At 48.5% G+C, this 130,374-nt stretch overlaps 7 protein-coding genes, 1 long non-coding RNA gene and 3 pseudogenes across 11 annotated transcripts; 3 read left to right on the top strand and 8 right to left on the bottom strand.

Moving 5' to 3' along the window:
• The first annotated feature begins 9,468 nt into the window (after nucleotides 1-9,468).
• LOC120691123 lies at nucleotides 9,469-11,496 on the top strand. 2 transcript variants are annotated; one of them, XM_039974103.1, is made up of 3 exons: nucleotides 9,469-10,762; nucleotides 10,844-10,858; nucleotides 11,167-11,496. In XM_039974103.1, exons 1-2 carry the CDS (start codon nucleotides 9,664-9,666, stop codon nucleotides 10,849-10,851), a joined length of 1,107 nt encoding a protein of 368 aa, XP_039830037.1. In that variant the 5' UTR covers nucleotides 9,469-9,663; the 3' UTR covers nucleotides 10,852-10,858; nucleotides 11,167-11,496. The 2 variants fall into 2 exon arrangements, 1 of the variants encoding a protein (XP_039830037.1); XR_005682112.1 differs by having other exon boundaries at nucleotides 9,474-10,858.
• A 15,735-nt stretch (nucleotides 11,497-27,231) lies between these two features.
• Nucleotides 27,232-28,369, bottom strand: LOC120695541 (glutathione S-transferase T3-like). Its single transcript, XM_039978760.1, has 3 exons — nucleotides 28,178-28,369; nucleotides 27,329-28,097; nucleotides 27,232-27,251 (listed from the first exon to the last, which is right to left on the bottom strand). Exons 1-3 carry the CDS (start codon nucleotides 28,367-28,369, stop codon nucleotides 27,232-27,234), a joined length of 981 nt encoding a protein of 326 aa, XP_039834694.1.
• A 5,803-nt stretch (nucleotides 28,370-34,172) lies between these two features.
• Nucleotides 34,173-36,426, top strand: LOC120691115 (cyclin-D6-1-like). The gene is made up of 6 exons (XM_039974088.1): nucleotides 34,173-34,551; nucleotides 34,670-34,762; nucleotides 34,853-34,954; nucleotides 35,059-35,266; nucleotides 35,387-35,517; nucleotides 35,839-36,426. Exons 1-6 carry the CDS (start codon nucleotides 34,357-34,359, stop codon nucleotides 36,052-36,054), a joined length of 945 nt encoding a protein of 314 aa, XP_039830022.1. The 5' UTR covers nucleotides 34,173-34,356; the 3' UTR covers nucleotides 36,055-36,426.
• Nucleotides 36,427-52,166: 15,740 nt separating this feature from the next.
• Nucleotides 52,167-58,552, bottom strand: LOC120691100. Of its 2 annotated transcripts, XR_005682102.1 has the most exons (4): nucleotides 57,306-58,552; nucleotides 56,159-56,276; nucleotides 54,911-55,115; nucleotides 52,167-52,496 (listed from the first exon to the last, which is right to left on the bottom strand). XR_005682102.1 is itself a non-coding variant. In XM_039974072.1 (2 exons), exon 1 carries the CDS (start codon nucleotides 58,487-58,489, stop codon nucleotides 57,317-57,319), a length of 1,173 nt encoding a protein of 390 aa, XP_039830006.1. In that variant the 5' UTR covers nucleotides 58,490-58,552; the 3' UTR covers nucleotides 52,167-52,496; nucleotides 57,306-57,316. The 2 variants fall into 2 exon arrangements, 1 of the variants encoding a protein (XP_039830006.1); XM_039974072.1 differs by lacking the exons at nucleotides 54,911-55,115; nucleotides 56,159-56,276.
• LOC120691111 lies at nucleotides 53,468-56,179 on the top strand. The gene is made up of 4 exons (XR_005682104.1): nucleotides 53,468-53,900; nucleotides 55,313-55,376; nucleotides 55,473-55,557; nucleotides 55,846-56,179. It is a non-coding gene; the product is annotated as an uncharacterized LOC120691111 (long non-coding RNA).
• Nucleotides 58,553-61,256: 2,704 nt separating the features above from the next.
• Nucleotides 61,257-62,838, bottom strand: LOC120696192. Its single transcript, XM_039979328.1, has one exon. The coding sequence runs from the start codon at nucleotides 62,767-62,769 to the stop codon at nucleotides 61,459-61,461; it is 1,311 nt and encodes a 436-aa protein (XP_039835262.1). The 5' UTR covers nucleotides 62,770-62,838; the 3' UTR covers nucleotides 61,257-61,458.
• Nucleotides 62,839-74,196: 11,358 nt separating this feature from the next.
• LOC120691091 lies at nucleotides 74,197-82,417 on the bottom strand (annotated as a pseudogene). The gene is made up of 13 exons (XR_005682100.1): nucleotides 82,215-82,417; nucleotides 81,846-82,048; nucleotides 81,573-81,751; nucleotides 81,341-81,469; nucleotides 81,095-81,153; nucleotides 80,942-81,001; nucleotides 79,279-80,643; nucleotides 79,035-79,188; nucleotides 77,477-78,965; nucleotides 75,934-77,198; nucleotides 75,222-75,416; nucleotides 74,795-75,144; nucleotides 74,197-74,691 (listed from the first exon to the last, which is right to left on the bottom strand). The product of XR_005682100.1 is annotated as a eukaryotic translation initiation factor 4G-like (transcript).
• A 2,511-nt stretch (nucleotides 82,418-84,928) lies between these two features.
• Nucleotides 84,929-89,072, bottom strand: LOC120695540. The gene is made up of 3 exons (XM_039978759.1): nucleotides 88,941-89,072; nucleotides 85,219-86,249; nucleotides 84,929-85,108 (listed from the first exon to the last, which is right to left on the bottom strand). Exons 2-3 carry the CDS (start codon nucleotides 86,227-86,229, stop codon nucleotides 84,929-84,931), a joined length of 1,191 nt encoding a protein of 396 aa, XP_039834693.1. The 5' UTR covers nucleotides 86,230-86,249; nucleotides 88,941-89,072.
• A 3,572-nt stretch (nucleotides 89,073-92,644) lies between these two features.
• On the bottom strand, nucleotides 92,645-97,392 carry LOC120691085 (annotated as a pseudogene).
• Nucleotides 97,393-97,868: 476 nt separating this feature from the next.
• LOC120691073 lies at nucleotides 97,869-119,004 on the bottom strand (annotated as a pseudogene).
• A 612-nt stretch (nucleotides 119,005-119,616) lies between these two features.
• On the bottom strand, nucleotides 119,617-126,704 carry LOC120696191. Its single transcript, XM_039979327.1, has 4 exons — nucleotides 126,302-126,704; nucleotides 125,466-125,477; nucleotides 122,100-122,952; nucleotides 119,617-119,960 (listed from the first exon to the last, which is right to left on the bottom strand). The coding sequence occupies exons 1-3, from the start codon at nucleotides 126,674-126,676 to the stop codon at nucleotides 122,101-122,103; spliced, it is 1,239 nt and encodes a 412-aa protein (XP_039835261.1). The 5' UTR covers nucleotides 126,677-126,704; the 3' UTR covers nucleotides 119,617-119,960; nucleotide 122,100.
• Nucleotides 126,705-130,374: the final 3,670 nt, after the last annotated feature.

Below are 130,374 nucleotides of genomic sequence, written 5' to 3'. Positions count from 1 at the left end.
TATCAAGTGAGAATAATATGAAATGTCCAAGAAAAGAATATGGCAATAGAATCTGCAAATAGCAGTCCATGTGAGAAAAATAAATATATCATTCTTCTTAGAGGTAGTGTGAGAAACATACATTGCTACAGTGTGAAATGCGATACTCCATTTGAGGCCACGGATCAAACAATCTTGCCAACTTTTCCACATCAAGTGTCACGCGCAGTTGTGGATCTCGATAGAAATCCGAGATGGACTGTTTTGTCAAGCACATAGATAATAATTAGGATATTGAATAAATGTTGTATAATGTATATCCCAGGAGTCTAATACTTACAAAGAATTGCAGGTCCATGCAGTGGAATATTCCTTCATCATCATCTAGATATAGGTGAGCCTCGTCGCATGCAAACATCCTAACGGCCATGTTGAAGCAATCTTTATCCATTGGCCTACTTGTATCCAATATTTCTTTAAGTTTTTTGAGATTTATAGATATAGGGTAAGGAATATTGCTTCGAATCCACTATTTCCTATAAAAATGGTTATTAACTGTTAGTTTAAACAGTCACAATGAACTAAAACAAAGCTTATATAGTATTATAAGGAAAAGAGCTTACTGCAAATATTCCGCATCGTCTACCGACTTGATGTACATTAAAACTGCATGCAATAATTCTTGTTTGTTCATAGATGATATTCCAGTACACAGAAAATGTTATCTGAGCACCTAATCTTGAGCCGAGTTGAGACAAGTCAATACAAGACAAGCCGAACAGCTTGTTCCTATTTCTATTATCTTATTATACAAACGCATCTGTTGTAGTTATCATCGAGAATAGATATGATCTGGGAGCCATTAGAAAATGTTATCTGAGCACCTAATCTTGAGCCGGGGGATGCACCTCTTCCTACCTTGAAGCAAAGTGGCATGGATATTATAGAAACAGCCACAAAGAAGTGCCAACTTGATGATTATCATACGAGAAGATATAGGGTGAAGACATACTTTTGAACCATATATATTCAGATAAAGCAAGCACATATCACGGTTGCATCTTGGACCCCAATTCGATGTTGCTTTTCTATGACGATTGCATGCGATGCTTATTTCATCAATAAGAAGCCGCCTGGGAATCACTTTGATATATCTTGTCCATAAAAATGCGGCCTTCTGTGCTACAGGATGGGTGATGAATGGGCGCGTCTCCTAACTTCTCTTGTTGGATTTAGATCGTGATGCTGACAAATCAACTTTTTAGGAGGCAAAGTATTCTAGCCAAGTTTGAAATGCTGCGATTTTATTGGTTGTCCCCGGCCGTAACATATCCTGGTTAGTTTCTCTCCCCCCACGCTTGAAATGATGTCTTCTGTGAACTGCACTTTTTTTTTCTTCCCCAAAAGTGAAGTTAACTACATTTTTCTTTACGTCGCCTTCTGAATCTAATCTATTATATTAATAAAAGAGTGTTAAAAAAGTCAAAAGAAGCCACCACATTCGCTGAGAGGGTCTAGAAATTCTCATGTTAATTTAAAAAAGAGAAGAATTTGCACCGTCAGATTTTATGAAAATCAACGGTCTAAAGTAATCAGAAGAGTTCATGACAATATATTCAATGTGATAAAAAATCTATTGGAAAGAGATCCACTTGGACGGAAAAAGGAGTCCGGCCATGACAAAGTAATCTGGCTTGGCTTAACACAATTAATAAAATATTTAATATTCCATATCAGGTATGTAAATGTATTTGGTACTCTACCCTTCAAAAAAATGTATTTGATATTGTATAGCAGGTACATGCATGTATTTTGGAAGATACCGATCAATAGATATAGCTATATGCTTAACACAATTAATAAAATATTTAATATTCCATATCAGGTATGTAAATGTATTTGGTACTCTACCCTTCAAAAAAATGTATTTGATATTGTATAGCAGGTACATGCATGTATTTTGAAAGATACCGATCAATAGATATAGCTATAAATCTCGGACAAGAAAAGAGTTTGGCCCTGTTTAGTTACCAAAAGAAATTTCCTACATTACCAGTCATATTAAATTTTTGGACACATGCATGGAGCATTAAATGCAGTTGAAAAAATAACTAATTACATAGTCTAACTGATTACCACGTGATAAATCTTTTGAGCCTAATTAGTCCATGATTGGATATTATTTGTCAAGTAACAACGAAATGTGCTACAATACCAAAATCCAAACTTTTTCACCAACTAAACACACCCTCAGCCATGTAAATAAATAGATGGCCAACTAGGAGTGCAACCTCGCCGGAGCCGCCGCACGTCGTCACCGAGAAGGCACCAGCATCACACTTGACCGGTGGGCTTTCTTTCTCGAGGTTGCACTAGGCTCTCGCTGCAAAAACAATTTGTGATCGTATTTCGCTACTTCAAAAACCTAAGCAAGACAGTAAAACAAATGTTTCAGTAAAAAAAAATTAGAATGCTAAGTCCCTTGACTGTTTTAACAAAAACATATATATGACGAATAGTAAAAACACTCTATGTAAAGCATTTCTGTATCTGAGCTGCTGTTAAATAAAGGGAAATTTCTTAAGTTTCCCATTTGCATGACCGCCGGATCCGGCGTGCTGCTACCACATACTCGCAGCCGAGCGATGGACGTCCCCGACGGACCCACCATGATGCATGCGCAGCCTCGCGGGCGAACGCCACGCAAGCTGGTGCAGCGGCACGACGAGGCGGAAGTAGGCACGCGACCGGAGGCTCCGTGCCATGCGTTCTGAGGTGGTGACTGATGCATATCGGCATGGGCGGGTGGCAGAAGGGCCCCAGCACGCCACCGGTAGGAGGGCTCCGACCGAAGCCACAGTGCACTAGAAACCGAAGCGCGCAGTCGGCGCGGTGGGCCGAGCAGGGGGCTGGCGGCGGCAGGACCCCAGCGCGCCGCCGGTAGGAGGGCCGCAACTGGACCTCCACGCTATACGGACCAAAGCAGAGGCTGATGCAGCGTCCCCTCGTAAGAGAGAACTTAAATGTGATACAAACATCAGTCCCAGGAGGCTGATGCCACATTTATTACATTAGATGGTCTATTATCGTACAAACCTCCGAGGAGGACACTCAATACAGACGATAATAATAAGTAACCAAGCTACGACATAACACCAGAGCGCGACGCACATGGGATCCAGCTCGGGCTCAGAGTACTGCGTCAGCGAAAACATATTGAACAGGACCGGTTCCACAGGCAAGGTTGGGTGTAGAACGATAACCCTACTCGGCGTCGTCTGGTACGAAGTCTGGGTCTTCTTCTGTAAAAAGTAAAAATGGGGTGAGTACAAACGTACTCAGCAAGTCCAACCATACCCACGGAGGGGGTTATATCAGAATAACATGCTCAGGTAAAATAAGGATAAGGTTACGGTTTAATTTGCGGAGAGCTAAATTTTATGCAGGGGTTCGTTTAGCCAAAAACATTTCAGAAACCAGTTTTTATATTGAGTAACACGGAGTTTAAGTTTTAAACTGCTACCGGACTCCCCGTCCGTCGTAGCACACGGCACAACTGCCGGACACAATTCCAAAATAACTCACGTTAACCCATCCCCAAAGAAACACTAGTTATGTGACCACACCGTAACTCGCTCAATACCGTGGGCACGGCTATTCGAATAGCTTTTAACTCTGCAGAGGTGTGCAACTTTACCCACAAGCGGGTTACCACAACACGAGCACCGTAGTGTCGGTGTAGATCCCGACATAGCCATTACCCACCTTAGCTAGACCTGATTCGCCATCACGGGATTTACCAAGGGGTTATCGACCTAACTCTGAGGTATAACCGGGGTATAAGTCACACTGAGCCTATCCCTTCTCCTTGGTCACCCGTTGCTCTCAGCCCTCCTGATGGCTATCACATCAACTAGTGGGGTTTATGCTAAGCCGTTGCCCATTCAATGGTCGAGTGGTTTGCACGATAGTGGAGTTAGGTGAGATGACACAACAACTCGGTCCTTAGTTGTGACAAGATGGATATCTCCCTTCCTTGCCCTGCCACACAGGCACGAGCACACCAAATGGCAAATCTTGTAGAAATGACATCCATCCCGTCTAAACTCACTTTTCAAAACAAACACCACTTTTATCCTTTTCCGCATACTCACGCATTTTCTTTCATAAAACAAATAGCATTATGTGTAGAGTCCTAAGCGTTCTAGTAGCGATTAACGTCCAAGCAAAATCAGACATTAATCTAGGTGGTCTAAGAAATGGTTATAACAAATCAAGGGGTGGCTATCCAACCGTGTTTTCATGCAGGCAAAACATATGCAATTTTATAAAGCAGGCCAATAGGTTATGTTTATAAAAAACTAGGACTGAAACATGCATCAAAGGGCGGGATTGAACTTGCCGTCTTCGAAGCCTTCGGGGAGGTCCTGGTCGAAGCACTGTCCTTCGGGCTCGGGGTCGCGGATCTGGTCCTCGTTCACGGGCTCACAGTACTGCTCGTCAACAGGCTCTCCTTCGTTCACACCGTGGTCTATGATACGTACAAACAAACACACAATCAGGAAAAAGAAATAAAAGTTCTATCGTTGAGCTCGAATCAGAAGTAATTAAGATATGGAGTTCGGAGCAATATTTTTGGTGGTTTCTTAACGGCATGGCCGAAACTAGGTTAAGAAAGGCGTGGTAGAGTTTCGGGCCGATCATAGTTCGTTTGGTGCATGAAATGATAGGTTAAAGGAGTGATTAGGGATAAACCGGGGTCCAGGGGCTTCTTTGTAAATATTCTTGGGGGGCAAGTGCTTGGTTATGAATTCTAAAAATACTTGGGCCTATTAGAAAAAGTGTAGGGGTTTATTTATTATTGGGTTTATAAGTTGGAGGGCTTGTTTGCAAAATAAGGAAACAGGAAGGGCTTTTTGGGGAAAAGGTTAAAAGGGTGGGGGTTTCTTTTACAAAAACAGGGAAGGCTAGGGGGTTTTGGGCATAATGCCCTGTCCTCTTCCTCCCCCGCGCTGGGAAACAGGGGAGGGGGCCGGCGTTCGTCGGCGGCGCCAAATCCGGCAGCTCGGGGGCTCGGGGTGGCTCCGGGGCGAGGGAAACGAGAGAGGGGAAGAAGACGGGTCGATCCCCGGCCTCACCTTGGACCGGGATGCGGCGAGGTTGCGGGGCGACGGGAGCGGCCGGCGGCGGCACTGGTGGCGTGTGGCGGCGGTGCTAGCGCTAGGGAGGAGGCTAGGGTGGTGGGGGCTTGGGATGTGGTGCGGAGGAGCGGCGCCGGGGGGGGCTTTTATAGGCGCGAGAGGCGGTGGAGGTGAGGGTGCGGCGGGGCCGGCCTGACGGACTCCGCGGCCGGCTTTAATGGCGGTGGGGGCTGGCTCGGCGCCGTGCCGCTCGAGCGTCGAGGCGAGCAGTGGGCTGCGGTGGCGTGAAGCGGGGACGGCGGCAGCTGGGCGGTGGCGCGGACGGTGATGCGACGCCTCGGGCAGGTGGCGACCGGCGGTGCTGTGCGGGCGTCAACGGGGCGGGGGTGCGAACGGTGAGGGGACGCGACGCCTCGGGCAGGCGGCGACCGTTGCAGGCGGCGCTGTGCCGAGGTCGCCGGTGCTGTGCGCCCAGGGCGACGGCGTGTGCGCGAGGTTCGCGGCTCGGCGTGACGAGGCCGTGTGCGTGTGGGCGCACTGGCTGGCCGGGGCGGCGCGCGTGTACGCGGTCGAGCGGCGTGGCACGGCTGCGCGGGCGTGCGGGCGGGGCAAGGGGGTGCAGGGCGAGCGGGACCGCTGGCGTGGTGCGGCCGGCACGGGCGCGCGCGAGTGCGGCCAGGCAGCCGTGGCGTGGCGTGGGCGCGCACACGGCTCGGGGCGTCGCGGCGCGGCGTGTGCGCACGCGTGGGCGTGTGAGGCAGGTCGGGGTGCACGGCCAGGAGAGGCGCGCGGGCAGGTGGTGGCCGAGCAGCGGTCGGGGCCGGCGGTCGCGAGCAGAGCAGGAGGAGGAGCCGGGTCGGGCGGCGCTCGGGAGCAAAGAGAGAGGAGGGGAGGGCCGAGCCCGTGGGGAAAGAGAGAGGAGAGGGAAAAGAAGGAAAAGAAGAAAAGAAGAAAAATGAGAAAAGAAAAAGAAAAGAAGGGGAGAGAGAAGGGAAAGAAGAGAGAGGGAGAGAGATTCGCGCCGAAAACACGGCGCTCGGTCGGCCACGCGCGGCGCCGGGCACATGTGCACGGTTGGGCGCGACGCGCGGGTCAGGGGTGAACAGGGGGGGTTGGATACGGATGTCAGGGTCGAGTCATTCGAGGATCGGGAGATCGGGCGGAAAAGTCTGGAGTGAACCGAGCTCAACGATGAAAGATTTCAAAAATTAGCGCGTGTTTTAATTTGGTGCATTTTGGGATGTTACAACAGGTGAGCATCACGAGGGCCACCGTGCGCCGGAGCAGGCAACATGTGGAGGCTGGCGGATTTGATGGTCTGGAGATTCGATACAGATGGGGTTGGGAACTTGGAATGATTTTAGGCGGCAGGGGTATAATTGGCCATTGTCCATTCATTTCCAATTATTCTAAATAAAAAATAAACTATAATATCCTGCAGCAAATTGCGATGGTGATGAGTGTCCCATGATAAAGAGATGTTTTTTTATAGTTAGAAGCCAAAACCAACTATGAACAAAGCCCTCCAGCCAATTTCGCAAAACAAACAACATGAGCTATTAGCACAAATAGCTAGAGAAATTAAAAACAAAGAAAAATAAAACACAGCAAGACACACGTAGATATTAGTTGGAAGCAAATTGCTTACATAAAAAACATAGATACCAATATTTTCTATGCTATTACCAATGTTGGTGCAACTTCTTTTCTGCTTTTTAAACATTAAATTAAAAAACTAGCTACACGCGCTATTAGCGCGGGCCACCTTGCTAGTTATCTTATTACTTTGCCAACAAACGGAGCCTCCACGTTCGCTCTCAAGGACTAAAAATTCCCGCGTTAATCGGAGAAAAATACAAAAATAAAAATTATCCACCACTGCCATTACGATAAAAATTAGTCTAAAATACCCCTGTGCCTGATTAAAAATTATCAACCAATGCCATTATAAAAAATTAAATATAAAATACCATTAAACTATGTATCAGTTACAAATATGGAAACTTATCCGGTGGAAACCACATTCTTTATGAAAACTCGTGCAAACTACAGCAAAAAAGTCATCTAAATTCGCAAAAAAATCACACATATAGATGATACGATGATACACAACCTTGTAAAATATCATGTCCAAATCGATTTTGTTTGTGAGATATAAAAATAATAAATTTCAAACCAACAAGCTGTCCAGATAATTTGTTAGAAATTTGTTATTTTTATATCTTACAAACGAAGTTGGGTTTGAACAAGATATTTTACAAGATTGTGTATCATCAGATCATCTACATGTGTGATTTTTTTATAAATTTAGATAACTTTTTTGTCATGGTTTGCACGGGTTTTCACAAAGATTTAGTTTTCATCAGATATGTTCCCTAAAAATATATACTATTAATAAAAACTAAAGTTAACAATAATCAAAGAAAATAAAATGAAAATAAGAATAATTATCTGCATAATATTATTAAAGCTCAACAAATCAAATTGTTATTATAGTTAGATCATAGTTGAATTGTTTTAATCAACAATAAGACATAATTTACGATAATGAACAAAATGATGTATGGTAAAAAAATAGTATAATCTTTAAGTAAGAATACAACGACATGCAAATTTTTGATTTTTCAATACTAGCCGCGCAAATGCGCGGGCTATACGCCTAGTTTGACTAAAATGGCTAATTTGAAATTGGGTCCCATTCCCAGAAATAAAACAAACCTGCGTGCATCGGGCCATCAACAAAGTTTGCTCCGTTCATAGGTTTCGCCATAGACATCATAGATAGATGCGTTGCGATCATGCACCGGCAACAACATTGGTGGAGTTCTGGAGCGTTAGGTGCGTTATCAATTCACGTGAGCACCGTAAGCAAAAAAAAAACGCGGAAAAGAAAATGGCGAGGAAACAAGCCCGCCTCGCCACCGCGAGTGCTACCACCGAGCCACCAGCTCGTTCGCGCCCTTGCGCACTTTCACAGTGTGTCCTGTTAAACGTGCCCGTGCAGCTAGCGCAGCTACAGTTTTTCTTTGCTGGCACGGTAGAGGGATGGGTGGCTAGCTGCGCCACAAATCAGAATCATTTTTAACTGGTTCACCGCTCGCCCGGTCACCTTGCTGGGCGCCACCAAACCCATGGCACAAAAACCATTCGTTCACTGCTGGCAAAAAGCGAGAAACAACAAAGGCTGTGTTTAGTTTCAAAATTTCTCTCTCCAAACTTCACTATTCGCCTATCACATTAATTTTTTTTTCATGCATGAAGTATTAAATATAAGTAAATAAAAAAACTAATTGCATAGTTTTGATGTACACGACGAGACGAATCTTTTGAGTCTAGTTAGATCACGGTAGGACAACAATTACCACAAACAAACAAAAAGTGCTACAATGTGCTATAGTGTTCAATACGACTGAATATTCTCATTTGTTTCGATTTTGTTTTTTTTTTAAAAACAGCGTGATGCCGTGATTCCTGTCTATGCTACATTTCGAAATTTCCTGCCTCAGATGGAAAAGTTCAAATTTCATGGACTTTCGTGATTTTCTTTTTATAATTGAAGTAGTAGTACGTGCCGTGGCGTTGCCTCCACCATGTTGTGAGCTGAGCCAAATGCGAGGCCTGTTGTCTCCCGTCTACCGAGGGAACTGTCAGATCCAAGAATGGAATGTCCTCAATAATTACGCCCCTCTTTCTTTCAAAAAAATAATTACGCCCCTCGGCCCCTTACCGGGTCCGGCCCTACTCGATCTTGCAAACCAAACCTACCGACAGACACGATTCCGGGATGCTAATCATGAACCGGAAAATTTTAAAAGGAAGAAGCTCATTTTGGGCTTTGGCGTCCTACAAATCCCGGAAGGCCGGGAAGGGTTCGGATTTCTGATCTCTAAATTTCAAAATTCGAAAACTGACCACCGAAATGGACATGTCAAGGCCCTGTTTAGTTCCCACCTCATAAACCCAACCCCTAAACACAAAAAAACCGTCACATCGAATGTTTCGACACATGTATGGAGTATTAAATGAAGTCTATTTACAAAACTTTTTGCATAGATAGGCTGTAAATCGCGAGACGAATCTAATGAGCCTACGTAATCTATGATTTGCAACAGTGATATTACAGTAATTATTCGCTAATTATTGATTAATTATGGATTAATTAATATCATTAGATTCATCACGCGATTTATAATCCATCTGTGTAAAAAATTTTATAAACAGACTTTATTTAGTAATTTAAATTAGTAAGATATCAACGCAAAAAATTTTGCCCGGGAACAGAGCCTCGATCACTGCAGTATCGGATCCTACAACAGCTAGGCGGCTAGCCCCAGCACCGCCCGAATAGAGAAGGGAAGCCCGTCTCGTCGTCGTCGTCTCTCTCTCCCCATCATCCTCTGTCCTTTTCCTGGTGCCTCCCCTCCCCTCCTGGCCTCCTCGCAACTTGCGATTCCCAAATCCCGATGCGTCCTCGCGGCTAGCGATCCCGCGTCCGCCTCGCCGGCCCCTCCACCCCCGCCCGCCGCCGCCGCCGCCTCCTCCCATGACGTCGCCGTCCTCGCACCATCCGGACTCCTCCTCGGCGTCCTCCACCCCGCGCGCCGGTGCCGGCAACACCCACCTCCACCCGCCGCCTCTCCCGCCGGCCCCCGCGCCCACCCCCGCCGCTCCTCCCGCGCAGGCGCACGGGGGGCCGCAGGTGCGCCTCATGTGCAGCTTCGGCGGCCGCATCCTGCCGCGCCCGGGGGACCTCCAGCTGCGCTACGTCGGCGGGGAGACCCGCATCGTCTCCTTCCCGCGGGCCGCGGCCTCCTTCGCCACCCTCGTCTCCGCGCTCGCCAAGGTCGCCCCGGCCCTCTTCGCCCCGGGGGTGCCCCGCCCGTCGCTCAAGTACCAGGTGCCCCACGACGACCTCGACTCGCTCATCTCCGTCAGCTCCGACGACGACGTCGACCACCTCATGGACGAGCTCGACCGCCTCCACGACGAGGCCGCCGCCGCCGCCAGGCCGCTCCGCCTCCGCGTCTTCCTCTTCGCGCCCGCGCCCGATGCCGCCTTCGGCTCCATCCTCTCGGGCACCGCCGGCGATGCCGTCTCCACCGACCAGTGGTTCGTCGACGCGCTCAACGCCCCCGCGCCGCACCCCATCGAGCGCGGCCGATCCGAGGCGTCGTCGATCATCTCCGAGGTCCCCGACTACCTCTTCGGCCTCGACACCGCGTCCGACGAACCCAGCCCCGGCCCCGCGGTCTCCCGCAACAAGTCCGATGCCGCCGAGACTCCACGCCAACACGGCGACGAAGACGAAGCATCGGTTCCCGCGCGCCAGGTGCCGTACGTCGCGGAGGGAGCATCGTCATGGCCCGCCCCGCCTCCGCCGTACATGGCGCAGCCCGTGTACTACTCCCCCCTCCCGCCGCCGGTCCACTACCTTGATCCGTCTGCGCAGGGCGGCTACATGCCTCGCCCTGTCTACCACATGGTCGGTGGCGGAGGAAGCGAGGTACCCGGCGGAGATCTCCACGCGGCCGGCGGCGTCTACGGCGTCCCGCACCCCATGCAGGCGTTCCCGCCGATGATGTACGCGCCGCCGCGCGCGGTCGTCTACACGGCGGAGGGGCAGCCGTTGCCGCCTCCTGAAGGTGGGGCCCCCTCTTCCTAGGCGACTAAGCTGCTCATGGAGTGGAGAGCCGCTTCTCATTTCTGGATCCTGATGATTGCAGATGCCTAGGCTTAGGGCCTGTTTGGCTCCAGGACTTTTTCCAAAAGTCTCTATCACATCAAAAGGAATTTTACTATTTTATATTATTAAATAAAATCTGTTTATAAATGTTTTTTGACAGCTGAGTGCTTTTTCGCGAGACGAATCTAATGAGCCTAATTAATTCATAATTTGCTACAGTGATGCTACAGTAACCATTCACTAATCATAGATTAAGATACATCATTAGATTCGTCTCTCAGTTTAGCCTCAGGGTTCTGCAGTTAATTTTATAATTAATATTTATTTAATACTTCTGTCCCTGTTCCTAAACACCCCCTTAAGAATTTTTGCATTGCTGCGCGCGTGGTCAATTTATTGTTCGTCAGGTTCTTGTTGGTTGGTGTATAGTTGAGGGAGGTGGACGATGGATGGATATTGCAATTTTCGTCGAGTGGACATATATATTCTTAAAATATAGTTATATATAGTGTAGTATTCTGTGTGATTAGTACCCAAGCTAATGTAATGTGGATTCATATATTCTGGTTCTGGATGACAAATTTTGGGCATTTTATCTCATAAAACTGGAGGTTGGGTGAATGTTCTCAGCAATATTGTCCTGTAAAATGTTCACTTATGAGATTCAGATGTTACATGTGGAACCTTAATTTCTGTTGAGTGGTTTGCTGAATTGCAGACAGCTGACTTCACACTAGTTGTTTTACTGGTATACTGAATCGATGAATCGACTCTCTAGTTTTAATCATAGATATCATGTTTGCATCATTAGTCTGATGAGTTCATCTGTTCATGTTGGCATTGTTGTTACGTGCTTGTGATTCATCTCCTATTATCTTCTTCTGATGTTCAGTGAGGATGTGGTATCCAGTATCATCCTGATGCTGACCTCGAAATAGCATGGAACACATCTTCTTTTCTTTGTGATGATATATGAAGACGTGTTTTCTGCACTTTTGTTACATAAACTAGATGCCGGATGAATGTTCTAAGCAGTCTGTACTGAAATACGCATGTTTTCTTTGGTACATTGTGTATTTTGTGGAAGCTCTATTCCAAATAAGGTTAGATAAGTGTTGTTTTTACTCAGTTTGGTCTAAATTTGATATTTGATATCATATTTGTCTTGTTTGCATTGGTAGTTTTATCATTTGAATTGTTCATTGTGGTATTGTGTTTCCATCTTTGCGTTGATCTCTTTACCCTGAAGCGCTTGTATATTCTACTAGTAATTGGTCAGTGGCATTTCCTCCTGATGATTCTGAAGTTGTAATTCGTCCGAAGTATCCCCTTTCTTCAGAGTAAGATTCAGAAAAACAGAGGTTACATTGTTGATTAGACAATAAGGCAAGTCCCGTTTCGTACGAGTAAAACAGGTGTTCTTGCTTGGTACATTGCTTGCAAATGTACAGTTGGCACCTGAATTTATAGAGACAATGCCCTCTGAGTGCAGACAAGGTCAGCTCAGCAAGTAAAAAGAGTATATGCTTCAGAAACTTCAGTTCAGGGGCATGTTAACATTCAGAGAATCGGGGGAATCAGACTGCAGATTCCAACTTTTTTACCAGTGGTGCCTGCTCAAGGACAGCCCCCCACTCTCTGGCCGTTGTTTCGGGGCAGATGTACATGTGTTCCATGGCGCGATACAGCCGAGCGCTTGAGGCGATTAGCAAGCATGAATCGCCACTCATCAATCAGCTCCTCCGTGTTCACGAACGACGCCAGGTGATCGCCAAGCGCCGGTGTGCGCGGGATCTGAGACGCCTCGAGCCCCTGGGTGAGGTCGTGGGCACGGGTGTCGTTGGCGTGGGTCCCGCGCGGCGGCGCCGTTCGTTGAGCTGTGAAAAGAAGGCAAAGGTCAGCCACCGGCACGCACCAGGATTGCAGCAGGTACGCATTGGCTCGGCCGCGTCTGGCCTACGCCAACGGGTGTCGAGCGGGTTTGCAGAATTTGCAGTGTAGATGGCGGCCGCTGACCCGCCGGGGACGGAAGGCGCCGCACGTTAACTTTCAACTTAGTCCTCGTTTAATTGCGGGCCGTAAAGATTTTAAAATTGAATCTTTTTATATTTAAAATACTAAATATAAGTTAATCATAAAATTAATTATAAAACTCGTCTGTAAACTATGAGACGAATTTAATGAGGCTAATTAATCCATCATTAGCACATGGTTACTGTAGCAATTAATGTAGCAATTTGGTGTCTAATCATGACCTAATTAGGCTCATTAGATTCATCTCGTAATTTACAAGCAAACTATGCATTTAATTATTTATTTTGTTCAGATTTAATACTTCATTCATGTAAGATTCCTATTCGATATGATAGATTTGAAATTTTGAATTTTGCAACTAAATAAGGCCTTAATGTGCAGAATTTGCAGCGTCTAGTCTATATTATTCTAAAATTCTTTTACCACTCATAGCCACGCACATACACCTACTCCCTCCATCCTAAAATATAAGGCATTCCAACATTTTTAGAGAGCCAAAATTTTTCAAATTTGATCAAATTTATATAATAAAATAATAATATTTATGATATCAAATATGTACCATTAAATTTTTTCATTAAATATATTTTCATAATATATCTGTTCTGTATGGCGGCGGAGCTCCTATCCGGTTGGCGAGTCGCGGAGCGCACGACCCTTCCCCTTTCTATCATTCGCCAGGGAGCCGTGGGGGCGCGCGACCCCTCCATTTTCTCTCTGCCAGCGAGATGCGGGGCGTTCCGTCACTTGCCAGTTTCCGGCCAACGAACTTCCGTCCTCACGATGGAGGAGGAGAGCTCGTCTCGCTCGGCGGCGGCGCGGACTCGGCGGAGGCGAGGCGGGGACCTATGGCGCAAAGCGAGGCGGGGACCTGCGGAAGATGAAGGGGGCTGTCATATTCGAAGGAACGAGATCCTCTAATGTCGGCAAAAACGACTTCCCTCTCCAGTCACGCATCTGAGCCGTTGCTTTCCTATCCAACCGTCAGATGTTCCATCTCCTGTCTCACAGACGGTGCCCCATTAGGCTTGCTGGGCCGGCCCAACATCAGGGACGACGCGTACGTATATCTGCTAGTGGGGAACTGTAAGTTTCCTGGCGCGAATAATCGCTGCTTTGGCGCCGGACTCACATTTTTGGCGCGAGCAGCGAACGTCGTGCGGCGGCGATCGCGGATCGACGAAGGCCGTGCGTCAGGCTCAGGTTTCTGCTTGTGCTCTCCATCCATCTGCAAACTAGTGCCAAAATATATTTGGATTGTGCTTGAACTGCTCCCGTGTCCATCTCTTTAGCTAGTACCCTGCATACTGTGTTTGTTCTGTTCTGATTGTTTTTCGTCCTCCCTTGTTGAATTGTGCTCGAACTGATCGATTGAATAAAGACCGGTATAGAAGCTTGAAGGAAACATCAACTCGCTTGCATCAAAATTAAATCTGCATATCGAAGATGGAAGAAAATAGGTGCGTAATGCCATGGTTGTTTCTTTTTATTTATTTGCATAGGGTATATATTTGAGTCGTTCAATTCGCTGCCTAATATCATGCCATCTTTATTCTTTTTTCTTGAAGGGAAGGCTTGATTTCTAGTCTTTTACCTCAAGTTGGCATGGAGTTCAATACTATAGATGAGGCCGGGATGTTTTGGATTAGCTATGGGGGTCAAAAAAGGCTTTGAGGTGAGAAAAATGTACACAAACAAAAGAAAGTCAGATGGGAAAGTTAGGTCCTGCAGATATGTTTGTGCAAATGAGGGGCATAGAAAGAAAGATAAAAGGGATCATCTAACAAAGTGTCCAAGAGCTGAAACTAGAACTGATTGTCAGGTTCGCATGGGTCTTATAATGGACCGGGAGAAGGAAACTTATAAAGTTGCTGATTTGATTTTGGAACACAATCACATGCTTCAGTTGCCACAAACCTCGCACTTGATGGTGTCTCAAAGAAAAATTTCAGAGTTACAAGGTTTTGAAATTGAAACAGCTGACGATGCAGGAATTGGGCCCAAAGCAGCACATGAGTTGGCGTGTGTGCAAGTTGGTGGTTCATCCGATCTCAGTTATACTCTTCGTGATCACAAGAATTATTTACGGGCCAAGCGCCAGCGAGAGATGGCATATGGTCAAGCAGGAAGCATGCTTATGTATTTTCAAGATAAAATTGCTGAGAACCCTTCATTTCAATATGCATTGCAAATGGATATAGAAGAACAAATAGCAAATATATTTTGGGTTGATGCTAAAATGCTCACTGACTATGCATATTTTGGTGATGTTGTCAGTTTTGACACTACTTTTGGAACAAACAAGGAAAGTAGACCTTTTGGTGTATTTGTTGGGTTCAATTAGTTTAGAGAAACAGTGGTTTTTGGTGCCGTTCTCTTATATGATGAGACATTAGAGTCCTTCAAGTGGTTATTTGAGACTTTCCTCAAAGCACATAATGGCAAGCAACCAAAAATAATTTATACTGACCAAGATTTTGCAATGGGAAAAGCAGTTAAGGAAGTGTTTTTAGAAGCATGGCATGGCTTATGTACTTTTCACATTATGCAAAATGCTGTCAAACATCTAGCTGAACCCGAAGATAAAGATGAAGGCAGCAAGAAAAAATGCAGCAAGAAAAAAAGCATCAAGAAAGACCCCAACATGTAGATGACGAAGGCAGTGAGGAAGAACCAAGTATTCTCTCCGACTTTAGTGCATGTGTGTATGAGTATGAGGATGAGGCTACATTTGAACATGCATTTCAGCTCATGAGGACAAAGGCGAGCAAGCAAACTTGGTTGGATAGTATATACAAGGTGAGAGAGAAATGGGCTGAATGCTATATGTAGGATGCTTTCACATTGGGGATGAAAAGTACGCAATTGAGTGAGAGTCTGAATAGTGAGCTGAAGAGACATTTCAAATCTGACTTCGATATCATTAGATTTCTTAAGCATTTCGAAAGGGTGGTGGCAGATAAAAGAAAAAAAAGAGTTGGATGCTGAATTTGAATCAAGGAGAAAACAGCCTAGAATAAAAATGAAGACACCTATGCTACTCCAAGCAAGCAAGCTTTACACACCAATTATATTTGAAGCTTTTCAAGGTGAATATGAAAGGTCACTGGTAGCATGCACCACAACATTGGAAGGCAATAATGAATACCTTGTAGCAATTGGGAGCCTTGATGAAAATTTTACTTGCTTTGAGAAGGAGTACAAAGTTACCGGTGATCCTTTAAGGCAAACCAGTACATACAGTTGTGGGCAGTTCAATAGATTTGGAATATTGTGTGGCCATGCTCTAAAAGTCCTTGATTTGATGAATATCAAATAACTCCCTGCACAATATGTATTGAAGCGATGGACACGGGAGGCACGTTGTGGAATCGTACAAGACAATGAAGGTCGAAACATAATAGAGAATACAAAATTAGATGATATGCTTCGTTACAAAGATATGACTCGCAGATTTCTCAATTTAGCACTCCGAGCAGCCAGCAATCCAGGTTGCACTTTGTTAGTAAACAACACCCTTGGTGTGCTTAGCAAGCAAGTTGAAGAAGAAATCAATGGCTGCACTGATAATGTGGAACCTGTCACTGTTCCAATAAATGTTGCTCCCCCAAGTGATTTGGTGAGCACTGCACGTCTAAAGAAAAAAGAGGTGCAAACAAAAACCTCGAAGCGCCGAAAAACATGGCTTGATAAGAAACGCAAATTTACAAAGAAGGGAAGTAAGAAAAAGTGACAAGGCTCAATGGTTTGTAGCAGCAGAAAAATATATCTCATTCTCTTTAATTGTATTTAGTGGAAAAAAGGCTTAGTTGTATCTAATTTTTGTTCTCTTTTATTAGCAGGAACAAGAAAATATAAAAGTGCCATCTGTTGATGGTGTACCAGTACAAAATATTTCCACTAGTACATCTCTACCCAAGGAAGGGATGTCTGAAGCATACATGACCATCAATACATTCTCTCAACTATTGATGGTATCTGCACAGAGTTCACTTTGATTTCTTTTATTTTCCAGTGATCAATCTACTGATGACACACAGAGTTCACTTTTCTTTTGTTTTCTTTTCCAGGGACCATTCACCAATGATCTTGATTCTGAATTTGAGAGCTTCAGAGAATAGATGCTGAATTCTAGTAATATTTCGAAGTAATACACTTTTTCTCTCAATCATAGATGGCCCATTATGTTGAATTATTGTTTTTCTAATTCTCAGGGAGCAATCACAGATGCTGTTTTGGATGAATTCTAGTATTATAGATTATATCCCATATGCACTCAAGAGAATGGCTCGACAGCCTCCTTGGCCATCATGTTCTGGTAGTTTTTGTTTTCTAGTTCTGTGTAATCAGCCATATGAAAATTGCAGACTTGCAGTAATATACATTCTTTTGTGCAGCCATATGAGTTTGCAGTGATCAGCATCATCTTTTGTGGATTTCATTCAATATATCATTCCAGATCAATTTACAAAATAATATATCTTTACACTGTTTTATAGCACTTGAATCAATTTTGAGAATTCATAGCAGTATACAAGCACATTGCAGTCTCCCCCTCCAAGTCTTTCAGTCCACCGATGACCTCCCTTCCATGGGGCGACAGCGGCTGCGGCCACGAAGCCAGATGTGATGATGCTCGTGATGGAGGCGGAGCTGGAGAAACGTGCTGCCACATCGGCGAGCTGGAGGAGGAGCAGCGCGTCATGGCCAGGAGGCTGCAGCGCCTCCTACGGAGGATGGCCGACGATAGGCGCCGGACGCTGGAGGCCGCTGACACCCTCAGGGAGGAGCACCGGCACCGCCTCCTGCCGGAGCCCGCCGACGCCAAGCTGGAGCGCGAGCTCGGCAACACCCGCCAGTCTTCGCCGAGGTGGAGCTGCTGCGCCGCTGCGGATGCGGTAGGAGATGGAGGAGGAGCGCCAGATGCTGCAGATGGCCGAGGTCTCCGACGCTGAGATGAGGAACGCCGCCGGATCAGGGAGGCGAGGGTAGCTCCGGCGAGGAACTCCGAGCGTCGCGGCGGCGGACGGTTGCGAAGGGGAACGGCGACGCGAGGAGCCACGGAAAGGAGTCGCTGGCTCGGCTGATATGGGTCGAGAACAGGCCTGTGAGATTGGAGTTGGCTGGACTGATGGTTGGATAGGAATCGAACGGCTCAGGTGCGTGACTGGAGAGGGAAGTCGTTTTTGCCGACTTTAGAGGATCTCGTTCCTATTCGAAAGGCAGGCTCTGCACCACGTCGGCGGATAACAGACATCCGATCCCTCCGCTCGAAATACCGGACTAGGAGCCATCCGCTTCCTTAGAAGAAGCTATAGCATCCCCCAGTGGGCATTTTTCGCTATCCGCAAACTGGTGGACGGTTTACCATCCCACAGTGCGGACAACCTAAGCCGTTGGCTGGTGGAGATTCTGCATACGATGGCTATTTGACACGGCGGTGCACTTTTCGATTTCATTCGCCCGTTCGGTGCTCTCTCACCTCAGCTAGCTAGCTGTCGTCGCCCCGAGCTCGCCCTCACTTGCTCTCTCCAACTCCATGCATCTGCAGACACTTGCTATGGGGCCCTCGTATGTCACCGCTGCCATGGTCATGTTACCGTCGCCCTTGTCCCGTGACTCACCGCAGGTGACTTCATCGTAAATTTCTGCGGAGCATCCGACAACAACTACGCCGCCAAAAGCAGCTACCAGGGCAACCTTATTAAGCGCCTTGCCAAGATGCTGCCGACGAACGTCTCCTCCTCCCCTACCCTGTTCGCCACCGCCATGCTCGAAACGGTGCTGCCGACGAACGTCTCCTCCTCCCGTACCCTGTTCGCCACCGCCATGCTCGAAACGGTGCCAGACACCGTCTACACTCTCCTTCAATGTTGCGGCGATGTTAGCGCGTCCGCTTGCGAAGCGTGCGCCAAGGTTGCTTTTGAGGACGCGCAGCAGCTCTACGTCTACAACAAGATGCCACGCCTTCTACGACTGTTGTGCCCTCTGCTACTCCAACCAGGACTTCCTCCTCTCCTCCGACACCTATGGCTTTGAGCAGGGGCGTAGTTGTTCAGGGCAGCGTGGGTGCACATGCCCCCATAGAAAAAAAAACAAAAAGTACTTATTTCTATCAATTTTTCACAACTTGCACCCCAAATTAGAAGCCGTGCACCCCCTAATGTTGATCAGCAGCAAAGCTGCATCAGCATACTTTATTTTTTGAAATTAGCAGTAGCGAATAAATTTGATGCAGTAACAAGCTAGTAACTTCCTAGCAGTCTAGCCAGGATCCCGGATTGAGCTTCTTACCTATGGTCTTTCGGTATTTGTGCTTGGTCATATTCTTAATGCTTCTTTCTTGGTTGAACTTTTAGATTCTTTTATTAATGCTTCTTTATTGGGTCAATTTTCAGTTCTTCCAAAATTCTAATTCGGTTAAGAAAAATAGATTAGGTACACATGAAGAGTTTTATATACATATGTTATAAGAGAGCCGAAGAATAGCTTGAGTGATTGGATGATGAGACGTGGTTCTACCCCTCTGTGTCAGAGATAAAATCCAAGGTTTGACACCATGCATCTCTTATTTATATTTTTACCACTCCGTGGTAAGCAATGCACCTAACGATAATGAGGAGCTTGATGGTGAATTTCATCGTTGTTAAGATTTACCGATCAAATTCTTGTACATGTTGATAGGGTTATTTTCTTTATATATGTACATATATATAAATATGAACATTGAAGTATGTATTTAAAAATTAATATGCATTTCCAAGATATTGGCTGACAATGTTAATCATGCAAATTTGTATATTCCAAACATGGTATTTTATCTTTTTGCGGGGGGAAAATATAGTACCATTCAACGTATCCGATCCGTATCCATATAGCATATCAGAGCATCATAGCAATGATGGTGCACCTCCTTATGTTCATTCTAGCTTCGCCCCAGGGTTCGAGGACACGCCGTTGGCAGAAAAGAGGAGCCAACAAAACGCGACCGTGCACGTCCAAAAGACTGCACTCGTCGTGGCCTTCGGACGGTGGTCACGTTTGGCAGCTTTTAGATCGAGGGCTCGAGGCCGTCGGAGTGCTTGCTTGCAGAATTAAGAGTAAATTGCACTTTAGGTTCCTAAATTTGTATCGAAATTTTATCTTGATCTCTATACTCTCAAATCGTCCTTCTGAGTTACTAAATCATGTTAAGAGGTTCATCCGAGGTCCTAAACGTGCCACACGCATTTACGGATTCAAATGGACGATTTGAGAGTTTAGAGATCTAAATGAAACTTCGGTATAAGGAGACATGAAATACAGTTTACTTTGAATTAGTGGCACGCTGAATGAACAGCATCTGAATCGAACCAAACCGAAGGATCCTAGTTTTATCAAGCAAACGCTGCTACGAAAATGCAAGCTTCACAACCCATGTGGCCATGTTCCATGGGCACGGCGAGGTTGATGTGTACAAATCGCGAGTCCATCACCTCAAGAAATTTTAGGTGGACCACCATTATAAATAAGGCCCAATATCACATTTCTGTTTGCCGCGGCCCAATATCGTGTCCCACTGCATATTTGTTTATTTGGACGGAAGAGAACAGAATTGATTTGAGTGCTTTTTTTTAGGGCAGAATTGATTTGAGTGCTGGCTGGTGCCGCTGCAACGCAACCTATACAGCACCTACAACCTGCCACTACAACACCTACACTTAGGCAATAGCAAGCTGCAGCTAGCCAATGATGATTCAAAAATTGCTCCAGACACCCGAGAATGGCTAGCTGGTCTCCTATTTCTTTATTTTTATTTTTTGGTTGTGTTGCTATTTCTCACATTACTTATTTCATTTTCTTTCATATCTTTTTAGCTCATTTTTTCTCTCATTTCTTGTTTCATTTCTTCCATTCTTTTTTCCCATTACTTTCCCTTTTATTTTTGAATATTTTATACTATTTTTATTTTATATTTATTTTATCTTATTTTATTTATTTAATTTTTAGACTAGACGTAGGGTATTTTCAAACCAGTATAAACCTCAAGTCATCGTGTGTAAGACCATATCCGATCATATGCATGATATACACGCAATCAAGTAGTTTAGTAGTCGGCCAATTTCGAAACCGACAAGTAGTATTTGTAGATTCATTGTTTGTGATACAAACATGATGAATCATAATACTATTTCTTTATTTCTCATTTTCTTATTCTTTTAGTAATACTAACATTTTATTTTTCATTTCAGATTTTGTTTAACTAACTTGTTAACTTTGAATCTATGTAAGGTGTGGAGTGTGGGCGTGTCGGTAGAGTTCTTTTGTAATTTGATTTATTTATATAGTAACTTGTTTAGCACGTGTGCATATTTTATTCGATGTAGATGCATTTGTTCTTCATATCTGCATATAACTAATTTGTTCGTTGTTCTAAATTATTTATTCACTTTGTAGATTAAATTATTCAGTAATATTGATTCATTTGTTCGATATATACTACATGTTTTATTGTTTATTCTGTATAATTAAATGTTCGCACGGTTTATTATTTTTGTTCGTTGTGCATAATTATTTGTTCGTAACGTTCAATTTTTTATTCATAAAAATTATTATTAGTTCATATTATTAAAATATTTGTTCGTGTTATTTAGAATTTATTTTTTAATATTTGAAAATAATTTTAAAAAATATCATGCAAATATAAATAAGTGTTGTCTTGTTTTGGAGGTCTTATCAAAAAAAGATAATGGTGCAATCTAAATTTAATCTGAATATCTGGTTTAATAGTTATAATTTTTTTTAGTCTTGAGTTTGCATGGATGTGCATGATGTCATCATTTTGTCACATCTGCATGCATGCGCAGATACTCTTCCCTACTAGCTGCGCAGATTCTCTTTCGTACTAGCTGGCAACTCTTCGTGTGGAAACAATCAGCGCTCGTGGACAAAATTCTAACAGGCCTAAGATGCGGCCCAACACATCGGTAGTATCGGAGAGAAATTAATTACCCGTGCTTCAGGTGATAGGTGGCGGAACTATCGCTTCAAGCGATGTATAGCTGCGCCCTTGATGTGGTCCGTTACGAGAAGTCGTCTTCAGCGTCAGGTTCAGAGCGTCATGTTCCTGACCAGGAGACCATTGCTCGATTTCGGCCTGGCACTGCAGCATAGCCCTGACTCGTATCAGTCCGTCACTTGCAGAACAAGCCCATTAAAGCAAACTGCTGCTGTTCCATGGGCTCATGACGGTCCATGACGCTATGTATGTATGGGCTGCTTACCTTCAACCGCGGGCCTACTAACAACCAACTCAAAATTGGGCTTATTCTTTTGGGCCTATAGGTTCTGTTCCCCGACCACGCCCAAATCACCTCGGCCGCATGGTGTCCGCGAGCGCAAGCAGCAGAGTGGCACTGGCACGTCGACGACCGCAACGCACGACCTACACACGCGGCCGGCGGACATGCCGCGCAGGGGCGGCCACGCCGCGCAGGGGCGGCCACGGGGGGGGCCTGGCCCTTCCCAAATTTATATTGAATATTTAAATTTTTATATAAATTAGTATGGTTGGCCTCCTCTAATAATGAAAAAATAAATTCCTAACTCCACCCCTATGCCGCGGACTCCCTACACGAAAATTGCAGGGCCAAGCTGCCCCTCGAGTTGCCGTGCTTACATGTCTGGCTCATTGCCCCCTGCCCGCGAATGGCTCGCCGCACCGCACCGCGACACCGAATGATTGTGCCATCTCCGCATGGGGAGACGAGAAAAAGGAGGCACCACTCGGCGTGTCTATTCATCGCGCGCGGGTGCGAGAGCTCCTGTCGCAGAAGGAAGAGAGGAAGAAGAACCCACCGCTACTGTTCATCTTCCTTGCGGAGACGAGCGCGCCGGTGAGGGGTGGGAGGTGGGGGAGCAGCCGCCGGCGGCCGGGGTGGTGGTGGGCGGCGGCGGAAATTTAGAGTTTCGGGTTGCCGGGACTTCCAATGGCCGGCGGCCGTAGAAGAGGGGGCCGGTGGCGGCGGAGGACCGGCGGCGGCGGCGGTTCGGCTGGCGGAGGACGCGGCGGCGCGAGAGCGCCGCCGGCCGGGCGGGGCCGGACAACCAGTGGGCGGCGGGCGGCGCGGTGACGGGATCGGTTAGTGTGGCGGCGGAGGCGGAGGCGGCGGACGACGGCAGGGGCGCGAAGCCTCTGTGATTGGATGAAATCCAATAGCAGAAGGCGACGAATAGACGTCCCCGCGCCGCTGCCGCTGCCGCGCGGGATGGAGCACGCAAAGTCTCCGGCGGCTCCCACCACCCACAGCCACACCACCGCCTGACGCAAGGAGGTCAGCCGCTGAGCCACGCGCGCGCCCGCTCCCACCCAGACGGGGAGTGATCTATCGATCAACCGGTCGATGGATGGGGCGGGGGTGGGGGACCTCAAGGCTCACCCACAGGCCACATCGCTCCTCGGCTCTCGTTGCTGCTCCGCTGCATCATGGCGCGGGGGCCGGGCAGTATCATGCCTGCACATACGGTACAACATCGCCCGACACCCGTCGTGTAGGCTCTGCATCGCGATAGCATCCGGCCCAGCCACTTGGATACGCTAAATTAGCTTAGAGCTAAGGCTATCCGCACTCGTGGTCTTCTATATTCATCCTCTAAATAAAATATTTTTGTCTAGTCATCAAAATTCTCTTCTTTGTATTCAGTTTTTCTGCGCTCGTCGTGCTCAATATCTCATACTCTACATTCCGGTCATCTACGTTTTCTACTCAAATCTATCTCACCCACCCCTTCTACACTCACCGACAAGTGGGACCCAACCCCAACCACTCCTCACGTCTCTTTCTCTCTCTCCTCCCTGCTTGTCCGCCGCACCAGTGGGCCGGCTCGCCGCCGCTTGTCCTCCGCCGCACCAGTGGGCAAGCTCGCCGCCGCGGCGGCGCATTGGGCGGGGCTGCGGCGCGGCGCCCCTTCCCTGCCGGGCGGAGCTCCGCCGCGGCCCCCGGCGGCGCGGTGGGGGGATCTCTGCCGCGGACCCCGACGAGCCGCTTCTCCGCCTGCGCGAGCACCCTGCCGCGTGGTGCCCATGGCGCTCGCCCGTGCAGGGGCCATGGCGGCGGGCCTCGCGGGCGGATCCGGGTGCGCGTCGAAGCTCAGCTCGGCGGGGCTGTCGGCGGCGCGTTCGACCAGACGCGGCGGGGCGGGCGAGTTCGACCCGGCGCGGCTCGAGCTCCGCCCCCTGCGGTCGTGGCGGGGGAGGACCGCCCCCTGCTCGAGCTCCGTCCCTTGCTCCACGGCGGGGGAGGACCGGTGGCGAGCAGCGGCGGGGCTCGGAGGCGGAGGCGGCGGCGGCCATGGTGGCGGACGGCGGCCCTCCAACGGCGGCGGCTCGGTGGCCGGCTCGTGAGCGGCGGGGCTCGGAGGTGGAGGCGGCGGCGGCCCCCACCAGATCCGCGAGGCCGGCTCGCGCGCAGGGGCTGCGGCGCACAGGGCCTCGAGCTGCGGGCGGCCCTCTCTCTCTCGCCTGCTTGACCGACCAGCTCGAGCTCGATGCCGTCCCCGCCTCCCTCTCTCCCTCCGACGAGCTCGAGGTCGGCCCTCCCCAACGCGGATCTGGCGCGGGCAGCGGCGGTCGCCCCTCCTCCTTCTCGCCTACATCCACGCGCCGGAGGTCCGCCGCGCCGGCTGCTCCGGAGTCCTTGATGGAACTGGACGCTCGCCGGCTGGTGGTTGCGATGGCGCGCAGGTCGCGGGCCCCGCGCCACGTCGGAGCGTCCAGTTCCTCCTCTTCCTTCGCTGCATTTGGCGTGTGAACGCCGATCCGGAACGATACCGTTCCTTGTACCGTTGCCCGCTGCAGCAGTTTTTACGTTAAACTCGTACTGAAAGATAGGTACCGGACGGGGAAGCGTATCCACTAAGGACAGCCTAACCAGCAAGCTAGCTAACGAACTACGCCCCCCGGGCCCTGGCTTCTGATCGTAAACTCGACATGGCCGATCGAGTACGCAGCGGGCAGCCTACCCGTCGAGTGATCAGCGTGCGTGATGTGATGATGGCCAGGGAACGAATACACGGGACAGGCGACGGCCGGGCGCAGGCTGACAGTGATGTGCTTTCGTGTGGTCTCATTCTCGGCGTATCTGCAGGCAGCGCGCCACGCCGTGCCAGTCTATCAGTCGAGCCGTCAATCCTCGCGGTGGTAGACCACTGGTTGCACAGCTCTTCGCTGCTGGTGTCTCCTCCAGCTATCACTTGTCTCTTGATCAGCTCAGGCCAGTTCATCAAAGGACAAGAGATTTGGCAGTACTAACCCAAGGGTTAACGCTGCTTCATTGCCGCATCATCTTTCAGACGGTTTCAGTTAATTAATACCCCTTGATCGACACGCACAGGATTGCGCAGCACGTTCAGAACTTTATGAACGATCGGTCACTTTGTTCAGAGTTTCAGACATGCGTCCGGAGTTAAGCTGCCACTACGGCGTACTTGCCGGAGTAGTGGCACGTACACAAAGTGCAAGGCCGTGCAGCCTCTTGATCACTTCCGAACACTGCGTGCTGTAGGGGCTCACACTGGCACACCACTGAAGCCTAAAGGTGAAGGGCGGAGTACTGAGCACGCGGCAGCGATCGAGACTGACTGACCGGCTGAGAGAGCCTGAGACTGCCCCCCGGCGGCAACCAGCGCAGGGAAATGGATGTGGCCGGGGAAAAAGCTACGAGGAGCAGGGAACGCAAAAGCGAAAGCTTCGTTCTTCACGGTGGCCAGCGCGCTGGGGATCGAGGAGGAGATCTGCATTGGCCTCGCCCTTTTGCGAGCTTGTCCTTGAGAGCTACCGCAAGCGCGCCGCATTTGTGGTGTTCTCTTCTCCTGCTCCCCTGCTTGTGCTTTGCGCTTTGCGCTTGCGCCGCGGGCAGGCGGACAGGCCACGACCAGGCCCCTTTCTTTCTCTTGCACCTATGCAAAAGGGCGCGTAGACGACTACTGCCGACAGCAGAAGGCGGAAGCGAGCATCTGGCAAAGCAGAGGCAGGCCGGCCACGCCCGCGCAAAGCAGAGGAGATGATGATGGACATGGACGGACGCCTGCTGCGTCGGTTCGTTTGGGCCTTCCGTTTGGCAACGAGATGGACTAGGCAAAGGTGCTAATCAGAATATCAGAACTAATTTCTCTTTTAGTTCCATGGTCTCCTTATTCTAATTGCACACGCCTTTTTTTTGTTCACAAAAAAGGTTCAGAAGTTATAGTACATGCCAGGACAGTGCGAATGATGAGGCCGCAATTCTATCTAGTAGTTTAGATCTCTTGCAACGCTGGAAGTGGTTGCAGGCGATTATTCATCAAAAAAAATTTGACATGCGGGGAAAACCGCCCCCACGGCATTGTATTTAAAGAAGACTTTCTCACACAAGTCAAAAAAATCCCCGAATCCCTGTCCCCACCCCACCTGTATATAGGGGTCCGTCGTCTTGTGAATTATGTCGAACCACACAATATGTTTTGGAAATGAGAACATGCGAGGGGATTTTTTTTTTTTTGAGAACGGGGAGTCGAACTCCCGACGGCAGGTACCACCTTCAGCTTCGCTACCGCTGCGCTACGCGCACGTCCTCACAAGCGATTATTCATCAAAGTTCAGATAAAAATGTATCTAGCAATTGGTTGGACTGTTGGAGGATGGAAGCTTAGAGTGCAGCGCATATAAGAGCAAGGCCAATAAGCTTGGCTATAAGCCAAGTCCATGTCATCTTGAGACAACACAAGAGACAAGCCATACAACAGCTTGGCTGTTAGTTTGGCTGTGCAATTAATACTCGTATATTTAAATCACTGCAGTGCATCTGGACCTGGTGGTCAACACTAAACACATCTATGTAGCCACCTGTGTTGCTGGCGACATTCACAGGTCCATGGACATGTTCACAAGTAAATGAAACAGGTTGTCGACTGAAACAATAAGCAACGATATTGTTCCTTGGTAAAATATAATGGCTCTTACAACCAAGTTCATATCATCAGATAGACCAAGGACGACCCACACAAACTAAAAAGCTTAATGTATAAAACATGGTCTGCAGTGCAACTGAAACTTGATCAACAAAAGAAGGCTACTACCATGAGCAGCTATTACACTAATGACTTGGTAATAAATCTAGCATCCATCGTTTATCAATTTATTTAGCCATATCTCTTTATGACCAGCAGTCGTTGATGATATTCAGGTCTTCAGGAAGAACCCCCATCAGGAACCTGTAGGCAGAACTCCACGATTACTAGGAGCACTAATTACATACTGACTGCACGCTACTTATAGGTGCTGCAATATAAGTACTAATGTATATGGGAAAATAACAATAATGTATTACACAAATTATGTCCAAAATATAAGTCCACAAAATTCATACCCGATTCTTTTTAAGAACTGCCATTTGCATCTGTAAAAGAGAAAAACATGATGTCAGCAAAGTACAATAAAGTTATGTTACAAAATATCAGTTTACAGAATTAATACCTAATTCAGTTTTGCCAAATATACTCTCCCTCACACATCTCATAAATGCCAAGTGCTCAACTCTGACATCATCAGCCATTGCACTTGTATCTTTCATACTGAGTGCTCTGTACGTCTCCAGCATAGCTGACTTAGCATTTTCTTTAGCTGCAAGGTGGTTAAGTCTAGCTGATTCAAGCTTCTCGCTTGAAACGTGTTTCTGGGTTTCCAACATCTTTTCTCGACTTTCATTTGTGCCCTGAAGTTTTGTAAGCTGATGTAGCACATCATCCATCTGAGAAAGGCACTTCTTGGCCTCTTTCTTTGCCTCTTTCTTTGCCTTTTTGTTGCCTATTGGACGATCTTCAGATTGTGCCAAAGAGGGAGTGAGCTCTCCTACACTCCCCTCAATATCCAAATTCCTTTTATTTGACTGCGCCCCTTCCTCTAGTTGCACTTGCCACTTTGGTTCATCACATAGAATTTTCCAACAATGCTTGAACGTAAATGGACCATCTTTGTATTCCTCATAGATAGCTTCAGCCTTCTCCATTATCTGGTCATCAGAATGACCACTAGGCCAAATTGATATAGCCTCTTTCCATGAGCTGCAGAACCAAGTGACTTTTTTCTTAATTTTTTGGAAGTGATCCTTCAATTGCTTTGCTGTTCTTCTTCTACTTTTAGGGGTGGTACTATTATACTCATTAGCAACATCTCCCCAGTACCGATCAGTCTTCTTGGCGTTGCCATTGATTGGATCGTTTGAATTGTTCAACCATGCACCCACCTACAGTGCGAGCAAGTTTAGTGTTGTTAGCCATGCAAGACATACATGAATATACAAAACAAATACATAATGCAACTCACCAAGCGCACTTCCTCCGGCTTCATCCATTTTAGCCGTATGTCAATCCTAGCACCATTTCCGTCATCCTTATCATTGTCTAAATTGATCAAGGGCTCAGGTTGAGACGCAGAAACTGACACTGCTGGGCTCCCTTTCCCTCTATTTCCATCAGTTAAATGTGGTGGGATCGGCTGGGGAAGTGGTTGATCCATGGGTGATTGAAATAGCTTAGGAAACCACCAGGTGGGCGATTATCCACACCCCTGCAGCTAGATAAATAAATCTATATGACTATAACAACTTAAAAAGTGATGAAGTCAACTAAAACTGGAATACTCATTCAGTGAAAAACATGATTTCTTTCATATGTGTTTAGGAATTTAGGATAAATATTTCTAGATACTAACAAGATCTATAATCTAAAGACTAGAATCTATCAACTAGTAACGAGAGGATCTCTCAACTTTTCACTAATCCATCTGATAGAAAAATAAAGATGCAAAGATGTGCGCAGGAGGTACTTGCCATTCCTTTGGATCAGAGTTGATGTCATCTTTCTGGACTGGTTGGGAAGATGGCTGCTCCCTTTCCGTAAAGAACATGGCACCCACATGGTAGAACTGGTTAGCAGAGAAGAAGGCAAAGGAGTTGTTGCTATCGGCAAAAGCATCTTGGTTAGTGTTCCTTACCTAACAGCCTGCTTACCACAGCTAGGCGCAGGCCACCACGACATAGCTTGCTGGGGCACCGGCGGCCCGCACCACCAAGGGCCGGGAGCTGCAGACCCCATCGGGGTGTTCATAGAAGCTGGTGGCGCAGGGAAACACCCAGGCCCGGAGGACCCTGGTGGTGCTGCGGGCGGCATGGGGATGGACGGAGAGGAACTTGGAAAGGCCTGAGGCGGCGGCGCCATCTCTCTCTTCGACCGGCGAGACATCCAATTCCAAGGCTAGGGTTACGATAGATGGAATCGCCGCGGGAGAGAGCGTGCTCGGGGAAAATCGCAGTGGGAGGGAGAAAACACAGGTGAGGCGCACGGGATCGAGAAAGAAGGAAAGGGGCCCACGAACCGCCTCCGTAATCGACGAGTTCGGCGCTTAATCGGCTCTGCAGCATTGTTTCTCGCGCTGGAGCTCGGCGCAAGATCTGACGCCAAGCTCATTCTCTCTCTTCTTTTCTCTTTCATCCACGTATGATTTTGCTGAGGTGTCTTGGCTACAAGCCAAGCTGACATGGCTTATTGTACCTGCTCTAATCAGTTGGGCTATGGTCCTGTCGTTGCTGGCAATGCATATATCTAGCATGAATTCAGCCGCCAGAAACAAAAGCAGGCGAAGCCAAGCCGGGACAGAGCGAATGATGAGGCAGGCAGGCAGCCTTTTCTGTCCCTGGACCTGCCATGTACTCCTCCGATTGCAGTTGCAGTAGCCGGAGCCGACGAGCTGAGACCGTCCCCTAATGGCGTGGAAAGATGGCTAAGCTTTGGTCTCTTCTGGTAATCTGGTCGCAGATCGACGCCGCTGCGAAGGAAGAGCTTTGAGAAAAGAGGGGGGAGCAGCGAAAGGAAAGGCGGCTTGGAATGTTCTCCGGGCCTCTTCTGCCGGCGCTTTGGCGCCACCGCGCCGCTCCGGCGAGACCCTGGCTGGGGGCCTCCGGCGTGGCCCGTCGCGCCTTTTCAGGGAGCCGCCCCGCCCATATGGTCGCCATGTGCGTGGCCGTGGCGTATCAAATCTGACCTGGGAATGGGAGGAGACCTGGGTTATCGGACGATAGAATATACAGCTCGACGTTGGATATGATTCAATCCAACTGGCAAACAAAACGGCGGATTAGATTGGAGTTGCGTTGGTGCTGCTCCTGCTGAAATCTTGTCTGCGTAAAATGAAGTAGCAAATGATACTACACAAAACAGGACGCTTGGTTCGAAGAATGAGATCGTGAACTGTCGATCGGATCGTAGTTTTCAGTATTGACACATCTCTAACTGAGCAACGTGTCAAATAAAAGTTCTATTTTCCAGAGTTTCTGGAAACTCCCAAGCCCGTCAGCAATGCATTCAGAGCTAAAGGTGAGCTTATTAGTTTCCATGACAAGTTTTCAGTTTTCACGCCAGATCGCGCCTCATGACACAGTCCAGGAACTTATGACAAAAAACGAAAGGCTCGCGTCGCACCCGATCTTCACACTGAAGACACCGCCACTCCATTCCAGCGACCGCACTGTCGAAACCTTTATTCCTCCCTGCTGTCCATCCTTTTGGCTTCCTTCCAAGCCTGTGCTCTTCACATGGGCTCCTTCACTCCTACATCGGTCTATGCATGGTGCGTGATGGATCGCCCTAGATGCATATGCATTGCAGCATTGGAGTGGATGAATGTCCACAACCACAAGTCTTCTGATACATCCCGGAGGCCTTTATCATGGATCTCTCTCATCTCTCGGTTGCGAGAGCGCGCCTTCTGCTCCGCTTTGACCGGAGAGAGGCAAGGAGGAGAACTACCTGCCGTGTGTACAACAGGCCATGTTCTTCAGATACGATGCGTAACTGTCACCTGCACAAGGGTGGCCTGGCGTTGCTAAAATGAATGAAAAGGTCTATGCGCGCTGCAGATTTGTCTGACGTCCTCCGCCTGCGTTTCAGCTCTGAAACCTTGTAAGTTTCTCATACAAATCCTTGCCCATGATATTTTTTTTTGGAATCAAATTGCCCATGATATTCAGCACAACCTCTCCCCGCTCTCATATCACTACTGCAAGTCACACATTTCCTATACCAGGGAAACATAAGGCCATCTTTTGTTTAAAAAAAAATGGAAACCATGAAGCATGAGAACAAATCCCCCACTCCCATTTTTTATTGGCTCTGCACATCGAGGGTCTCCGAAACAGCTGAAACTTAAGACCAATCCTTCTTCTTCTTTTTTAAGTGAAAGATAACGACGAATAAGACGAAGCAAGAGAGAACGAGATCTTTTCAGCCAGAGGATCGACGCCGCGGAGATACCCGGCGCTGCAAACTGCAAACCTGCAAGATCGGTTGAGCGTGGTAGATGACGCATGGATCGAGCGCAGAGATACCCTCCAGTCCTGGCTGGCTCCCTCCCCCTGCCACTGCCTGCGGACCCTGCGCGCTGCGCTGTGAGCGATAGGGAGGGATTGCGAACAAGCACGCGGGTCCAAGAGTGCCGGACACGGGTATCCACGCGTTGCCGGGCGGCAATGCCTCCGTCCGGGGAGAAGAAACAGCACGTACGGCGTCTCGTTGCGAATGGAGGAGATCTTTGGGGCCGGGGGTCTCCGAGTCCGAGTGCAGCCCGTGCTACTGAGAAATGACCGTGGAGAACTGCAGTTCCTTCGCCGCGCTACAAGGCGACTGATGAATCGGCTGGCCACGCCGCGGCCGCATCCTCCTCTTTTTTTTTCTCCTCGAATTATCAAGCAATCAAGCCGAGGGCAGCCCACGGTTCGGCAAAATCGAATTGTTTTTTTAAGCATCTAGAGCAATGAGGAATTATATAAGAACTCGGTTGGACACCCACGTTGACCACACACTCAACATAGATGAGCTACCAAGAAATCCGAAGATGCGCCCGCCGAGATTTACACGCGCCGTGCGCGCACACCACACACCTGTACGCACGCACGCACCCCATTCCCATACAGGGAAAATCCCCAATGCCATACCCGACGATCCTAAATTGGGAATCGAACCTGAGCGGGTGGCCTCCACGACGGGAGGGCGCACCACTGCGCAGCAGGCGTGTTGGTAAAATCAAATCTTGTGGGTGGAAAACCGAATCGAGCACACTACAGCATTCGAGTTCTCGTTGCGAGAAAGCAAAATCGAACTCCAAATTCTGTTCGACTTCCGCGACAATTCGCCACAAGCGGAGCGACCGGCAAACAAAAGGCAACCGTCCTTGCCGCTGATATTTTTCTCTCCAAAATCGATGCTGACACTGAAGCTGCCCTGAAGCCATGGTCAGTCGGACTAGCGGAGGCGGCCGGAGGCCCGGTGGGTTATTTGGGGGCGATAGAGCCGTCGTCTCAGCGATCACACCAGCCTTGAGCCCTTCAACGCCAGTGCCATCGACATCGTATCACCTGCACTCCTGCAGGCGGGACGTGGTGACATGATCCGCGCCACAGGTCAAGCTCCTTGGGTCGTCGCCTGAGGAAATCATGGAGAAGAGGATGCTACTCTATCAGCCGCCGGACTGACGAAACGTGGGCACACAGGAAATGCTCTGTATTTCTATGAAATGTACTGTACACTCACTCACAAAAAAAATGAAATGCACTGTGTACGCCACCGAATGACAATGCTTGGGTTGTCGTCCAGCGTATGCGCACCCAGACAAACAAAACATACACGTCCAGCTGGCAGCTGATCGGCCGACAACATGCAATCAAATTCACATTTTTGGCTCGAGCAAGGCTCACGAGCACAGCGTGTCCCGTGGACAGTTCCAGACGAGCTGGTGTCACCCGTGCGGTCGTGCTCGATCCCAACGCGACGCCGGCGACCCGGCTCCGGTTCTTGCCCAGAGGGGCATACATGTCATTTGGCAGCACGGGGCCTTGCAGGCTCCCCGTCGCAGAAGCGAGCACCAGGAACGAGTCACTCTCCCAGGCGTGAGACAGGGCAATCCAGATCAATTTGGCGCGCCCCGTATGGTCTGATCGTATCTACCGGGGCGTCACGACGGGGGGCGTTCTGGTAAATCCGCTTGCGGGTCTAGCCGGCATGGCGACCGGCGAGGTGTTGACCACTGTCCTCTTCAACAGGGGACGGGACGGGAGTACGGGACGCCGCCGTGGGCGCAGGTCAAAACGGGATTCGGGGGGTAGTACGGGCAACGGCGGCGTCCCGTTCTCCTCCGCACAGAGATTTTATACTCCGTCGCGTCCCGGCAAACTCTCTGTTCACCGGACGCCGCGCTGCTTGTTTCCTTTCGGAGAAGGCACGTGATGCGTGCACATGAATTTTGCAGCAACTTTCACTTCACAGTTCGCACGGGCCATGGCCATCGATCCATCGCGTCGTGCCATGTCTAGCGTTAGCCACGTGCCACACTGGCGTAATACTGGACGGAAGCAATGAAATTACCAAAAGAGATGGACGGGGTAAAAGAGACAATATCCTTATCTTATCATATGAGAATACTGCCCGATCAAAGAAAAGGACATAGAGGCGTGGCAGCGTGGGGATCACCTCAAAGGCAGCAGACTTGTTAGTTGTTACTAGCACACAACTGGTGTCCGACACGAGCTCGTATGGTTTTAATAATAGGAGAAAAGCTCCATTCCAATGATGAAATAAAAAGGTTGTTGCCCATTTGCACGAGAACAATGTGAGAGAATAATCTTTTGGATGTGATACTAACAAGTAGAATACGTTTACAATCATTTGTGGAATTGTGGTCAAAGAGAATAACGGTCACGAAATCCCTGGGTGATCTAGCACTAAATTTTGAAAGATGTTAATGGTCTGCCCAGTTAGTGAGGCTTTATGTCAATATTTTTTTTCTTTCATAATGCTACGGCTCAGACGTTCGATATTTGTTCATCGGCGGATGTTCAACACATGTTGCAACAAAATACATGAGGTTTGTAATTGAACTACCATGGTAATACGGGCCTCATGTTAAAGCTGGGGCTCGGCAGGAAATCAGCTAAAGTACACACATCGCATTTGGTCTCTCTTTTTTTTAAAAAAAAAACAATAGGTGAGTAACCAGATCAAGCGCAATAATAATTTGAGGGTAGTAAAGTTCTCTTTTAACCGCATCAACATCTCAAGCAAGAGATGGCCAATTTGTTGCGTGTTGGGTCTCTGAGCCGTCGAGGACACATGCTGCCAACAGAGCTTGCGCGAGGTCCAAATTGATCTCACCGACAGGTAGGGCCCAACCGCAGGCTTTCTTCTACCCCTGCCTCCACCTCCGCGGCTCCTCGCCTCCTCCTGCCGATCTTTACAAAAAGAACCCCGAATCCCCACCTTTTGGTACCATTGTCCCCGGCCCCCTTGCTATTAAAGGCCGTCTCCCAACCAGACAGAGCTAGTACTAGCCCTGCGCCGCAGCAATGGTGGTGGCTTCCCCCGCCGCATAAATCCCACCACTCCCGCTTCTCGGCGTGTTCTCCTCGGCTGGGCTTCCATCCCCTCCAATCGCGCGGGCGCGGCGCCGCCGTGGACATGGCGACCGGGGAGTGGGAGCTGCGGGAGGAGGACGACTACGAGTACGAGTTCGAGTTCGACCTCGAGAACCCGTTCACCAGCCCCGCCGACGAGCCGATCGCCAGCCTCCTCGACGCCGAGGGCCACCACGCGCCCTCCGTCTCCGCTGCGGCCTCCGCCGCCCGCCGCGACGCCGCCGGATTCATCTCCAAGGTACGTGGGAGCCACGGGCCCGCCGCCGCATTCGCTCTTGCTGCTCTCTGGGTTCCTCGTCTGGGGTTTCCGCTGTTTTCCGACCCGATCGGCCTCAATCCCTGTGGTGCGGGTCCAGGTGCGGTTCGGCGGGGAGCTCGCCGTGCACCCGCGCGTCGCGTACCTCGCGCTCAACTACGTGGATCGCTTCCTCTCCAAGCGCGAATTGCCCGTAAGAACTCGCGAGAGACTAGTGTCCTTTCTGCTAAGATTTGTCCGGGAATTCGGTCTGATCTGATATCCCCTTTGGTGTTCCGTGCAGTACGAGCAGCAGCCGTGGGCGCCGCGACTGCTCGCCATCAGCTGTCTCTCCCTCGCCGCCAAGATGCAGCGCGTCGCAGCCGTCTCCATCGCCGACATCCAGGTACTAGATTTGCTTTCTATTGGTTGCGATTTGGCAAGGGATTGATCTGGAGATCGCTGGTTCAAACACACCGTGTCTTTGTGTTGTGCTGCCCCGGGTTGCAGAGGGATGACGAGTTCATGTTCGACGAGGCGTCCGTGCGGCGCATGGAGCGCATGGTGCTGGGCGCGCTGGAGTGGCGCACGCGCTCCGTCACGCCGCTCGCTTTCCTCGGCTTCTTCCTCTCCGCGTGCTACCCGGCGCCCCATCACCCGACACAGGTCGCTGCCGTCAAAGCGCGCGCCGTCGACCTCCTGGTCCGCGCCCAGCCCGGTACGTGCGCCGCCCACGCCCTCCCGTGCCAATGCCATGGAATGGCATCCCAAACCAAGAGATACCCCTCGACATCGCCCCCTTCTGTTCTACTGACTCTTGTTGCTGTGCCTTCTGCAGAGGTCAAGATGGCGGAGTTCTCGCCCTCCGTATCGGCCGCGGCCGCGCTGCTCGCCGCTGCCGGGGAGGTCGCCGCCGCGAACCTCCAGGCGTTCCAAGCCGTCGTTGCCGCCTGCCCCTTTGTAAATAGCGTGAGCATTATTTCCCCTAAGCCCCTTTAATCCCCCACTAATCCACGTAGCTCTTGACTTGGCGGCTTGTGGCATTCCAGTTATTTACCGCTGTTCATCTTTCTTTAACCTGTTGTCCTCGGGGAATGGAGCGGATGGGGGCAATTGGCAGCCTAGTAAAATCTTCTTGTTTTTTTCACTTGTGGAATTAACAATGTGATCACCGTAAACTATCCCAAGATTTGGACAAATTACTGCCGGCCTCCCGTGCTTAACTACAATTTCGATATCTGCAGGAACAGTTGGTTTTCGTGCTAAGTCTGTCACGTTTATCTTGAGCAGGACAAGCTGCGAGAGTGCGGTGAGGTGCTGGCGGCGGCGTGCGGCGTCGGGCCGGTGCGCGGCGCGGCGAGCGCGGACACGCCGGTGACGGTGCTCGGTCACTACCGCAGCGCCAGCTCCGCGTCCAAGAGCGACTGGACCGTCGGATCGGCGGCCAACGGCGGCGGTGGCGAGGCGAAGAAGCGCTGCATGGGCCCACCGTCGCATTGGGGGTAGGCGGCTGACCGAGTCAAGTGGGGGGCTTGTCAGTTTGTCACAGCTGGATGGAGGAGTTGGAAATTTACTCGTGCCCTGCCCCTTTCCCAATTTTTTTTGCCCTTTTTCTTTTCAATTCTTTTCTTCTACTTTAATCCTCTCGAGGTAAAGCGGTGGGGATGGATAGAATTCGTGGTGGTGGTGCCTGTCATTTAGTAGCTCCTTTTTGCTAGTTTGTCTTTTTTTAGGGGGAGCCTAGTTATGGTAATTTTTGCGGCAGTACTCCAGATGGTGAGGATGGTGGATGAACATATTGGGCTGGGAGGGGGCGAAATGATGTGAGATGCCAGAAAATAAAACCAAAAGGCATGTTGCTGGTTACCCTTGTTTGAACTGCTTTTAGTTGTGCCTGGCACCCGTATTCGATCTCCTTTTATGCGTGCTTTCCATCATTTTTCATCATGTGGTCGGAATTTTGTCATCATTTTTCTGTGTTTTAATTAGCATTTTTGTTTTTTACTTTGAAAAATTCTGTGCACATTTTCCTTTGTTGCAGCATGGCTTTTCACATGTTTTGGATGTTCTCGGAAAGAAATGCGTGCTTGAGAAAACTACTCCGGGGCAGCGGTCAACGCCGGTGCGGGGGGGCCAGAAGTGCGACGTGTCAGGCAGAGGGGCGCAGCCTTGTACTTTGCGTCCTTTTCAGGCTGGCATTGGTAGTCGCTGGATACGCGCCACGTGGACGCGAGGGCGCATCGCTGCCGTCGCTCGCGCGCGTTGCTCCCCCATGGGCCCTGGCTCGTGGCTCCCGCCTCGTGCATGCGGCCTGCATGGTGCTGTACACGCCTCCACACGTCCATACGTTGGGCGCAGCGTACGTGTACGTATACGCGTATGTACTGGCCTTTTCTTTATTGTTGTTGGTGTATACACTGCGCGAACCACATGACTGCGGCGGTGGAAAACATACCCGTTGAGTGGACCCGGTGGTTGGTTTGCCCGGAGGCTGTTGGGTCCACGCCGAATTGATTTCACGTGTGCAAAAGGCGGTAAGCGTGGCGTATCATCTTCTTGCGAACTCTGCTTGAGGTTTACACTGTACTAGCGCAAAGAAAAAAAAAAGAGAACGATCAGCTGAGTGTTTTGGAAAAACAATGTAAATTTAACATAGACCTCTAGGTGATTGAAATTGCCATAGATTTTGGGTCGACCAATCTGAACAAGGTGTTTCGTCATTAGTGTGTGACCTTAGAGAGAGGCCGATATGCCCCGGGAGGCAAGGGACATTATGATTATTTTACCTTCTCGTTAGTTTATTCTAGAAGTTTTAGGATAACCTTTTTTTTTGGACGGACGGAGTATCTAATAGACATTGAATCCAGATTAGGTGGCTTTGGTCTTATTTTGAGACAACACCCCATGAATATATATTAAACAAGTCGTTAATTTCAGAAACTAAGTAATGTTAGTATTGTACAAATTTAATATTGGACATGGACTGATTTAAAAAGAGGCTACATAAGTTGCTATTTATATCGGAAAAACTACAACCGTTCCATATGAATTGTGAGACAAAGCGCACATATACGGGCACAGCTAATTTACGGTCAACCGCACGGAGGGGTTCCGTGCGGTCGATCTCCGGACCGTTTTTTTTTCCATTTTTAGTATTTTTTTTGTTGTTTTCCGATTTTGGAAATTTTTTTGTAAGAGAAATTTTGGAGAGAGAAAAAATTTTGAGACCAAAAAAAATTTCAAGCAAAAAAAGGAGCAGCAGGAAAAAAATTTCAAGAAAAAAATTTGGAGAGCAGAAAAAATTCAAGAAATTTTTTTTATCATTAAAAAATATCCATTCGAAAAAACAAAAGGAATTAAAAAAAATATTGAAAATTTTTTGCAAAAAAAAAAATGGATCTGTGGGCGCTGGGGGCGAGCGCCGGCCCTGCCGCGCCTCCGGCCGCCGGACCCGCCGCGCCTCCCGCTTCCGGCCGCCGGTCCCGCCTCCCGCCTCCCGCCGCCGGTCCCGCCGCACCTCCGGCTGCCGGCCCCGCTGCGCCTCCAGCCTCCCGCCGCCCCGCCCGGGGGGCGCCGCCCGAGCGCCGCCGAGCGCGCCCCCCCACGGGAGGAGGAGTGGCCGAGATCGGCCGGAGGAGGGTCGAGATCTGCCAGAGGAGGGGGGGGCGAGATCTGCTCGGTCCGCCGGAGGAGGGCGGTGGCGGCGGGGGCCCGAGATCCGCTCGGAGGAGAGGGGGTCGAGCGAGATCTGCTCGGAAGGGGGAGAGGGAAATGGAAAGTGAAGGAGGAAGAGAGATCCGGACTCTCTGTGACCCGGGGGGGGGGGAGACGGGCGGGTCGACCGTGAGTTGCATATTCAGCATTGCGCACATATACCGGACTCTCGGAATCAATGTTGACTACGTTCCTTTAGTCTGGATAATATACCGTCACGGATCACTACCGTAGACGCATTCAATTGGTCGTCAAATTGCGCTATAAAGGACTAACTATTTCCCTGTTCCACGCACAGGAATCCAGCGCAGCGAAATGCTAAGACCTGTCAGACTGTCAGTATTACTGAAATGTAGTGTACAAACCGTCAAAGCCTTCTTCCTGCACTTGTTGCTTTGCCCTTTTCTTTGACGAGGCTGCCCCTCGGGCATACGCGAGACCCTCGTGCGTGACACCATGAGTGCAAGACGCAGCGCCCTGGTATGGCGCTATGCGCGTAGCTATAGCTAGCTTTGTGGCGTGCCGCTTTTCCACCCGAAATGTCGTCTCGTAGCATTGTTGACGTGCGGGGGCCGGGGCAGGCCGGGCCACTCCACTCGAGTGCCATCCATTGCGCTTCCCCCGCCGGCAGCGGCGGGCACGCTCATGCTCTGATGCTCCTCGCTCCCCCTGCTGGTGTGGCCGGAGAATTATTTTTGAACGATTGTGTGGCCGGAATTAAAACAAATCCATCGACAATCCATCGACAGCTATGTCGGGACGCGACATAGCTTTGCGTAGGGCGGGTAGTGCCTGGCTAGCCAAACATCGCATTGGATCTAGCTAGAAGCCTAGAACGTAACTCCTCTTCATTCTGTTTGGAGCAGAGCCTTGTTGTTGCAATTCCAACAGGGAGGAGGACACGATCGGCACTCGGCAGGCAGAGTGTAGCCTTGTTTACGTCGAGGTTTTGGTATGGTCTGGGGTTGACTATTGAACAGCGGCACGCCGCAGCTGACGTGGTGAGCAGTCTGGACTGGAAATAACTGGATTTCTTGATTGGACGGAGCCCCAGGAGATGGGTCGATGATGAAAGGAAACCGATCCGCAGTCGATCTGATCAATCGCCTCTCGCCTCACCTGCGAAAAGGCGGGGCTTACCTAAAAGGGCCCCTGGTGGATTATCAATGCCATCGTTACGTACAGGTCGAGAGCATGATCAATGCCGTGAACCATCAACGTAATGTCGGCATCATATCCAGGCATGGCTACTAGCTAGTGGTACTACTTAATTGCCTGCCTCCAGATATACTACTGCTTAATTGTGGGAGATGTCACGTATGTACTGGGTCGCCGTCGATCATTGGGTGGTGAACCAAGAGCCCGACCACCACCTTGGCACAGAGCGCGCCATGAGACGGTGACGGTCTCGTCTCGTGTCAGCCATGTGCGGGCAGGGGCACTGCGTGGTGGCATTGGCATGGTATGGACGCATGGGCATGGCACGTGCTACGGCGCTAGCTTCCGTGCCCGCGCGGCAGAGCGCACGCACAGCGCCACAGCCTACTGCTAGTACTAGTACGCCGCGACTGCGCGCTCTGGGCAGGGCGGGCAGGCGGCGGCGGCCAGCGGGACGAGGGACGCGCCGGGCACGAGCAGAGCAGGCGGCAGCGCCCGAACGAGGACGACGCGACACGAGACAAGCGGCTCGCGCATGTGTCGGCCACCGCGCACCCCGCCACCGCGCGCGCGCGCGTAAGGCTGCAGGTGTAGCTCGGCAGACGGCAGGAAGGAGCCATGGCTACCGGCAGCGCTAGCACTGGCAAGCAGGGGCCACCGGCGCAGCGAGTCCCAGGCCAGCTGAGCTGAGCAGGCGAGCAGCGGCAGTTGCGCTGCCCTCCCTGTTGGCGCTGCGCGCCCGCACCTGCCCACTGCCCCTCGCTGCGGCGCGCAACGTGCGCCTTTCCTGACTTCCTCCTCCCGTCCCGGGCCGCTCCGTGTATCCTGGCTTTTCGGGCTGTCGCTCTCGTCCACCTGCAGTTCACGTCCGTTCACCACACGTCCTCTGTGGCCGACGGCTCGTCGTCGGCTCCATCCATTAATCCGTTCCGCGAGGCAGGCAAACCAGCAGCCGGCGGGCCGGGTCATAATTACTACTCCTCGTACGTGGCGTACACTGCTCTACCCCTACGCGCTGTGCGTCCGGGGCCCCGCTCGAGGCAATACGTACGTGTACCATCTGCAAGAGTACAAAGACCCTGTTCCGATCCGTGGTACACGGACCACCACGCCGTGCGTGCTGTTGTTGGCCTACTGGTAACACGTGCCGTGCGTGCGTGGTCCTGGGCACGCCGTAGCACTGCAGCAGGCGCGTACGTAAGGGCGCGCGCGCGTCACGAGCCGACGCAAGCGGACCAGACGTGCGCAACCCATCGATCTCCCGGTCCGGCCGACGGACCAGGCACGACGGGCCGCCCGAGATCTGCCGTGCGATCGGGGGGGGGGGGGGGGGGGGGTCTTCGCGAGGACGGCCGGGGCCGGCGGCGGACCACGCCGTTCGGCGCCGGACCCTGCGCGGCGGCAGCAGGCAGACATCCCGTCCCCGTCGCTCGATCCGGACCGTGCCTGCCAACCTGATCCGCTGCCCCCCGCGCCCGCGCGCAGCTAGCTAGCTGCACGTACGCGTGCGCGCGGCGCGGCCATGGGTCGCGTCGCGTCGTGCCAGCGTGGCGTGGGCGCGTGGCGTGCCAGCCCCAGCGGTCAGCGGACGGGATACGTGGGCCGCCCGAGCGCGCCGTGAACGCGATGAGGCCAACGGTCGGTTCCCAGCACGCAGATGCCACTGTTATCTTCATGTTGCGCGTACCGTCGTGGGTCAGGGTACCGTACCACCAACAGGACATCATCTAGGATCCGCTACGTGGTCGTCGGGGCAGTTGCCGACACTGGCGACCGTGAAGCTCTTCTTCGATCAGGATCTCCCCTTCTTTTTTTTTTGCAATATTATTACCTAGAGCCACACAATGTGAGTGGTTGCCATGAAATATATTTTGTTGCCACAAGACTTAATTCCACATGCAAATATGGTGGTAATAATGATTATATTGCCATGATACTAGTTATTGCAAATGTTATACAGTGCCACACTACCTTCGTTATATTTTGTCAGCACGCCGCTATATTTGTGGCCATGGCTGGCCACGACTTTTGGATTGCTGTGATTGACGTACAATGAATGATTTTTCGATCATGTCAGAAGCCTAACTTACTCTTTATGCCTCAAAAGCAGGGAAATCAAAATGTCATGTAGCATTTATTTCCAAAAGGAACTGATCATATAGCGAAAGAAGAAAAATAATAGTTGAGGATCGGAAAGCAATGCTAGAGCGCATTATTTGTTCTGATCCCACTCTAGATTGCAGTTTTTATACCTCAGAGACTCGGAGTCCTTAAGAAGGATCACTCGTGATATTATACAACAAATGAAGCACTAGGATATATAACAAAATTTTGAAGTGCATTACAAACCTTATCCTTCTTCTGGGCCACGATGTGAAAGTGAACCGTTTTGTCTGGACTCCATGCTTGTCGCACCATATGAGTGGGGCTGTCATCCTAAGAACATGCACCACAATAACAATGGCAACAACTGTACAAGAACCCCACTGCAGAAGTAGTGAGTGTAAAAAAAGGAAAACATTTGCTTGTTTATACTTCCTTTTACGCTATAGAGATCTGCGCCGCAGATTGTAACCTACGCGGCCAAAGATGAGGTCAATATCAATGCCTTGACACCGTACCGTTACCTACATGTACTTCGATCGCTGCAAAAACTATGCATTTGCCGCCATGGCGTGACGACTGACCACCACCTTTGCATGCTTGCATGCATGGGCCTTGCACGACGCTTTATGACTTGGTAGCGTGAGAGACCTTTGCTCGCTTTCTCCAACCTCCTCTTCTTTAATCCACTACCCTTCCTGCCCTTAGGATGCCACCATCATGAATGCTGAGCCCCAAAAGCAGGGTGCATATACTACAAGCGAAAGGGCGAAAGGGAGCTTGTGTCGAGCCGACGCTATGCTTTTATAGGCAACGGGTTGGAGTGGACATGATGGACTATGGGGGTGTGTAGTCACTGATAATTCACAAAAGTTGATACCACCTTCTTCAAAGATCCTGAGATGTTGCCATGGTTCAGCTCTGTAGCTTGTCACCATGACTGTCGACATGTCAATTCTGTCTAGTAGCTACTACCATTATGGCATTATTTACCAATCTAGGTATGATAGATTTGATCCATCTTGTTAATTTGATCTCTGCCACAGGGTAGATAACTAGGTGCCCTTGTGATGCACCCTAGAATCATAGGATGCCCAAATCTACAAATAAATAAAACAGCGTACAAACAAAGCAAGCTTGACAGCCCGACTTCTAACTTGTAAGCAGTGCTTTGTTTACAAACCTACTGAACGCTACTTGCCGTCAGAAAGTAGTACAAAACTTTGGGCTCTCGGTTTACTCTATCGTCTCTCACTTCGAAGAGGAAACTGAGAGGAAAACAAAGGCGACGAGCGCCAGCCAAATCCGAGGCCGGCAGCGAGTGAGGCGCAGAAAAGACTCTGGCCAGCTTCCAAGGACTGCGGGAACCCAACGGCAACCAAACCCCAAACCCCTCACGGAGTCCCGGCCTCCCGTTCCGCCCTGTTTTTGTCAGCACTTGCGGCGTTGGTAAAAGTTTGCAGCTGAGAGTGGAAGCTGCTCTGTCACTGCGGCCGGCCTGGCACCGTGGCCCGTACGAAGGTTGTTTTGTGCAGTAGGTGGATTCTGCCTGCGCTGGAGGCTGCAGTGAAATCCGACCGGGCACGTTGTCTCGGTGCACACCTGACGGGACGGGACGGGGCCGGACCGGGCGGACGGCGACGACCTGAAATTCAGGGTTTTATTTCCCAACCGGAAACCGGTTACCGCCGCCCTCCGGTACCGGTTTACCGGACCGGTTAGACCGGTAACCGGTGGAAACCAGTTGAATTCAAATCCAAATTCAAATAAATTCAAATTTTCCCGTGCAACCGGTTCCGACCGGTTTACCGGCCGGTTTGACCGGTTTACCGGTCGGTTTGACCGGTTTGAAATTCAAATACTCCCGTGCAACCGGTTTACCGGCCGGTTTTACCGGTTTACCGGCCGGTTTTACCGGTTTAATCGGTGGGCCTTCATGGGCCGGCCCATTTTTTTCTTTTTCTTTTTTGATTTAACTTTAAATTCTCACAAACTATACTAAATGAATGAATTTTTGAGAAAATTTGACACCATTAGATTCATCACACCTTGAAGTATTTTTAGGATTTTTTTGGGAATTTTTTATTTTTTGAATTCAAATTTAAAATTTGAATTTTGGCCGGTTGGGTACCGGTCGGAACCGGAACCGGACCGGACCGGTTTGACCGGTAACCGGTCAAACCGGACCGGTTCCCACCGGTTAGGTTAACCTTGCTGAAATCACGCGCAGATCTTTGTCGTGACAACGCCGCTCGCTCGACCCGGGCCTCCCCCTTGCTCACGAGGCGCCAGGCGCGTAGCGTACGTGCGGGCTCGCGCTCGCGTGCGGCCCCCGATGGCCCGATGCAACACGCACTCCGTAGTCCGTACGCGCGGCGCGGTGGCCAGAGCTGCTAGCGGCCGGCGGCGCGAGAGCCCCGGCGGCACGGCTCTGTTCTTTCGCAGTGGGACATCGTGCGCCCGGCCGGGCGCTGCGGTAGCCGCCTGGAGGACAGGAGCAGGTAGCCGGCCGGGTGGACCGGCCGCGCGTGGGTGGATGGTACCTCCGCCGCGCCGCGACGCGAGCCGACCTCCGCCCTCACTCTGCACGGCGTGCGTACGTGCGCCGCGTAGGTGGCTATCTAGGGGGCCGTGCCGCGCGCTGTACACCAGTTTCTCTCTGCACGTCGCGTACGTGTGCCCCGTGCTAACCTGCCCCTGTCCGTCCAAGTTGAGCTTGAGCATTCCCGGTCGTCAGTCAGAGCATCCCAAATCCCCCAACTCATCTTGCCACGTGCCTTGCACTCGCGCGCCGCTTTCCGCCACGGAGATATCCGAGCCGATCGGTGACCGCGTGGAGTCCACCAGCTAGCTCGCACGCGGTACATCTCACGCTGCATCCATCCCCGTCTTTCACTTCAGGGCTCGGTCTGTCAATCAATTGTAACCAGGGTCCAGTTTTCGCTGCTGTTCATTTCAATTTTTTTCAGGCAGGCTCCTCCCTTTTTACTAACTGAACCAGATGTAGAGACAGGCCACACCCCCACGTTGTACTAGACGGAAATAATGAGCATCTGATGCATGTTAAGTGTTCAGTAAACCTATACTGAACCGGATGTGCCGATCTGAAGATGTGTCCATGCAGCACTGCAGCTCCCGGACAGTCCATGCCAGGTGGTGCGTCGATGGGGACGCGTCACGGAAGAGAAACACACGTACGTCCAAGCAGACGGTGGAGATCGGAGGACAAGGGAGCGGTTGGCATTGTAGCCATTGTTCTCACGTTACCTGCACCATGCGCGTGGTTTGTGGGATTTCACTTCAGGCGCGCAGCAGGCAGGGCCTGGGACGCGGGGAGTGCTGCAGCATCCACAGCATGCACGTCCGATCGGAACAAAAACCTTTCTGTACAACTGTAGGTGTTAGTGTTTTAAGACGGTCTCCAACAGCATACCCATCATGGCACCTAAACCCAAATATGGGTCGTGCACACTGCTTTTGGGGGGAATAATCGGCCTCCAACGGAGTATCCAAACCAGAGATCTAATTTGAGTCTGAGTGAGTGGGAACCCAAAAATACCTCCTTATTTCTCGTCGATCCAAATCTTGGCCGCGGAGTCGAGCTCCCCAACCACCATGGTCGGCGCGGCCAAGCGGGTCCGCAGTCGCAGCGCCCTCATGGCCGGCGGGGTCGAGCTCCTCGTTGCCGGCGCGGCTAGGAGGGTCCGCGGCGGGGCGTGGTCGGCGCGGTGGGCGGATGGGGATGGGCCTCTGCTTTTGTGTTGGCTGTTGGAGAAGACAAGTTTTGGGTGGTTGACCCTTCTGCTGTCCGTGACTCAAATCCTTGAATGAGTCTCGGTTTTAGGTTCGCGATGTTGGAGATAGCTAAACGCTCTCTCTTATTTGCGAGTCCCTAAACTTTGCATGAACGGTTCTTGGATTCCTGCCTCTATCTCCCAAATGCCGTACTTGTAAGGTACATGATATGTCAATAATGTGTGTGTGATTGCGGTTCTAAGTTACATGGCTCAGTACACGAAGCATTACATACCCAGTGGGCAGTGGAGATTTTATTGCTATCCAAACGAGGCAGGTTGCAGAGTGCTGCCTCTTTTTTTTTTTTTTGACCATTTCGGAGTAGTGGCTTGCTGCCTTGCTCGACAATGACATCAGCGGAACTGCTGGTCAAGTGGGAGACACCGGGCTCTGGGCCAAAGCCACGAGTTGCTGTTGAAGTCAAATGCGGGTCATCGCCGCACGGCGCACGCCCAAACTCCAAATGAACGGACCTACTGCTTGATTAGCATGCAACTGAAACAGCAGACACATAATTGCAGAAACCAAATGTCAACTGGACGGGGCTAGTATTAACGATGCCAAGCACTTTCTGCACCTAGATTTGTACAAACTAACCTGATAGTGTCTCAAGTGCAGGCCGTATTGTTACGAGTCTTAAACTTAGCATGTTTCTCCTTGGATTCTACTATCTCCGAAAATGTTGTAGTACTTGTTACAGCGTGCAAATGTCAATGTGCGCGTCAGAGTCAAAATCTATAGTGTTGGTAATTGGTAAGCGCGCCAGAATGAGGCCGTGTTTAGATCGTGGCGTAAAGCCAAAATTTTTTTTGCAAAAAACGGCGTTTTCGCCTTTACGCATCTAAACGGGCCGGTGCATTTTTTTTTGCGATCGGAGGCCCACTCGGCCGCCGCTGGCTGCCTACCTACCCCCTCCCCGCGGCCCGCCCCATTCGGCCACAACACGGGCGACTCCGAACCCTAGCTCCCCCGCTCCCCCGCTCCCCACTCCCCTCACCCCCCGCGCTACCGTCCACCCGCCCTCCCCCGCCGCCGCAGCCAAGATCCAGCACCCCCGCCTGCAGATCTAGCCCCTGCGCAACTGAATCGACCACCTGCGCACCTCGGCGGTCATGGACGACTACAACGCCGACGCCTACAACGCCGGCGGGTACGGCGAGGGGGACGACTACAACGCCGGAGGCTACGGCAACGACGACCTTTTCAGCGCCGGCGTTGGAACCAGGGACTTCCTGTCCATGGGGTCGGGGTCGTCAGCACAAGGTGGGTACGGCGGCTTCACGGCTGGTGCGTACTCCAACACCAGATCTAGCAGCCTACGCCCGAGCCGCCTCAACTTCGACGGTCTTGACCTCAACTCGGAGCACGGGTGGTCGGAGGTGCAAGACCTCCTCCGAAGCTGTGGGTTGGTGTGCTGAAAATTGCAAAGGACAAGGCTGCAGCTTACTTTTTCCTGCGCTCCCTTCCCCCTGGAAGGAAGGCTCTTATTGAGCACTACTCTAGGGTCGTTGACTAGACCCTTCTATCCTTGCATTGCAGCTAATCTTAGTTTAGTTAGTGCTGTTAGTGTGTTAACCAATGTGTGGTCTGTCTGTGTTTTCAAGTACGTGGCGTATGTGAGTTGACTTGAACAAGTAATTTCCATGACAGTTGTCTGTTCGGTGATATTTACGTGGATGTTGTTTATGTGGTCGGTTTTTATGTGCATGCCGAGTTTTTTGATGCTGTTTATGTCGATGTTATTTATGTGGACCATGTGTTCTTCATCCTGACATTGCAGCACTTCATGTGTTCTTTATCTTTATCTTGTATACTGATTAGTTGCCAATGTTTCATTGTTGCAGGACGGGGTTCATGCTTCAGACATGGGAAATGAAGCTGCTGATTCTGATGAGGAGTTTGACAACTTTATGCTGACACAATTCATGGATGATTCTGCAGACATGGGTTTCACTTACGGTACGTTTCAGCTCGCTTTGCATATTGACACGTACTGCTCTAGATCTGAGTATAGGAAAGTACCAGAAGGCATGAGTGGTCTCGAATGGGTAGAGAGGAAACTTTTGAATAGGCAGAAATGCTACAACATGTTTAGAATGACCCCAACACTTTTCCATCGGCTGCATGATCTTTTGGTAGAAAACTATGGTTTGAAATCTAGTGCAAAGTCGACCTCAATAGAGGCTTTAGGGATGTTTCTTTGGATGGTTGGAGCTCCACAGTCAGCAAGGCAAGCCGGGGACAGATTTGAAAGATCCATGGGGACAGTTCACAACATGTTTTACAAAGTTTTGAAGTCTATACTCAAACTTGCTGCTGACATCATTAAACCCAGAGACCCAGAGTTCAGAACTAGGCCCCCCAGATTGATGCACCGTAGGTTTGATCCCTTCTTCAAGGATTGTATTGGAGCAATAGATGGCATTCACATACCTGTTGTGGTGTCCCAAAACCTTTTGGTCCAGTACATGTGTCGTAAGAGCATCACAACCCAAAATGTGATGGCAGTCTGTGACTTTGACATGATGTTTACATTTGTTCTTGCTGGATGGCCTGGGTCAGTACATGATATGAGGGTTTTTTATGATGTAATGAATAAGTACAGCAATGCATTTCCCCATCCCCCTCTAGGTACACTTGTAACATGAAGTTCCATTTCGACTTCTAACTGCAATATGTTGACGCTTACAGGTCTTTGGTGCTGCAGGCAAGTACTATCTGGTGGACTCGGGGTACCCAAACCGACCGGGTTACCTGGCTCTGTACAAGGGGAGCAAGTACCATCCCCAAGAGTTTCAAAACGCCAACGAACCACAAGATAAAGAGGAGATATTCAACTATGCACATTCGTCCCTTAGAAATGTCATAGAAAGATCCTTTGGAGTGTTAAAACAAAAGTGGCGCATACTGACCAAAATACCCTGTTATCCGACACAAACACAAACACATATTATTGTTGCGTGCATGGCTCTGCATAATTTCATCAGGCGGACTGGGTTCAGGGATAAAGACTTTAGGTGTTGTGATCGTGATGAGAACTATGTGCCTGATGAAGCATATGAAGATCAGCCTGAATGCGAGCCAGACCCAAGTTATTTGGAATGTGCACACATGAATGCGTTTCGTGATTCAGTTGCGCTTGATATGTTGATTCGAGGTTGAGCTGTGTTTATGTAACGGGACTTTTACTTTCTGTTGTAATTTGTGAGGACTTGTACTCTTGAGGACTTGTAATTTTTGAGAGTATCTACTATTCAGCTAGGCGTTTTGTCATGTATGTGTATTTGTGTCTCGTTTCTGTTCAAGTTGAAGCTGCCCGTGGCGGTGTTTAGTTCAAGTTCAAGCTTGAACACACAGACACACAGTGGCCAGGGGCACCAGCATGCAAAACAAATAGGTAGCGTCACATGCGGTGCCCGCATGCAGCCATGCAGCACTTATGATGAAGCATTTATTGACATTATACTGTAGACTAGAATGCAAAATGAGCCATCCAACTAAATACCTGTAAACACAAAAAAGATGTAAAGTTTTACATCCAACTTTTGGCCTTTACAGTTTTTTGCAAAATTTTTGCAAAATTTTGGATCTAAACACACCCTGAAATAGCATGTCTTTTGGTGGTACCGAAACCAGACAGGTTGCAGAGTCCCAGCTTGTTTATTTGACATCAGTATAACAACTGCTGATGCAGTGACAGATCACAGATGCCAGACTCAGGCTGCCCGCAGGGGGGGGGGGGGGGGGGGGGCTGTATCGGCTACTGCAGTACCCCGGATACCGGACCAAACCGCCGCAGCGGGGGCCTGTATCGAGCACGCCATGATTCCGGATGGTCATCCATCCTGGGAATCCAGCGTCCTTCCCGTTCGCCCTGTACGCGCCAGCGTGGCGCGGGTTCCCCCACAGCGCCGCCGTCCGTGCCCGCCTCTGCTCCGCGCCTCCTCCGCACGGCCGCAGCCGCCGGATGCCGCTCCGCCGCGCGCGCCGCATGCCGCTCCGCCTCGCCGCCGCTCCGCCGCCGGTGGCCCCTGCTCGTCTCGCCGGCCGACGCCGCCGCGCGCCCGGGCCTGCTGCTTGTTCGCCGCCGCCGCCGCCGCCGGCATCTGCCGTCCCGCGCGCGCCTCCGCCTCGCCATGCCCGCTGCCGGCCTCTGCTGTCCCGCGCGCGTGCCTCCGGCTCGCCATGCCCGCCGCCGCGCGCTCTGCCTCGCGCCATGGCGGAGCTCCCCGCGCCTCTCCGCTCGCCGCGCCGGCCATGGGAGGCGAGGTAGGTCGGGCCACTCGCCGCGCCGGCCGTGGGCGGCGGCGGCGACCTCGGGAACGGGCGGTGGGGAGGAGCGCGAGCAGGGGGCCGGCCGCGCGCCGCCATGCCATTGCGTGGCCGCCCGCCATGGCCGCGCACCAGGCCCAAGCGGGGCCGCCCGTCACCCGCAAGGCCCCTGCGCGTCCGCCGCTCCCCTCGAGCCGCGCCGTGTCGAACTCGCCCGCCCCGCCGCGTCGGGTCGAACGCGCCGCCGACGGCCCCGCCGAGCTCGAGCCCGAGCTGAGCTTCGACGCGCGCCCGGATCCGCCCGCGAGGCCCGCCGCCGTGGCCCCTACACGGGCGAGCGCCATGGCCACCACGCGGCAGGGTGCTCGCGCATGCGGAGCAGCGGCGCGTCGGGGTCCGCGCAGAGCTCCCCCACCGCGCCGCCGGGGGCCGCGGCGGAGCTCCGCCCGATGCCCCGCCCGGCAGGGAAAGGGCGCCGCGACGCGGCCCCGCCCAATGCGCTGCCACGGCGGCGAGCTTGGCCACTGGTGCGGCGGAGGAGAAGCAGGGAGAGAGAGAAAGAGACGTGAGGAGTGGTTGGGGTGGGTCCCACTTGTTAGTGAGTGTAGAAGGGGTGGCTGAGGTAGATTTGAGTAGAAAATGTAGATGATTTGGATATAAAGTATGAGATATAGAGTATGATGAGCGTAGAAAAACTGAATATAAAGAAGAGAATTTTAATAATCAGATAGAAATATTTTATTTAGGAGATGAATATAGAGGACGCACGACTCAGTACGAGCACGGGCAAGTGAAAGTCAAACACGATATCATACTGCACGTACATGACCGGTGAGGCAGTTGCTATGAATTTTTGTCTGATGTCTTTGGGTACTGCTACTGCACTCATAGATCAGACGGCACACGGCAGGTGAGCCATGCAGATCTTGCTACAGGGAGGTACCACAATCTCATGACTTTTTCGCCAGGAAAAAAACCCATCGCAGTACTGCATCTTCTGAAACAGCGTTCGTAGCATTCCATTAGGCTATCTCCAACGATGAAGACCCAAAAACGAGACCCATTCCATATTTTAGGTCATGCACAGTAAATGGGTTCCATCCCAAAATCTCGGCATCTCCAACAGCGAACGCAAAATTCTCTCCTTCATGGGGGAGCTCAGCACCGGCGGCCTGGGGGAGCTCGACCCCGGCGCCATGGGGGAGCTCAACCCCGGCGGCCTGGGGAACGGCGACAGCGCGAACGAGCGACGGCGGCGCAGACAAGCGGCGGCGCAAACGAGCGACGGCAGCGGCGGCTCCTTTTTTCCCCCTTTCCGTGAAGGGAACGGTTGGCGCATAAGATGGGTCGAGGAGAGAGAGAGAGAGCTATTTTTGGGTTGCCAACACCATCGGACCCAAAATGGGTCTTTAGTTTGGGTCCTCTGTTGGAGGCCCATTTTTTCCCCAAATTCACTATGCATGACCCATATATGGGTTTGGGTCTCATGATAGGTCCTCTGTTGGAGATAGTCTTAGAGCATGGTTTATAATCGCGCCGGCTGCGAGCTGGGAGGGAGGTCATGATTGTGGCGGGTCCCATTAGCTGCACCAATAGAATGGGTTGCAAAGCCTCTCAGCCCGCTTGCACCGGCGCTTGACGAGACGCCCGGTTGCTTCTCTCTCATGTGGCACGTAGACTCTCAGCTACTTCTCAGTCAGTCATAATACTTGCTCTTATTCGTTGTATGAGTGAAAAAAGACCAGTGCAAGATCACTTGCAATTCCTGTTCGAATGTTTATATACAGCATGACAGCATCAGAAGAGGGAACTGACGACAGCTATAAGGCCAATGATTATCGGCGGATTAAGCCAGCGCAACAGCACCAAGTGTCGGATAAATTTAGTATCATCATATGCTATACTGATAGGAATTGCTGCAAATATGTGCAAGCAATAGCAGACGGTGGTTCTCGGTGGAGTCACCACGTGCAGTAAATCTACAAATCATGGACCAATTCATACCTCATGTATGTTTATAATCTACAAAAGCGATCAGCTCAACAAATCATGGACCAAATTGCTGTGCACAGTCGGGGCTAGCTATAGCACACTCGAGCATTTTTCCTTCTCCTCACATTCGATTTTTTTAGCCATCAGATTCCAATCCAACGGTGGATGGCCTTCTACTGTTCATCTTCTTCCCTCAGCCTTCTTCCCCCTCCCGCGCCCGCGGCTCCTCCGCCTGCCCCTTCCGGCGCCGTTGCCCCCGCCCAGGCCCTCCCGCGCCCCGCGCCCCGCGCGAGGCTCCGCCCGCCTCTCTCGGCGCCGCCGCACCCACCATGGCCGTCGTCACCCCCGCCCCGCCCTGGCCCAACCGGCCTCCTCCACCGCCCGCCCGGCGGCGCCACCGCCGCCGGCCTCACTGCCCCCGCGCCCGCAACCTCCGCCGGGCCGGCCTGCCTCCCTCGACCTTTCCTCTAGGTCGGGCAATGGAGGATCCCACCAGACCCCACCCCCAACCCCAACCCCAAACCCTAAGTCCCGAGCTCTGAATCTCACCGGAGAGGAGAAGGCGACGGGGAAGAAATCGAGTGTGGGAGAAGGAGAAAATACCCGGGTAGAATATAGCTTTCCCGTTCTGTTTCGATGTGGTGCCGTAGCAGTTCTCCAGCAGGCTGAAGTCAGGTGCCAAGCGCTTGTTTACAAATGATACAGCAATCATGTCCTCCCTGTGAAGAAATCATAATCCGGATGCTTGTTGGCTGTTGTGACGTCATTCTTCTGAACATGCCCGTCCGAAAATATGGCACCCACCTCTCCTCTAGAGCCAGTCTCAACCTTCGTTCCACATTTGAGCCAAGCAGACAGCGAGCCACTGATGACTGTCCGGCTGAAAAACTATGTCAAGACCGAAACCAGCACTCCTGCAAGAGCATGTACAATAAAAAGGTCAAGCAAGACTGCAAGAACATATCTTTTTCTTTGCTATATAGCATCAACTGTAGAACTGAAATTATACTTTTGGTGCGAGTAAGGAATATTCAAATGTATAAATTAGATGATAACTAAGATCATATGAGAATACACAGCTATTCAAGGTAAGCCAGACCAAGTGCGAGTGACAATTCTTTAGGTTTGACTATTTACTTGGTTTCCTTAGCAGCCACTGAACTGCATCCCAACCATGAATTTTTGTGAGGAATTTGTACAGCCAACAGGATTTTAACTGCTTTTGTTTCAATAAACTCTAAACCATTTCTGAATAATTACTCGTTCTAAACAATATTCTGGAAATGTATGTTCACATGAGAATATATATCTCTTAATACGATTCGTGCACCAAAAGAAGCCCAGCCAGTGTGCCCACGTCGCCTGCAATTCCCATCCGTCGGATCGGGCTCGCGAACGGCCCAGATCGTTCCGCCCCGCCCCCCGGTCCCGCACCTCCGCCGCCTCGTCCCGCATCGCCGCGGCGAGGCGGATCTCGCCCTCGAGCGGCGGGCGGAGCTTTCTCCCCGCCGCCCTCTGCTCCTCCCCCGCCTAACAGCTCGCGCGCGCCGGGCGCCGACGGGCTTCCAGCGTCTTCTTGCGCTTCGCGGTCGCCGCCCAGGCCAGCACCCAACCTCAGCCGGTCAGGAAGCGCCCACGCTCTCATCCCCTGCCCCCGGCGAGTGCCAGCCGCCCTCGGCCTCCGCCCCCAGCCAGCGCCCGCCGCCCTCGGCGGGCGCCAACTACCGTCGCTTGCGACTGTCGGGCGTCGGCTCCCAAGAGCTCGCGACGCCTACCCCCAGCTAGCGAACGCTCCGGCCGCCGGCCATAGACCGCGCCACACTGCCTGCCCGCCTCGCAGCACTTGCAGCGACCCTCCTCCGCGCGCTCGCTCCGGTCAATCCCCGCGCCTCCGCTCGGCGTGCCTCCTGCTCCTGGCCACGCTGCGCCACGCCGGTACTGGTGCGGGCTGCGCCGCCCACGCCACCGGGGCTCGGCGTGCTCCTGCTCCTGGCCACGCTGCGCCACACCGGCGCTGGTGCGGGCTGCGTCGCCCACGCCACCGGGGCTGGCCGCGCCGACCACACGCCAGATGTGCTGGCCGCGCTACCTGGCGACCCCAGCTAGCGGCTGCCGCCCTCGGCGGCCGCCGAGGACTGGCGCTCGCGACTGCCGGGCGCCGGATGCACATGCCACCGGAGAGGGGGAGATCATCTTGCTGGTGCTCAGTTTTGAATCTTGGGATGCACACAATCTGTTTGACTAAATGCTTCAGGTTGGAGACGGTCACGGTGGCTCCAGTGCTGGGGATCGCAAGAGCTCCTTGGCATTTCGTTAAGGTCAGCACACTGCTCGCTCGATTTTTTTTCAACTATTACAATGGCTAGTATTTTTTTCAGCATGTAAAGGTTTATGCGCGATCTTCCTGATATGTTCCTGGTAGAGCTATTCCCTATATTCCTACGGGTAAGCCAATCAACGATTCACAGATACTATATGCTAATTCTACAGGCAATCTGCACACAGTGTCACGTAGGTGTTTGTTGGAATGCTTGTCTGAGTATTGCATTACATTAAGGTCAATTAAAATTTGGAATAGGACAGAGCGAGTTTGTAGCCTTGCCACATGTACCATTATATTTCAGCTCCCAGCATCTCGAACTTCATTAAGTTTGTCGGATACTGAACTGAATTTCCTTTGTATGAAGGCATGCTAGACTGTTCCATTTACAATAATGAAGCAATCCGATTCTGTGCATTGATTATTCCGTACTTATTCTAATATCATTTATTCCAATGTCAGTCGTGTACTTTTCTTGTATGGGCTGAATGCCATGGAATGGTCACCAACTCACCACTATGCAGCAAAAGGACTGATCACGTTGAGCTATACTGATTAACTTGACATTCTCTGTAGATTTTTGTGTGCACAAACACTGAATTAGGATATGAGCCAGTAGCACAATTCTTTCAGAACTGTGGCATTATCGCAACTCAAATTAATTAACTACAATCTAAAAAAGAGAACCGCCAAGTAGTAGCCTAAGTTTATGCCCAGTGTCCAGCTTCAGGCTGAAAACAGCAGCAGCGTTTTCAACTGCATATAGCACAGCTCCCGATAAATAAAAGATAATATAAACAGAGATGTCAAATCAAGCAGGTAAATAAGCCTATATGCTCTCTTACAGATAAAACGGAATGTGTTATAATCGTTCAATAAATGATCACTGCAGAGATTTTAAGGACTTCTAATTTGTTGACACAAAGTAACAGAAGTGTGTAATTTTACATGAGAAAAGCACACAAGGATTGTCTTCTTTAGTCATAGACTCAGCATAAATGCACAGACCTTGTTGTGTTGTCCATGAGGAAGGAGTGGGGAACAGGAGCCGGCGCCACAAGTTTCACATGTTATATGGCTCAATGTTAATCCATTGCTATAACAAAATGTGGTTACTCAACTTATATAATAGGACAGATTAATACATCTTATACTCCAAAAATACTCTTTTGAGCAATGGTCGTCTTCTTGACCTCTCCAGTGATTATTGTTCCTGCAGATTGTAAAATATACCTATAAATCTTCCTGTCAAACCCGAAACAGTTCGCATCACAAAGTATATATGCATTATGCTAAAGATAAATCTGTGCCGATGCTGTTAAGATGAACACAGTTAACCCAAAATTAATGTTGGCACTTATCTGAAACAATTACAATTCTTATAACTTTGAATCTTACATTCATTTTCAGAACATGGGCTGAGAATGACAATACAAAGAAAAGGAATTTTAAAGACTTCGACGATAATCAGCAGGTACAATATATATCTTTGTCTTAAGTTGTTTCTATACAATGAACTATACAAAATATCGTGCCATGTATCACTTATTGTTTGCTTGGTTACACATAGGACTCGAATGGTAGTAGCGATGATGACAATACCCCTTTGAAACAAACTAAAAGAACACGCTCACAAGGGAAGATCAACCAGTAAGGTATGCACACATTCACTAACCTGTCCACAATCTATGCTACATATTATCACTAGTATATGAAAGATATCACAGATTTATTAAACAAAAATTTAATTATTTCATCACATGCTATCTCAATCTATGATTCTCCCTTCAAGATGTTCATTCAATTCAATCTTGTTGTTGCCATGTATTTTATTCATTAGTTCGAAACTATCTTTCTAGCACCATATTTTATCTTTATCGACAACCTGTTCTAGATTCAAAACATGAGATTGACTTTAATTTATTTTTTAAAATAATTTTCAGGATATATCATGCTTCACAATGTAAAAACTACATATCAAGTGGATTGCTTTTGGATAGGAGCTAGCACCAGCTATGTCTACATATGAACAAATAGAAACTATCTTTTGTTGTATATAATGCCTCTGAGAAGAATGGTTAGAGGAGCTGGAACTAATATCAACAATGTGAAAAAAAGGTGGATCTTTTGTTATAAATACTCCCTAGAGGATCAGTTTCCACCTCATCTGTTCTCGCTTTTGGACAGAAACTATCTTTTGTTGTTTTGTTGTATATAACAGCTCTAAGAACAATAGTCAGAGCAGAAGATCCTCACCCTTTTCTTATAAATATTACATATTGCCAATCCTACCGTTTCTGGAACTGATATCAGCAATGTCTCAAAAAAAGGTGGAACTTTTGCTGTAATATACTTTTTAGTACTCCTGAGAATGCTGAAAAGATAATTTTAAAAAAGATGCTCATTAGTAACTGCCGATCCACTTGAATATATCAACTAAATACACAGTGCACAATTCAATTGCATGTTCCATGATAACATGACCACACACTGGCCAAACTCACTACGGCGCAGCAAAGCTGCGCCAAAGATTCTAGTACTATCTGAAATCGATAACATAGACCAAAAGTTGAGGACTAGGACAGGTGGGAAGAGGGATCCATGAAAGTAAGAAATGCTACTAAGTAATTGTGTTCAAAACCAATCCAAGTTCTTTTTAGACTGACAGTACCTCCGCAAGATGCCCCAGTTCCAAATATAATGAAGCCCAGTTAAAAACACAGTTTATTTCAACCACACGGTTAACAATTATTAAGAGAACTAATGCAAATTAATCAGTATACTAAAGCAAAAAAAAAGCAAGCAAGAACCTACTAGCTATGTAATCATGATTACAACCCAGAACATTAGCGGTGTGACTGCAGGTAAGCCTGCTATTCTCCATGCTCCCAAAGTTCATAGGGTGCCCAAGTTCATAAGCATACACAAGTGCATTGCTAACACTGCCACACTGTTATTGCACCTTATATGTTCAAATTTCAATGATCAGCTGGCAGTTTAGAGCTAGCATGTAAAACACATAAACTTTTGTTACTACCTGCTTTTGTCAATGGATATTAGCATAATATATTTTAACTCTGAGAACATGCATGTGTCAAAGAGAATCATCTGACGAAAAGATCCAACGAGAATACTATCTTTAGTGCATTCCCTACGCTACAAGCGACTAGTGAATTTAAGCGTAGAACAAGCAGTTCCTTGAATAATATTGTGAAGTCTAAAACAAATCATGATTGCTACTCTTATTTCTACATGCACTCAAATCAAATGCCATTTACTAAATATCAGACTACCAGACAAGCATGAACTGCATACAAAAGCATTATCCTGCATTACATGAGCTACCCAGAATTCTCAGAAAGCATAAATAAGATGTAAAGGAAGAATTAGATAGCAAGCTTACCAGTTACCACTTCATATACTCGGTACACACAATGATGGTGGAAAACCAGTATACAGTTTGGCATATAAAAGATGCTTCAAGTCACACATTTTCTCAATCTGCATAGACTGAAACTCAACGGAGAAGTATCCTATGTCACTCTCATCATTAGAAAACCCCAGGTGCAAATTCCATGGAATCCCACGGAGGAGTAAGTGCCTTTCCATTGCATCTGCAAAGCTGAAAATGTATTGGGATGGCAACCTGACCCTCTTCTTAAACTGCCACACGTTGTTGCCTTCTTGGTCAATTTCACGAACAGTATAAACGAGGTAAGACGCGGCAGAAATAATGCTGTTGTAAACAGTGAACATCCCAATGCTGCCTTCCCCTGCCTCCACAATTACAGAATCCTGCTGGCCGTGACCAGACGGGATGCTGACAGACGAGAACTCCATCGAGCGCGGGTCGAGCACAATAAATTTGTTAGTCCCAATCACATTCCAGTAGAAGCAGCCACAAGCGTAGGAGGACCATGAAAATTTGCAAGAGGGCTGCACGCTGGCGTCCACGGTCAGACTTTCCCATTGTCCGGTGGCCGAAGAGAAGACGAAGGCGACCAGCTGTCCAGGCTTGCACTCGACCACGCAGACCACCCTGAACAACGTCTCCGCATCCTCGTCATCGGCGGGGACGAGGAACGGCTCCAGACGCCCGCGGCGCTGCGCGGTTGGGCGGCCGGGGATCTGGGGGAGCAAGAGGTACCGCCGGGACAAAGGGTCGCACACCGCGAAGTCGCCGCTCATGGCCTCGCGCTCGAGGAGGACGCGGCCGTCGCGGGCGTCGACCGGGATCCAGCGGCCGGCGCCGGCGGAGGGGACGAAGGAGAAGGAGAGGTCGGCGGTCCGCCGCAGGGCTCGCGCGAAGGGCGCGTTGGAGTGGGGCGGCTCGGCGGGGTGGATGGATGAGAGGAGCAGCAAGCCGAGGAGGGGCGATGCGTGGGCGGAGCGAAGGCGGCGGAGGAAGGAGCGGTCGGCGACGACGCGGCGGAAGGCGGAGCAGGCGGTGGCGGCGCGCCCGACGTCGGCGAGGGCGGGCAGGCGGAGGAAGATCTCCGCGAGGAGGTCGTCGTTGAGGCGCGAAAGTGGGGGCGGCGGCGCCGGGGCGGCGATACGCTTGGCGCTGGGCTGCTCCGGCGAGGCCATCGCGGTGGAGGGTGGGGAATGGCGAAATGGGGTGGGGTCCAGGGCTCGCTGCTCTGCTGACCGCCTGACCCTCTCTTTTTTTTTTGAGAGAGAGAACCGGGATTTCATTTCACATGTAAAGGTTCACATTGCAACTCTTACAAACACACCCTTGGAAAAAGAAAAATTACATTTTGGTCCACCCAAGGGCCTCCCGGTCGTCTTCGTCACCGGCGCAAGGAGCCGCCCCTCGACGCTCCACCACCACCCCAAAGGTTAGAAGATGAAGCCGTCAAGGCTGCAGCTTGAAGCCAAAGCCCATCTCGACGAAGAAACGAAGTTTTTGACTGCCTCACCGAGTAGCACGCCAAAATTATCGACGTGCCGTAGATCCACTGAACGCACAAGCAGGAACTGATGACCGCCGGCCATCTCAACGCCGAGGAACTTGGGACTTGATGCCACAAGCACCGCCGACAGCTCGAAATCACCGGACGACAAAGCAACCGACAGGGGAGAAAGAGCACCCAAACAGTTGCAAAGAAACCACCCACCCGATTCCTCAGGAAAGCGGTAGATTAACCTCCCTGAATCCTCGCCGGAGTTGACCACGACCATAGAAGCAACCCCGGAGAAGAGAAAGGAGGGACAAAAGAACTCACCGAAATCTAGCGGAACCCTAGATCCGGCGAGGACGCAACGCACCAGCCCGTCGCCGCTGCCAGAACGCAGCGCCGGCAGCACTTTGCGGACACCACCTAGATTCACCGAGCTCCTCGCCGTCGTCGACAAGGCGAAGAAACTAAACCCTAGACTAGCTACTAGGTCTAAAGGTATGTACATCGGCCATCGATCCCGCGGCTCCTCTCCACCTCCGGCACCGGAACGGTCGCCGGACGCGAGGAGCCGGCGAGATCGACGCCGGGATCGAAATCGCCTCTCCGCCGCCCTTCTCAACTGTAGCAAGGGGAACGAGCTGCGGAAGGAAGACTCCCTCTGCTGACCCTCTCAGGTGATTTTGTATTTTTGCCTCTGCATTTTGGAATTAACCGGGCTGCCGTCAAGTACGGAGCAGAGTGGGCCGTATGCAGAGTTGGGCTGGTGGCAACGTGTCGTATGAGTTGAGTTGGGCCCAAACTGTAATGTGTCGTGTGCGTGTCAGAGCAATTCCAACAGATTGGTCTTCCTCTTTCCTCTTTCCACTTTTTCTCAATATAGGGGATTGATATTGAAAAAACCTACTCCAGCAGATTAATTTTTCATCTCCCATTCCCTTTATTTTTTCTCAATCCCCAATAGAAAGGGGAGACATCACATCTCCCTTTCCATATAGAAAGGGGGGAAATCAATCTGCTAGAGCACTTCTTCTATATATGTTGAAATTAAAAAAGAGGATTTCCCTATATACTGAGAAAGGGGAAAGGGGAAGATCAATCTGTTGGAGTTGCTCTCAGCCGCTAAATTTTTCGAGGAAATTACAATTCGATAACACAAGCCTAGGATTAGAGTGTTTTTTTTTTGCGGTTTTATCCCTCACTCTAATGCAAGCTAATACGTATTATGCCAAAAGCCCAAGAGAATTCTCTAAATATTCTTCCAGAGCATCGACACCTGTATCACCTATCATTTAATTCATTTTGGGTACCACCACTGAAGATAAGTAGCAGCAGAAACCTAAATGGGATGATAAAATTTTAATCTCAGAGCAGCAAGAAGGCATCATGACAGATGATGTTGCTTCCGGTCCGATCTAACAAAAAAACTTAATTAACTTGAATTTACTAAGCCCAAGATGCTAAAGATGCTTAAAGCCTTGTTTGGATACATTATAATCCCATAATCCCTACGTATTGAGAAGGGATTAAGGTGGAAATTTAGTTCATTTCCCCCTCCAATCTATATGTATTGGGAGGGAATGGATTTATCCAGACGAAGCCTTGAGCATTTTTTAGACCAACTTCACGTGACTAATAATGTTTGTCGATTACTCGATTATCAGGTAGGTTCCGCTTGAACTATAAAACAGAGTGTCCATTCGAAAATGGTTATCTTCCATCTCTTGAGAATTGAGATGCAAACTGTTTTCCACAATAAGAAAGTCTGACTTTTGGTTATGCATGCTGAAATTGCAAAATGATCCTTAATGGTAGACAGGTGAGGATAAACAATCAGAGAAGAAAAATGACGTGCGCAGGAAAACAATGACATGAATACATGATAAACCAATAGCGAAATGATAAGACCCTTTACCATGGGCATTGCTCCAATGGGTATACATCACATTCCATCATGCACATAATTTCTTATTTGACATTGTAACATAGAGTGGTGTGCAATTTTATCCTCATTTTTTCTCTTCCTTATTTGACGCCATCTTTCAACTTGCCTGTCCTATTTGACACTGTTGTTAGTTGTTCCATCCAAAGATTGTTAAGTGCCATATGAAAAAGATGGATTTGCCTCTATGATATGAATGCAGCAATCATCATCAAAATTAGTTTTCTTTCCATATATTCCAGGTTACTGACTCATTCATTCTGTAGTTACTAAAAGTTCAGAATCTGCGACAACAACGAATAGGGGCAAATCCATCTTTTCAGATGACACTTAGCAGCTTGGGATGGAAAAACTAGTAGCAGTGGAAAATAGGACATAAAATTGAGTACGATGTCAAATTAGGAAGAAAAATGCTTCCAGGACCAAATATGACCGCTCTATATATTTCTGTGTTCAATAAGAAATTCTTCCAATGTTAATAACTACTTTTACCGAATAATCATGCAAAAGCTAAAAGAAACGACGATTGCAATCCTTATCCTTATATAAAGAAACTTTCCAAACATTGTAACCCAACCAAACTACAAGACATCAAAAGAGTAATTAAGATAACATACAGATACAGATACTGTTTCCTGAATCAAATGAGCAGGCTCTCAATGGCCACAAAATCCTAAGCGACGGGAAATTTGATAAAGATAGAGCTTACCACTTCATATGCTTGGTAGACACAGTGACGGTGGGAAGCTAGTATAGGGCACGGCATCCACGAGCACCCTTAAGCCACACACCTTCTCAATCTTCATGGTGTGAGACTCCACTGAGAAGTACCCACTTCCACTGTCAGAGTTCTCATCCGAAGCTTTTTCTTGATGGTTCCATGGAGACCCATGCAGGAGTAGGTGCCGATCGCTAGCCCCTGCGAAAGCGTAGCGAAACCGAGGCGGCAAACTGAGTCTCCTCTTGTACTGCCAGTTCACGCCGGCGCCGCCGCCCTGCTTCACAGCGCAGATGAGCGAAGAAGCGGCGCGAGCATAGCTGTGCCGGAGGGAGAAGATCCCTGTCCGTCCTTCCCCGGCCTCCGCAACGACGAAATCCCGCTCCCCGTATGTGGACGGGATCTCCACGACGTCGAATCCCATCGCCATGGCGCGCGTGTCGAGCACAAGCAGCATGTCGGGAGTGAGCTTCCAGTAGAAGCAGCCGCACGCGTAGAATGGCTTGGGCTTGGACAAGATGCCGTCGCTTCGCAGGTTGCTCCATTGTCCGGTGGACGAAGAGAAGACCAAACACAGCATCAGGCCAGGCTCGAACTCAGCCATGCAACCGAGCTTGAAGGACGTCTCCGCCTCGTCGCCCTTGGCGGGGAAGAGGAACGGGCACTGCCGCGCGGCGCCCGGCTCCGGGATCGGGGGGAGCAGCAGGCACCTCCGGTACAAAGGGTCGCACACCACGAAGCTGCTGCTCGACCCGTGCCCGAGCACGACGCGGCCGTCGCGCGCGTCCAGCGGGAACCAGCGGGTGAAGGAGCCGGTCGAGTGGATGTAGGAGAAGGACAGGTCGGCGGCCCGCTCGAGGGCCCGAGCGCAGGGCGCGGAGGAGTGCGGCGCCTCCGCGGGGTGGAACTTGCAGAAGAGGAAGCCGACGAAGGGCGCCCGGTGCAGGTGGGCGCGGCGGAGGAGGCGCAGGAAGGAGCGGTCGGCCACGACGCGGCGGAAGGCTGGGCAGGCTGCGGCGGTGCTCTCGACGTCGGCGAGGGCCGGCAGCAGGAGGAAGATCTTCGCGAGGAGGTCCTCGGCGAGGCGCAAAATCGGTGGCGAGGAGTCGTCGCCCACGGCGCCGGGCTGCGCCGGCAAGGCCATCTGTTCCGTCCCAATCACCTGCAACAAAGAGATCCATTGATGGAGAAAATACAGATCAGAATCTAGGGTTGGGAGCACAATGATCACATAGAGAGGCAGAGATTTTGGCCAGGAGAATTTTGGGAATGTTATTGCATAGTCCTCCAAGCTACGCCGCTGCATGCTGTCACTGGTTTCGCTGCAGCTAGCGAGGCGGTGGCGCCATGGTCAGGCACAGATCCAGAAAATAAAAATAAGAAAAGGGCAGGGCAGAAAAAAATCTCCTACCACGACGAAAAAAAATGGAAGATGGGTTGGGAGACTCCACTACTGCGCATGGGGAGGGGCCCGAGCGCCTCTGCCCCACACGGTAGATCCACCCTTACCATCCTATGCGGCAAGCTAGAGTAGCTGCCCCCACCTACTGTCGGAGTCGCACCACTAAAATTCTGTTTTTCTGCCTTCCGGCGAGGTGGCGAGTAATAGGGCGGTGGCGATTGTGCCCCCACCTAAACTTTTATTGGAGCTCCGCCACTGCCATGCTATAAGGGGATGATTGGTTGGCTGGTTTTACCGTAGCCAGGCTCCCGAGATGCAAAATCATCGTGTTTGGTTAGCTGGAGCAGCACCAGAGCCTGGTCCCCGCCATGCAAAGTGCGCCTCCGAGCCAGGCTCCGTGGATACGGCAAAAATGGGCGTTTCTAGCGGGCCTGGCTCGCCGCATGCCAAGACTCTTTCATTGCTGCACTAAAATAGAGACGAGCGGTGCAGCCAGGAGGCCAACCAATCAATTTCCCTGCATATCCTACCAGCATGCAAACGAGCAACCAATCACGGTGAGGTTGCATGCACTGAGCCTGGCTCCGTGGAACCTGGCTCTTGAGTGCGAGACAGGCTCCGCTCAGACGAGAACCAATCAGGCCCTAAGTGGGCGGCTGGGTGCGAGCGCCACTGGGCGCAGCGGTGGGCTAGTGGTGGCGCCATGGTGATACCATGGCAAATCTAGGCCAACGTGACGGTCGGCAAGTTAGTAGTCGCAACACTAAATCTAATAGCAAGAGTCGTACTAGGTCGAGAAAGTAGGCAGGACAAGGGCAGAGGAGGAGGGGCTCACCGGAGAGGAAGAAGATGGGGGAGCAAAGTCATCGGTGTCGGAAATTGAGAAGTGTAATGGCGGCGCATCGGCGATTAGATCTAGATGGGACCGGTGGATTCCAGTATGCTCTTAGAGATATAGCAACTCTTAAAGATTTTCTATTTTATTTCATTATTCATTATTAGCTGTCGTCTGTCAAGTAACTGTCGCTAATTCTTGCTGGACCATTGAATAAGAAGATCTCAACTTTCCTCTACTCTACAAAGCCCAAGATGCAGGGATGGCCCAATAGGGCCCTAAGGCCCTCCACAACGCGAGTGAAGTCCAAAACTAATTCACTAGTGCCACATCAGAGAGAAGCTAGAATTGCTTTTACGGTTGCAACATTCTAGCATCACTCATGGTTCCACAAAGTGATAAAAAAATATGCAAGCAGAGGGAATCAAATGCAGATATTTTACTTTTTCTTTTTGAATCAACAGGGCATCGGTGCACCTACAAGCATCCCTGCTGGAATTTTCGGTAGAGGCATCACAGGCTGCACTGTGGAGAGTGATGCCTCAATCTTCTCTTTTCTATTTGAGCATCGCTCTTGGAGCACATTGTCTAGGGCCTAAGACGATGAAGACAGTCAGGTTGGGAATGGACTGCATTTGCTTAATAAACCGTTGTATGTTCTTCTCCCCATAGATTGACGAGCTCTAACTCTGGACGGCATAATATAGAACGAGTGCCTTGCGCGCGCCTTGGCGCGCATAATTTATTTTGTTGTTTTCGTTTGGCAATATAAGTTTATATAGAGGTTTGCAGTAGGTGTATAGACAAATGGATATACATAGATAGAAATAGGACATTTATTTTTAAAGCAAAAAGGCAAAAAAATAAATAGTACCTGAAATCCGACGTCTCAATCTCGCCGTCAAAGACAGTTGGCAGCGGTCCTCGGGCATCTCGTCACCTTGCAATGCGCGCCTATCACGCCCGACCTACTGCACCGCAGCGTACCGGAGCGAGGCCGGGTAGCCCACCGGTGATGTCATGAACTTGCCGCACCCGTCGAGGGCGTGCCCAGCGGCCCGCCCAAACTCGCCGTGTGGCTCTCCGGCCTAGCTTCAATGCCGTCGTTGCAGTAGAGTACACACCCATTCAGAGACCACCAAAATTATCGGTCGAGAGTTCTAAATTCAGATATTTTGCAGTGACCTAATGGAGAGCTGACGCGTGGACTATTCGTGTCTCAAGGCCTCAAAGGTATGGCATGGCCAATTGCATGCACCGTCAATTTAGGATCGAATGGTGGAAATCTTTTTACTGACGTGGCCGGTCCGCTTTTGCGCCGACCTTCGGGGCATTTACATATAGAAACTTGGGTCGTGATTAGATTCAAAAATTTTACCCCAAAAAACATCACATCGAATATATGAACACATGCATGGAATATTAAATAAATCTATGATTTATAACAGTGATACTACAGTTGTAAATCGCGAGACGAATATAATGAGCCTACTTAATCTATAATTTGCAACAGGGATACTTGTCGGTACCCCAGGACTGGGGTACCCCTCTTACTGTGTCTAGGCAAAAGCCTCGTAGTTATCCTTAACTACGCCCTGACGGCCGAGCAGCCGGACCCCTGTGGTCCTGAGCCCTGCTCTCCCGGCAGGGCGGCCCCGGACCCGCTCCCCGCTTAGGGAGGGTCCGGTGACGCCACGTATCCCGGAGGAGGTAGCCCTCAGCCAAAACAGCTGGAGCCCCCGGACCTCCCAGGGAGTCCCGGACCCCTGCCGGCTCCGGACCCCATATGCTATCCGGACCCCTCAGCAGTGAGGGAACAGATACCCCGCCTAGGGGGGTCCGGAGCCGCCACGTGTTCGCAGGCGCAGGTACGCGCGCGGCTGCCAAGCTTCCTTTGGAAGACTTGCCCACCTACCGCATTCAATGCGGGAGATGTTTAGTGCGCTCTGCCGCAGCAGACCCCGAGGAGACTTTTGCCAGACTGTACTGTTGGTCGCGCGTTACCAAGGTACACAGTACAGCCGCTGGCACCACTTATGCCACGCGCGTCAGTCTGCTACGCCAGTTAGACACGACAACTCGGTGACGGAGTATCATAACAGCTACACGGTTGACCCAACAGTCTACGCCGCAACCTACACTGCCTCAACGGGCGCCTCACCGATGGGAAAGGAGAAGACCCCCTCGGTCAGAGAGTCTACAGGACGGAGAAGCGTATCCGACAAGAGATTCTTCATCACTGTAGCACCATTAGTTTAGTATACATCCTTGTTGGGCCCATCTGTCGGGGCCAACGCCTGTGTACGCGTCCTCCTTGCTCTATAAAAGGGAGACGCCCGTTAGACAAGGACTCAAGTCCGAGGAGAGACTCGGTGGGGGAGGATAGATTCATCCACAGATCCAAGAGCAATACAACTCTAAGTGGACGTAGGGTATTACGCTCCGGCGGCCCGAACCACTCTAAATTCTCGAGTGTTCTTGTGTTCTTGCTCCATGAGTAGATTCGAGGAATAGCTTGTACTTCCCCGGGTAACCACCCTTCGGGGCTAGGCGGGTGCACTACGCCACCCGGCTGTGGCCCTCCTTCTAGAGCCACGACATTTGGCGCCATCCATGGGGACGCGCAAGCGTTGGCCGGATCTTCGCTCATCTCCTGCTTCTGAGGTTGAGCTTATCCTCTGCAATGACGACGAGAAGATGAAGGGTAGCGCGGCGTCACCTACGCCGCATGCCCTGACACCGAGGCAGCAATGCCCTCGGTGCGGTGGCGCACGACAGCGGCGCCTGCTATGCGTCACCACTGCGACACCTCAGAGCCGGCGCGGTGGCGCGCGGGGGCGACGCCTGCTTCACATCACCCTGCGACACCGTAGCGTCGGCTCAAGTTTTTCTCTCAAGCAACCACTCGGGGTCTCCTGCGGTGGCACGTCGTCGGCTCGAGGTTTCCTCTCAAGATGGAGCCTGGAGCCGGAAGGATGTTTGTCGCCTTTCTCCCTCGCCTGGCGCAAGCCTCCCTTGGAGCTGCTACAGACAGGCGTCAGCCCCCACCGCAAGGCACGGGGCCCCTGAACTAGCACCAAGGTCGAGCCGGCGAACGGCCGCCCTTCTCCACGCTCTGTGCTCATCCAAACGAGCACCCAGCTCATGACGAGCGGTCATCGGGCTGGCTTCCGGCGACAGACGGAGACGACTGGGCCACTCCCATTCAAAGCCAAAGAATTTGTCCTCATGCTATCTGAACATGGGACAATTCTTGTGCTTGAAAGAGCCCTGCGAGCTCCCGAGGTGATGCTGGATGATGCTGTACAAGCACACCCAGGACGCCTTCGCCTCCGACGATCATGAAGAACCCCCAAGGTGGCTGTTCCACTTCGGCCGGGAAGTGCATGCCTTACGAATGGCAGCGACTGTAGGTTATCACTAGATAGAATTAAGTGTGTTTCTCCTTTGTAATGATTCGGTGCCTACGTGTGGTCCAGAGCGGTAAAGGTCCGCCCTTGTAAACCCGACCTCTGGCTTCATCGCACAAACAAGCGACACCAGCAAGTGGTCCAGAGCGGTAGAGGTCATCCCTCGTAATCCCGACCTCTGATGTACACCACGAATCAAGCAATGAAGGAGATTTGCTTTCTCAGTCCTATCTTTACATTAACCTGATAGTACTTGCCGTTCAGCGTGCATGTTTTCTTCCTTCCGTACGGAGTCTTTTCTTTTAACGCTAACAATCCAAATTGAGTTGTTGGCTTGTGGTCAGGTAGGGACACCCCTTCTAGCTGGAGTGCAGTTCGGACCTCTAGGGACCTGCTCAGGAGAAGTGGTGCTCGTATCCTAGGGTAGAGAAGCTCTGCGTAGTTTAGCCTGGTAATGTACCCTAAGCCTATGTACTTCACTGCCTTGTTACGAGTCCCCTAGTATCCGAGACTGCTGTCCCAAGAGGTCCCGGGCTCCCTTCTAGTATAAGGCCTGGTTTCCTACACCTTGCTGCAAGGTCCGGTGGCGTAATTCATGGGATCGTCAACAACCACGGTCGCCTAGAGCCAGGTCCGGGAAAGTAGTGCTTGCTCCCTGGGCGGTTCAAGTTCCATGCAGCCGCATAGCTCGGTTCCGTACCCTAAGCCTGCACCTTCGCCACTCTACAGAGAGCGCACTCTAGTACCTGAACTTGGCAACAAGTGCTACGGCCTTAAAGGGGTTCGGAGCACCCGCTCTCGACATGAGCATACCGACACAGCCAAGTTGCGTGGAAACACATCATGGTGGTGGCCCCACCCACGGGTTCGTACCTCTCCCGAGGTGGGCCCGGGGGCCACTGTCGGTACCCCAGGACTGGGGTACCCCCTCTTGCTGTGTCTAGACAAAAGCCTCGTAGTTATCCTTAACTACGCCCTGACGGCCGAGCAGCCGGACCCCTGTGGTCCTGAGCCCTGCTCTCCCGGCAGGGCGGCCCCGGACCCGCTCCCCGCTTGGGGAGGGTCAGGTGACGCCACGTATCCCGGAGGAGGTAGCCTTCAGCCAAAACAGCTGGGGCTCCCGGACCTCCCAGGGAGTCCCGGACCCCTGCCGGCTCCGGACCCCATATGCTATCCGGACCCCTCCGCAGGGAGGAAACAGACACCCCGCCTAGGGGGGTCCGGAGCCGCCACGTGTCCGCAGGCGCAGGTACGCGCGCGGCTGCCAAGTTTCCTCTGGAAGACTTGCCCACCTACCGCATTCAATGCGGGAGACGTTTAGTGCGCTCTGCCGCAGCAGAGCCCGAGAAGACTTTTGCCAGGCTGTACTGTTGGTCGCGCGTTACCAAGCTGCACAGTACAGCCGCTGGCGCCAATTACGCCACGCGCGTCAGTCTGCTACGCCAGTTAGACACGACAACTCGGCGACGGAGTATCATAACGGCTACGCGGTTGACCCAACAGTCTACGCCGCAACCTACACTGGCTCAACGGGCGCCTCATCGATGGGAAAGGAGAAGACCCCCTCGGTCAGAGAGTCTACAGGACGGAGAAGCGTATACGACAAGAGATTCTCCATCACTGTAGCACCATTAGTTTAGTATACATCCTTGTTGGGCCCACCTGTCGGGGGCCAACGCCTGTGTACGCGTCCTCCTTGCTCTATAAAAGGGAGACGCCCGTTAGAGAAGGACTCAAGTCCGAGGAGAGACTCGGTGGGGGAGGATAGATTCATCCACAGATCCAAGAGCAATACAACTCTAAGTGGACGTAGGGTATTACGCTCCGGCGGCCCGAACCACTCTAAATTCTCGAGTATTCTTGTGTTCTTGCTCCATGAGTAGATCCAAGGAATAGCTTGCACTTCCCCGGGTAACCACCCTTTGGGGCTAGGCGGGTGCACTACGCCACCCGGCTGTGGCCCTCCTTCTAGAGCCACGACAATACTACAGTAATCGTTCACTAATTATGAGTTAATCATGAAGTAAGTATGCTCATTAGATTCGTCTCGTGATTTACAACCCATCAGGGCCCCCACATACTATCCGGACCCCTCAGCGGGGAGGGAATAGACACCCCGCCTGGGGGGTCCGGAGCCGCCACGCGTCCGCAAGCGCAGGCACGCGCGCGGCCGCGAAACTTCCCTGGGAAGACTCGCCCATCTACCGCATTCAATGCGGGAGACATAAGTGCGCTCTGCCACAGCAGAGCCCGAGGTGACTTTTGCCAGGCTGTACTATTGACCGCGCGTTACCAAGGCGCACAGTGCAGCATCTGGCGCCGCCCACGCCACGCGCGTCAGTCTGCAATGCCAGTTAGACACGACAGCTCGGCGACGGAGTATCATAACGCCTACGCGGTAGACCCAACAGTCAACACCGCAACCTACACCGCCTCAACGGGCGCCTCGCCGATGGGACAGGTGAAGATCCCCCTCGGTCAGAGAGTCTACAGGGCGATAAAGCGTATCCGGAAGGAGATTCACGAAGTGCTGTTAATGTCTTTTTCACGGACAAACTATACATCCTTGTTGGGCCCACCTGTCGGGGTCCAACGCCTGTGTACGCGTCCTCCTTGTGCTATAAAAGGGGGACGCCTGCTAGAGGAAAAAAGACGGAGAAGCAGAGGATAGACTCATCCACGGACACAAGAGCAATAGAACTCGCTCTGGCGGCCCGAACCACTCTAAATCCTCATGTGTTCTTGTGTTTTTGCTTCATAGTAGATCTGTCAAATCGCTTGCACTTCTTCGAGTAACCACCCTCTGAGATTAGGCGGGTGCACTACGCTACCCGGCTGTGGCCCTCCTCCTTGAGCCACGACAACATGCATGGAATACTAAATAAAATCTATTTACAAAACTTTTTACACAGATAGGTTGTAAATCGCGAGACGAATCTAATGAGCATACTTAATCTATGATTTGAAACAGTGATACTACAGTAACCGTTCACTAATTATGAGTTAATCATAAATTAAATATACTCATTAGATTCGTCTCGTGATTTACAACCCATCAGTGTAAAAGGTTTTGTAAATAGATTTTATTTAGTACTCCAAAATAGCAAGATTCAACCCATCCGTGCAAAAGTTTTTGTAAATAGATTTTAGGTAGTACTCCGAAATAGTAAGATTCTCTTTCATCCGTAGCCATCGGATCGCGATCGGACGGCCGATTGCGCCGACCTTCGGGGCATTCACATATAGGAATTAGGGGCGTGATTAGATTCAAAAATTTTATCCCAAAAACATCACATCGAATATTTGAGCACATGCTTGGAATACTAAATAAAATCTATTTACAAAACTTTTTACACGGATATGTTGTAAATCGCGAGACGAATCTAATGAGTCTACTTAATCTATGATTTGCAACAGTGGTACTACAGTAACCGTTCACTAATTATGAGTTAATCATGAATTAAGTATGTTCATTAGATTCGTTTCGTGATTTATAACACATCCATGCAAAAAGTTTTGTAAATAGATTTTATTTAGTACTCCGAAATAGCAAGATTCCCTTTCATCTGTGGCCATCGGATCGCGATCGGACGGTCGATTTTTTTTTTTGACCCGACGTGTCCTGCCTAGCCGCTAGCGGAGCGTCGGGGCTTTAACATATAGAAATGTTTGGTTATGGTCATAAAGTGTGACATGGAGAACCCGACAGCCATTCAAATAAAATACCTGTATAATCCTGTTCATTGCGTTGGGAAAATATAACAAAGATTCCAAATCTTTATGGATACCGGATACAGATATTGAAACATATAAACACAAAACGTTAATATGCGGTATTGTCATAAACTACTCACAGTACATGCCAATCTTAGTTTTATACTACCTTACACACGTCGTATAGAACACACTGTAATAAGTAATACATGATAATTTTTTTTGAAACGAATATAATACGGGACTATAGGATAGCTTATTAAGCAGAGGAAAATTACATTATTCACGACTGGATATATTATATTATGACCGTAGGACAGATTAAGTTCTGACTTCCGAACCGGAGCATAACAGCTATTCAAAGTTTCAAACAGCAGGTTGATGAGCTAATTAACCCAGTTGATGGAAGATGGGATGTAAATCTGATTCAATCTATATTTTGGCCGGTGGATGTTCATAGAATTGTCCAAATTGGCCATGGACGTGAGGACATGGTGGCTTGGCATGACAACCGGAATGGTATTTTTTTTGGGTAAAATCAGCCTATCATACCCAATGAAAGTATAAATTCGGAAACCAGAATCACAAGGCAACTGCAGGTGGTACAGGTCCCAGTTCAGTCTGCCGCCAGGCCCGGCCCTGACAGGGGGGGGGGGGGGGGGGGGGGGGGTTGCCGAGCGGGGCGGCCGCCCAGGGCCCCCGAATCAATGGGGCCCCGCTGTAATGTTGCTGCATACGTAGAGCGCGCGTGCCTCGTCTCCGTGATCACTATCCATTCGTGTTGCGTTTTCTTGATCCGTCTCTCTCTACGCGAGTCACGAGATAGGTCAGAAGCGGCCTGGGCTCCTGGTGCAGGCAGCGCGATTGAATTGACAAATATGACGACGGCCAATCGTAGAACAGCATCTGCGCTCTCCATTCTCCAATTCTCTCCGGTGGCTTCTCGTTGCCAGTGTGCCGATTCCTGCAGGCAGCAGACCAGCAAGAAGCCAGCACCAGGTACCAGCACGTCAATACCAGGCCTCCTCACCCATCAGTAGATTTTTTTTGCGAGTGCACCCATTAGTAGATTGATATTTTATATTTAATTTATGAATGAAATCAAATCAATATTTCAGGTTCATTGTAGTAGGTAATTGATAAATAATAATCGAGTGATGTTGGTGAAGGATAGATGATATTAGGATTTGAGAGTTCTACCTAGTTTTCGGTAATATTTTTGCAAATCGATAGATTTGTGATAGCAATTTTTCAATTAATTTTTTAAAAAAGTTATAAGGTAGTGCGTATTTGGCGGTGCGAAAAGAAAGAGAGGAAACAAGCAGATGAGGTTATAGGATGAGGTTTTATATATGTTGATCTAATAGTCAATGATTTCACATAGAAGGGCCCCGGTGCTTAGTTTCGCCCCGGGCCCTGGAAATCTCAGGACCGGGCCTGTCTGGCGCCAACTGTGGAAGCTCTCAATTCCAAGTAAGATTAAAATCTTTGCATGGAAGGCTCTTCACGGGTGTCTACCATGCTTTGTTACATTAGCAAACAAGCATATACCCATCCATGGAGTCAACTGCCCAAGATGCTTGTCAGACGCAGAAGATATCAAACATGCCCTCTTTTCTTGTAGCCGAGCAAGGGAAGTTTGGCTTTCTCTTGGTATGTGGGATCAAATTGAAAAATTATTGCTGGTGGACAGATCCGGATCAGTAATGATTCAAGAAATAATTCGACAAGGAGGCTTGGCAACGGATTTTAATAATGTTGGCTTGTCTGAACTTTTGATTACGGGCTGCTGGTACATTTGGTGGCAGAGACGACGAGTGGTTCATGGGGAAGAAATTCAGATTGCACCAAGAGCAGCCATGTCGATTGCGGCGATCACAACAAATTATGCTCTAGCTCCTAAAGCTTTGACTGTGATCAACAATATATGGAAGAAGCCGGCGGAGGGGTTCCTGATGATCAATGTTGATGGATCGTTTGTAGAGACCACCGGAGATGGGAGTACTGGTGCAGTCATAAGAGATGCATCCGGAGGCTTTATCGCTGCTTCATATAGCTATATATGACCCCCCAGCATCTATTCGACACTTACTTGTAAACGATGTAACTATTATGTCCAATCAATAAAGCTTGCCGAATGGCTTAACCTCAAAAAAAAAAAAAACAGCAGGTGGATAATTGTAGCTACCAGTGCCGTTGGCACATACAAATTCGAGACTGGCCCCCGCGTGGTTCCCGCGATCACGTTAAGCCATGAGGTTCTGTTGCCGATGCTGGTTGCCTAGAAGGCTAGAATATAGTATCCCCGAGTCCTATTGTGCAGTCCACAGTCCTGTCCCACGAGCTAAGAAACCACATGTGCGGAAGATCAACGTGTTAGTATTGAATCAAGGACCATCAATAGATTCTAATCCACCAGCCATATTTTCCAATGACCCTGCAATAATTTCCTCATCAGAACGAATAATTCACAAAATAAATACCATTTTCTCTCAGATGTTTTGTTCCATGGTTGTCTTAGAATACAGCTTGGATGATACGCTAAGCAGTTAGGTTATTCCCCCAAAAGATCCACGGACCCCCAATCTCATGATCCGTGGCCTTAGTAACAAGTTCCCATGATAATCTAAGGGTCCGATTGTAAAAGGGTTAGTCTTTAATCTTATATAATTTTAAGCTCAAAATATATAAGGAGAACATATTAGGTTATAAAGAGAACACTAGGGCCATGATAATCTAATACAATTACCAAAGCGTACGTACGGGACAGTGCATTGTGACGTTGGGGAGCAAATGCCCAAACGTGTCAGCGAGCTACTGAAACTCGACTGTAGTGTACTAATTAAATTCTCGGTCCCTGTAACAAAACCACATACTAATTACAGATCAACAAAGAGGGCTTTCAATGTAGCAGTGGCATAAGCATAAGAATCGGCTATCTGGCATGGAATCTGTTAACTAGTACAAATGACAGATCATCTGGGCATAATGTCAGGGGCCAAGCACTGAAAACACGTTCCCAACAGTTTTTTTTAAAGGCGTTCCCTATAGTTTTAGTTTTTTTTGGAAGGCGTTCCCTGCAGTTTTAATTTAATGATGATGATGACAAGATACTTCAAGATGTAAGGAAGTTAACAAATACCCTGCGGAGACCTAGTGGAACGAGCAACGGCATAAGAGCAAGAATAACTCTCAGCCAGATAATCTGGCTTGACCCACCCCTAGTATACGAAATCGATGTCAATCAATACCACATGGCGTAGCATCATCATCCATTCGAAACTGACAGTCAAATGGTTGTCGACTATGTCGTTGCTCAGCCCTAACAGACCCATACATACACGAGTATCTGAGGCGTCAGGTCCACAATAATGAAACGAGAGAAAAAAATGGCAAATTACAGCAAAATTTAAACAAGATTAACATACTCGGGCAGTCACGAGAAACATTGGCTATCAGGAAAATGCCGCTAAGTTAACCGACCATCAATTCTGATCACAAAGGAATAAGGTCAGAAGCCTGCAGGAGGCATCAGTTCAACCTACAGTTCCCCCGACTACCAACAAATATTGGTTAGCAGACTTCTCCCCGTGATCACAAAAATATTCCCTGATACTCTTATGGGAGCCTAGCTACCTGGCTTCAGCCATAACATCCACGATGACCCTTCAGCAACAATAACTTACAACCAGCACCAACTCTGAAAAAATGGGCGACCCATCACCTTCAATCTCCTCAAATAGAACATCAGGTAGCAAGTAGGAGCAGAATCAGAGGGATATTTTCCAGTTCATCATAAAAAAGGCCAGCAGGTACTTGTGGGCACAGAAAGTAAGCCGCTTCGTGACAGCACCCTGAGTTGGTAATCTGTCGTCAAAGAGTTATACATTACAACATCAAGGTAAAGTTTTCAGATCAAAGAGCTCTAGATATGATATACTCTAAAACACCTGGACTAAAACAGACTTACCTAGTAAGAATTACTTAAAAGCCTACATAAAGGCGTCCAACTTTGATCGCTTAAGATGTTGTGGTCTGAAATCCTCCAACTTTAAACTGGAACTTGACTTAACCTCATTCAAGAATGAATCACCCTTTTCTAATCTTATGGAATCCAAAACTGCCCAAAGGATATCAGCTGCAATGCCATCTTGTACAAGATGCCCAGGTTCTTCTCCACCTTCTTGAATCAATTTACCTACCTCTTGCAAGGGCAATATGTTTTCCTGCACAAACCTTGCAAGCAGTCGCCCAAGGTATTCAGTGGCTCTTGGAGCATCACTTAGAGTATCTTCCAATGAGGTAAGAACAGACGCAAGCCTAAAAATGTAATAATTTAGTCAACAATTTGTACAATGTGGACAAAGAATGATGATGAGAAAATATGAGACACCTACCCATCAGTGAGTTGCCGTTTGCTCAACAAATTATGTCGACCACTGCAAAGGCTGACAAAAAGTTTAGCCAGCAACTCTCTTTCCATGTCTTTTCTCTCAAAGGAATCATTTACCCAAAGTGATACAACAGAAGGATAGAAACTTGGAGCATTCAACTCCTCAATACACAAGGCAACTTCCTTTTCATCTTTTGCACTGCCAAAACATAAGTTGTTAGCAGACAAAATAGGACAACTGCAGTGCTAGAACTATCTTGTCATAACATAACACAAGAACCCAAGCATTTAGCAAAGAACTAAAATATACTTTATAACACAAATAGCACAAACAAAGCCCCCAATAAATCCACAAATTTCATGAATAAAGTGCAACTTTCCAGATATCTATTGGGGTAAAATTCTCTGGAAATGATAACATGTTTCATCACTTCTGTTTCTAAATATGTGAACTCCAATATGTTACGATCACATGCCCCTTCATCTCAGAAAAATAAGCAAATCAACTCTTTGCAAAGTGTATAGAGCAGAGAAATATGCAGTAAACCAAAACAAAAGCTAATAAATAAACATTAAAAAAATAAGAAGTTACTGAAACACCATATTTTAAGCAACAGGTGCCTATTTATCAATGGTCAAGTGCATAGTACATAAATTCATATTTGATGCAAATAGAAGGAATACAAAGTTAACTGTAAACATTTAAAACATATTACCTGTAATATTCCCTGATGGCCGAAATAGATTTTTCTCGCAAATCATCCTCAGAATATGATTTATTTCCTGAACGGCCTTCCTGGCTGGCAGGCCTTTGTGAAGGCCCAGCAGATTGACTCGAAGCTGGCGTTCTACCAGAGGTTCGATCAGCCAGAGAATTATAACCATTAGAACCAGAAACTATCCTTCTGTGGTCAACAACAGAAGGAAGTTCAGCATTTGATGCCGGTGGTTGCCCTCTTATAGACATACCCCTAGCAAGGCCGCCTTGTGGGCCAAGAGTGATGGCGTCATCCTTGATTGCACGCTGAGGAAGAGGAACAGTTCTACTGTCAAACTGATGCTTTTCCTCAAACCGGATGTCTTGTGAACCAAATCCACGCGAATGTGGAGGCATTCCTCGAATGCTCCCTTGTTGGGAACTTGGCGATGCTAATGCAGATGAGCCACGGGGGCCATAATCCATTGGAGGTGCTCCTCTTCTTGGGACGGAACTAACAGCTGGACCACGTCCAAGCCTACTTGATTGAGCATGTCTTTCTTGAGCTGCATCCCTGTGAACTTCCTCAATCTTCTTGGGACCTTCAACTTTACGCCTCTGTTGCCATTTATTTTTCCGCAGGTCAATTGAATCTCTCAACATAAACCGCACACGAGAAGACAACTTCTGACTTGTTGACATCTTCTGCATTATATCAAAATAGACATCCATGTGCTCCTTCGCCTTTACATGATCTATCATCTCTCCAATTGTACTCATCAATTTGCATAGTGCTTCAATGTTCTCTTCATCAGGATCTTCATAATTTCCAAACAATTTTTTAATGCACTCATGCATAATCCGTTCCGTCAACATCCTCTTTTTGTACAATTCTCCAATCAACCTAATGTTTCCCAACATGCGCCTTCGAGCACGGATTCTCTTTTCCCCTCTTCTTTGGTCTGTTTAATCACCTTCCTCTGTTTTATCAGCTTCAGCTTCTTCTCTTTACCTCTCTCAAACTCCTCTTGGCATTTGTTCAAAAGCAGTCTCTTAAATGTAATCTTTTCATTGTCTTCACTAAAATCTGGCAAGGCACCAGCCAAATGGAAGCAAAAATTAGCATACATTTCACAGAAAGTTGGTTCCATCAAAGCTTTGTCAAATATCTGTGAAATGACCCCTGTAAGAGTTGCTACACTGTCGATATTGACTTCCTTGACTTGTTCAAAAAGCTTTTCAAAGTTTTGCGGAGTCAGCTTGTTAAGAATGGCTTTCAACTGCCTCGCTTAGCCTGTTCCTCATCAGAAACTTTGCCAACAACATACTTTCTCTCTGCTTTATGCATCGCTTGCATGGGTGTGACAGGAGAAGGCATCAGACCTTTCTGCTGCCATCTATCAGCATCAGAGCCGCTGCGAGATACTTGGAAAGCTTTGTCAAATATCTGTGAAATGACCCCTGTAAGAGTTGCTACACTGTCGATATTGACTTCCTTGACTTGTTCAAAAAGCTTTTCAAAGTTTTGCGGAGTCAGCTTGTTAAGAATGGCTTTCAACTGCCTCTGCTTAGCCTGTTCCTCATCAGAAACTTTGCCAACAACATACTTTCTCTCTGCTTTATGCATCGCTTGCATGGGTGTGACAGGAGAAGGCATCAGACCTTTCTGCTGCCATCTATCAGCATCAGAGCCGCTGCGAGATACTTGGGGTCCAACAGAATGCATGGGTCCTAGAAGAAGTCCACCACCTGGTTGACCACGTGGATTCCTCAAAACACCATGATTACCACCTGTGCCACCACGATAATTGATAATTGATGGTCCATTTGCTAGGTCCATGTCACGACCAGGACTGAGAGGAACTCCTTTAGTCCACCTGTCATCAGCCATGGCAGCACCACGACGGTCACCACGAGAAGTTGGCCGGTCGGAACCCCTTCCAGGACTCGGGTGAGGCTCACGATCAACAACATAGGACTTTCCTGCTAAATTATTCATTATTGCATTGACAGCTTCATTCATCTGAAATCCAACAGGAAGACCGGTATAGTGTTGTGACAAAGTCAACAGGAAGTCCCGCGAGTATTTCTTCCTGCCATTAGCTTCAGTTGTATCTGCCTCCGATACTTTTGTGGTGCCAGCCTGATTTACAGAATCAGATTGCAGCTTTGGAGTAGACATGTCTGCGGCATCTTCCCAATCATCGGGCTCAACTTTTTTCTTCGAATCATCTGCAGATGAACTGACCTCCATTTCTTGCTCATCAGGCAGCACAGGAGTTGTATCAACTGTTGAAGAACTATCCGCTCCATCTGCAGTGCTAATAATTTCAGACTTCTCTTCTGGTCCCTTGTATGCATTATAAAGATCTGAAGTCCCAGCGGCATCAGCTTTAGAAAGCATTTCCTTTCTCTTCTTCTTCTTCGCAGCTGCGGATTTTGTCCTAGTGATCTCAACATTAGGCTTTTCCCTTGATACTGGTCGAACAGAACCTATGGTAGCAGCACTTGATTGATCACTTGACATACTTTCAGATTTCTGTTGTCCCTCTGATGAAATTTGAGTAACATTAGAAACAGCCAGGCCTGTTTCCAGACTAATACCTGAGTTGTCATCAATGGCACCTTGAACAGTAGGCTCTGAAGTTTCGGAAGTTGTCACAGCCACAGCACTGCCATCAAGAATATGCGATGAGGCTTCAGAATTCTTGGATGAGGAACTCATCATACCTTGTCCCTCAGGTGATAGTGTTGACTCTTTCGGTAACTGTTCCTGGTCAGTTTCGTGAGGTGCTGCATCTGAATTATCAGTATTAGAAGTCACTGCTGATGCCTGTTCAGTCACGTCCACTGCACATACTTTAGGTGTTTCACGTTCAGTGGCATCACAAGAAATATTATCCTTGCTAGCATCTGTGGTCATTTTGAGAATTCCCTTGCTTTCCTCACTTTCAGCAGCAGAAACAGCAACACTTTCTGCTCTCTGAGGCTCACTGGTACCCTCAGAAGTTGGTGTAGCAGAGCCCCTATCTGTCCCAGGAATATCAGCATCTGCCAAAGCAAATGAGTTAGAAAATCTAAGAGCAGCACCATACTGTTCTGAAGATATAAAGAGCTTACCATTTACTGGTATGCTGTCAGCTTCAGCTGTACCAGCCCTACTTTCAGGCAGAAGAGCTGCTGTCCCTGATGAAGAGCTGTTTAAATCCAGCTCTTTGTTCAGGTTCTTAGTTTCCTGGTGATCAACACTACCCTCTTCAGTGGATGAAGCTGACTGCACAAAGACAACAAGCACGCATGTGAAAAAAAAACAAAAAAATGAAGCAAACAAAGATAGTGTGCTAGAAAGAAGCGGACAACATACATGTGGTTCAGATGAATTTCTGGCATCCTTTTTAACAACAATTTTCTTATTATCCTTAAATGACCCACTCCTTTGAACTGATTCTTTGCTCTTCCCGTCAGCTCCAGATAAAGGTAAGGCTGAATTAGCAGTCACTGAAGTTGGTGGTTTTGCACCTTCAGTTGGCAACAGGCTTACCACAGTGGGATTCTTCTCTGAGACTAATGGAGCTTTAGTCTCCTTCTCATGGGCTGATTTATTAGAAACTGTGATCCCAGAAACAACTTCATTATCCTTCTGCCGACTTACTGGAGCATCCTCAGCAGGTCTTAGCTTAGGGGCATCAGATTTACCTGGTGGCGCAGTTATCGTGACTATGGAAGTCCCAGATTTTTCAGCCTGCAACCCACCAGGGTGCGGTTTAATTGGCATTTGGGACTGCCCAGATACTGGAGGCCCTGCAGATGGACTTATATATGTAATCGCTTGCCCAGACTGAGTGACAGGATAATTAAACCTAGGACCCGAGGATCCAGTAGGAATCTGGCTCACACCAGTTGTAGGAGGGTAATAAATCCCAGACTGATTGTAGGAATTCGACGGCTGATGAAAGAAGCCAATATGAGGAGCATAGCCACCAACTGGCTGGGACTGAGATTGTGGTGTCAAATTAGGGGCAGCCCTCTGCCCAGAAGAGTCCATCCTCTTATCAAGCTTCAACTCTTCATGAGTGTCTGGATGAGTAATTTTTACAGTAGTCTTCCGAGGGGTAACAAACTTATTTGGCTGTTGCTGAGGATATTGTGGGGGTATGTTCATAGGAATGTTACCCAATTGAGGTGGGAACTGATGACCAACTGAAGTAACATAACTCATACCCTGACCTTGATGCATCATTGCTTGCTGTTGCAATTGATGGTGCTGGATACTTGGGGCATATAGCTGCTGCGGGATTTGCGGTGCATTACTGCCTGTCAATCCCATTGACATTTGTAATGAGCTGGGTACAACTTGTGGCTGCAGTTGTGGACCGTGACCACCAAACTGCAACGGAACTGGTGCTGGCTGATGGTGAAAGGGGATCGACATTTGCACCCCAGGCATCGGTTGAACAGTAGGCCTAAGAGATGTAACATTGGGGACAGATGGAGAAGCATGCACATCTCTTTTCAATTGGGAAACATGAGGGTTGACGGAGGATGGTTGGCTGGAACCAACAGCATCCTTTCTTGGTTGCTGCTGTTGTGGAACCTGTTGTGCCTGCTGCAACAACTGCTGTGGCTGTTGCTGCTGCTTCTGCTGGTGCAGCTGCTGCTGTGATGGCTGCTGTTTAGGAGCCGATTGCATCGGACCAGGAGGTGTATCCTTAAGTTCCTCAAGAAGTGCCTGAACAGGTTATACAAATAAAATAGAATCATTTAGATACTGATTGATTCAGAATGCCTATCAAATCAGTATCAACAACACAAGCAAAAGGAACTGGCTGTGTGTCAATCAAGGCAAATTAATCATAAGGATGTAACATTGTAGCAAGTTCCAGCAGTCCAGCAAAACAAGCACTAAACTGACAGATACTAGTTACAACAGACTGATAAATTAAAAAATGTTGCAAGGAAAGGACAACATAAACAACGTCCCAAGGAATGGACAAGATAAACAACGTCCCAAGGAAAGGACAAGATACCTGATTACGCTTTTGTTCATCCAAATTTGGAGGAGCTGAGCTTGTCCTAGCAGGAAATTGCTATACAAAAAATTATTTAAATTAGATGCAGGTAGAAACTTAAATTTTGTAAGCTTTCAGAGCTGCAGAAGAAAAAGGGTAACAAAATCATACCGGTAGTCCATTCATATTTATACTACCAAACTGAAAGTTAAATCCCTTGGATGATTCTCCTGAAAAGAAGCAAAACAATAAGAAAAATAAGACAGCTACCCATGCATCATGGTATATATGTAACTAAAACAGGGTGGAACAACGAAGGTGAAGATGCCCAAAACCACCATGGATGGTTACCATGCATATGCATATGCAATATATATAATGGCACATAACATTTTATTAGGGGGGAAAAAGGCAAACCTTTCGAGGCTCCCTGAGGAACAGGGGGATTAGAGCTCTTAGGTGGTGCCCTGGGGGCAGCATGGGTAGCTTTTGGCAATGGTGCATTAGCCGGCTTCTCGGCAGGTGATGACGACGATAGTTGTGGATCTGGCAACTCAAAAAGAACACATGCAATCAACCAAAGGATCAGGTCACGTTTTGCACCATTCCAATCGCAACAAAAGGTACCAGACCAGGGAGTCAGTCTCACCATGGTGCTGTGGCCGTGGCGCAGGGACGGGAAAATGTGCCGCTGCATTCTGAGGTGCGACTGGAGGGCGCGCAGGTGTCTGGTGGGGAACTGGCGCCGGAGCGGGCTGGAAGCCGGTGGTATCAGGCTGGCTCACCACCCTCTGGTGCCCGCCATGGCCATTGCCCGACTTTCTGAAGCTGCAATCGAGATCCAAAGTCCCATCAAAACCCTACCTTCCCAAACGAGATCGAATCAACGGTGAGAGGGCAATCAGAGTGGGCCGGAGTTTACCTGCGGTTAGATGAGAGGGGAGGCTGGCCCGAGGAGCCCCCGCCGCCCTTGCCCGCGCCGCCGACTCCGCCTCCGCGGTGGCCGCCGAAGCTGCTGGACCGGCCGGGTCTCCTGTGCCCCTCGCCCCTGTCCCCTCGCTGGGACATAAATCCCTGTGACTATCTCCTCCGATCTCCTCCTTCTTCTTCTCCCAGCGAGCAGCCCTGATCCAATCACACCCACCCACCCGACAACAGAAAAAAAGGCTAAATCACCTGGAACGAACAAACGAACAAAATCGCGGAAAGCCACAAACCCTAGCGCGAATCGCTCCGCGCAGCGGGCGGCGGCGCGGCGGGGGAATCCCGCCGGCGGGGAGGCGAGGCGTACCTGGGGGCGGCGGCGCCTAGGGTTTGGTCGTGGCCAGTGCGGGCAGGCGACACGGGGGGCCGAACGAATTGGTGGTGATGGGTTTGGGTTGGGGGAGGGGGAGAAGTGCAATCGAAGGGAAGGGAAGGGAAGGGGAGGCGTCTCTCTCTAGTAGTATAGCCCCAGGCAGCCAGCAGCTGCAGCAGCAAATCGAGGGCGATACGATTACGCAAGGAACCAAAAGTGTAGCCCGATTTCTAATCTCAACGAAATTCCGAGGCTTTTTCGTGTGTGAGATGCGAGCTGAGAGCGGTCAAGGGTCCAGATCGGACGGACGGGGCTGGATGGCTGCCGTCCGCTCGCGGGGCCGCGATTTTCGCCTTGGGCCTAGTTGTTTCGAGCTCGACACAGTTGGGCCGGGCCGGGCCGGGCCGGGAGGGCGCGCACGATACACTTAAAAATGAGTCCGCCAGTGCTAGATAGTACACCTTGGGTAGTGGGTGTGCGGCACGTGCGGGGACACAGCATTTCAAACTCAAAACAGAATTCCATCAAAAAGTAACCATAACATTACAGGTCAACAGAACCACAAAGCATACACGTTTAGTGTTCAAACCGATTGCACTTGACAGGAAGCCATGCTTCGCATTATCGCATTAGTCATGCAGACATAAGTAAACTATAACAAGTTTTTGACGAGCAGTACTAAATTAACTAAAATTACTAGGTCCCATCATGAAGTGCCGCCCCATCATGACCATCCTCCATTTCTCCCTGCATACATCAGATGAGTGGTCATACCGATGCCCCAAAAGCAAGCATATTAGTCCCTGCAGATGAATCTAGATAGAACTGAGAAGCGGTGACTGTACATGCGACGTGAATCTTTACTTCCACAGTTCCACAATAAGAACAATTTTTGTTTAGAAAAGATATGGTTTAAAAGGTTCATTAACTCCAGAAAACGGGGAGGAAAAAAAAAGACAGGGTGTGAACAAGAACTAAAGGCGTCAAAGCCAAAATCACTAAAATCATGTCGACAATTAATAAAGGCATCGGAAGCCCTCAAACACTGTTATCAAGCTTCAAATTACTATGTAAGTTGAAACAGGCTGGAATGCTAAACTCAGACTGAATTCAAGATTGATTTGAATTAAGCAATCCCCTCATGAATACACCAAATATACCCAAGTCAAGTGGAAAAGAGGTTCGTAAACAGAATATCTGTCTCTATATTTCTAAAATATGCATCACTAAATCACCATAAGCTTCAACAAAAAAGTAACATGAGTGCCCGGTCCCTTGAACGGATTGAATTACTTAATCGTACACAACATGAAACTTGATAAACTAGGAACGGATTTCTACAGCTGATCCAAATGGAACAGAGATTAGTATCGAATATAAGTACCATCTCAAGAACTGCCATGAGTTTGGCACGATTTGGGTCTGTCATAGACCATGTATAAGTAGCAACAGCAACTGGTAGCAGTCTAGCAGACAGAATATGAGCATGAATAAGCATACATTAGCTTCTGATACAACTCTGAACTCAAACTTCAGATTATCAGCTCGTTGAACAAACATGTGCATACTGCATAGTCTGCACAATTAAGTTCAACAAGAACTCTTTCTAGTAGAAAAACTAAATGAAAAAAGATGACATTGTTCAACATGATCCATTAAAAAAAGGTGTGCATCAAAAAAAGTTAAAAACAATCAGTAAAAAGCCCGTACAAGATGCTACAACTAGATCCCCAACTGTCTTTCCCTCAAAAAAGAAAATATGCTACAACTAAAGATCTGCTTAGATAATATGGCAGAATATGACAACCTTGTCCAGTCCAATATAACAGTACATTTTAGGGGTTTGCTCGTAGATGTATGAACAACCAATCAAATTAATAAAAACTGTTACTTGTAGGGGCTTGCTTGTAGATGTATCAAAGGACAATCGGATAAATAAAAACTATTACCCTCCACTATACCCAGCTATTAGAGAAGTTGTTTCAACAAGCATGTACATAAACTGAATGAGTCGTTTAATTTAGACCATTTGTGAAAAAGAAATACATTGACTTTTCAGGAACAAAGGGAAGACAACATTACTTAAGGGAACTAAATTGTGCCCTATGAACAGATACCCTATGTTTCAAATTTTTCTAACAAGAAGAGAGATAATAAAATGAGAGGAATTGCAATACTTCTGTGTTTTACATGGATAAATAGTCCAGCTAAGGATCCAAAACAAACATACTATGACAAGTTTAACAAATGTTCTTATCAAACACTTTCTGCATAAATAAATCATATATACAAATTTTTTTCTCTACTAAGTTCTCAAGAATTATGAATGTCCCAAAACTCTAGATGGACAAATGCCTATCCTATCACAAATTGCTTTCTTTCATTTCCCAGATGCCTTAAACAGATGGCACAGACGAAAACATTTAAACACGACAGCAACAAAGGCAGCAACTTATCTAATATACCATGCTTTATAGAATGCATGGAACAGTAATAACTAACCATCTGATAACCGAGAAAGTATATCACAGGCAGATAGCCAAACAGCGGTGAAAAACAGGACCTATATAATTTACTTGCTCCCTCTACATAAATTGGAACCATAGTCAACCACATCAGCATCAGAAAAGAAACTACTTAACATGAGAGAATCACAGTTTTTACAGAACATATAATAGGCACAGTAGAGTATGACGAAGCTTACCAGTTTATATAGTTGGTTTTGCCAATGGTGGTGGGTAGCCAAAGTATGAAAAGACAGTGTGGAAGCACCGCTTCATCACACAGACCTTCTTACGTTCAGAAGTCTTGACATCAAGTGACAAATATTCAACATCTGGAGCTTCTGCCGACAAGTGCGCTGAGTTGTCCAAAGAGTCCTCCGACGACTAACCCAACGAATAATCTGAGTTCTGATCTTGCAGAGCGCCATGAAGGAATAAGAATCCCTCAGCCGCGCCCAAGGTGAAATAGTTATACTGGGTTGGCAATGATATCACATTATCACATTTTCGAATTGCCAGGCATCTGAAGATGCACTGCCATTTTCCTTTGTGATGCGAATTATGTCGGTTGGGCCATCCCCAAAGCAATCAGCAAGAAAAAACACCTCAGGGGTTCTATCTCTACCCAGTACAATGAGAGGCTTCCCGCTGTCATGCACACGGTAGTTAGCCAGATTGTTGTTGACAATAGATATCTCCATACTGAACACATCAAGCACAAGCAATTTGTTCCTCCAAGGCACCATCCAGTAGAAGCGACCCTGCTCATGATCATGACAGGAGCAGCTGTACCGGCTGTCGGGCATGACAGTGCCCAGTGAACTACAGCTGAGATAGGCAGGGATGTGCCATTGTCCAGTGATGGAGGTAAATTCAAACACAACCACCATAGTTTTGTTACACGCCACACATACCACTCTGAATGATGTCTCGTCCTCATCTTCACCGGTAGGAGCGAAGAAAAGACCGAAATCAATGAGGTGCTTGTGCTGACCCCTTAGTGTTTTGGGTATGCGAGGAAGCAGGCTGTATCGCCGGGATAAGGGGTCACACACCGCGAGGTCGAGATCCCTCAGCAAGACGGTGGCGTAGTATTCAAACCCGGGGTCGCAATCGGGGGTGCACTCCAGGAGGACGCGGCCCTGGAGAACGTCGCGGGGACGCCAGGGCGTGGGCCACCTCCCTGGGGGCACGAAGGAGTAGGAGAAGTCGGCGGCGTCGGCGAAGGCGCGAGCAAGCGGCGCGGAGGGGTGGGGCGGCTGCGCGGGGTGAAATCCCTCGTAGGCGGCGAAGCCCAGCAGTGGCGGCGGGTGGATGGCGCGGAAGCGGCGGAGGAAGGAGCGGGCGGTGATGATCCGACGGAAGGAGGCGCAGGCAGCGGAGGCGCGGGCCACGTCGGCCGCGGTGGGTAGGCGGAGGAAGATCTCCTCGAAGAGCTCATCTGTGAGGGTCGGGAGCGACCCCAGCGCCTGGGGGTCGGGTATCGGCGGCGCCGGCAAGGCCATGGCGGCGGCGAATCGGCTGCCTGTTGGAGCTAGGCTAGACATGGCGGGTCGTGGCGATGTGCGTGCGCGCCTGTGTGCGTCGTGCCTGCATGCATGACGGGGCACGGTGTGCATGCGTGTGTGCGTGAGTTGTGTGCAGCCCAGTGGAAGCGCCATGTGCGTGGGTGTGTCGCGGCCAGCGAGCACGAGGTGGCTCGGGCTGGTGCGGGCGATGCGGGAGGAAGGGCTAGCACGTGTGTGTAGACGCGGTCGTGGATCGTTGATGTGGTGGCGGGCGCAGCGGAAGGCCGTTGGGCACGAGCGTGCGTCGTGTGGTCATGGCGAGAGCGCCGGACGCGGATCAGAGACCACGTCGTGTGGTCATGGCGAGAGCGCCGGGCGCGGATCAGAGACCCACAGCGGCTATAAGAGCCACCACCCATCCCTGTGTAATGCTTGCCGAGTCGAGATGGAATAAACGGCCAACATACGGGCGAGGTCGCTCGCCGGGGCGTTCGTCGCTGAAATTACTCTTCATCTTCTTCCTTGGTCTGCCAACAAGAGTGAGCGCGAGAGTGCGAGGCAAGCGGCGCAGCAGCGATCCGGAGGGCCAACAATTGGTATCAAAGCCGAGGTTGTCGGAGGCGCGCTGGTGGTGGCCGGCGGCGTGACGGCGTCGAGTGATGACGGTGCGGCTAGTTCGCTCGGCCGTGTGTTGGCCCGTGCGTGATCACCGATGGAGGCGCTGCGGCAGTGGATCGTGTGTCGATCCTGTTGGATGCGCGTGGCGGCGTGTGTCGCCGGAGGAGAAGCAGGAAGGTCGCCGGCCGTTTGGGCGTGTGTGCGGGTCGTGTGGGCGAGCGTGTCGCTTGGGCACGACGCAGCACGTGAGCGCGGCCATGGCGAAGAAGTCGCTGGCGGAGAGGCTCAGCGTGTGTTGCTGAGGGAGTCGCTGGTGGAGAAGACGAAGTTCGGCGTGTGTCGCCGAGGAAGAAGACGGTGGAGATAACCCTCGGTGTGTGTCGCCAAGGACGAAGGAGACCGTGGCACGCGACGGCGACGGGCGACGCGGCAGCCACGGCGGAGAAGGCGGAGCTCCAGTGACGGCGCAGCGACGCCGGTGGTCGCGACGGGGAGCGGACGACGCTACGTCGCGATTGGGGGGAGTGATCGTCGATGTTAGACGTGCGTTTGAGCGCGGTGTGTGCGCGTTGTGCGTGTGTGGGTTGTGCGTGTGTGGGTTTGTTCGCGCCGTGAGCGCGGTGTGCGTTGAGTGCACGGGCGTGCGTGATGCCGTGGCCACAGCGTGCGTGCGTGTGCAGCGTGGCGGGCATGGCGAGTGCGCACGGAGGGCACAGGTGCTGGTCAGCGTGGAGCGTGCAGGAGCTGCGCAAGGTGAGTGCGACGGTGCACCGGCCCGGGTCAGCGGATGATCACGCCGGTGATCGTGCGGCGGGAGCTGGTCGTACGGTGTCGGTGAAGGCGAGCTGGAGCCAATTCGGTGCACAAGGAGAGGCCGGGACGCACGGGAGCGCGTGGACGTCGCGCGGAGGCCGGATTGTGCAGATCATGGCGAATGGCGGAGATGCTCGCAGACGCCGGCGAGATTCCAGTGAAGACGAAGCAACCATGTCAAGCCTAGGGGGGAGATTGTTGGAGCTAGGCTAGACATGGCGGGTCGTGGCGATGTGCGTGCGCGCCTGTGTGCGTCGTGCCTGCATGCATGACGGGGCACGGTGTGCATGCGTGTGTGCGTGAGTTGTGTGCAGCCCAGTGGAAGCGCCATGTGTGTGGGTGCGTCGCGGCCAGCGAGCACGAGGTGGCTCGGGCTGGTGCGGGCGATGCGGGAGGAAGGGCTAGCACGTGTGTGTAGACGCGGTCGTGGATCGTTGATGTGGTGGCGGGCGCAGCGGAAGGCCGTTGGGCACGAGCGTGCGTCGTGTGGTCATGGCGAGAGCGCCGGGCACGGATCAGAGACCCACAGCGGCTATAAGAGCCACCACCCATCCCTGTGTAATGCTTGCCGAGTCGAGATGGAATAAACGGCCAACATACGGGCGAGGTCGCTCGCCGGGGGCGTTCGTCGCTGAAATTACTCTTCATCTTCTTCCTTGGTCTGCCAGCAAGAGTGAGCGCGAGAGTGCGAGGCAAGCGGCGCAGCAGCGATCCGTAGGGCCAACAATATTGTTGGGATTAGTCCCACATTGGTTGTGGGGGGAGAGTTGAACCAACATAAAAGTGGGGGAGTCTCTCACCTCTTGGGCTAGCTTTTGGGGTGTAGCAAGACTTCCTCCGGGTGTGTGCCCGTTGGGTCGACTCTCCTGGTTTTTGGGCCAACAATTGGTATCAGAGCTGGGTCCATAATCTCCTGTGCCCGTGCACACTCGGGTGGTGTAGGCCCGAAGCCCAGTGGACCCGTGGGTGTGAGGCCCGTGTGTGCTCGTGTGTCGAGCCGGTCAGTGGTGGACCGCGAGTGTGAGGCCCATATGTGCTCGTGTGTGGAGCCGGTCTCTGGTGGACTGTGGTGTGGGCCCGGTCAGTGCTAAGGGGCACCAATGTGTGACGGGGGAGATTGTTGGGATTAGTCTCACATTGGTTGTGGGGGGAGAGTTGAACCAACATAAAAGTGGGGGGAGTCTCTCACCTCTTGGGCTAGCTTTTGGGGTGTAGCAAGACTTCCTCCGGGTGTGTGCCCGTTGGGTCGACTCTCCTGGTTTTTGGGCCAACACTGCTGGCGCCCGGCGAGGTGGGATTATGGGAAGATCGAACAGAGGGGATCGTGGGTTTAGGGTTTGCCCGTTTGGGGAGGTAGGGGCGGGGCTATGCGGCGGCAGTGTGCGACTAGGCGATGAGCCGGTGAGAAGGGCCTTGTTTGGATCGGCAACAAAACTAGCACGCACACTTTCCGAAAAAAGAATCTCGCATGCATGAAGCACTAAATGAAGTCAATTTGCAAAACTTTTTTAGGGATGGGTGTAACTTTTCGCGACGAATCTAATGACGGTAATTAATCGATGATTAGCTACAGTGATGTTACAGTAACCATCCTCTAATCGCGCGGTCAAAGGCCTCGTTAGATTCTTCAGGGTCACTAGCGCGGGGGTTCTGAAGTTGGTTTTGTAAACTGACTTTGTTTGACACCGTAATTAACAGTCAAAGTTGTTACTATTCACTAGTGCTACAAAACCAAACAAGGCCAAGAAAGGGAGACGAGTGAGCGAGGGACAAACATTTTGAACAGCAGGTTCGTGGCCTCTCTTGTGAACTACCGTTATCACTCGCCAATTCATAATTTTATCGTTTTTTTTCAGAGTTTGGCCCGAGGTTTTTCTATTAACAATTTCATGCGGTGCCAGTCTCAGTAGCAGTTTAATACCAACATCTATCCATAATCCCACCTCATGGTTACATCATTATGGAAGTTTTACAAGTTAAACGTTATACCATATCAATAATTTTGCTGACATGATAACATCATTACAAGAGATAAGAGGAAGTTTTATAAGGATTTGGGAGGAGTTTCATTCTCATGACATCTATCCGGCTCGGTTACTAAATTTACAGTCATGGTAACCGTACAATAAAACTGTGCATTAAGACTAGTCTAGGTATTTACACGCTGCTCCGTGATTTCGAAATATTTTTTTACATGGCGTTCTATACATCTTCATCATTGGAAAGGTCATCTTCATTATTAGGAATGTCAAATATTACACTTGCCTACTGGTGCTATTATACACTATTTTTTCCCTACACATTTGATGACACACCGACGAACAACTCTTAGACACAGTTTTTTTAATAAAAGACTAACTCTTACAAACTACTCCATCTATTCTAAATGCCGGTTATTAATGGAATTCCTTATCGGCTTTTCGTGAAATACTCAATCAGTTGTTTTAGATTTTCTAAATTCATAGTTTTCACTATGCAGGTAGAATATGAGTTCATTCCGATCACATTGGGTCGTCCATGAGACCATGACAACTTCATTGTTGAATTTCGATGGTTTCACTCCGATCCTCATCTCCAAGGCAGTGCTAGTGATTCGTCATCCCATTCAATTTCCAGACTCCTTGTTCTGTTTTCTTTTTCTGTTTCTAGCTTCGGCTGTACCTTTGTGCTCTGTCTGCTCTAGCTGCCTGGTGTTGTTCCAGTGTCTGTAGGTGCTGTCTCTTTCGCTAGGTTTTGCTGCTTTTTCTTGATGAAACTGCTACACAAGACACCCCTTTGTTTTGTTTTGTCTAATGGATGAAATGAGGCAGGGCGTGTTGCGCCTGTCAGTCTAAAAAAAAAAGAATCATGAGAAGTGAGAAAGTTGTGTCGACGCCTCAATGCAAAACACCCCTTTTCAGTATTTAAGGTCTTTCATTTGAATGTAGCTACCACACTCTGAAAGAAAAGGCAGTACATGACAGTAGTGTGGGTAACATGAACACAACAGAATTTGTATGCAAACGCTCAGCATTTTAACACATGTGCAGTTCAGCAATTTGCCTGCCGTAATTCCTCTAAATTAAAAAAGCAGCGGCAATAAGAGCTCGAAAGTCTAATTGAACGTGTAGCATAGACCTAGTTCTCTTTCTTTGCTTCAGTCTATACACCGTGTTCGGCTGCTCAAGCAAAGCAGCAGGCTGGCAAAGCCCCACATGCATCTGGACCAAGCTGCCGGCAGGAAGAGCGCGCAAAGCCGCAAAGGAAACCTCTACAAACGCGAGAGCCTGGCTGCCTGCTGGTGCCCCGCCGGTCGGCCGTACGTACGTGAGTCCAGAGCTTCGCACGCGGGGGGCGCTGCTCGGCTCTACAGCCGTGCTGCCCGTGCAGGTGCAGGTCACGACTGGCAGATAGGTGACGAACTGTTCTTCTGATCATGCCTGAAGCGCGTCCTGGACAGCTCGATGCACAGCGGATTTTGACGAACAGCGAAACGGCCGCGCCGCACGCGAGCTGAGGAAGGAGAAAGGCGCAGGCGCTGCACAGATCGTGCGCGCGCCATGAAGACGCCGCGCGCTCCGGTTGCGCCCGTCCCGTGGCGCGGCGCGGCGGGCCGAGGTGAATGGGGATGGGGCCGACCAGCGACCACCCCCATTCAGAAATTTCTCCATTTTCTTTCTCCCTGCACCGACCGTGTCGGAGTCCGAATTTTCTTGTGATGCTGACTAGCTTTCCCCTCTGCTCACGTGATTTTTCTCGTGATTTCTGCACATCTTTAGCCATCTGAATTTGCCAATCTCTTTTGGTCTGGGGGGAGACGGTATTTCATTTATCGTCCACCGGCGCAGCAATTTCTCCGTTTTTCCGTCCTGCTGCATATCACTTGGACGCGCTCTACGACACAGTGTGGCGCATCGTGCTTGTCGAGAGCGCGCGAGGAGCCCAGGAGGCCCACTCATCTGCCACCAAACAACGAGGTGATGCTCGCGAGGGCAATGCCGCCGAGAGCCCGAGACCCGGCCCGCGCCGCCGCCGTCGCCGCTCACCTGGCGTGTCAGGTGTGTCTCATACAATGTCCGTGGAGAGCAGGCGAAGATGACGAGGTCCCCCGGGGACGAGCACAGGCACGGGGAGCCGCCAGGGACGACGGCAGCGCAGGCGGCCGGGCACGTCACCTGCGTGCTGCGTGGCCTGTGTTCAAGCATGGTCTCATGGTGAACGATCTCATCGTCGCGCCCACATCCCTTAGGATTCTAGGAAAATTGATCGTTTGGAGTGGCCGAAATTGATTTCAAACTCCTATGGAACTGCCCTGTTCTATGTGTTTCCTGTTGGGTTGATCATGTCAGCGATGATGTCAACATTTAGAAAATATCATAGCTAATCAATAGCTGCTAATGAATAAGTCCAAATTGGACTTGAGCTCTTGATTGGAGGGCAATAGAAGGCCCTTGAAAGGTGATGTCCCACCTGTGATGCTGTGAATATAAATAGGAGAGTCCTTATGGACATAAGTCTATACGTTTTAGCCTCTCCCCTAAAAAACCAAGCTGCCCAATCTCAGCTAATCACAGAAATCACAGGTGGACTGCCTTCTCTACTTAATTTTAGCACTAGAAGCAAGAACAACAAAGAAGAAAGATGAGAAGCTCAAGTAATTAAGGTATGTTTAACATCCCATCTTAATTGTGTGGTTCCTTCTTGGGCTAGATGATCCTGCACATCTAACATTTCCATGTTCCAGGTGTCCCCCATGAAAAGTAGTAAAGCACTATGAAGCAAAACTTGAGGCGCTGCAAGTGGGTGAGTAGTTTCAAGCACAAGCTAACAGGCACATCCAGCAGCTGTCTTTGCGAATCGAAATAAGCAGCTTGACTTTGGGCGACTGAAGAAATAGAACGTGAGATGCGCTTCAGCTATGCACTCTGGAAAATACCTGAACACTACAAGAATGCATCACTGAACTGTTCAAGCCTCATGCAGCCAATCGACACCACTAGGGTACAGGCATTGTTGTTTGACATAATGAAAGCATTTTAACAAGTTCTCGCGTCCATAATACGCACCATAAGACGCTATTGGTGTTCAAATTATAAGAAATTAAAGCACCAACGCCCTGTGCACATATATATAACCAAAAGGTTACCACCCATCAGTTGCGGTTCAGGTTAACTGTATTCAACCACCTAGATGGCCACATTACATGCCGAAGTTTAACAAGTCTAGGGCAACACCGCATCTACTAACATCTATTCGGACTACTAGATACTACATTGGGCATTATGCGTTGGATTGAAGGATAACTAGCAACCAGCCGAAGCAGAAGGTCCAAGCTAGCATGGCATCCATCTCCATCTCTCTGGCAGGCACGCCGTCCAGTATGACATCCATCTGGCAGTTGGGCAGTGCATACGAACAGCATGACACAAAATCAGCTAAAGCACGTGGATCACCCCACTGCAAAAGATGATGAGTGAGAAGCAACTGTTGTTAGATGCAATCCAAACACTGAGTTTGACAGTTTCGCTTAAATCAGTATTCTCTATGCTGTAAGTAAGGTGAGCTCTTTTAAAATCAGTATTCTCTATGCTGTAAGTAAGATGAGCTCTTTTATGGTGCACAATACTACTACTTGGTAGTATGGTATGCAATACACTTCCAACACTTGCGTAACAGCCTTGTTTTAAAGCTATAGCTGTGTGCCCGTGTGACCCTACGCAAATGGGTTTCTCATCCTCGGTCCTCAAGGTATCTTATTGCATCTCAAGATATATATTTCAGACAAACACCAAAAAGGCTAAAACTACACAAAAAGTAAAATTTAGCATTAAAAAAATTATTTTCACATTATTGATCAATTAATTCAGTGTCATTTTCATTATGCTCAAATAACACTACAGATGAAGTGATGATGATGGATAAACATAATGAAACTAATACTTTCTCGTGTTATATTGTTCAGGTAGCGTCCAAGGACTGTTACACAGTGCCATGTAAAGCGATCAGTTCGAAAAAACTATACTTGGTACTCCAACTATGAACCAAACTGTAGCTATCTATATGCATAGAAATTAGAACCACATCTGCATGTACCAAACCGCTATTAAAAAAGTTGAAAGATCTGTGCATGAATTGCAAAAGAAGAGGTAATAATCAACATACTCACTTCAACAGAAAAAGGGACATCAACATTTAAGCAACATGATGTATGAGTGCACACAACATGCATGATAGGCAATGATACAATCATTCCATAAACCTTTAAGCTTGTGTCCCAGCAAAAGGTATTGGAACTCCAAGAAGTTTGTAATTTTGGAATTTGGACATAGAAAGAGACTACACATACAAGGCGTAATGCGATCAATCAAAAAGTAGATGTGCAATGCAATCAATAGAAATAGTCCCAATACAAGCAACAGGGAGTGCGGCACTGTTCAAAAGAGTCAGCCTAAACTATATGAAAAAAATTTAGAGTACGGCACTGTTGTACAGGACTGCAATCAAATGAGCACTCTGCACTATAGATTACTACTTTGAAACACCGGAGGAACAACTAACCACAAGAACATCCTTTAGACAAGAATTACTATAACTCTAATTAAGCACCAAGTAGTAGACGAGCTATGTTTAGTTGTTTACACTGTTAGCAACCAACAGTACAAAAGGAAGAAAAAAAACTGACTTTATGTAGAATCTCCGTATTATCTGAGCACTTAAGCAGCATACAGATTGATTTGTGGATGAAATACAGGCAGGCGTGCAGCTCATCACTACTTAAACCGTTAGTCATCTGCACCAAAAAAAAAACATAATCATACCTACTTATGCCATCAGTTGGAAAGGAAGTAACTTAACCCTAACCTAGGTGAAAACAATGGCCAAAGACTAAAATATTTATATAGTAACAAAAGACATAATACTACACCACAACACTGTTGAACAATACTTTGAAGGAAAAAGGTACACGGTTGAGCAAAATAAAGAAGGGGATTGAAAGAACCACAAGCTTCAACACCATCATCTGCCAAGCCTAACACATAAAGAAACTATCTAAACAATAAATACATGTAACACCACCAGATAATCAAGCAGCTGAAAAGATAAATTGTCAATCATAAATGAGCTGAGCCAATATTGATGCAACTCCAATATATATACATTTAAGAAAAACAGAGACCAAGATACATAAGAAATCCCAAACAGTCAGTTTGCAAGCAAAGACATGAGAGCAAGCTTACCACTTCATATTGTAGGCAGTGACAGTGATGGTGGGTAACCAGTATATAGGGCTAGCATGGGACAGTAATCAGGGTGAATCATCCCTCGAACCCTCTGAAGCTGTGAAGTCTTGAAATCCAGTGACATTGGATTTTGTGCGCACGGGTCAGGTGCCCACCCATCAATCGTTCCGTTCATTTCAAAAGATGCTGTGAGATTCGTGCTACCTGACGTGTATCCTCCATGCATTTAGATTAATCAGCATGCATTTACTCTGCAAACAACCATAGGTTGATAGGTTGTACGAGTATTGGGGAGACAACTTTTATTTGAAACACTGAACTCTTTTGCACCCTCCACTATGTGTAGTGGCAAACTGCAGCGTTATACAAGACGTGCAGCCCTTTCTTGTTCCAAATTACATAAAGAACCAGTCGGGTTGCATAGTCATTGCCTCGTGATCAACTTATCTGCTGTCAGTATCTTTTGTTGCACGAGAAAGCATTCAACGAATTTATATTTGAGAACATATCTGGTGGAAACTAAACCTTTGTGAAAACCCATGCTGCAAACCACGACAAAAAAATCAACTAAATTCACTAAAAAATCACACGCAAATGATATGATGATACACAATCTTGTAAAATATCTTGTCCAAACTCGACTTTGTTTGTAAGATATAAAAATAATAAATTTCTTATTTTTATATCTTACAAACAAAGTCGTGTTTGGACGGGATATTTTACAAGCTTGTGTATCATCATATCATCTACATGTGTGATTTTTTCGTAAATTTAGATGACTCTTTTGCCGTGATTTGCACGGATTTTTATGAAAATTGTGGTTTCCACCAGATATGTTCCCTTTATGTTTTCACTCCTATTCTACCATCAATAATGTTCTGACACTGACAACGACCATAGAAATAAATCCAGCTTGAACCAAAATCATGGGATATATCCTTTTTGGCGCCCCGCCCATGCAACCATGAATATACAAAATTTATGTTTTCTCCGTTCTTATAACAAAAAAACCCGACATGCTTGGCCCCCCGGGGAAAAGTTGACGATCTAATACATTTACCAGAGGCGTAAAAAAACTGCTAGAATGTTCAAGGACCAAAATCCAAAAGCTTTCTGACGGGAGGCCCCGAAACCATCTAGGATGTGCTTGTTTTTTTGGTTGGATATACAAATTAATCAGTTTGCCATATTGTTTTAATTAATGAGTGCTGCCCAATAGTCTTTGAATGCATGTGCGTGATTCGAAAGTGCGCTTCCTTGCACAGCACTCACACAGCCACTACGTCCTGTAAAAAAGTGCAAACCCTCACTACCATCTGAAAAAGTGAACATCTGTGCACACGCTACGCGCGCCCCACTCCATAGGCGATCGGTAGGCCGGTAGTATTTAGGGCTCCAAAATCACTGGTTTAGCCACTGTGATGATCCTCGGTTACCTTTACACGTGCCAACCAGTTGGACGGTGTGCACCTAGCCCCATGCACACAGAATATTTTTCCTACAACCAAACTATGGTGTTCCTTGCAGCAGCAATTTCCCATCAGCAACACCTAGCATGTTAAACTTATATGTGAGAGACAGCCTGACTGTATTCTCTAGCACCCACTCGTTGGCACCCTCACCGTGATTAGACCTGTTTGAACTAAACAGCTGCAGTACAGAACTTGCAGTGAAATTCCTACTAGAAAACATGAACATCCCACGTCTGCTTTCCCCTAACTCCATCATAGCAAATTCCTCAAGCATGTAGCCAGACGGATGAGTGACTCGGTAGAACTCCATCCTGCCCATGTCTAGCACAATCAGATTGGAGCGGTAGGGGAATCCCGAACAAAATAACCAGTAGAAACAGCCATATGCATAGCTGCGCCAATGCAGCGGGGAGCGTTCAGCGACAGGAGGCACGCCAGGGTTGAGATCGCGCCAGCTGGGAGATGCAATGGCTCGCCACTGCCTGCTGGCAGAAGAGAAGACGAATGCAACCAGCTTGGTTCGGCATTGGGCCATCCAGATCACCCTGAACGACTCAGGCGCTCCTGCCACGGCAAGCGACTCCTCCCCCTCGCAGCAGCTGGGAGCAAAGTAGCACGTAGCGACGGAACAAGGGGTCGCATACCGCAATCGTGTTGGATGCAGGACCCGTACCCTCGTCGCGGTCGAGGACGAAGCGGCCGCCGCAGGCGTCGCGGACCATCCAGAAGCCCGGCCCGGGGAGGAACGAGAACCCGAAGTCGGCGGCGTCGGGTGGGGCGGCTCGACGGGGTGGAACTGCGCGGAGAAGGTGTGGAAGCCGAGGAGCGACGGCTGGTGGAGCGCGTGCACGCGGCGGAGGAAGGCGCGGCCGGTGATGACGCGGCGGAAGGCGGGGCAGGACGCGCAGGCGCGGCCCAGGTCCTCGAGCGCGGGGAGGCGGATGAGGATCTCTGCGAGGATGTCGTCGGAGAAGGGCAGCGCCATCGCGGGCGGCGTGGTTTTTTTTTTTTGAAGAAATGGGGATTTGGATTTTGGAGAGAGAGAGAGAGACGTTGCGGGAGTGAGAGAGGCCGGCCGCCGGCGAGACTTGAAGGTGAGTGAGTGACGGTGCTCAGTCGGAGTTACTGCGCGTTTACTGAGCCGTCCTCCCACTGCTCGCCGTGCCGCACGCACCAGCACCAGCACGCCGGGAAGGGGCCTGGTCTGGTGGTGGACCGTGGACGACTAGTAGTACGCCGCACCAGCATGCACGGGGCATAGCCGCATAGGGCACGGTGGCGCAGAGCCACCGGAGCCGGGAGGGTTTGAACCGTTCATCTGATACGAGTCAATGCAACTAGGCCCCCTAGCTTACACTAAAAAAAAACTAGGCCCAGCTGCGCACGACCACGTTGATGTCATCACACGTTGGACGTTGGTGTTATCGTGTTGATCGCTGAGCACGTTGGTGTTATCTTGTTGAGCGCTAGGGAAGCTCCTGATATTTAGCGGCCACATGACAAGCATGAAGCATTCACATTCAAACGTAGGGAAAGCTTAACAACCAACCAGCAACATACTCCTACACACCGCTTGTGAAGTTCAATGGGTACACGTAGGAAGTGGGAGCCATGAGCCATCATCAGTTCGGCTCCAGATCAACCGAAACCACCACCCAAATTACATACTGGAGTTTACCATGTCTAGGGCGACACCGTACCATACTAGCTAGTACTAAATTTAGCCGACTAACAGAAGCATACTGTCTTGCTTAACAAACACGACCAGTTAGGTTAAAGGGTAAACCAGCAACGAGCAAGGACCAAGCCCAGCACAAGTTCCACCTTGCATCCAGCATCAGCAGCGTCACTCCAGACTCCAAAGGAGGCAAAAGATGATGGTTAGCCCTGCGATTGGATGAAGAGCGAGTCAGTGAGGAACCAACTGTCATTTAATAGATGCAATGTGAAAAACTTAGTTTCGCATTACTATTTACAATCCACTTCAAATGCGTATAAAGCTACCTTATCGCATCCTAAGATCATGCCAAGTTTTAACAATTCAATGTTACGCTACATGTTACATCTTGATCATGTAACGAACATGGCACCATTTATGCCATTTCGAGTGATTTTGGTGATCGAATGACAACACAACATTTGGACTAATATGATTGTTAAGATGATCATTCTCAGGCTTTTAGGTTCAAGTGATGACAAAGAGAAAGAGAAAATAGGCGTAGCAAGGCCCGAAGGGCAGCCCCTACGGGGGTTCCGCTACCCGGTTAGCGGACGGGGGTCGAGGGGGAGCCGCCCCTCGCGGGTCTAAGGGCAGCGCCCTGAAAGCTCTTCGGATCAGGAGCACCGGAAGAACCGACGCCAGGGGCACCGGTGCATCCGACGCTTGTCGGAAGAACCGACGCTACGATGTTTGGTGCAGGAGGAAATCGAAGCCAAGTCAGCCTACAGGCACCGGTTGAACCGACTGTCCAAGAAAGGGCATCGGTGCATTGGCCGTTCTTTGTACCAGAGACGATGTCAAGTGCCCAGGAGAAGTTTCTTCAGCACCGGTTCAACCGACGGGGCATCGGTGCATACCACCGGTGTAATGACGTCAGCGTCCAGGAGAAGATTCCTTCAGCACCGGTTGAACCGGTGAGGCATCGGTGCAAAGCATCGGTTCAACCGGTGGTCTCTGCGTCAGCCGACAGGAGTCCAACGGCTACTTCGTGTTATGAGTGACCGGATGAACCGACGCTACCCCGCCAAGAGGCATCGGTTCTTCCGGTGGTACGCAGATTTTCAGCTAACCGTTGGAGCAACGGCTACAAGACTTGGTGGCCTATATATATGCCTCACCCCGGCCATTTGAAGCTTGCTGGAGTCCCAAGACACCTCATACACATCCAAGAACATCTCCAAGCCATACAAGAGCTCATAGATCATATCCTTAGCTTATAGCACTAGCTTTGTAAAGTGTGAGTGCTAGATTAGCTCTTAGTGAGTGTGATTGCAAGGCCTTGAGCCTTTGTGCTGTGGTTCTCTAGTGAACCAAAACAAGAGCTTGGTGCGCCGGCACCTTGGAGCGTGAAGCTCGCCGGCAACGTCATCGACCCTCCGACTTGGTGTGGAGCGACGAAGACATTTTGTGCGGGGGACGTGGAGACCCCCATCCTTTGTGGAGAAGCTCCTTAGTGGAACCCGGGGCCAAGGTGACCGTGATTGTGTTCACGGAAGAGACTTGGTGGCCGAGTAGCAATACTCTTAGTGAGTGCTACAACAACATAGATGTAGGTGTGCCTTTGTGGCTAACCGAACCACGGGATAAACACCCGCGTCAAGAGTTTGCTATCTCCTATCTCACTCTTTAAGCTTCCGCATTTCAAACCAGCAATTTGTATGCTTTTACTTTCATAGAGCAGTTTCTTGATAGGAAAGGCTATAGGTTGCTAAACTCTTTTGGGATAGGGTTTTCACACTAGAACAACCTAGTTGCACATCTAGATAGCATGTTTTAGTTTAAGTTTTGTGCAAACTAGTTGGAGCCATAGGTCTAAGTTTTTATTACTGCCTAATTCACCCCCTCCCCCTCTTAGGCTAGAGCAACCGATCACTTTCAATTGGTATCAGAGCCGGGACTCACTTGTCTCACAAACAAAGCCAATTCTATTGGCAAATTTGTGTTTACCGGCTCATTAGATCGGTAGGCTTCACCGCCTAGTGAGTTAGCTCTTTTAAGGGAAGGGATGGATTCTCTAGGACCTCCTCCACGTTTCGATGGCACGGGCTTCCAACGATGGAAGATTCTAATGCAATCACACCTCCAAGCAAAGGGCCTAAATGTTTGGAGAGTTACTAGTGAAGGAACCAAAAGCACTAATCAACAAGAGAGGCAATATGATGCTATAGCCAAGTGTGCTATTTTAAACTCTCTTGGTGAAAATGTGTTCAATCGTGTGTTCGCTTGTGAAAATACTAATGTTTTATGGAAAACTATTAATGAGAACCATGAAGGCACAAAAGATGTTGCAAATGAAAAATATCATGTTCTCATTGATAAACTTAATAGTTTCAAGCAACTTGATCATGAAAATGCCGAAACTATGTACTCACGGTTGAATATTCTTGTGAATGAGATTAATTCTTTAGATGTGAAGAAAATTGAAGATTTGGAACTCATTCGCAAGATCCTTCACTCACTTAGAAGGCCGGACTATGATTTGGTGACAACAATTCTTTATGAGAAAGATCTCATCACAATGACACCAAACAAAGTCCTAAACAAGGTGATCGCCCATGAGCTACGCCATGATATCAAGCCAAGAGCGCCACCTTCTTCACCAACACAAAGTGCACTTGCATGCAAGCAAGTCCAAAAGTTGAAGAAGATGGCCATCAAAGGTAGCTCAAGTGATGAGGAAGAAGAGGAAGCAAGAAGCTCCTCAAGTGATGATCAAGAGCCAATGCACCCCAACCTCTACAAGCATGTAAAGAAGATGAACAAGTGCTTAAAGAAAATCAACTCAATGGGGTATATGGTCTTCCTCAAAGATGGGCATCACCATCAACTAATGAAGGTTGAGAAGAAGTTCAAGATGAACAAGCAAAAGAAGGAGAAGAAGCCCAAGCATGAATCATATGCCGTTTTTGGTGAATGGGTAAGTGGTGGTGAAGAATCAAGTGCTAGCTCAAGCGATGAATCAAGCAAGACATTCACCACCCGCACCAACTTCGGATCATCATCAAATACTTGCCTTATGGCCAAAGGTATGGATAGCAATGTAAGTGATGATGACTCCGATTCTCCTTCAATTGATGAACTTCTTGATCTTGTTCATGAGCATCAAAAAGTCATTAAGAAATAATCAAAAGAAATTAAAAACCTTAGTGCTCTCAAAGATCTAAATGCTTCTCTTGCTACAAACTTTGAAAATTTGAGGTGCAAATTCAATTTGCTTAGCAAGGAGCATGAAGAGCTCAAACTAAAATTTGAGAGCATTAATGATACTAATGACTCTTTGGAAATGAAGCAAACTATCCCTTGTGCAATTCCTATCTCTAGGGTAGATGCTTCAACTTCTTGCATTGATTTAATTGATAATTCTTGCTCTAACCCTTGCAATGAGAAATGCAATGAGAATGTTGTTGTAGAATCATGTGATGATCTCATTGCCAAGGAGAATGATGAGCTCAAGCAAGAAGTGGAAAGGCTCATGAAGGACTTGTATAAATTGAAGGGCAAAAGCATGGAGAGCAATGTCCAACCTTCTCAAGATAACCGTGAGAACATGGTGAAGAAGCTTGAGAAGGGGTCCACCGTGACTTGCTCTAAGTGCCACAAAGAAGGCCACAAGTCCAACAAGTGTCCTCAACCAAGAAAGAAGCTTTCGGATGAGAAGAACAAGAAGAAGCTAACAATCAAGAGTTCTCTCATCTACACCAAGCCCAACCGGAGAAACAAAAGCAATAGCACCTCCTATGTGATCAAGAAGAAAACAAATAGCAAGGTGGTTGCCCACAAAGTTGGGAAGCAAGAAAGGAGTTGGAACCGCCCCATTTGGGTGCCCAAGGATGTCATCATCAATATGAAGGGGCCTCAAATGGTGTGGGTTCCAAAGGAGATTTAAAGCCCAAGAATGGCTTCGGGGGATTTGGAGGCTTAGCTCACAAGTCGAAGTGAAGGTTCAAGCCAAAGAAGCTAAGCTCACAACTTGGTCATTTGTTGCCCAAATCCCCCATAAGGTAATGGTAGCTAAAAGTTTCAATTCAAGCATCATGTAGCTCCATTGCTCTTGCTAGGTTGTTTGCATTGCATCACCTAGTGTTATATATGGTGGGTTGCTTGTGTCATGACTCTAACCCATGAGCAACCTACATGGTTTGATAAGTGTGTAGAAAGCTACACAAGGTTACCCTTCATGGTACATGCATCTCATAAGGTATGTATTTCATATGTGTACCATGAACACAAGCTATAGGGTAAACTTCCTAATTGTGTCAAAATTAATGTGCATACATTTGCTTGGTGATTCAAACACTAATTGCACACATTTAGGGGGAGTTCATCCTATGGCTTGTGATTTCGAGACTAACATGTTTTCAAGTTTATCTTTTGTAGTCTCACGTGGAGTTTACACTCTAAGAGAATGTTTCTCACGATCAATGTGAACAAATAACTCTCTAAGAGTGGTTAAATAAATTGTGCTTTCATGCATATTGAGTCATGCTTATTGAACTTAAATGCTCATATCTAAGTTCATAGGCTATGTGCTCATACATTTGTTTAACCTTGGTGTACCAAGTGCTTCTTGTTTAAAGACTTTCAATTGATTGCAAGTCACTTTCTTTTAGTACATGCAAGGTAAACAAAGAAACCCCCGGAGGTATGCAAGGTTCTAAACTAATTAAATTGGTATCTTTGTCATATCCTATTTACTTTAGAGCTACCTCCGTGCATGATATGATCTAAGCTTTCTAATTATTAACTTTAGTTGTGCACTTGATTTTCACATTATCATTTTGTGCACATACTTATGGAAAGCTTAGCTCAAGTCATGCTAGTTTCGTGATTTTGTGATCCACCATAGTGAAGCTTTCAATTGGTATCTTCATTGATATCATACAATTGGATCATGAATCATGGAACTAACTCCCTAGGCTACTAATCTTCTCTTGAGCTATATTGTTTTGCAAGACCTTGTTTTTAGGAACAAGACCTTTTAGGTGATTTGATTCCAAAGGGGGAGAAATGTGGATCAAAGCAAAGTATTTTCTCAAGGAGGAGAAGCATATCCCAAAGGAGGAGAAATATCTAAGTGAATCAAGTCATGAGGGAGAAGTAGCAACATAAGGGGAGGTTCAAAGGGGGAATTATGGTTTTAGGGGGAGGCCAAGTCGTCATTGGATGGTGGTAAACATCCAAGCAAGCGTAAGCGGTTCTCAATTGATTTCAATTGGTATCTAGTGGTTAAATTTGTCAATTTTTGTAATTCTATGCTTGCTTTGATTGTGTTGTCATCAATCACCAAAAAGGGGGAGATTGTAACGAACATGGCACCATTTATGCCATTTCGAGTGATTTTGGTGATCGAATGACAACACAACATTTGGACTAATATGATTGTTAAGATGATCATTCTCAGGCTTTTAGGTTCAAGTGATGACAAAGAGAAAGAGAAAATAGGCGTAGCTATGGCTGGGCAGAAAACCCGATACCCGATACCCGAACCCGAAAAACCCGAGACCGAACCCGAAAAGTCCGAACCCGAAAAACCCGAACCCTAATCCGGGTTCCAACCCACGGTACCCGAAATTAATACGGGTAGTTCGGGTATTGGGCCACGGTACCCGAAATACCCGAACTACCCGAAATTAAACACAGCCCAATTACTTTGAGTCAGCCCAGCGCCAGCCCACCATCGACCAAGCCTGTTTAGCCCACCAAATGTCCAACGGTCCAAGCCTGTTTAACCCATGAGGCCATGAGCCCATGACCCATCCCATTCCCCAGGCCTCCCCCAACCCCCGCACGGCACAACGACCCCCCACTCCCCCAGACCCAGCGGCCAGCGCCCCGCCGCCCCCCACGACACTGCGCCAAGCCGCCACCGCCCGCTGGCCACCGCGCCACAGTGCGCCACCGCCCACTGCGCCCAGCCGCAACCCCCACGCGCCACGCCACCGCCCATCGGTCACCGGGCCTCGCCGCCCCCATGCCACAGCGCAGCGACCAGCCGCCGCCGCCCACCAGCCATCGCGCCACCGCCCGCCGCCACCAGCAGCACCCACTGCGCCACTGCCCGGCGCCCGCTGCCACCGTCATCGGACCTCGACTGCAGGCCGGCCAGCAGGGCGCCAGCGACCCCCACCGCCGTCCGCCAGTGCCTTGATGGCTCGGACCGGCGACGGGATCTGATTTGATCTGATATTTGAAGTGTGAGAAATTCGGGTAATCCGGGTAAACCCGAACCCGAACCCGAATTTTCGGGTACCCGAATTTTCGGGTTCTTCTTTTTCTAAGCTAATTTCGGGTAGAATTTTTGGAAACCCGAAATACCCGAAACCCGAACTACCCGACCCGAAATTTTCGGGTAACCCGAACGCCCAGCCATAGGCGTAGCAAGGCCCGAAGGGCAGCCCCTACGGGGGTTCCGCTACCCGGTTAGCGGACGGGGGTCGAGGGGGAGCCGCCCCTCGCGGGTCTAAGGGCAGCGCCCTGAAAGCTCTTCGGATCAGGAGCACCGGAAGAACCGACGCCAGGGGCACCGGTGCATCCGACGCTTGTCGGAAGAACCGACGCTACGATGTTTGGTGCAGGAGGAAATCGAAGCCAAGTCAGCCTACAGGCACCGGTTGAACCGACTGTCCAAGAAAGGGCATCGGTGCATTGGCCGTTCTTTGTACCAGAGACGATGTCAAGTGCCCAGGAGAAGTTTCTTCAGCACCGGTTCAACCGACGGGGCATCGGTGCATACCACCGGTGTAATGACGTCAGCGTCCAGGAGAAGATTCCTTCAGCACCGGTTGAACCTGTGGCAGAACCGCCTAAATTATCCCGGCTCAAGTGCGTAAACCATCACCATAAAGGCAACATTAGCTTAAACGCACTTCAAACGGAACAATTTTTGGTCTGTCGGGTAACGTCCCGATACAACCACCGATTCTCGGATCGAACAAGCATACCTCGCACGAAGGCGAGTCCAGAGATATTACAACCACAAAATTTACAACACAGGCAAGTTCAGTAGTGATTACAAAATAGTTCAAACCATTATTACAAAACCAACTTAAGTAAAACAGTTATACAAGCCATGATTATAATTTCAGAGTCTAAACAGCGGAAGATGAAACACGATCTCTACAACACGTCGCCAAAAGTATACCAAGCTAGCCCAAGCCGGGTATCACTCGTCATAGTCATTGCCGGCCGAAGACGTATCCCATTCTACGGACCAGCCAGGAGGCAACGAGCAAGGATAGGTCAAGCTAGCGACCTGATCCTCAAAAGTCATACCTGAAAAAGGGTTTCAACAGCAAGGCTGAGTATTCTAATACTCAGCAAGACTTAACCGACAACGGGTATAAGTAGCCCACCTTAGCTAGACTATGCAAGGCTTTGTAAGGCTCTGGTTTTTCCTTTGCTGAAAAAGCAATAAAGAGTAGGTCCTTACTTTCAAGTTTTAGCTGCAAGATTCTAGTTGATTAACCATTCTATGTAAGCATCTACTAACCATTCATGGTGAAACTTCTAAGCAAACATCAAGATTAATAAGAATATTGTTGCTCTTATTACTCTGTGTGGCAAAGAGATCAAGCAGTCTCATTTCATCGTGAGAGGCGGACGATTCTGAATCGAAATTCAACCTTGCAAGGGTAACCTAGCACACACGTCTGGAATACCGTCGGGTCATTCCCAACAACCGTTAACCTTTCTTTCCGGCTTGTGGATAGTGCCACTCTCCCCGACTACAGGGCTCCAAGGCCGAACCTTGTCCCTAGAAGTCGTAGTGTTGCGCAACATAAAATAAAACCTATCCCTACTGAGAGAGTGGGAGGTATATCCACTCCCCGGTCCAATCGGCTACTAGGCTTGCCGCGTACCATATTTACGGCATGTGACTAGTACTTTCAAAAACTTAACCAGCACTACCACACACCGCGACCTTAGCAAGTTCATCAACACAGACGGGGTCTCACATAGGACATGATATCGAACACAACCCCGTCCGTCGTCCTTATATTGATAACAGAAAGTAAACAAGCAATTCCTATAAAGCTCGCGAGTGACAGGCAATCACTCGACTTTTACCGTTCCTATAAGCTTAGCAGATAGTCGAACTCAGGTCTAGTGTTCAGTACATAGGTTCCTAGGATCATGCATCTAGGGTTTCAATTCAAATCCTAAGAACTGTAAATGCACAAGTAAGTAATAACAGTAAATGATAATAATTTGAAATATAGGTTATGTCCAGGGCTTGCCTTCTCGGTAGTTGCTAACTATTTCAGCGCTAGGCTCTTCCGAACTTTGGTTCGGGGCTTCAGTTAGTTCCGCAGTGTTCACTTGAGCTTCGAGATCACCTCCGTCAGATTCCGGGATCAGCTCGTACGTCCCGTCCGATAAGACAGTCGTGTCTATATGCAATGCAAGAACAACATTATAAACAAACATGGGCAATCGTTTATAGAGTAGTTAAATAACAAATTTAACTACACAAGGCATCATGATCAACAGCACAAAAGAAGTTAACTAACTTCATAAAATGAGTGGTGGTGATTTCCTATACGAGTAAATCATGGTTTGTAAATAAAACAACAACTCAGAGTACAAATAGTAATAAAATCTACCAAAATTACACTAAACAGAACATGAACAAAGTAATCTACCCTGTAAAAATCATGCCAAGACATTTAACCATTTAAACACAATAAATCATTTACTCAGATAACATCTAGAACAAGCAAGAATTACACAGGTCAAACTAAAGAAGATCAGAAGCTCAAAATTTAACATGAGATCTAAACAGGGATGATCTAGCTACTGTGAATTTTTCATGATTTTATATACAGGGAATTAATTCAGATAAATTAAACAAAACAGACACCAGTTTAACAAGATTCAATTTTAACTCCTGTTCTAGCCATGAACTGAAGCTTAAACTTCCTGGACAAGCTAATCTACTCAAAAAGAACAAGCAGAATTAACTTCATGATTTATTATGAATAGAAACTATTTAACATAATTAAAGTCTACTAAACAAGGATTAAATCAAATAAATAGCTACACCAAAGAACTGATCATGAAATTTTTATAGAAAAACAAGTGTTACAAGAGTGAACTACCATAAAAGTTTCACTGCAAGACAAGCTTTCAAGCATTAGATAAGAAAAAGACTAAACATCTAGTATTTATTTACCTAGTGACACAAAACCATTTATACGGCAAAAACTTGCAACTAAAGCCTAACATATTATGGTTCTACTGCATAGAGCTCTTCAAGAGGATTCCAAAACATCAAGATTTTCTAATTTACGAATTTTCTACGAATTGATCTAGAATTTCAAAGTTTGCAACAAACTAATACCAACAAGTCCTTAGTGCACTATTCACATGAGTCTTGGGGTTTGCAGACAGCCCCCTGGGCTTCTTTGAATTCCAACCCGAGGTCCTCGGCCGGGTCAGAGAGGGGAGGCGGCGTTTGACCGGCCTTTACCGGCGACGGCGAGCACCGGCGGCGAGGGGATCAGGGTGGGAAAGAAATAGGGGGTCCAGGAGCACCTCTAGGTGGCTTCGGGGCGGCTCATGGCGGCTTGTGGCGACGGCTCCGCGTAACCAGGCGGTCGGCGGCGGTCGGCGTCAGCGGAGGCGACGCTCCGGTGAAGGATTGGCGAGGAAAAAGGGTGGGTGAGCCGCGCGGGACCACGTAGGAGCTACTGGAGGGGTTAATTTGGGGCGGGGAAGGGCAGAGGGGTGAGTTCAACGGCGGCCTGGGCTCACCGGCGTTCGGCGGATGGCGGCGGCGGTGTTCCTGGGTCTGGGGGCGCGGAGAGAGCAAAAGAAAGGGAGGAATAGGTCGCTGGGGTCTTTGAGGTGCTCATGCGCGCGCTGGAAGGGGTCCTGGGGCTCTGCGGCGAGCTTGCCACGGCGGCGTCGCGGTGGCGGCCGGCGCAGGTGCTTCTGGACGCGGCAGCGCGCGTGGCACGGCCGGGGGAGGCACAGCGCGATGACAAGGGCGGTGGAGCGGCTCCGGGGCGACGCGTGGGCGCCAGCGCGACAGAAAAAGGCGGCCGGGAAGCCTCTCCACGGCGCCGGCGTCGGCGCCGTCGGTGGGCGGCGGCGAAACAGAGCAGGGGTGGGGAAGAAGGGGATAAGGGCCAATTTGTAATTACTAAAAATCTAGGGACATCGCTGTAAACAAGCAATAACTTTTAAACTAAAGCTCAATTGAAAAAGTGCCCAACATGAAAGTTGTTCAACTTTTCAAGATCTACAACTTTGATGTTGTGCAAAAATTTATTTGACCAAAGATTCAAGAGCTAAAATTAAAATCATTGAAGGGATTTTGAAATCTAGGAAATTTGTCTTTTTCAACGTAAATTCACTACAAACATAGACTTACAATCAAAATTGGTTGCCATGCAATAAATGCACTGAAATTGTGCACAAACACCCTCCATAAAAGCTATAAACACAATTAACTATATAAAAGACCTTGCATAAAATCATAATTACACATAGAACCTTTTACATTTACAAAAAGATCCTTTTCCAAGCAATTCAAGCATATGATGCATGATTTGGTTCTAATTACCCTAAATTGGCTATTTAAAAACCCGGGCCGTTACAGCCTACCCCCCTTAAAAAGAATCTCATCCCGAGATTCCGAACGAAAAACTCTCAAGGGAAGAGGAGTAGACTAACCATCAAAGTCAACAGGACTAAGTCACAATAGAGAAGGTTGATGTTGACGATATGATCTTTTGTAGATAAGGATTGAGAACTTAGAGAAAGTTCAGGAAACCAGGTATGAATTTATGAGCGAGAGGAATTACTGTGCGATTGTGTGAACTAATCAATTGTTTTTCCACACTAAAGGCTCTAGGATTTCATTCTTTGCAGTAAGAGTCGGTGGATAAAACATGAGATCACAATCACCATCAAAGTCGGCTGGAAAAGACTGGTGGATTATTCTAGTACTAACATACAGTATGATTTTTGTAAAGAAGAGATGACCTAAGTTCTGGGGGAATCAAGGTCTCAATCTGGTGGTGAATCTAATTGAAAAGATAACAAGGTGAGTTTTTGCTTAAGGACATTCTTGCTCAAACTGTTGATTAAATTAAACAGTATGATGCGAGATGCATATGCTCGATGACCATGAGAATGATGCATCCTCGAGAGGTATGATTGCAATGCTGGTGCAATGCAATAATGGAATGTTCCCTGCGCAACTGAAATGGTGCATATGACGCAATGCAATTTTCATGATGCTGATCTAATGATGCATACACCATGAGTTAATGATGCACACAGTGCCATGCACAAATCGTACCCGTATTCTCCCGACTAAAACTCGTTAGCCCTATACACTTGAGTAAGGATCAGAAGTTAGGACACTAGTAAGGTTGCATAGAAGGGGATTGCAGTGAGTTACATCACACATACTAGACACCAGCGCGCTCCTAGTAACTCAATCATGTGGCTGCAGCACACACGAGAGTCTAGGTTTCGTCGCGGCATCAAGGTTATATGACTAAACTCCACCACAAAAGAAATCAAGAGTGGCAACCCAATAGCGCCAGCAACGATAAGATAGGAACCGAAGACAACCCACGAAGTGGTACTCAAACGCATAACCCTTAGTCAGTCTACAGATTCCCGATCATGATGCAACACTATGCATTGACGAATGTCATGAAATGATGTGACGCATGATTATTGCATCAAGGACTGTATTTCAAAAGTTTATTATTACCATAAACCTTTTTAATTTTATCCAAAAATTGAGTGAGCAAGAATGAAAATATAGGATTTAGATATCAAAATAGCCAGCAAGATCCGGCATAACACCAAGAGGAATAGAATGACTATTGATGGGGTTTTGTTAACAACATCATGGCTTAACCAGGGAGCCATGAAGGAAAAGAAATAATGATTTTGATAGGAATAGATTCAAGACATTGATCAAGGGATGGATTGATGAACAAGCTAAGATCAATGGTAAGGTTTATACACAATCCAAAGTCACTAACTTGCAAAAGACCTTCTCAAATAAAGCTTTAAGAAGACTGCGGAAAAGCAAATATGATTCTAAATTCAAAGATGATATGGTTCCAAACTCAGAGAATAATAAACCACAATCGGTACTGGTTCATCATTTGAGATTCTAAGGAATGAAAAGATCCTTACAACAACAAGATGGGGCTTAGGAGGAAGGCACGACTCAAAACCATATTTTTCATCCAAGGAAACCTATGCATTTTACAAGTATGCTTCTAAAATCAGAGTTTCACTCACTCATGGTTGAAGCACACTAACACTTATCTTATAAGGATTCATACTAGAAATTCCTTACAAAGCTTATGTAACAACTTCACAGACTAGGAACCAAAGTAAACATCAACCAATATGCATGCACGTCCTAACCGTCCTCACAAGATAAACAATTGCCAACTATCGTTGGGCTTACGTGGTTAGCACGGTGGTATACATAAATACGGCTCTCCCTATATAGCTAGTCGATACATTCTAACCGTTCTTAGCTTATCGAATCGCGGTTAGTGTACCTGCATAAGATTGACAGAACATATATATATATCCAATGAACCTTTCATGCCAGCAATCATGAAAGCGTTCCCAAACATTACCGCTCACTATAGAAGCGGCAGCCATACAATTTCCGCCGTATGGCCAACGTTAGCATACGCTACTCAGAGGCATATTCACAAATTTCTTTACTCCCAATATAGTCGACCGAGGTCGGTATATTGGCAGCAGCTCAAGTAGGTCACTGCTTGAGCGCAGCGTTCGGTTCGCATCACCGACGGGAAGGTCAGACTCCCTCAGCTGACTGAGCACACTTTACTTCCAATATAGTCAACTAATCGTTGGTATATTGGGAGCACCTCAAGTAAGCCACTGCTTGAGGGCAGCGTTCGGCTCGCATCACCGACGGGAAGGTCAGACTCTCTCAGCTGACTGAGGATCCTTACCATCTTACCTCACGTAGGTGCGTCGTTACAATAATAAGAGTTGCTTGTGAGTATGGTTTGACAAAATGTAAAGTGCTGGAAGTCAGAAAACATAAACCATACAGAAATAACCACCTAGTAATTCCCATAAATTCCCTAGGACTTTACGTTCTAAGCACAACTCTTAACGAATCCAACGTAGTTTTCCGAAATTCTTTATGGTTCCAATTTTATATGGAAATCGATTTTTAAGGTTCCAACACCTCTGGTATATGCTTGTAGCTCTGATGCCAGCTGTGGCAGAACCGCCTAAATTATCCCGGCTCAAGTGCGTAAACCATCACCATAAAGGCAACATTAGCTTAAACGCACTTCAAACGGAACAATTTTTGGTCTGTCGGGTAACGTCCCGATACAACCACCGATTCTCGGATCGAACAAGCATACCTCGCACGAAGGCGAGTCCAGAGATATTACAACCACAAAATTTACAACACAGGCAAGTTCAGTAGTGATTACAAAATAGTTCAAACCATTATTACAAAACCAACTTAAGTAAAACAGTTATACAAGCCATGATTATAATTTCAGAGTCTAAACAGCGGAAGATGAAACACGATCTCTACAACACGTCGCCAAAAGTATACCAAGCTAGCCCAAGCCGGGTATCACTCGTCATAGTCATTGCCGGCCGAAGACGTATCCCATTCTACGGACCAGCCAGGAGGCAACGAGCAAGGATAGGTCAAGCTAGCGACCTGATCCTCAAAAGTCATACCTGAAAAAGGGTTTCAACAGCAAGGCTGAGTATTCTAATACTCAGCAAGACTTAACCGACAACGGGTATAAGTAGCCCACCTTAGCTAGACTATGCAAGGCTTTGTAAGGCTCTGGTTTTTCCTTTGCTGAAAAAGCAATAAAGAGTAGGTCCTTACTTTCAAGTTTTAGCTGCAAGATTCTAGTTGATTAACCATTCTATGTAAGCATCTACTAACCATTCATGGTGAAACTTCTAAGCAAACATCAAGATTAATAAGAATATTGTTGCTCTTATTACTCTGTGTGGCAAAGAGATCAAGCAGTCTCATTTCATCGTGAGAGGCGGACGATTCTGAATCGAAATTCAACCTTGCAAGGGTAACCTAGCACACACGTCTGGAATACCGTCGGGTCATTCCCAACAACCGTTAACCTTTCTTTCCGGCTTGTGGATAGTGCCACTCTCCCCGACTACAGGGCTCCAAGGCCGAACCTTGTCCCTAGAAGTCGTAGTGTTGCGCAACATAAAATAAAACCTATCCCTACTGAGAGAGTGGGAGGTATATCCACTCCCCGGTCCAATCGGCTACTAGGCTTGCCGCGTACCATATTTACGGCATGTGACTAGTACTTTCAAAAACTTAACCAGCACTACCACACACCGCGACCTTAGCAAGTTCATCAACACAGACGGGGTCTCACATAGGACATGATATCGAACACAACCCCGTCCGTCGTCCTTATATTGATAACAGAAAGTAAACAAGCAATTCCTATAAAGCTCGCGAGTGACAGGCAATCACTCGACTTTTACCGTTCCTATAAGCTTAGCAGATAGTCGAACTCAGGTCTAGTGTTCAGTACATAGGTTCCTAGGATCATGCATCTAGGGTTTCAATTCAAATCCTAAGAACTGTAAATGCACAAGTAAGTAATAACAGTAAATGATAATAATTTGAAATATAGGTTATGTCCAGGGCTTGCCTTCTCGGTAGTTGCTAACTATTTCAGCGCTAGGCTCTTCCGAACTTTGGTTCGGGGCTTCAGTTAGTTCCGCAGTGTTCACTTGAGCTTCGAGATCACCTCCGTCAGATTCCGGGATCAGCTCGTACGTCCCGTCCGATAAGACAGTCGTGTCTATATGCAATGCAAGAACAACATTATAAACAAACATGGGCAATCGTTTATAGAGTAGTTAAATAACAAATTTAACTACACAAGGCATCATGATCAACAGCACAAAAGAAGTTAACTAACTTCATAAAATGAGTGGTGGTGATTTCCTATACGAGTAAATCATGGTTTGTAAATAAAACAACAACTCAGAGTACAAATAGTAATAAAATCTACCAAAATTACACTAAACAGAACATGAACAAAGTAATCTACCCTGTAAAAATCATGCCAAGACATTTAACCATTTAAACACAATAAATCATTTACTCAGATAACATCTAGAACAAGCAAGAATTACACAGGTCAAACTAAAGAAGATCAGAAGCTCAAAATTTAACATGAGATCTACACAGGGATGATCTAGCTACTGTGAATTTTTCATGATTTTATATACAGGGAATTAATTCAGATAAATTAAACAAAACAGACACCAGTTTAACAAGATTCAATTTTAACTCCTGTTCTAGCCATGAACTGAAGCTTAAACTTCCTGGACAAGCTAAGCTACTCAAAAAGAACAAGCAGAATTAACTTCATGATTTATTATGAATAGAAACTATTTACCATAATTAAAGTCTACTAAACAAGGATTAAATCAAATAAATAGCTACACCAAAGAACTGATCATGAAATTTTTATAGAAAAACAAGTGTTACAAGAGTGAACTACCATAAAAGTTTCACTGCAAGACAAGCTTTCAAGCATTAGATAAGAAAAAGACTAAACATCTAGTATTTATTTACCTAGTGACACAAAACCATTTATACGGCAAAAACTTGCAACTAAAGCCTAACATATTATGGTTCTACTGCATAGAGCTCTTCAAGAGGATTCCAAAACATCAAGATTTTCTAATTTACGAATTTTCTACGAATTGATCTAGAATTTCAAAGTTTGCAACAAACTAATACCAACAAGTCCTTAGTGCACTATTCACATGAGTCTTGGGGTTTGCAGACAGCCCCCTGGGCTTCTTTGAATTCCAACCCGAGGTCCTCGGCCGGGTCAGAGAGGGGAGGCGGCGTTTGACCGGCCTTTACCGGCGACGGCGAGCACCGGCGGCGAGGGGATCAGGGTGGGAAAGAAATAGGGGGTCCAGGAGCACCTCTAGGTGGCTTCGGGGCGGCTCATGGCGGCTTGTGGCGACGGCTCCGCGTAACCAGGCGGTCGGCGGCGGTCGGCGTCAGCGGAGGCGACGCTCCGGTGAAGGATTGGCGAGGAAAAAGGGTGGGTGAGCCGCGCGGGACCACGTAGGAGCTACTGGAGGGGTTAATTTGGGGCGGGGAAGGGCAGAGGGGTGAGTTCAACGGCGGCCTGGGCTCACCGGCGTTCGGCGGATGGCGGCGGCGGTGTTCCTGGGTCTGGGGGCGCGGAGAGAGCAAAAGAAAGGGAGGAATAGGTCGCTGGGGTCTTTGAGGTGCTCATGCGCGCGCTGGAAGGGGTCCTGGGGCTCTGCGGCGAGCTTGCCACGGCGGCGTCGCGGTGGCGGCCGGCGCAGGTGCTTCTGGACGCGGCAGCGCGCGTGGCACGGCCGGGGGAGGCACAGCGCGATGACAAGGGCGGTGGAGCGGCTCCGGGGCGACGCGTGGGCGCCAGCGCGACAGAAAAAGGCGGCCGGGAAGCCTCTCCACGGCGCCGGCGTCGGCGCCGTCGGTGGGCGGCGGCGAAACAGAGCAGGGGTGGGGAAGAAGGGGATAAGGGCCAATTTGTAATTACTAAAAATCTAGGGACATCGCTGTAAACAAGCAATAACTTTTAAACTAAAGCTCAATTGAAAAAGTGCCCAACATGAAAGTTGTTCAACTTTTCAAGATCTACAACTTTGATGTTGTGCAAAAATTTATTTGACCAAAGATTCAAGAGCTAAAATTAAAATCATTGAAGGGATTTTGAAATCTAGGAAATTTGTCTTTTTCAACGTAAATTCACTACAAACATAGACTTACAATCAAAATTGGTTGCCATGCAATAAATGCACTGAAATTTTGCACAAACACCCTCCATAAAAGCTATAAACACAATTAACTATATAAAGGACCTTGCATAAAATCATAATTACACATAGAACCTTTTACATTTACAAAAAGATCCTTTTCCAAGCAATTCAAGCATATGATGCATGATTTGGTTCTAATTACCCTAAATTGGCTATTTAAAAACCCGGGCCGTTACAGAACCGGTGAGGCATCGGTGCAAAGCATCGTTTCAACCGGTGGTCTCTGCGTCAGCCGACAGGAGTCCAACGGCTACTTCGTGTTATGAGTGACCGGATGAACCGACGCTACCCCGCCAAGAGGCATCGGTTCTTCCGGTGGTACGCAGATTTTCAGCTAACCGTTGAAGCAACGGCTACAAGACTTGGTGGCCTATATATATGCCTCACCCCGGCCATTTGAAGCTTGCTGGAGTCCCAAGACACCTCATACACATCCAAGAACATCTCCAAGCCATACAAGAGCTCATAGATCATATCCTTAGCTTATAGCACTAGCTTTGTAAAGTGTGAGTGCTAGATTAGCTCTTAGTGAGTGTGATTGCAAGGCCTTGAGCCTTTGTGCTGTGGTTCTCTAGTGAACCAAAACAAGAGCTTGGTGCGCCGGCACCTTGGAGCGTGAAGCTCGCCGGCAACGTCATCGACCCTCCGACTTGGTGTGGAGCGGCGAAGACACTTTGTGCGGGGGACGTGGAGACCCCCATCCTTTGTGGAGAAGCTCCTTAGTGGAACCCGGGGCCAAGGTGACCGTGATTGTGTTCACGGAAGAGACTTGGTGGCCGAGTAGCAATACTCTTAGTGAGTGCTACAACAACGTGGATGTATGTGTGCCTTTGTGGCTAACCGAACCACGGGATAAACACCCGCGTCAAGAGTTTGCTATCTCCTATCCCACTCTTTAAGCTTCCGCATTTCAAACCAGCAATTTGTATGCTTTTACTTTCATAGAGTAGTTTCTTGATAGGAAAGGCTATAGGTTGCTAAACTCTTTTGGGATAGGGTTTTCACACTAGAACAACCTAGTTGCACATCTAGATAGCATGTTTTAGTTTAAGTTTTGTGCAAACTAGTTGGAGCCATAGGTCTAAGTTTTTATTACTGCCTAATTCACCCCCTCACCCTCTTAGGCTAGAGCAACCGATCACTTTCAGATCAGACTACTACATGCAACTTATACATTGCTGCGACAGCACAACCAATACATTCACTTGATCAGCAACTAGTCAAACAATAAATGCGCATTACAATCACCATCGGCAGAAAGATAAAGAAAAATCACAAGACATGCAGATTAGTACAGCTTCATAACTAGTAGTCGTGGCATGGCACGTATCTTGATGTTGTTTATCCCAGTGCACGTATTGTGTACCGACATTTTATTTAATTGTATTCTTTCTTTAGTGAAAAAAAGCAAGCAAAGCCTTTGCATATTATCGAAAAAACCATGTAAGTTGCCAGTAAGCCCTGCTACCTAGAACCAGCGTTGCGTGGCTCAACATAAAGCAAGCTATAGGAACCAAAAGGTCAACTTTAGTAAAGTAGAAATAGAATGATGTACTTTACATATATGAATTATATTGTTAATACTTAAGGTATATAAATAAACTAATCAGTGTTATATTTTATTATGATTGCATCATAGATAAACCCGAGCTAACTTTAGAATACTTACAGTTGCAGTGGTGTCTAAGCATAATAGACTTGATTCCTTATCTTATTACATCCAGCATCAAGCTACCATGACTATATTTGTGCCATGTAAAACAATTTAAAGAGCTATAATGTAATTCCAGTGTAGCTAACTATATTGACAGTAACATCATGTACAACCAAACTGTGGATGCATGTAAAGATTTGTGGATGCATGAGGCCATCAATACTTCGAAAGCATGTAAAGATTTGTGGATGCATGACAATCAGAAAAGCTTCTACTAATCAATGGCCAAGGATGGCGATGGAGTGGTCTTTGTATTTTATTTTTCTTTTTTGCAGTCCAGGTGTTCTTTTGAGGCTTGTTGGTTTGTTGCTAGTCAACTGCTGTTGGTGATCGATCGGAAATTCTTTAGGTTGTAGGCAGAAAGTTTGGGCAGTAATCCTTAAATAGGTTTGGCACTTGTACAAAAAAAAAGCCCTCTCTGTTGGTTTGCACCTTTTACTTTCGAACACTTTCCTCTTTCTTTTTTCTTTTATGCTTTGTAGATCTTACATTTGAACAAGCTTTGTAATTTGGTTGCCTTGATAATGAACATTGGGATGCCCCGTTGCAGAAAACACCTATGTTTTTAAAGCGGTAAGGCGAGGCGAGGCGATCCACCACCGCCTTATCGCCTAGGCGACGCCTAGGCGGGCTAAGACAAGACCTTAAGCAAGGCGAGCCGCCACCGCCTTGTCGCCTAGGCGACGCCTTGAAAACAGAGGAAAACACAACATTGGACAAGATTTCGAGCAAAGAAGACTCACAAGTTCTAAAACGCCCCAAGTAACAAATGACTAAGAAACTATCTAACCAAGGATTACCTCTAAGACTAATAAGCAATCAAGTGACAGAAAAGGTAAGCTATTAATTATTAAGGACAAGATGCAGATGCAAATGACACCACAACATGACATCTAATACAATTAGTAGGAGCGCAGAACCATTTACACACCCAAAACAAGCACAGCATGACATGAAAGGTACCAAACCAATGCATGTAAACGGCAGTGTTTAAGCAAAAGATAATGAGAGCCAGCTTACCATTTCATACAGTTGGCAATGACAGTGATGGTGGGTAACCAATGTACAGGACTGGGAGTGGGAGGGGAGTCAGGGGACGGAAATCACAGTGAATCATCCCTTGGATCTCCTGGCGCTGCAAAGTCTTGAAATCAAGTGAAACACAATGAACCACTGGTGCAGAACGAACATTTTGTGTTACTACCAGGAGTAATTTCCCATCAGCAACACCTAGCATAGCATACTTAAATGAGCGAGAAAGCGGAACTTCATTCTCTAGCACCCACTCGCTGGAACAGCCACCATGAATTTTCCTGTTTGCACAGAAGAGTCGGAGTACACCACCTTCAATGTTTTTATTGGCCAACATGAACATCCCAAGTCTACTTTCCCCTAACTCAACAATGGCAAATTCCTCAAGCTTGTGGTTAGGCAGTGGATTGGCACGGTAGAACTCCATCTTGTCCATGTCGAGCAAAATCAGACTCCGGCGATAGGGGAACTCCGACAGAGACCAGTAGAAACAGCCATATGCGTAGTTGCGGTATTGCAGAGACATGTGGTGCTCAGTCACAGAAGGCAGAAAAGGATTCAGATCGCTCCATCTGGCCGGTGCTACTGCTCGCCACTGCCTGCTGGTAGAAGAGAAGACGAACGCAACCAGCTTAGTTGGGCAATGAGCCGTCCAAATCACCTTGAATGACTCTGGCGCCCCAGCCGCAGCCTCCCCCTCGTCGTCGTCATAGGGAGCGTTGACGGGGAGCGGCCGCTGGACGGTGGCTGCCAAGTCCCCAGGGATAGGGGGGGAGAAGCACGTAGCGGCGGAACAAGGGGTCACACACGGCGATAGTGGTGAAGGTGTCATCCCCGCCCTCGTCGCGGTCGGCGACGAAGCGGCCGCCGCGCTCGTCCCGGACCATCCAGAAGCCCGGTTTGGGGAGGAAGGAGAGGTCGAAGTCGGCGGCCTCCACGAGGGCGCGGGCGGAGGGGTTGGGCGGCTCGGCGGGGTGGAACCCGAAGAACGTGCGGGTGCCGAGGATCGACGGCGGGTGCAGCGCATGCAGGCGGCGGAGGAAGGAGTGGCCGGTGATGACGTGGTGGAACGCGGGGCAGGACGCGCAGGCACGGCCGAAGTCGGCGAGGGCGGGTAGGCGGATCAGGATATCGGCGAGGATGTCGTCGGAGAGGGGCAGCTCTCCCGCCGCTGGCGGCGACTCCATCGTGAATGCGGGGCCGACCGCCGGCGAGACGCGGCCTGCGGAGGAGTGGGGATTAGGGTTTTCGCGAGGAGAGAGCTGGAATGTGGGTTGTGGGGATTGGAGTTTTTCTGCGATGAGAAGAAGAAGAGTGGGCAGCGAGGAGTGAGGTTGCCGCCAGCGCCGCGCACTGCGCCTAAGTGTGTGCCCCACGAGTGGGCCGAGCCGCAAGGCCAGCCATGTCACCTTTTTCCGTGGGCCGATGCCGCGCGATCACACGGCCGCCGAGGAATCATCCGCCCGGCCGGCCCCAAGGCTGCTGCTCGAACAAATTCCTCACCGCCTTTCTCGTCGTTCCTGCAACGACCTACTACATGCCACGGACTTCCAGTCACTGGTACCCATCACTCTCACACACGACGGAAGTCCAGAGTCACGGGCTCGTCTCGTCGTTCTCGACATGTACGCAAACAGTGCTCGACATGTACGCAAACAGTTCTGCACTGGAATTAGTACGTGTGGTTTGGCTTGCGGTCTGCACCGTGGAAGCAAAAACGTCTTGGAATGGGACACCGAAGAGGGCACTCCGGAGCTGCAACTGAAATTGAACCATACCAAGGCACCAACGCAAGCTCATGCAGCTCATATGTTCGTCTGAATTGTGTAGTGCACCATGCTGCTGGGAACGCTGGACTACCTCGCCATTTGTATGCAAGGCAACATTGCAGCCACGATGAAAACTAACAAAACTATGAGCATGAAACATAGAGAACCTTAACTGATAACAATGTCATAGGACACATGCTGCTCCTGGACTTAGGAAGCGTTCAGATTAAGAAGGTCGTAGCCTACATACTGGATAGGATTTAAAAGCGTTCAGTTCTCCTATAAAAAAAAACGTTCAGTTCATAGAAAAGCATCAAGGTTTCTGGACATACAAACCAAAAGGTAGGAGCCTGCTAGTTTATGCCATCAACAGTCTAGAGGACGAAAGCCAAACCCCTGATATGCCGCAAACTCGCCATGCTTTCAATCCACATCACACTAGTCCACACCAGCAGCATGATACAAAAGAACCCCCAAAGTGCATATGAGATCCTGCAACCAAATGTAGTGCGCAAGCACTCATTATTAGATCCATTATGACAATATGCAGAAGATGAGAATACATACAGTTTAAATGCAGATATAAGTTAAGTGCTAAGGGTGCGTTTGGATCTCTCAAGTACCTTGCCTAGCCTGGCAAGCTGTAGCTAGCTTATACGGGCAAAAAGATCAGGAGCAAGTAATCTTTGTTTGGATCTGATAAGCAACGGCTTTGCAAACCCACGTTCCCAGCTTGCGGAGCTCGCTTGCTGTCGAGGGAGGGCGCAATTAGCTCGCCTGGCTGGGCAAGCAGTTCCTTGCTCCCGCCGGCTAGCTTGCCTGCACTAGCTAGTTTTTTAGACTATTTCCAAACGACTACCCTTGCTAAGCTAGGCAAGGACAGCTCTTGCCTGGAATCCAAACACGCCCTAAGTGTGTAGGTGCAACCTTTCTTATCTAAATAAAAAGAAAGCTATCAAAGTTGGTAAGTTCATAGGTGTGCGAATCTGAAACAACCTGGATCAGAAGCCTTCTGACTATGTAACTGCAGTTCAAGAACAAAACGTTTACCAGGTATAGAAGTTATCTCATGCTACTGAAACATAACTATGCAACTGCCGTTCTGGATATATTTCTGGAGGGTTTTTCACAGTTGCACCAAAGAGGTAGTTTCTACTGAATATTTCCTTGCTATCCAGGCCATCTTAATACACACATGTTAAGTAACTATTGCCCTATCATTTTAGCAAAAAAGCAAGACAAAAGAAGCGAGATATTGCTCCAGCAAATTGACTTACTAGTAGAACCTAGGCATCATATGCACTATCGACTGGACTTTTTCAGTCTCATATGACAATCATATTCCTTGCCACGATACTAACCCATTAGCTAAAAGAAACTCAATGCTATTTGAAACTTTGCCCAACTTGCAGAAATTGAACTGCTGAGCCTATTTTACAATCATGACTCATGGCAATGACAACTAGATTGTGGAACTAACTCATGGATCGTGTGAAAACAGCTGCAAGCATTGTAACTATGCTACAATTCAGCTTGGAGCACTGCACAAATTAAAGGATCGACTCTAGCACCTATTTGAGCTACATGCCTATATTTGCTATATCCAAGCAATCTATAGAGGACTGTACATGTACAGAATAAACTACAACCACAAAGAAACCGGTCAGAATGGGACGGGGATGTTCCGTGCAGTTGTGTTAATAGCTTTGGCAGGTTATAGAGGAGAGGGTTTCAACAGAACTCAAATGAGGTCGTGTTGGGCACAGAAGTTTGATCCTGAATGTGTAAAGGCTAATAAAAGTGGTTACAACATCAACATGCCTTTTTCGTATGCATGGTTTTGTAATGACTTATATCTCAATTAGATGTGTGCATCATCTGATAGGAAACACAGAATCCCCTGGTTGTTTAAACTGTGATTAAGGACAGAAGTGTATAGAAACTTCTACCCAAACAAGTGAACAACGTTGCATAAAGGAAAACAAATGGTTACAAAGATACTTAGCAATGCAATCAATTGGGAACCATGCGAACAAGCTCACTAAAATTTAAGTCCATAGCACTTGTAGACCAAGCACACTTAGCAGGCTAGCACAAGAAAAGGAGTGAATATGTATCTAGCAATGGATTTACAAAAGGTAACCAATACATCTCTAAGTCCAGGTTGTTCGAACATTTTCATGGATAATGTTAAGTTTGTTCTGTCTAATAGCTTCAAAAGTCAGAACAAATAACATGCATGTAGAAATGAAAATGAATGCTTCGATTCTCTGAGGTAGTGAGTTTCACAAACTTTCCAATCAGACAAATAAATAAATCACCTAAAAACTAACAATACATTGCACTACTGAATTTCCAAGCTCCAAAAAGATTATAGGTTGCATTGGTGATAATGTTGAGCAGAATATGACTTGGACTGTCATTTGCATCAAGACAAGGCTCAATATTTAAGTACCGTGTCAGCCACATGTTGTGTGCATGATAAGCAGCATTAAACTATAAATTCAACTGATCTTCCCTCAATTTTAGGTACCATACTCAGGTTAAATTTCAATTATCAAAGCACTTTGCAAACCTAAAATAAAGAAAACAGAAAAGAACAACTAAAAGCTGAAAGAACAGGCTTACCACCTCATATACTTGGTGACGATAGTGATGGCGGGTAACCAATGAGTGGCAGAGGATGCAGAGCCTCGTCAATCATTCCACAGACACTCTCGTAATCTATGTTGAGTGAAATCGAAAGAACTTCCACATTTGGCGGAAGAAAATCTTCGTCGACAAATTCCAGGTCACCTTGTATCAGCAATCGAGCGTTGACCACACCTAGTATCTTGTACCTATACTGATGAGGCAGTATTGCTCCCCTCATCGTCTTCCATTCGTTGGTGCCCTCACCTTGGTTTGGCCTAACTGTCGAAAACATATCTAGATCAAAGCTTTCTCCGAACCGAGCATTGAAAGAAAACATCCCAATCCTTGCTTCTCCTGCCTCAACAATGATAGAAGCCTGCCCACTAAAGGGTGATGGGTACTTAAGAAGCGAGAACTCCATCCTAGCCATGTCGAGCACAACAAAATTGGGCGTGATAGACATCATCATCCAGTAGAAACAGCCGTAAGCGTAGCTGCGGAAGTACAGGAGACGGCACGTCATGGTCACACGGGACTTGGCAGGGTCCAGATCGTTCCAAGTGGGGGACGCAACAGCATGCCACTGCCCACTGACAGATGAGAAGATGAATGTGACCAGCTTAGTCGGGCACAGCGCCATCCAAACCACCCTGAATGACGTCTGCGCCGCCGCCGCCACCTCCTGGTCGGACGGCACGAGGAAGACCTCGAACTTCCGCTCGAGATCCAAAAGGTGCGGTTCCTGGACCGCGGCGCCCAGGTCCTCAGGAATTTGGGGAAGCACCACGTAGCGGCGGAACAAGGGATCGCACACGCCGAGTTTCGTGAAGATGCCGTCCCCTCCGCCGTTCTGGTTGAGGAGTGGTGTGACGGAATCGCCAAATTAAAACTCTCAATTAAATATAACAAGTACGTTTGACGCACATTCTAATGTTGCCAGACTAATTCTTTTGAAATTTCTTTTATACTCCTCTTGTTCGGATGTGCATGTTGCAGCCACGCAAACTAATTTGATCGTGACTGATTTGAAGTTGCTCCTAAACTACACCAGCCGCCTAGGCTTGCCTCATCACAACTCCTGACCACTGTTCAATCTAAAATATAAGATTCCATATTTAGTACATGTCACATGTACAATATTGCGTATGGAGTATGGACTCTTGAGCTAATTATTTTTATTCCTAGCTTTTAAATATATTTGTTAGTTGTATTTGACATGGACTCTTTAGGTGAGTCTAGACCGTTAGATTTTCATAAAATCTAACGGTGTATATTCTTCTCTTTTTTAGATTAATGTGAGAATTTCTAGACCCTCTCGGCGAATATGGTGTCTTTTTTTAACACTATTGTAATAAGATAATAGATGGCCGTCATTTGAATACATCGGACGCATTATCTTAATGGTTTAATTTGACAGTTCTTTCTCAGCTCACGTCCCGATCGAAACATCACCGATAGTCTCACACGAATGTGACCGCAGAAGGTACAAGCACGACACATATTTGAAAATAAAACAATATACATAAGACTCTACCTTGAGTTTTACAATCCAAGGTTGAATACATACATAGTTTACAAACTTTACAATACCGAAATTAAGGTTCGAATAGAGGAAAGGGGCATGTAACTACCACACGTGTATGCCGAGGAGACCCCTAACTAAGTGTCTGGCTCCACAACCTCCCATCTCTCTACATCCCGACGGATGAACTTAACGCAGCAGGGACAGAAGTCTACATCTAAGTGTCCTGAAATAATATTTCAACAAAAGCCCTGAGCAACAAATACTCAGCAAGACTTACCCGACCAGTGGGTATAACTTAGCCCACATACCTAGACATGCAAGGCTTTTGGCTGGTGGTTTATTTTGCAGAAAAACGTCTAAAAGTGGATTCTTATTTTCAATATTTTTGCTCTAGATTCTATATGGATTAATTATAATCTAATATTTGCATGGGCCATCTAGAACAAATATGGTAGAACATTAATTACAATTCAAAATAGAACCAACATATATAATAGATTTCATGTTCCAACTCATATTACTACGATGTGACTCGGTGATCAAGGTGCCCATGTCCGAGAGCGACTGACGGCGAATCGATTCGATTTAATCTTGCAAGGTGGACCTAACTAACACGGCACGCATAAGCCCCGTCAGACCACACACACCAACCTTTCTCCACTCCGCCTCGAACTACAGCCGAGCTCAACGTGAGACCACCAAAAATAAATACGTACAACCCAATTCTCCGCGACTACTCGACTACCCCAGGAGGTGAGATGGAATCCTGTACTTTCGAAGTGAGGCAGTACTCGGCTTACCGGTTTCGACTACCTCCTACTCCCGGCATGTGATTAGTACATTTCAAACATGATCAGCAGGGCCGACAACGATACGGTCCTTAACTGACACAGACGGAGCTACAATTTTCTCCGCCCGGTCTCAACTTCTATTTTTCCTTTCCTTCCAAAATTAGTAACTCATATATAGAAACATGAAATAACCTATATCTCGCAATTAACTGAAAATTTCCCGACTTCTACCGAACCCTATTTAGCGTAGCACGACTATCGTCCGACATGTACTAGTGTATAACTCATGGTACCTAAGAGTTATGCATCTAAGGTTCCATTCAACTCCTATGACTTTAATGCACAAGAAATAGATACATAAATATATAATGTTGCATAATTTGAAATAATGGTTATGCACCGGGGCTTGCCTTCGGGCTGCTGCTCAGAGCTGGGGTCAGATGGGCCTTGGGCCGGGTTCTCACGCCTCTCCTCCTGGGCCTGATTCAGCTGCTCCTGTTGCCGCAATCACCTCAAACACGGCGTCCTCAACTGCAGATGCTACACGAATGCATATGAAATGATTGAGTGCAACTCAAACTATATAATCACTATACCCAAAATGAAATGTCCTGCGGACTGTCCGCAGTTCAACTTCGCAGACCCACCAGAAACACCAACGTCTCTGGAGAATTTCTAGACTGACTGGCGGACTGTCCGCGCCTCAGTAGCGGACTGTCCGCAACACACTTCTGCAATCCCACCAGAACCAACTACTTCTCTGGACAAATTTCAAATCTATACTGCGGACTGTCCGCTCCCCAGTAGCGGACCATCCGCAGTACAACTCTGCCAATCCAACAGAGACGACAACGTCTCTGGACAAAATTCCAGATTCTACGGCGGACTGTCCGCTCTGCAATAGCGGACCGTCTGCACTACAACCCTGCGAAACTCACCAGAGACAACATCGTCTCTGGACAAATCTCGAACTCTACGGCGGACTGTCCGCTCTCCCATAGCAGACCGTCCGCAGTTCAATTCTGCGAAACCATCAGAGACAACAACGTCTCTGGACAACTTCCAACCTAACCAGCGGATTCTCCGGCCCTCCTAGGCGGACCATCCGCAGTTCATATCTTTTGACACCGTGCGCCGCCACCAGTGATACCGGCGCGGCAGCGCGACGCACCGTTCCCGCCGACGGTGGCCCAACCAACGGCGAGGCCAGCACTACACCATCTACTGAACGAGGCACACACGGGCATGGGTGATGCACGCGAAGAACTCAAGCCTAACCTAGCCGGCGACGTGCGGCCCGTGGCGGTCAAAACGACATCGTCGTGAATGTGCGTGGAAACAACAAGAACATGAAGGAACGAGGGGAGCATGAGCATTAGCGACTCACTTACCATCGATTTGAGCCCTTGGGCGAAGGAAACAGTGCTCAGATGATGGAGTTCCACGGTGAGGTCGAGTTTGGACCAAACTAAGACCGACGGCCGGGGAATCCGAGATTCCCGGCGAGGTGGGGGTTGTGGCTGTGGTTGGAGGGGTTGAGGAGGGAGCTAGGGAGGTGGTCGAGCTCTGGGTGCGGTGGATTTGAAATCCATAGAGGGAATGCGCGGATTTGGTCGTTAAAATGGGACGGTGCTCAAGCGTCGCCCATGGCGTCGGGAGGGAGAGGGAGAGTGACCCGAGAGAGAGAGTGTGTGTGAGGGAGTGGGCGCGGGTGGGTGAGGAGGATGTGCTCGCCTTCAATGCGGCGTACGGGGTGGCCGGGGGTGAGCTCGATGGCCGGCACGTGGCAGCGACCGAAGATCCTCGGTCACGGAGCAGGTGAAACAGAGCCGTTGCGGACTGTCCGCCGTACCAAGCGGACTGTCCGTGAGGCAGGGCGTTACAAGGACGCGCCCGTCGCGGGCGTCGCGGACGACCCACCCACTCGGTCCGGGCAGGAACGAGTAGGTGAAGTCGGCGGCGCGGGCGACCGCGCGGGCGGCGGGGGCGGAGGCGTACGGCGGCTCGGTGAGGCGGAACCCTCCCCTGAAGGTGAGGAAGCCGAGGAGGAGGGACGGGTGCAGGGCGTGCACGCGGCGGAGGAAGGCGGGGTCGGCGATGACGCGGCGGAAGGCGGAGCAGGCGGCGGCGGAGCGGCCGAAGTCGGCGAGTGTCGGGAGGCGGATCAGGATGGCCGCGAGGATGTCGTCGGCGAGGCCGTCCACCGGCGGCGCTGGGGCCTCTGGGAGGCGCCCATCTGGCCGCGGCGGCAACGCCATGGCTAACGCCGGTGGGTTCGACGAGGCGCGCGAGGCAGTGGGGGACTGGTGGTGGAAAACGGGGTCGGCGGTGGGCGAAATTGAAACGGCGTTCGTAAAAGGAACCGCTCGCCTTCATCCGGTGTCCATGAGTGTCGTGGGCCGTGGCAGGCGGTTCACTGCGCAGCTGAGGTCATGGGCCACGACCCCACATCGTGCGACCTCTTTGTTTCAAAATAAATGTAATTTTAAGATTGTGCACGCAAACTAATGCTACGTATAAAATTATCAAAATATCTATTGTCTTTTGTGAGGAGTGGATGAGATGTTAGTTGTCTTTTGTGAGAATCTTCCAGAAATTATTTTGTCTTTAGTGATAGATGGGTCAAGGCTTGCATTCTTTGTGAGACAAAATTTGAATTCTAAAATTGCATTTATTTTAAAACGGAGTGAGTAATCTGCTCATCCTGACAACCGTTTCGCAAATCCAATTCGGCGACCGATCGCTAGTAGCGATTCCAACAACCATCTGTACACTAGCTGTCCCCACATGCGGACTCCACACGAGACCCACGTGACCCTGTTTTCCTTGCACACGGACACATTCTCTTCCTCTTCCTCTTCCTCTTTCCCTTTCAATTCTAATCATTACTGCATCGGCGGTGGCACCGCAGCGTGTGGTTGCCCGGCGATGTCCCCTTCCTTTTCAGTTTTTATTTTCCTTTTTTTTTTACAATCTTTGAGTTCTTAACTAAAATCATACTAAAAAAATATATCGAGAATTGTACTCAGAAGTTGTGTGATGAACTTGTGCGTAAAAAGATTGTACAAGAAATTTCCCTAATAAAGATAACTTCATACAAGTTGCGCTAAAGAATTATCCTCCAGATTATTTGAAGAAAATTATATGCGTTAAAATTGTATATATCGTAAAAGTTGTGCTCAAAATTATTTTTGAAATAGTTGTTAAGAATAATTATACATAAAAGTTATATGTATCATAAAAGTTATGATACAAATTTATCTCTCAGAAGGCACGTGTAAAAAATTATGCGTAAAAGTTATATTCAGAAGTTATAACTTTTCAAAAAAGAAAAACTGTGAAGAAAAACATTTTCCAAAAAAGGAAAAAACCTTGCTGTCGGAAATCGCTCGTTGGGAGCCCTCTCGGCTCGCGCTCGCTGATTAGTACTCCCGCGGCCGTTTGCCCCTCTGCCATTTTTTTTCGCCAAAACCCCAAATCCCATTTCCACCACCGACCCTGCTACGATTCTAAAAAAAAAAGAAAGAAAAAACCACCGTCCCTGCGGTTCATCACGATGGTCTCGCCGACAGGGCCTGCTGACCCTCGCGGCCTCGCCGAAGACCTCGCGGAGATCCTGATCCGCCTCCGATCCCTACCCTCGCCGACGTCGTCCACACCTTCCTCCGCCATTTGCTGCATGCAGCCATGCACTCCACCACCCGTCCACCCCCTTCACTTGTCCTCGGATTCCACACCATCTTCGGCGGGTTGAGTCGCCCCGCCCTTCCGTTCTACCCTTACCATCCGCCCCATCGGCGGCCATCGCCGGAGCTGCTGGTGACTTGATCAGCTTCTCATTTCTCCCCCCGCTGGCTGGCGCCTGGCGGTATAATCCGCGACGCCCGCGACTGCCGGTTCCTCCTCGACTGCTCGTCAAACTGTCCTGCGCGGGCCTCAGGGGCAGGGCTGCAGGCTGCAGGCTGCAGCGGCCCCCGGTTACTCCTATCCGATCCACCACCACTGGTATAACCATCTCGCTCGTGATGGCAGGAAAGGAAACTTTCTACTACACAAAACAAGAACATGCAGTCACCTAAGATAGATGTCTCAGACGACTACGCAATATTAATGCTTTCTCCAGCAGCAAGACCCATGGCAACATATACTCATATATATAGCTTAGCTTTTATCTGCAAAGCAATTTCAACACACGATCCTGCTGGTCGCCTGGTTCACCAAAACATCAACATCACATGCTTGCTAGTAACAGTTGGCACTCAACACGGGGAGTTTTGTAACTAACAACATGGTATTGTTCTGGTAAAGTTCGATAATAACCATATCACACGCTCAACAGACAGTATCAGTTGACAATTCGACATAACCAATACACACTCGACAGACGGTAGAGTTTGACAGACTTAGGATAACCATACAAACACAACAGACGACGGTAGACAATACGAGCAGACAAGGATAACCATACACACACTCAACAATAGAATTCAACAAACCAAATCAGTCGACTGGGATAGCCATATACATCCCCAACAGAAGGGCAATAGGCATCCATATTCCATCATCACCTAGCTCCAGACCAGCAGCATGAAACAGAAGCTCCATCTTCGATGCAAAATTAGTCCTGCAAAACAGTATGTAGTTAGAAAAGACCATTGCATATATGCAGTATATATATAAAAATATAAAATTTACTTTCTATATAATTTCAGTGCCAAGGCAGAGCATATATAACTGCCGAGTTGCATAAAAGTAGTTTTGGCTCCAAACTAAAGGTGCATAACGACACTAATATTTTTACCAGACATGTAGTCATTCTGTTGCAGTAAGCATTAATCTGTAGACATAAATTTACACATGTATCTGTAGTCATGAAGGACAACAAATGATAAAATGGCGTAGCTTCAATAAATTTGCTATTTTTATTTGTTTCTGCAAACAACCCTACCTTTTTTTAGTCTCCACACAATCCAATTCACTAGTGGTTTTAGCTCTATACAAATAGAAATGGGATAGAGAATCAATGTTGTATTATTCTTGACATGCATGCACCGCCTCTAAGGCCTCTATTGACCTTACATTCCAAATTCAAACTTTACCACCAGAACTAAGAGGCAAGGAAATACATATCAGAACTAATATATTTGCATTATATTAACTTGATGCAAACTGTCCTATCTTATTTCGTGGGTCAATTTACTCGGAAGAATGGTAATTGGCATACTTTCTGTCCCTTTTCCCAGCTCATTGTTCAAGTAATTCAGTTTAGGTCCACTTTAAGTCTTTAACAAAAAAAAGATGAACGAAGCTACTTCATGATCATGAAATGAAAAGGCAAAATGATATATGGAATCAATTCACAAATCTTCTATCGTATCTAGCTATTGTGATTGTATTTTTTTATTACTCCAAGAAAAAATATAATTGTGAATCGCTTAAAAATGATTGTGAATAAGTGTACCATCTATTTCTACCACTGGCGGAGCTTAGTGCATTTGAAAGGGGGCCATGGCCCCCCTGACTTCTGAAAATCTGCACTAAATGAATACTAAACCAGCTACTGTTCATTGATTTTCAAGACAAAGTACCATAGCTGGCCCCCCTGATTATTCGCACAAGCTCCACCGCTGCTCTTATTAATTTACGACCACGTCAACAACTGTCTTGAAATCTGATTCAAAGATGACTTGTGTTTAATTTGCCACCATTGGCTTGCTAGCCAGATTCCCCCTACCATTGCTAGCACATTTGAACCACTCGCGGAGCTTAGTGCATTTGAAAGGGGGCCATGGCCCCCCTGACTTCTGAAAATCTGCACTAAATGAACAGTAAACCAGCTAATGTTTATTGATTTTCAAGACAAAGTACCATAGCTGGCCTCCCCTGATTACTCGCACAAGCTTTGCCACTGATTTCTACTGAGATTATATGAAAAATATCTACTACAACATGTAGG

The sequence above is a fragment of the Panicum virgatum genome, chromosome 2K (genome assembly GCF_016808335.1).
Source record: "Panicum virgatum strain AP13 chromosome 2K, P.virgatum_v5, whole genome shotgun sequence".
Lineage (NCBI taxonomy): Eukaryota > Viridiplantae > Streptophyta > Magnoliopsida > Poales > Poaceae > Panicum > Panicum virgatum.
The sequence above is the reverse complement of the archived record's forward strand: the minus strand, read 5'-3'. Positions and strand labels throughout refer to the sequence as shown.

What these genes read in the sequence shown, in the direction of transcription:
- LOC120691123 (XM_039974103.1), top strand. Translation starts at nt 9,664, where the DNA reads ATGACGTCGCCGTCCTCGCACCATCCGGACTCCTCCTCGGCGTCCTCC.
- LOC120695541 (XM_039978760.1), bottom strand. Translation starts at nt 28,369, where the DNA reads ATGGATCAACCACTTCCCCAGCCGATCCCACCACATTTAACTGATGGA. An exon ending in AGCCGGAGGAAGTGCGCTTG is followed by an intron (nt 28,098 to 28,177) that starts GTGAGTTGCATT and finishes CTCGCACTGTAG; the next exon opens with GTGGGTGCATGGTTGAACAA. An exon ending in ATTTGGCAAAACTGAATTAG is followed by an intron (nt 27,252 to 27,328) that starts GTATTAATTCTG and finishes TCTCTTTTACAG; the next exon opens with ATGCAAATGGCAGTTCTTAA.
- LOC120691115 (XM_039974088.1), top strand. Translation starts at nt 34,357, where the DNA reads ATGGCGACCGGGGAGTGGGAGCTGCGGGAGGAGGACGACTACGAGTAC. An exon ending in TCTCCATCGCCGACATCCAG is followed by an intron (nt 34,955 to 35,058) that starts GTACTAGATTTG and finishes CCCGGGTTGCAG; the next exon opens with AGGGATGACGAGTTCATGTT. An exon ending in CCTGGTCCGCGCCCAGCCCG is followed by an intron (nt 35,267 to 35,386) that starts GTACGTGCGCCG and finishes TGCCTTCTGCAG; the next exon opens with AGGTCAAGATGGCGGAGTTC.
- LOC120691100 (XM_039974072.1), bottom strand. Translation starts at nt 58,489, where the DNA reads ATGGCCTCGCCGGAGCAGCCCAGCGCCAAGCGTATCGCCGCCCCGGCG.
- LOC120696192 (XM_039979328.1), bottom strand. Translation starts at nt 62,769, where the DNA reads ATGCAGCGGCGTAGCTTGGAGGACTATGCAATAACATTCCCAAAATTC.
- LOC120695540 (XM_039978759.1), bottom strand. Translation starts at nt 86,229, where the DNA reads ATGGCCTTGCCGGCGCCGCCGATACCCGACCCCCAGGCGCTGGGGTCG. An exon ending in AATTCGAAAATGTGATAATG is followed by an intron (nt 85,109 to 85,218) that starts TGATATCATTGC and finishes TCGTTGGGTTAG; the next exon opens with TCGTCGGAGGACTCTTTGGA.
- LOC120696191 (XM_039979327.1), bottom strand. Translation starts at nt 126,676, where the DNA reads ATGGCGTTGCCGCCGCGGCCAGATGGGCGCCTCCCAGAGGCCCCAGCG.